Source organism: Anastrepha obliqua, chromosome 6 (genome assembly GCF_027943255.1).
Source record: "Anastrepha obliqua isolate idAnaObli1 chromosome 6, idAnaObli1_1.0, whole genome shotgun sequence".
Lineage (NCBI taxonomy): Eukaryota > Metazoa > Arthropoda > Insecta > Diptera > Tephritidae > Anastrepha > Anastrepha obliqua.
The window spans coordinates 11,478,341-11,622,519 of record NC_072897.1 but is presented as its reverse complement, the minus strand read 5'-3'; the positions used below and the strand labels follow the sequence as shown (position 1 = coordinate 11,622,519).

General features: G+C 38.7%; 1 pseudogene; it reads right to left on the bottom strand.

The window, feature by feature from the left end:
* Nucleotides 1–96,193: 96,193 nt before the first annotated feature.
* On the bottom strand, nt 96,194–96,736 carry LOC129249902 (probable fatty acid-binding protein; annotated as a pseudogene).
* Between the last annotated feature and the right edge of the window lie 47,443 nt (nt 96,737–144,179).

Here is a 144,179-nt window from a genome sequence, read left to right as displayed (position 1 = left end):
CCCCCAGGTTTTGCCTATAGCTTTCTTACAAGTATAGAGAGCTATGAAAGCTTTTTTACATCTGTTTTCGATGTTCAATTTCCAACTCAACTTCCTATCTAGAATAACTCCTAGATATTTAGCTGAATCAGATAGGAGCAGTGATTCCCCTTTTAAAGTTATTGTTTGCAGTGGAGGAGATTGTTGTTTCCTATTGAATAGAACAAGATCTGTCTTTGCTGGATTCGCATTTAGTCCGCATTCGGTGCACCATTTTGACAGAATATTGATTGAGCGTTGCATGAGCTCAGTGAGGCTATTCAGGTGTTTGCCTGACACGCAGAGAGCAATATCATCTGCATAGGCTACGACCTTGCAGCCTGCTTTTTCGAGATTTCGAAGCAAACTGTTTACAGCGAGATTCCAGAGAAGGGGTGAAAGTACACCGCCTTGAGGAGTGCCTTTGACGGCGTACATTCCCATGCGGCTTAACCCAAGCTCTAAAATGATTATTCTATTTTGGAGCATTTGTTCGATCATCTTTCGGATGGAGTAATTAATACCCAATTTGGCAATTTCAGACAAAATAGCGTTGGGTTCAATATTATTAAAAGCACCTTCTATGTCCATAAATGCGACAAGAGAGTACTCTTTATTGTGAAGGGAAGTTTCCACTGTTTGCACCAGTGAATGAAGTGCCGTTTGAGTCGATTTCCCTTTAGTGTAGGCATGTTGTGCCTCAGAGATCAACTTAGTATGAAGTTGGGTTTTGATTTGCTCATCTAAGACTTTTTCAAAAGCCTTTAAGCAAAAAGAGGTTAGGCTAATGGGCCTGAAGTCGTTTGGTTTACAGTGTGAAGGCTTCCCCGTTTTCGGAATGAATACTACCTTCGATTTCTTCCAAATTGTAGGAAGATAAGACAGATTTAAACACTTGTTAAAGATCCTTGTTAACCAAGGCAGTAGAATTTCTAGTCCTTCTTGAAGTTCTGCTGGAATGATGTTGTCAGGACCTGGTGATTTAAATTTTTTAAAGCTTAGTATTGCTGTAGAGATGCTATTAGAGCTGATTAGATCTGATCTATTCCCATAATTACTCTGAAAAGTGCTGGGAAGTGCAGGTAAGTTGGCAACACAGCCTGGAAAGTGAGATTCTAGAAGTACTCTAAGAGTGTGGTCAGTTGAAGTAGTCCAAGTTCCATCTTGAGTCATGATAAAACTGGGAGAGACTGGGTTTGAGGCAAGAATCTTGCGTAGTCTGCTTACTTCTAAAGTGTTCTCTAATTCTTGAGTGTATGATCGCCAGGATGTGCGTTTTGCACTTCTGACAGCTTTCTTAAAGTCTTTGAGACTTTGTCGATATTCTTCCCATTCGTCTGTTATTTTAGATTGGTTAAAGAGTTTCCGAGTTCGATTGCGAAGTTCTGAGATTTCTGGAGTCCACCAAAAAGGTTTATGCTTACCTCCTGTTTTTGTCAGGGGGCAGGATTGTCGTGCTGCGCTTTGACACGTCTTCGTTATCATGTTGACAGCGTTTTCGATATCGTTTTTATTTGCCATTTCAAACTGCCTGATATCAGGAAGTCCATTGGCAAGATGTTCTTTATATTTGATCCAATTCATACGTTTTGTGTTAAGGTACTTCATGGATTTTGCCGTTTCGGCTTTTAAAGTGAATGTTATATATTGGTGGTCGGAAAAAGAGTGCTGTTTATCCACGCTCCAGTCCTGCACCAGTTGTGTACATGATTCGCTAGCAAGAATAATATCGAGTACCTCTCTTCTAGACGAGTTAAGAAACGTAGGGACATCACCTCTATTACATATATCAAGCTTATTCGCTAGAATGTAGTCAAAGAGTTGCTCACCTCGTGAGTTGTTGTTTGTACTACCCCAAACAATATTATGTGCATTAGCGTCTGCTCCAATGATGATGCGTTTCTGCTTCAGATGCGCCGTATTGACGAGCCTTCTCACTGCTTCAGGAGGAGGCGCCTCCGCTGCGTCGTAAGGCATGTAAGCCTCCAGATCGGGCCGTGGACAGCTTCAACCTCTATGGCAGTGGTGTCAGCGTTGCTAAAGGGAAGAAGAAAAGCATTAATATGTTTTCGAATGAGAATACAAGAGCGCGATCTAACGTTAGCCTCACCTTGACACAAGGTGTAGTGCCTATCTTTCAGGCCGCAGATCTTGTTGTTTGATATCCAAGGTTCTTGGATGAGAATGATGTCTTCTCTGAGGTCAGAGAGACGAAGAATGAAGGCTGCCGAGGCAGCCTTAGAGTGGTGCAGATTAATCTGCAGCACTTTTAGACGAACATGCAATGACTGTGGCGTTCGCGTCATCACCGCTATCTAAAAGTCTATCCTCGTCCTCGAGTTGAATGTTAAATAAGTGTCCCACAAGTTCGCTGTTAGATTCCGAGTCGGACTCAATCCTCGAAGCTTGTGAGAGAGGCTTATCGACATCCATCTTGGGGGCCGCCGTACTCTCTTCGCTAGGTGCGAGGAGATTTTTCGGCTGATACGTCCAGATGGTAGTGGTGATGAACCCGAACGCCACAATCCCCTTGCGGTCGTCCAGTGCTTTAACGCTTTCCTGGTCCAGGAGCAGCGTGACATGCCTGGAGTTTCCTGAAGGCTCTTCCACCTTAACTACCCTCCAGTTTTCGGTGGGTAGGTTCGGGTTTCCGATCTTCAGTAGCTCCAGAATAGTTTCCGGATCGGATGGCTCTAGAGGTATTCTCGCTCTGCCGCGTTTTTGGTTTGGTATTTCGCTCTTATTGACGAGCTTGAGATTCGCCCCGGGGCCATACCTCGCCGAGTCGGTCGAGGGCCATGCCGTACAGGTTGACAGAACGTTGATCCGAGCACGCGATCAACTTGACCCTTGCCTGGAACCATCCCGCGTCAGAGCAGAAAGGAGGGGGTCCTGGGTTCTGCTTCAGAACATCCAGGTAGCCCAACTGACGTTTTCTCTCCACAATCTTCCAGTTTGATGGAGAGATGAAACCGTCAAGGTGGCTCTTGTCCACCACCGCCATGACCAGACTATCTCTGGCAACTTCGCAGAACTTGCGTAATTTGACCTCAGAGGAAGTTTTATGCTTCTTGGGGTCGTTGGAACTAGGAGGATCCTCCGAAGACCGCTGCCGCTTAGCTGCACTCGGTTTTTCTTTGGACGCCTCATACTTCCGAAGGAATTCCCGGGCCCAATCGAGAGTTTCCTTTTGTTGGTCGGACAGCTCCTCCTCAGGGGTTTTGCCGAGCTTTTCCATAAGGAAAGTGGCGCGTCTTTTATCTCTATATCGACGGAGATGAGGAGAGACAGGTTTTTTGGAGACTTCTGTCCGATTAGTTTTCCCAGTTTCTGGCAAAACAGTTTTGGTGATTGATTTCTTCTCCGCAGCCGAGTCGGTTTTGGAGGAAGTAGAAGCCACAAGATAATGCGGTGGTGTCTCTTTGACGGTTTTGCTCTTAGTGAGCACTTTCGACACCGAAGGGGTGGTTTTTGACCCCCCCATGAGTTTGGTGGAGCCGAGAGGTCTTCCGCGTCGGGAAGGAATTTGTTGTTTTTGTTGAGTTGTTTGTTTTGTGTTTATTTTGTTCATTTTATTTTTGCGGGGCGGTCACTCAGCTGACGAGTCAGCAGTCGTAACCAGAGATATTGGTAGGGAAATAATGGGGTTCGCCACGCCAGAGCCCTATGCCGTGGTAAGTCGAATTGAAACTGGGGTGCGACAGGTGTCTCAGAGTCCGCATACTAGCGACTTAGCTCACCCTAAGCCATGCATCCCTCGGCGTGTGCTGTTCCACCTTGGATTGGTAGCCTTTGATATAAGGAAGTGGCCTTCTCCCCGTGAGTCCATGTTTATTCCATTCGTATTAGCAGAGACATGACCTACTAATACGAGTGGCTTCTCGCCATCCACCGAAGTGGATATGGGTTCCTGCCAGCAATTATGGCAGTTACGGCACGCGCGCAGTAACACTGCACAGCATGTTGTTTCCCCTACCATAGTTGTTGGTTGACGAGAACTAGGCTGGTTCGCGAGTAGGCTTTTACCAAGGCTATGACCTACTTAACCACAGAAGATAACTGTGGCGTACCCTATCCACCATCTGGGACGCGCCGCAATAGGTGCCCAACCAAAGGGGAAGTATTTATTTAAAATTAATAAAATTATTTCTTTGTTTTTATATTAAATTTGTCTGGGTGGATAATTCCCTTCCAAAATGGCTTAGGTACATTTTTAAACTGCATATATGTGTTCTAAGAAGAAAGAAAAATATTACGTAACTTACAAACAGCTTATTGAGACTACTTACTACCAATATGAACTTAGTTTTCTTCTCTTTAAATATATTCTTCGTCAGAAGTAATCACATCAAGTTCAATATCTTCGTCATATTCTTCATCTTCGTCCTGATCTACATGATCTTCTTCCTGATAATCTTTGTCATTATTTGTTAAAATATTTAAAGATGGCGATTGAAGCAGCGCGAAAACTTCTTTTGGTATGCCTTTCTTTTTATTTTTGTTTTGTCGTTCTTTTAAAAAGATAGTGGACAAAAATGGGTCCGAAGTATCTAAGGCTCTGTTAAAAACATCGGTCATATTATCCAGCCGACTGCATTTTCTTGCATGCCCCCTTCTATCGCTCTTATAAAACTTATTCCGGGATTCGGATGCATGTTCTTGGGGACAGCCAACAGAAACCAATGAGTTTTTTATTATTTGATGACCAGTACTTTGTGAACAGTGGGAGACATAGGATACCAAGGATAATTATAATAGCACAGTTCAAAAACCTTTCCACAAAAGGTTTCAAACTTGCTTGAGCTAATTTCTTGCTCCCAGGAAATGCCCACTAAAATTATATAGAAGTTTTTCAGCAATTGTTCTTCAACATTTAAAATTGAGGCTAATAAGGCTGCGTCAGAAAATGCCCTTGCTGTGCTGCCATCATTGGAGTTTCCGCTGCCGTTTGGAATAGGCTTGTCTACATTGAGGCCCATTTCCTTTGAAAGTGTCCTTTGAATTAATTGTTCTCGAGCTATTAATTGAGGTTTATCGCAATCTTTAACGTGCCACTTTTTCATCTCGACTCTATATGAAAGTTTCAACACAAACTCGAAAAAGCGGATCCAAGCATGCAAAGGGCTGATTCCATATTGAAGGGCATGTGTTTTGGCCTTGAAAACTTCTGAATTAATATCTTTAATATTAAGTAATTGTGTTGGCTTTGCTCTGCAGATGGGGCAAGACTGGCATGAGTTGCATCCCGACAATATATTTAAAACTTTCAGATCAATTAGGGTCATTTGTCCTAAATATTCCACAAATATCTTTTTACCATTATACCCGTACATATTATATATGATTTCAGATTTCGAATCTCAATATCCAAGTACTCTTCTTCTGTTAGAATGAGAGCATGACTTTCCTTGATGAATTCAATCTTCAATGACCGACAAAACCGAACTGAATGGGGTGCTTTATTGACCCAAATAATTTGATCGGTCTTATTAATCAGTTTTAAAGGAATAATTGTTGTTACGAACAATGAATAATCAGACACATTACCATGGTCTTGAAAACGCTGCTTGTACATACTGTGCCCGTTCGAACCATCATATCCATAACTGAAAATTAACTTGCAATGTGTCACGTTTGGAAGTATACCTAGGACCTCATGTTGCATTTCAAGGATACGGGTGGTTGTATGGTCCAAAAGTTGTTGTAAAGGAACTTGTGCCTTATCTTCAAAATATTGAATGCCGTCTGGTCTTAGCTTTAATTTTGAACTAGGCAAATCCTTATAGGGCGGATATATATCATAACCATGTATTTTTGCATTTTGTTTTATATTATTATATTGCTCTTTTGTAAATCCGTTTTCTAACAAAAATGCTAAAGCACTGTCAGCTGACATTTGCTGGGGCTCAGACGAAAAAAGTTTCCTTTTCATTTTACAAATATCTTTGCTTTTTGCAGCAGCTGTTAAAACAGCAACCATATCTTTTTCTTCTGATTTTTTAGCTGAAACTGTACCAGCATGTAACAGCAAGGGCAACGAGTTTTCGTGTTCTTGCGAAAGTTCTTTTGCAAACTTCCGTTTTAGTCGGGAGCTAGCATTCTCGTAGTCCACTTTTGGACGACCAACTTTATTTTCGGATACACGATTAATTTCGGTGTTGATTACTAGGCTTTTATCAAGCCATTATGAATGTTTTTTTCTAAATCTTGACATAACTCGATGACAATAGGGCCAGTGTTGTTCAAAATATTTGACAAAACCTCGTGCTTTTTTATTAATTTGGGCTACCTTAGATTCACTCAGACTTTCACCATTTTTTTTTAATATATGCTGCTTAACTGCGACCTCTGCCCGATTATTTTTGATATAAATATTGTAGAGTACCTCCACTTCACTTTCAAATTTCTTTCGAATTCTTTAAATATATTTTTAATACTCAAACTCAAATTATGTAAACCATTTCAATTCACTCTACTCTTCAATTTCAATGACATAATTCTTTTCATTTCAATTTACTCTACTCTTTAATTTCAATGGCATAAATTCTTTTCCTTTTTTTTTGAAACCCGAAACATAAGTAAACACATGGCACACACCAAATACATTTTTTTGTCATATGATACCCCACTCCAAAGCAAAGCCATAGCTTACTGTAAAGTAAGTTAACCTAAACAAAATTTAAGTCAACCTAAGCAAAATTTCATTGTATGGTATTTTTAAGTGTTTGCAATTTTGTTATTGATTTTTACTTGTAACAATGTTTGATTGTAATTATATATATTTTATTGATGACAAGACAAAAAGAAAGTATAAAATAAAGCCATTCTATCAGAAGGCAACTCAGTCTCAACCTGATAGTTGGGAGGCAGTCATTTGCCCTAACTGAATAAAAATCTTTTATTTCAAACATAATCTTTAGTCGGCAGGTTTGCTCTAAAGCTCTTCCAGGATAATAAAGACTTCTAAAAGGAATCTTTAGTCGGCAAGTTTGCTCTAAAACTCTTCCCTGAAGTAAAACACTTTACATGGCGATGCTGCGGACGATCCTAAAGGCGTACTAAATCATTAGTACGGACGATCCTTAAATTTTGAAATACCTTTCAATTTTCAACCAAAAACGTTAAATTTTTTTTAACAACTTCATGGAAGGTCCAAAGAAGCTTTCTATACATCAGTACAGAAATATAATTGAAGACAACAAAGATACCCATCGTGTGGCTATCCCCAAGGAAAATCTGAATCTTAAAACCCGAGGAGGATATAAAAAACGCCTTAGAGTGGAAAAGCTAAACTTCTTGACATAAAAAGAAGATCAGTGAACCAAGAAGCAAGCAATAACTTCTCAAAAGCGTTAGCAGCTGACCATGCTCTAGAACAAGTAAACAAAGAACTTAAGGCAAAACTACACCAGAGGAAAAATAAAATTTGGGAAATCATAGAAAATACAAAAAGCTACGTTTATGGGGAACTGGTGGTCAACAGAAAAGAAGGAGGAAATCATCCTCAACCAAACAGCAGCCAACAACAGCAGCTTTTTAGAAAATAAAATAATAACACTCGATGTAAAAATTTTATTCACTATCTTTATAATAATTTTATACATTGTACACAGAATTAACAAATATTATAAAACATACTTACACAAACACTTGAATAGAAGAAGGCAGATAGTTTAAGACAAAAAAAAAATTAAACAAAAATGTTAAGCAAAAATAAAAAAAATGCATTAATAAAATAAAAAAAATATATATCGTACAATAAAATGAAATCTATAATTACATTTTAAATGGAAGATATTGAAGAAATTGTAAGGACTTTGTCAGGGATATTAGAAAACATAAAAAAACAGGGAGCAAAAAAATATAAAGTAGAAACTTTATTACAAAAATTAAAAGACATAAAGAACTTGAAAATTGAATTTGAAAAACTTGAAACTAGCCCTGACATAGATTACAAAGAACTCACGATCTTAAAAACAAATTTTCAGAAATTGTACACTGAGACAAAAGGACGATTAATAGAACAGAAAAACTATCAAGACAAATCAGAACAGAGCGGCTCAAATAATATTTCAACACAAAACATGTCAGAATTCGATATAAATACATCGTTAAAAGTAGTCCCAGAATTTACTGGAAACTCCAGGGACTTACCATCATTTTTAAAAATCACAGAATTGATCTACAAGACACTAAATGAACAGAGTAAAAAAAACATTTATAGAATTTATTAGGGAAATAAAATTGAACAACAAAGTAAGGACAGCAATTGGAATTCTAGACCCAATTGACAATTTTGATAAATTACAAATTGAACTAACAAAGCTGTACAAGAATCCATTAACCATTCCAGAAATGTACAATACTCCAAACTCAATTGCTACACGCAGAGAAATCAAAATGTGGCTACATTCAGTGACCATATTCTGCAACTTATTTCTGAATTGAATACATTACACATCGCAGAGATGGAAGGAACAGTAACGAACGAAAGAAAAGACGACGTCATTAGAAATAACCAAAAATATGGCTTAACCATTTTCAAAAATAATCTAAACGACAACCTAAGACAAGCGATATGCTTAACCCAAACGAAAACACTACAAGAAGCCATAAACTTGGCAAAAGACCTAGAAAGAACTACCAGTACGTCTGGACAAATTATGTTTTTTAATCAAAACAATGTCAGAGGACGAAACAATTACAGAGGACATAATAACACAAATAAACAACGACGTAATACCTTTAACCAAAACTATGTTGGACAAAATTCACACCGTGGAAATAATTACAGAGGTAATCATGGACACCGTGGACAAAATCATAATGCAAATAACTATTTTGGAGCTAATAATAACAATTATAATAGAAATAATTATAACAATAATTTTGGAAATCAGTACAATCGTGGACACAACAGGGGACAAAACAATAACCGTGGGAACACTAACAACCGCGGAAACTTTAATAATAATAATAACAGAATTAGAGTAATGCAACAGGGAAACGAGTTTGCCCCGGAGGAAGGACAAACGAACGAGAGTCAATCCCCGGGTACCCAAAATTAAATATTTTCAGAATTTCAAATAATGCTACGAATATAATTTCTTTAAGATGTACAGACTCAAATACAAATCTAACTTTCGTAATAGACACGGGAGCAGACGTATCTATCATAAAGCCAAAGAATCTAAATGGCGACTTATTTTTCAATGACCAAGATAAATGTAAATTAACAGGGATATCAAACGAAATTATTTACTCAAAAGGAGTAACAGACATAAAATTAGATTTTGGAGAGAAATCGCATATCCAAAAATTCAATATAGTAGACGACAAATTTCCTATACAAACTGACGGAATATTGGGACAGGATTTTCTGAAAGATTGCCTTTGCAAAATCGATTTAGAAACATATACTATAACACTCGTTGTTGATGATGAAGAGATCATTTTACCCATTCATTCAGATTTATCTGAAGTTTCGGATATAATTATTCCTGCAAGATCGGAAATAATTCACCGAGTAAAATTAGATCTAACTGAAGACAGCGTCGTGTTCAACAAAAAAATCCAAAAGGCGTATTTCTAGGAAACTCCATAGTACCCAAGGAAGGATTTGCTCACATAAGACTACTTAACGTTAACGACAGTGAAATTCGTATAAAAAATCTAAATCTTGAAACAGAACCCTTAAATAACTAACGTAATTAACCAGAAAAATAAAGATAATTTTGACAAAACGCGTTTTCAAAAATTAATAGAAATTTTAAATTTAGATTCAGACGACAAAACTGCAAGGGATTCATTATATAAAATTTTCGAGCAATTTCAAGACATTTCTCATATAGAAGGGGAAATTTTGAGCACTAATAATTTTTATACCCAACATTTGAATCTGAACGATAAAACACCTGTATACATAAAAAATTACAGATTACCTCAGACTCAGCTTAAAGAAATAGAAGAACAAGTAGAAAATTTATTGCAAACCGACATAGTGGAACCATCAGTGAGCGCCTATAATTCACCTCTTTTGATCGTACCAAAGAAAAGTAGCGGAGACAAAAAAAAAAAAAAAATGGAGGCTTGTAGTAGACTATAGACAACTAAACAAAAAGATTATTAATGATAAATTCCCGTTGACAAGAATAGAAGACGTACTAGACAAACTGGGTCGCGCAAAATATTTTTCAACGCTCGACATGACAAGCTCTTTTCACCAGATAACGCTAGACAAACACTCAAGACACTTGACTGCATTCTCCACAAGACAAGGTCATTGCCAATTTAAACGCTTACCATTTGGACTCAAAATATCTAGCAATAGCTTTCAAAGAATGCTCACAATAGCTTTGAGTAGTTTAGATAGCAATGCATTTTTATACGTAGACGATATTATAGTGTTTGGCTGTAGTCTACAACACCACAACAGTAATTTAATTGCAGTTTTTGAAAGACTACGAAAATATAACTTAAAACTAAATGCGAGAAAGTGCGTATTTTTAAAGTCCGAAGTCGTGTACCTAGGACATCTGATCACGCAAGATGGCATAAAAACAGACCCATCAAAATTTGAAGTGATAAAAAATACCCCGTACCCAAAAGTAGTGACGAGGTTAGGAGATTTGTAGCTTTTTGCAATTATTATAGACGTTTTGTGCAAAATTTTGCTCAAATAACCAAGTGCCTAAATAATCTCGTAAAGAAGGGACAAGTATTTGATTGGACTGACGAATGTCAGAAAGCATTCGAATCACTAAAAGGAAAACTAATCAATCCATGCAATATCCTATCTTGCAATATCCAAATTTCGAGCAATCATTTGTGCTCACAACAGACGCATCTAATTTCGCACTCGGTGCAGTACTTAGTCAAGAAGAAATAGGAAAAGATTTGCCTATATCATATGCAAGCAAAACTTTAGTAAAACATGATATAAATAAATCGGTCATAGAAAAAGAACTACTCGCGATTCACTGGGGAATAAATTTCTTCCGTCCATACCTAATGAGTAGAAAATTCACCGTGGTAACGGACCACAGACCTCTTATCTCCTTATTTTCACACAAAAATCCTTCGTCCAAGATGACAAGGATTAGACTTGATTTGTCAGACTATGATTTCGAAATAGTCTACAAGCAAGGCAAAATGAACACAAATGCCGATGCATTATCACGAATAAAGATAGACTCAGACATACTAAAAAAAAATGATACCAACGAATTGTGATGACAATAATAAAATGTTTGTAATAACAAGGGGAATGTCTGTCAAAAATAACACCAGGGTAGACAAGAAGAACTACAACTCTCATTCGAAGTCAGGCCAACTTCACATTTGGGATTGTACGTCCACAGCCGATATAAGAAATATAAAAAGATTAAAATTCGTATACGAAGAAAAAATGAAAGGATCCGAAATACAGATAAATAAAAAAATACCAGTCTAACGGTTAGACGTGATAGAAGTGAAACCTTCCGTAAAACAAACTGAGAGAGAATAAGACGAAAGCAGCATTAGGAGCGGGATAATTATAGGTTCATTATAATATTGCTATAAAGTTCATATTTTATTTTCTTCATTTTATTATTATTCATCCTCAATGTTTTCAATTTCAACAAATGATTCGAGTGGCTTATGATAGCTAAAATATGATACAAATGATTTGGTTTCGATGTTGTCAACATATCTTTGAAATACCGCGTCAATTGTTGTTTTTGATCGTGTTGTCGATTCAGTGCGATTGTTACACATTTTTTAAATTGAATGTTGTATTGAGAACGTCAATTAAAGGAACCGCTGTGTCCAATGCAAAATTTACGTTAAAATCGCCACTTAAAATCATTGGAATTTTATTGTAATCTTTTCTAAGTATCCGCGATACTTCTGGTGTATACTTTATTAAATTTTCGTGAATGAATTCCGTTATTCTATTTATTGATTTTTTTTCTGTCGATATTCACGACACTTTTCTGCATTATTTTTCGGCATAATTGCGGTAAATATTTAAAAATGAAAATATTTACGAATATAAAAATACACACGCGGTTGTTATTATGAGCGTCCCCAGCAAAACCTGCGTGACCGAAACTCTAACAGAATTACATTTTTTTGAATGTTACAAACACATATGCACGCAGGTTTTGCTGGGGCGTGACCGAAACTCTAACACAATTACACATATGCACTCGTATTTGTTTGAAAATCGACTTTTTTTTTGGTTCTCCGTCACCTTTGGAAAATGTGTAAACAGTAAGCAAACTTTATTCATATATTTTTCCTCATTTTTGCATCAGTAAAATTAAACAAACGCCGTAGCCGAATGGGTTGGTGCGTGACTACTATTCAGAATTCACAGAGAGAACGTCAGTTCGAATCTCGGTGAAAACACCAAAATTAAGGAAAACTATTTTTCTAATAGCGCTCACCCCTCAGCAGGCAATGGCAAAACACCGAGTGTATTTCTGCCATGAAAAAAAGCTCCTCATAAACATATCATAAAATAAAATAACTGTATAAAAAAGTGTTTTTTCTTGTGATTCGAACCAAGGATTTTGGATCGGAAGTTCACATTGCTAGCCGCTCGGCTATCGCGCCATGCTGTCGGCGCTGGCATAAAAGTTATTTAGTTCGTCGCTACGTTTATATGTAATATTCGTAGCCAAGAGTGTCGCTTTTTCGTTTCATCGAGTCTCAAATCACTCCCAACGATTCTAAAGAAGTTTTCACTTCAAAAAGGGGATATAATAGTCCGATATAGTGAGGAGTCTCTGAAATACGTTTCAATCATGGCGAAACTATCATCAATAGTGACTAAAAGAAATATAGAAAAGCTAGCGCTAGCAAAAGATAATTTATTAAGAGAAATGAATATTGAAAATTTTAAGAATGCATTCAACAAGTTACAAAGTGAAAGATTAGAACAAAATTTAAGACCCTTAAGAATAATTTTATATAAAGCCCCAAAACAAATTAATGACGAAGAAATTATAAAAAATTTAATCTTTGAGTATCACAATTCAGCACTAGGAGGACACCTGGGTATAAGAAAAACTATCTTAAAATTAAAACAAAAATACATACGGAAAAACATGAGAAAAATTATAAAACAATATATAAACAGTTGTAAAGAATGTACTCGAAACAAACAGACAAAGTACATAAAAGAAAAAATGACAATAACGGACACACCTAGTACAAGTTTTGAAAATTTAAGCATAGATACAGTAGGACCATTGATTATATCAAATGGTTTCCGATATATTTTAGCGGTACAATGCGAACTGACAAAATACGTAATCTTATTCCCAATAAAAACTAAAGAAGCAATTTCTATCGCAAAGACACTAGTAGAACAGGTAATACTAAAATACGGACTTTTTAATACATTAAAATCTGATCGAGGTACAGAGTTTGCAAATGAATTAATGAAAAATATATGCGAAATACTAAATATAAAGCAGACCTTTTCAGCACCCTATCACCATCAGACAATAACAGTTGAAAGGAGTCACAGAGTCCTAAATGAATTTCTGTTACACTTCGTAGAAAATCACGAATGGGACCAATGGCTACCTTATTTTGCATTTGCTTTTAATACCACACCGAACATAGAGACGGAATTTTCACCGTACGAGTTAATATACGGAAAACTTCACGCTTACCAACTGACATAATCGAAGACAATCAACCAGTATATAACTTAAACAATTATGCAAATGAGATGAAACTTAGACTAAAAGAGTCACTTCTTAGGGCACAAGAGCTGATAAAACTAACAAAACAAAAGAGAAAAGAACTATATGACAAGAACAGTAACACATCAGAATTAAAAGTAGGTGACTGGGTATTTGTAAAACTAGAAACTAGAAGAAAACAGCAAAGTCCATATCATGGCCCTTATCTCATAGTGGAGCTTAAAGGAGTGTATTACAAACTAACAATAAGCTTAAGGAATATCATAATAATACCCTTAAGAAATACAAAATAACCTAAAATATTATCATATTAAATAAATTAAAGAAAAATTTACTACAATATAAAACATACAATTAAAAATAAATTTAAATATACTAAGAAACTTTTAAAGTCATAAAATTATTTTTATTGAAAACTACTGAACTTACAAATTTTTTAGTAATTTTCAATCTTAACCATAGGGGTGTAGAGTACCTCCACTTCACTTTCAAATTTCTTTGGAATTCTTTAAATATATTTTTAATAGTCAAACTCAAATTATGTAAACCATTTCAATTCACTCTACTCTTCAATTTCAATGACATAATTCTTTTCATTTCAATACTACTCTATTTTAATGACATAATTCTTTTCATTTCTATTTACTCTACTGTAATGACATAATTCTTTTCATTTCAATTTGCTCTACTCTTTAATTTCAATGGCATAAATTCTTTTCCTTTTTTTTTGAAACCCGAAACATAAGTAAACACATGGCACACACCAAATACATTTTTTTGTCATATGATACCCCACTCCAAAGCAAAGCCATAGCTTACTGTAAAGTAAGTTAACCTAAACAAAATTTAAGTCAACCTAAGCAAAATTTCATTGTATAGTATTTTTAAGTGTTTACAATTTTGTTATTGATTTTTGCTTGAAACAATGTTTGATTGTAATTATATATATTTTATTAATGACAAGACAAAAAGAAAGTATAAAATAAAGCCATTCTATCAGAAGGCAGCTCAGTCTCAACCTGATAGTTGGGAAGGCAGTCATTTGCCCTAACTGAATAAAAATCTTTTATTTCAAACATAATCTTTAGTCGGCAGGTTTGCTCTAAAGCTCTTCCAGGATAATAAAGACTTCTAAAAGGAATCTTTAGTCGGCAAGTTTGCTCTAAAGCTCTTCCCTGAAGTAAAACACTTTACAATATCTAGCAGCTCTACATTTCCGAACGTATATCCCTCTGTAAAAGGCGATTTTATCAAAAAGGGGCAAATTTGTGCAAACAAAGTTAGTTACATATTATTGTAGACGTTTTAGTAAGTAACTCTACATTTAAAACTCTGTGCACTTCTGTGCGCCTTGGAAGTTCTATTATACGAAACGCACCTATACTTGTTAAGACTAATTTAAATAATACATATGAATAAAACACGATATACAAAATCTAAACCATACATAATTGAAAAAATTTTACTAAACTATAATCTTATATACCTGGACTATGACCTTCCATCATTTAAATTTGGATTCTTTGTTTTATTTGGATAACTCGAGCAATCAAACTTTTTTTCAATGTATTCCACCAAACTGTGCACAAAGCGAACACGATAATCAGCTGACTTTGAAGGCGTACCGTTCAATCAGTGTGACCGTAAAAAATTTTAACGACTAATTTCTCAACTAATTAGGGTATGGTAAAAACAAAAGTAAAGCGTATTTTAAAATACAGGATATGTTATTTTTTTAATATATGCCAAAAAAACGCCAAAAACCCCATGTTGCATTGCTAGACTTTGTTTTGCTGCATGTACACCAACTAAGTTGAGTGAGGGATTATCACAGTTTACAAACAATGTACGTCTATTTATTTCTCGCAGTTTTTCATTCATGCCATTTTTGTGCCCAGCCATTACATTAGCATTATCGTAGCACTGTGACCGACAATATTGAAAATTCAAGAATGCTGAGGGACTGGAGAATAGTATTTTAGAACAAGTAAAGTTTCATCTTTCTTCTTCGCGGTAATTTCAATAAAGGCTAGAAAGGTTTCCTTCCCCTTTACTTTTTTTTCAAAATCAATGTCCACGAACCTCATGACTTCTGACATTTGATCTAGGTGGTTCGGGAGTTGAATTGAACATGAGACCATAATACTTGGCCACATAAATGCTTTTAAGTAAACGCTGGCGAACAGTAGATGCCATAAGGTGAAGAAAGTCATTCTAATACTTTCAACGTTTCTCAAGGGTGGATCAAATACAAATACTAGTTTCAGCAAACCAAGAAAATTTCCGACATTAGATTTGTCAAGTGTATGATGTAGCTCTCTGTGTCCTCGCAGAGCCAAATTTTGATGCAATGAAGAATCCTTGTCAAAATTTCACGCCTTTTCTGCCTCGAACTGTGACAATATTCGTGCATCAGCAAAACCTTCACTTCGAGTAAAATTGAGCTCCATTTCTTTCCACTGTGCAAAATTTTCTCGATGATTCTTGGAGTTTTCATGAATGATGATCCTCTCAGGGTGAATCCACTTTCTTTCTCCAAAGATAACTGAAGTTCAGAATTTGAAAACAGAATGCAGGAAAGATAAAATGTCGATTTCTTGAACGGGGAATACACCAGCCAAGATCGAGCAACTTCTTCACAACGTTCTTCTTCTAACTTTTTCTTTAACCAATTTTAAGTTATCGAACTATTGTTTGTTGGTAGAAATGACCCATTAGAGTTTTGAAAATATTTCCAACCAAATAATAAAAACACGCTTAATATCTCAGAAGAAAGCTAATGTTGTTCTTCAAAATTTGTATCCCATACATAATTGTTGTTATTTTAAGTCAAACTCAAAAACGTGACCTGGTACCATTAGGATCATGTATATAGATAAATAAATATAATTGACGCGTACACCCCTTTTGGGTGTTTGGCCGAGCTCTTCCTCGTATTTGTGGCGTGCGTCTTGATGTTTTTCCACAAATGGAGGTACCTACAGTTTCAAGCCGACTAACAACGGTAGATATTTTCCATGATAAGCTTTTTCATGGCAGAAATACACTTGGAGGTTTGCCATTGCCTGCCGAGGGGCGACCGCTTTTGGAAAAAAGTTTTTCTTCATATTGGTGTTTCACCGAGATTCGAATCTACTTTCTCTCTGAATTCCGAATGGTAGTCATGCACCAAGCCAATCGGCTACGGCGGCCGCCTAGGAGTATACTTCGCATATTTTGTTATTAAGTGAAGAAAGATTCTTCACGTATGGGATTATCCAAATGTAAAAAATGTAGGAAGTAGTCATGAAGTTTGAAATTTACATTGAAACCAGATTGCTGCTTTTTTTCTTTTTGTAGCATATCTATGTTTACATATATTGTACATTTTCTTTATAACACCGAATTAGAGAGTTTTTAGCGAATCTCCCGCCTGATGCCTGTCGCATGGCGCATAACTTGTTTGGCTGCGTCGTACAGTACTTTCTGAGTGGACACAAATTAAAAATTGTGTTGTTGGTATTGTTGAAATACTTCAGAAAAACAATTTATTACCATTTCAGACTTAATCTCATCGAAAATATAAAAGCTATGAGAAACCAAAACAAAAAAAAACCCGAATATGAAGGATTCAGCTCACTAAGGAAGTTTTACCAAAATTTATCCATTTACTAATTTTTGCTCTCTATATTGAGCTGCAGCACTCTGCGTCATTTACTCCTTGTGTATAATGGTGCCCGCACACACCAACGTTATCGTACTCCCTGTCTGTGGCCCGTAAGATACACTGTGCCCGTAGAAAATAGCTGCTTTCGTTTGGTTACATATTTACACAATAAATCGGTTTGCGTGGGTTTGTGTTTGGTTGTATCGACGCAATGTTACCATTCATATTTTTGCTAACATTTTTTCATTGTATAATAAACCAAAGACAAAAATTAACAAATGCAAATAGTTCATTTATCTATAAATAACATTACTCAACATTGGTTTTAAGTTATTTTAATAAAAATTAATTGTTTTCCAAGTCAGCTGACACGGAATATACATTTACGTTGGTGAGTGTGAGCACCGTAAGGGTAAAGCCAACGAAGCAACGAAAACTTTGTTGCTCATATTGAGTCTACTTACGTTGTGAAGCAACTCACAGTACAGCTGCCTAGTATGGAATTTGTGCCACAGGTTGTGGAAAATCTACTAGGACTTGTTCTCACCGATACCAAATACTACGAACCGAAAAGAGTTGACCTCATTATAGGCTCAGATAAGATTGCCCAAATATTGGAAGCGGAAAACCGCATCGTCTTGAGACGATTTGACCAAAACCTCATTTTGGGTGGATCATGTCGGGTCAGATAACTTTTGACACAACTTTTTCAGCTGTTGTTCGCTTGATCGTAATTCGGCAAGCCATGACACCGAAGGACCAGCATTGCTCAACTAACGGATTTAACAAGCCAATCGTAACCACCTCTCTTCTCCCGTTGTGAAAGAATATGCATACACAGATAAGTTTTTTTAGTTGATATACAGAAAATGTATCGATGTATCGACTTGAACAGCGAAGAAGACGAAGCAAATCATCAACGTACATATATTGTGGCGCAAGAAAGATGAAAAAGAATATGAATACACAGATAAGTTTTTTTAGTTGATATACAGAAAATGTATCGATGTATCGACTTGAACAGCAAAGAAGACGAAGCAAATCATCAACGTACCTATAATGTGGCGCAAGAAAGATGTAAAAGTTTGCGAATACTGCCTCAATACGGTGAAATTTGGAGAACAATTTGCTTCATGAGATGTACTTCGGCGGTGGACTAAGCGGTAGTGACAAAATTTATAATGCAACAATGTTGTGTCATCAGTGAGTAACAACGCCATTACCTTTAGTTAACCCTCGAGAACACGCGCTATGAGCATTTTGCTCAAGCAATTTTTCATTTCGCGAAATTTTTATGTTCTATGTAATTCTGACACTAATTGTGGTGAGTACCTTTGCTAGTAGTTGTGCTTCGTACTTTGACGAGGCAGACGGTTGATTTTTAAGAGCGGCATTTTGCTCATTGCGCGAGAAACAATGTAAGTATTTCTTGATTTATCTTTTTTGTTGAAAACCTCGGGTTGTGAAAAGGGTTGCTGCCCCAATTTTGAATAGTGGCAGAAATATTACCATGGATAATTATTTTACTTCAATACCTTTAGCAGATGAACTATACAAACAATATAGAAACGACCATTGTGGGTACAATAAGGAAATTCCATCTCAATTTATTTCAGCAAAAGGAAGGCCGCAACCACATACAATGACTGCATTTGCGAAAACAAGGTTCTTGTTTCTTACGTTCCAGTGAAAAAAAAACGAAAAAAGTTGTATTATGCTATCATCACTTCATGCCGATGGCCAAGCTAATGATGAAACATCTGAGAACAAACCCGAAGTAATAACCTTTTACAACCAGACGAATGGGGGTGTAGACACTGTTGATCAAATGAAGGGCACATATTCAGTTTCCAGGATAACCTGCAGGTGGACAAAGCGCTTCTTTTTCACGCTTATTGACATTACTGGCATAAACGCACAAATAATTTACAAATCAAATACAGGCAATTTAACCCAGAGGAGGACGTTTCTAAAGGAAATTGCCCTGGAGCTAATAAAACCACATATTTCTAATCGGCAGGCCATAAAAACTTTACCTCGTTATTTAAGAAATACTATGGATCGCATTGTACCAGCAAAAGAACCTGAAAGCCAACACCTACAACAGGGCTTTTGCGAGCTTTGCCCCAGGAGTAAAAACAGACGTTCGAAAAAAGCGCGGCACTTTATGTGGAAAATTACTTCGCACGGAACGCGTTAAGAATATGTGCCCATCTTGCTTCGAAAGCAACGTAAATGTCAATCTTACCGAAGACTGATTCTTGTCTTTTATTTATTTATTTTGTTACAAGGAGTTTTTTTTGTTAATATACTAAAGTATGAATGTAAAATTTTTGGTTATGTCTTGATTGAATGAATCTATATAATTTTACAGTGTGAATTTCTTAAATAAACACATAATTGCAAAAAAATGACTTGGTATTATAACTATGTTAAAAATGAAATGTTTAAAAATCATAATCCATTAAAAAGTTACATTCTTACATGAAGTGAGCAAAATGCTCATGCGCGAGAATCCGTGCTATCTTACGAGGCGCGTGTTCTCGAGGGTTAAAGGTTTTGTATTGTCTTTAGAATGTTATTAGAGTGTTAATAAGGCTACGCGACCATTGTCAATGTTGAGGATAAACAGACGTGATCAAAATGCTATTTAAGACATAAGTTACATAATGAATGTCATCTAGTCCAATCGCATTAGATTTCACACTAAGAGCAAACTCGACAACTATGTACACAATCATCAATATTAGAGAAGGAAAAATCAGGCATTGTTTCATTCATACATTCACTATACATTTCACCACATATATTACTGCTTCTTCTTCTTAATTGGCGTGATAACCGCTATACGAGTTTGGCCGAGTTTAACAAAGCGCGCCAGCCGTTTCTTTTTCGTGCTAACCGGCGCCAATTGGACACACCAAGAGAGGCCAAGTCCTTCTCCACTTGATCTTTCCAAAGCAAAGGAGGCCTTCCTCTTACTCTGCTAATACCAGCTGGTACCGCATCGACTACATTCAGAGCCGAAGCGTTTGTATCCATTCGGACGACATGACCCAGCCGACGTAGCCACTGGATCTTTATTCGTTGCGCTATGTCTATGTCGTCATAAAGCGCATACAGCGCATCGTTCCATCGACTGCGATATTCGCCATTGCCAATGTGCAAAAGTCCAAAAATCTTACGCAGAATCTTTCTCTCAAACACTCCAAGCGTCACTTCACCAAAGTAGCACTTGCTGGCAAGAAAGATTCTACGTGGGATTTCAAGACTGACATTGTTATCGGTGTTAATGCTGGTTCCTAAATAAACGAAGTCTTTTACAACAATTGTACGCTCCTATAAAATATTGTGCCTGAGCGATATAGTTCTGCGGCCCATACAATGGTCTCCAACATCAGGTTAAAGAAGTCACACAACAGCGAGTCACTCTGTCTGAAAGCACGTTTGGTATCAAACGGCTCGGAGAGGTCCTTCCCAATTCTAATGGCGCTGCTGGTGTTGAGCAACGTCATCTTGCAAAGCTGTATTAGTTTTGCAGGGATACCAATATCTGACATCGCGGCATACAGATAACTCCTTTCCGTACTGTCGAATGCAGCTTTGAAATCGACGAAAAGATGGTGTGTGTCGATTCTCCTTTCATGGGTCTTTTCCCAGATTTAGCATATTGTAAATATTTGGTCGATGGTGGACTTTCCAGGACTAAAGATCCACTGATAAGGTCCAACCAGTTGGTTGATGGTGGGCTTCAGCCTTTCACACAATACGCTCGTTAGAACCTTATAGGCGATATTTAGAAGACTAATCCCGTAGTCATTGGCACAGATTACTGAATCGCCCTTCTTATGTATTGGGCAGAGCACACTTAAATTCCAATCGGCAGGCATGCTTTCATCCGACCATATTTTGCATAGAAGCTGATGCATGCACCTTACCAGCGCCTCGCCGTCATGTTTGAATAGATCAGCCGGCAGTCCGTCGGCGCCCACGGTCTTGTTGTTCTTTAGCCGCGTTATCGCTATTCTCACCTCGTCAATTCGACCTCTCGTTTCTTCTTTCTGAGAGTACGTCTCTCTTCCTTTCTTAGCTCTCTGTAGCAATCCCACATGCCTCGCAGCGTGGCACTATAGGCAGCATGACATTCCTCGTCGTACCAATTTTTTTTTCGTTCTCGCCGGAATCCGATTTCTTCTTCGGTGGCGGTACGTAGAGAACGAGAAATGTTGCTCCATTGCTCGGGCATGCCCGATTGTTGGGCAGTACTCTCTGAGAGCAGGAGTGAGAGTCGTGTCGCGATTCTTCTGGCTGTCTGTTGTGATTGCAGCTTTTCGATGTCAAACATTCTTTGCGTAGTTAGATATACGTGTTTTGCTGCACAGAGGCGTGTGCTCAGGTTGGCTGCAACAAGGTAATGATCCGAAGCGATGTTGGGTCCTCGTATCGTACGTACATCTAATACACTAGAAGCGTGTCTTCCATCTATCACAGCATGATCGGTCTAGTTTCGTGTTTTTCCACCAGGAGGCAGACAGGTGGCGTTGTGTGTTTTCTTATGCTGGAATTTGGTGCTGCAGACTGCCATGTTTCGGGCCCCGTCGAAATTGACCAGTCTCTTTCCGTTACCGGATGTTTCGTTGTGCAGGCTGAATTTTCCGATTGTGGGACCAAAAATCCCTCCTTGCCCACGCTGGCGTTGAAGTCGCCAAGTACGGTTTGTATGCCGTCGCCGGGGCAGCGTTCATAAGAACGTTCCAAGCGCTCATAGAAGGAATCTTTGTTCGCATTGTCCTTCTCGTCCGTCGGGCATGGGCGCAAATAAGTGAGATCATAAAAAATCGCGCTTTAATGCTTAATTGCGAGACGCTCGTCCACCGGAGTGAACGACAGTACTTGGCGACGAAGTCTCTCTCCCACAACAAATCCAGCAGTGAATTTGCGCTCCTTTAAATGGCATGGTACTATGGTTTGCTTGTCTTTCCCCGTCCATCGCATCTTTTAGCTGTGATGTCAGCCATTACACTCACGAGAACATCAACCAGGTAGTCCTTAGTTCGTTTGCAGGGGTCGTCGTCAGTATAGGAAGTTCACAGCCGAGGCTTTTTTGATATTTTCATTCCGGGTGCTTCGCCTTCTCACGTTAGCTCGCTGGCGATCAGTAACTTTTCCATTTGCGTTGACTTCTACATATGGAACCATCCTTACTGCTACTTCCGGATAATTGCACAAACTTCTCGTTCAGTTCTTTTTTGTTTGTGTTTTTTATTTTTGCGTTTTTTTATTTGTCGGGAAAACTAGCAAGTGCAGCACTCAGACATTAATTAAGTCCATTGTACTACACTTGGATTTCCTTTTCATTTTCTTTAAATCTACCCGATCTCCGAAGAAATCTGAGTAGATCTTGTGGTGCCAAGGAGCCAAGATGGTCGCTTCTTAACACATCAGTGCCAAGGACCTTAAACATGATTCGAGCGAAGGCGGGGCAGACACACAGGAAGTGGTCCGCCGTCTCATCATCCCCTTACAAGCTGGGCAGAGTACACTGTCTGAGATGCCCAACCTTTCCATGTGCTTTGCCCACAGAAAGTGGCCCGTCATCAGTCCAACCAGCCGTCTGCACTCCCCTCTGCTTAATGACAGAAGGGTTTGCGACAGTCGATCGGACATGACAGGTAACATCAGTTTAGTCCATCTGCAGCCTCTCTCAGCCTGCCAAGCTCGCTTGTGGGTAGTAGTTACCCATTTGCTAACTGTGGTTGTGATGGCCGCAGAAGGGAGTCGCAAAACGGGCTCTGGGTCAAAGAAGTTGGCCTCAGAGCCCATCTTAGCTAAGGAGTCAGATATCTCGTTACCCGCGATACCCACGTGTCCCGGGACCCATGTCAGCATCAGGCTATTATGTCTACCAACATAGTTCAGCCTGGATTTACAGGACTTCACTGCCCCTGATGTGGTTGGAGGGCTGCCTATGGCCATAAGCGCAGCTTGGCTGTCGCTGCAGACACATATAGATCTGCCTCTCCACCGCTTTTCCACAACAAGTTCATCGCTTCTTGAACTGCATACACCTCCGCTTGAAACACAGATGCATGCATTCCAAGAGCAAAGTGCAGTTTTGTCCCGCTGGATTCCACGTAGACCCCAGAACCGCAGCCATGCTCGGTCCTGGAGCCATCCGTAAAAATGCGAAAACAGTGTTTGCCGGGCTCATTTTCTGAGTCTCCCCACAACTGAGCCTCTGGTAGCACTACACTGTATCTCTTTCCAAGTACGACTCTTGATGGCATGGAGTCAAGGGGCATGGAGAGAGTAGTTGGATTGATGTCCATGCCTTCTCTGTGTTCCAATGCCGGACAAGGGCCGTACCAGTTCCCACTCTGTTTCAGCCTGCAGATGACCTTTAAGGCCTCTACTTCAAGGCCTCCTCAAGTGGTGGTAAACCAGAGCACCTTATGCCGGGCCTGAAGAAGTTGGAAATGCTTCGGTGCAACAGATGGCTACAGGGCGTTGTAGTCTCGATAAGGTCCTCCTGACACCCACTAGAGAGAGTCTTATCATAGCTGTGTAGATCCATAGGACCTTGCTAGGAGAGTGACCCCACGTTTTCCCAAAGACACCTTTGCACTGCCAGAAAGCTGTCAGTGCTTTGGATGCCTTTGTTTCAACGTGTGATTTCCATAGGAGCTTACTATCGAGGATTACTCCAAGATATTTAATTTCCTTGGATAGCTGGATTGTGACTCCTTTCAACTTCCATCAAGCTTCTTCCTTCTGGTGAAGATGACATTACCAGTCTTGGCGGGATTTTCCGATAGCCCATTCGAAGAGCACCAAGTCAATCCGATCCAGAGTTTTCTGCACTTTACTGCAGATGTTCATAAGCGAAGGGCCCGTTACTAAACAAGCAACATCGTCATGAATCGTTTAAGGTGGTGAGTAGATGATCGATTACCATGCACCAGAGCAATGGAGACAGCAAACCTCTTTGGGGGCAGCCTCTGTTAACCCCGGATGACACCAGCAGATCTTCCTCTGCTCGCACCGAAACGATTCTTTGGGCCAGCATCGAACGAATCCAATTCACTACCACCCGGCCTACGCCGTGCCTACCAGCAAAGCTGCACATATCAAAAGTGGGATTATCAAACGCCCCCTCTACGTCCAAAAAGATGTCAATATCGTAGTCCCTCCCGTCTAGCTCTACCCTAGCAACAAGGTTTTGCAGTGCCGACTCGCAGGATTTTCCACTCTGTTAGGCATGCTGAAATGGAGACACAGGGTGAGTCTTCAGCGACTTCTGACGTATGCGCAACTCCACCAGTCGTTCGAGACTTTTCAGCATGAAAGAGGTCATGCTAATGGGTTGAAAGCTTTTGGGGCTGGTGTAGTCGTCTCTTCCAACCTTTGGGATGAAAGCGACCCTCACCATCCTCCAAGAGCGTGATATGTAAGCCAGCCAGGCATGCCGAGAAGATTTTCTTCAGGGCTGCTGTCACGGTCTCTACGCCTTCCTTCAGCATGACTGGATATATGCCATCTGGTCCGGGCGACTTGTAGCTGCCAAAAGATTTGATGGCAAATCGAATGGCGGCCTCATTCACCACAGATCTGGCAACGAACCAGTCATGCCGAGAAGGTGTAACAGCTCTGACAACTGCCTCTATCAATAAGGGCTGTTGCCGGCTGACGCTTATCTGATTACCAGGAAAGTGAGATTCCATCAGCATGCTGAGTGTCTCACTTTTCCGCTCCGTGAAGGAGCCATCAGATTTCCTAAGTGACCCCAGCTTTGCAGTTGGGCCCCGTTTCAGGATCCTAACCAATTTCGCCGTGTCACTCAGAGATTCAATACCGCTGCAGAATTCCCTATATGAGGCTCTTTTCGATTCCCGAATAAGCCTCTTGTAGTTCTTCTGAACATCACGGTATCGCTCCCAGTCTTCAGCAAGGTTTGAGGGCCCGGTTTAGAAGTTTTCTCGACTCACGCCTCAACATCTGGAGCTCTCGATTCCACCAGGGAACGGGAGTCCGGCTAGGGAGAGTTCGAATTGGACAGGCTGACTCAAAACATTCAGTTACGGCAGCGTTGAGTTTCTCAAAAGCCGCCCCAATGGCCTGTTCTTTTTTCTTGGTGGCGTAAAAACCAACTTCTGCCAGTCTGTTTTTCTTGGGTTTCTAGAGGGCAATGGCATTTGTGCCTCCTCGCCACACTGAAACTCAATATACCTGTGGTCCGACCACGAATCTTCGGCAAGGACTCTCCAGTTCTTGATTGACCACCCAAGTTTTGAGTTTGATAGGGTGAGATCAATCACCTCCTGCCTTCTAGCTGTTACAAACGTTGGCTGTGAGCCCTTTGGCAAGAGGACGCGATAAATTCGAATAGTCGAGAGCCCTGTTCATTGTACTTGCTGCTGCCCCAACATAGGATGAGACCCAGATTGCGCCGCTCACAGAACCTCACGAGACCAGTGACCTTCCCGGGTGGTGGCCCTTCCAGAGCATCGTAAGGAAAATAAGCAGATGCAATCACAAACTTCGACCATCCGCGTCTACCTCTTTAACACACCTCAGCCGCTACCAAGTCTTGGCAACAGAAATGCTCAAGACCCGTCACTGTGAGATGGGATGATACTATAAGACCGGTCCTAGGTCTGCTCGAACGCCTGTCATATAATAACGTGGCCCCTTTCAACGCACTTAAGACACAGTGACGGCCCCTAAAGACCCAGGGCTCTTGCACTGTTGTTATGTGGGGTAATATGTGCAGCTGGGTAAGCCCTCTACATACTAGTGCAGCGGCTTTGGAATGCTGCAAGCTAATCTGCGCCACCATCAAGGGACGGCAGCTACAGGAACCGTCCGAACCAATCATTTGGGAAAGCCGTGAAAGCTGACCGTCCCAAAAAAGAGACTCAGACGGTTCCCGTACCGTGAGCCCATGACATCAACACTGGCTTCATCCACTCGCACAACAAGAGCAGCCCCTTCTTTCCATCCCGGTTTTTGCTCTTAGTGTACGAGAGGACTCGCCAAAGCCTTGTGTTGATGCCTGGATTCTGGGCACGTAGACAGGATAGGTCATCCGCTGCAGACAGGTCTGGATCCGAAATCCAGCAGATGGACTTCCTGAGGGGTACGCTCTTCTCGCCGTAGACGGCGAAGAGACTTGGCTCCATGGGGGCACGTTATTGACCACGGTCCTGATCCACTCGAAGTTGGCCAGAGACGCGCACGTCACCTTTATGGTGCCGTCCTTTGTCTCATAGCACTTCGCGTTGGCTTCGGGACCGGAGGCAATAGCCTGACGCATCAGCTGACTTTTGCAGTATTTGATTTCTGCATCCGTCAGCTGATGGTCAGGCCCCAGTTTCCCAATCACAGCCACAGGTCGTGGGCCAGCAGCCTTCTCGCTATAGGATGACTTGGCCGCACCCTTGGATGTGCTTGGGCGAGGGTCCAGCTCCCCATCCTCCACTGACGAAGATTTCGCCGGGCAGACAGCTGTGCTGGACATTTTGTCGAGGCGCCGATAGGGACGTGGCTCAGCAGAATCTTTTCCCGCCACATTGCCTCGCGCAGAGACCCCGCTCGTACCTTGGGGGGTCGTGGCTCGGCCATTGGCGGCAACCGCAGGGCAGGGAGGTGTACTGCTTTCAGTCACCGTCTTTCTCCGCTTACCTCGAGAGCGAGACAACGTGGGATCGCCCATGCCCAGCGAGGATTCGGTAGCTTCCGTGGGTGTCACTTCCGCTGACTGAGGTCTTTTGGAAGACACAGACGCATAAGGGTGGGCAGAGCTACATGAGGATTTCTCCCGCATGAGCCTTGCCTGCCGGTTTCTTCTCTCCCTACTTGCCACGTTCTTCGATTTCCCGGCTTCTTTGGGAGGTCGTGCAGCCACCGAAGAGACCTCACAACTCAGGCCCTCCGAAGCAGGGAAACGTTTCTCAGACTCTAAAGGAGAGGAGATTGCGATAACAACCCCTGTCTCCTCCAGGATGCGCTCTCGCTCGTAGAGCTGAGAGACTTGGGTAATGGTTGGGGCCTCCAGAATCCATGCCCCTGCCGCCGAAGTGGGTGGATTGCCACTTGTGTGGACCCCACCTGGAGTAATAATACCATTGTTTTCCATTACCTTTTGGGTTTTTTCGGGACTCCTCCCTAGCCAGATTGGTTCGCGGATGGCACCCTGATTCTATGCCAACTTTGAGTCATCACACGAGTGTTGAACCCACCCCATCAGGGAAGGCCACTCGTGTGATGTGGGCTTCCCTATCCACTACCTGGGACGCGCCCGATGGGAGATCAGGCAACTCCACACTTGGAGACTTACATTTATGCATAATTTCGGAAACATGACTGCTTTTGTTGCCAATCCCTTCTTCACGAATTTAATTCCATGGTTTTTTAAAACCTATTGGGGTGCTAAACTGATGTTTGTGGAATTCCAATTTTTGCAGTTTAATAGTTCTATTGGCTTCTCTTCTGTGACCATTCAAGTCATTATAAGTTGTCGCACATTTCAAGTGTTTCCACTTTCGAACTTTCGATATGCATTGGTTTGCTTTTGAATAAGACCCTTTATATAATTGTTGAACGAAGCCAGTTTACTTATATTTCTTAATTTTGTTACAAGTGGCACATATTATTGAAATAGGGAACTTATAATGGTTTGAAGAAAATTAATCTGTTCGTTTGTAGAGATCAAGGAGCAAACAAACTCCTAGTGTAAGGCATCAGTAGCTCCATCAAGTTGCTCATAATTAATATGCATAAAATCTCGATATAAACAAGAAACTGTGTTACGAGCTAACTTTAAATCCAATTTTAGCAAAATAAGGTCAAGCTTAGAAAAATTAGAGACGGAGAGTTGGTTGAAGATTAAAATTTTGGATGTATCACTTACAATCACAATACAGTAGATTGGTTTGATGAATGGGGTGTAGAAGTTAATAAAGACAAAACTATACAAGTTATATATACAAACAAAAAGACATCAAAATATAATCTTACCTTAAAAAACAACAAAATAAAAATCTGCCCAGCAGCAAAATATCTTGGAATAACTATTGACGAAAAACTAACATGTAAGCAGCATATCATTAACAAAAGAAATCAAATCAAGGATAGGTACCGGTAATTAAGTTGGCTAATCGGACGAGCATCAAACTATCACTTTATAATAAGGTGACTATATGCAAAACAATTATTACTCCTATCTGGAAATACGGAATAGAAATATGGGGAACGGCTAAAAATACAAATATTCAGCTCATACAGCGAACACAATCCAAAATATTACGAAATACAGGGTTGGCCATATTAAACTGACCCATTGAGTAACCCTATAACTTTTTACTGTAATTTCAGATCAGCTAATGACATACCGCGTTGGAAGCGTCAGTCGAAGGAGATTTATACCATGAAACAGTACACCCCAATAGAACGCGCTGAAATTGTTCAGCTGTACATTCAAAATTCCTTCTCGATTGTAAAAACGCAACGTGCGTGGAGAAAAAAAAATAAAGTGAAAAGTGCGCCGTCAAAGAACGCAATCAAGCAAATGCACAAAAGATTTTTGTCTTCCGGCACTGTGGCTAATACCCGACGTCCAAATAAAAAGCGGCCAAGACGATCTAACGAAAATATCGCGGCCGTACGAGCCAGTATCGAGTCATCGCCGCGAACGTCAGGTAGTCGTCGTTCTGCTCAGTTGGACATCCCTCGGACCACTCTACGACGTATCATTCGTTTGGATTTGGGGATATTCCCGTACAAAATACAACTAAATCAACAACTGTTGCCGGCCGATAAGCCTCGTCGCTTGGAATATGCCAATTTTGTCGTCCGAATGGCCCAAACTGATGAGGATTTTTGGCATCAAATCATTATGAGTGATGAGGCCCATTTCTCCTTGAACGGAACCGTAAATAAGCAAAATTGCCGTTTCTACGCCACTGAAAACCCTCAAATTATTGAAGAGGTACCTCTCCACGACCAAAAAGTTACAGTCTGGTGTGGCATTTGCGCTGATATGGTCATTGGGCCGTTCTTCTTTGAAAATGGTCAACACCAACCATTGACCGTCAATCAAGAGCGTTATCGGGCCATGATAACCGATTTTGTGATGCCGATTGTTCGTGAAAATAGTATGGAGCACTTCTGGTTTCAGCAAGATGGCGCACCACCACACACAGCACGAGCCACCGTCAACTTATTGAAGACTTTGTTCGCTGGCCGTTTGATATCAAAAAGCGGCGATTTTGACTGGCCGCCATGATCACCGGATTTGACGCCACCGGACTTTTTTCTTTGGGGCTATTTGAAATCTAAGGTTTACGTCAACAAGCCAAAGACACTAGGCGCACTTAAGGCCAATATCCGACGGGAAATAGCCACCATATCGGCCGAGACGCTGGCCAAAACTATGGAAAACGCCGAAAAACGGGCACATTACGCTATACGAGCTAAGGGCGACCACTTGCGCGATATCATATTCAAAAAGTGATGTAAACGAATCTCCTTCAACAGTTAAATGTTTTTCACAATGAAACACAAAAAAATGTTTCTTTTTCCATATTTTTTTAATAATCACATGGGTCAGTTTAATATGGCCAACCCTAATATAACATATGCTGGTTGGTTTATTTCCAATGAAGCCATACCTACATCGTGACTTAAACGTAGACACTATCCAAGAAACAACCACAAAATGTAGCACTAAGCATATACAGCGGCTGTCAGTCCACCAAAACGAAGAAATGCGTAAAATAGCACCGGCAGAAATTATCAAACGAAGATTAAAGCGACTCACACCGACTGATCTAACTATAAGATTTACAGTGTAATCACAAAAAACAATAATAATAATAACAGATTCTTCTTACATTGGTAAAAGAACATAATAGACCCTAATTGTACAAAAATTACATATTGTTAATATATAACACACTGTAATAAATAAGGGGAGATATAAAAAAATGTGTGGAATGTGTAGGAGTTTATTTATTTATTTTATTTATTTAAGTCTATGAATTACAATCCTTACAGACTATGATATAAAAGTTGCTTTGACTAAACTACAGATATACATGTATTTAAAAACAACTATAATATAGAATTCAGGAGATTTAAAATTGCTACTCTTGAAAGCGAAAAATCGAGAACAACATCATTATGAACGGAATTTAATTCCCGTAAAGCACGAGTAATGGGAGCATTACTAGCATACTTAGCTTTAAAGTTTCCCCCACAAAAAATGGTAGAAGTTCCTAAGAGATCGCTGGGGAGCATTAAATCGAGTCCTTTCCAACAAGTAGGGACAATCAGTTACTCCAGTAATAATATTATGAGTAAAAGACAGATACAGTATATACCTACGAATTTCTAAGGACTTGAGACTTAAAAGTATGAGACTAGCAGAATATGATGGCATGGGATCAATAAAATACAGAGACCGAAGGGCATATTTAAGAAATATTTTTTGCACACGTTCGATTCTAGCATATTCTAAATGAGATCTAACAAAAGATGTATAGAGTAACTTAATAGTGTAGGGATCAGAGAAGTTAGTGGCGTTCCGTCTGACGAAGCCCAACATCGAAAAAGGTTTGAAGTAATATAATTTATATGGTTATTAAAAGAGAATTTGTTGTCAAAGATAACGCCAAGGTCCTTACACTCGCTAACACACTGCAGGACACATGTCGAGACACTGTACTTAGTGCACAAAATGTTAGATGTTTTCGAATAAAATATTTGAAAGCACTTGGATAAGTTCAGCGAAAGTCGTGAATTCTGGCACCACAAGTAAAGCCTATTCATATCGGCTTGCAGTTTAATGGCATCCTCTTGAGTCTACATCGCTAAGAAAATCTTAAGGTCATCAGCATAAAGCAAAAATTTAGCATATGAGAAACAACTTTTGATGTCATTAATAAATAACACAAATAAAAGCTTTCCCAAGATGTTTCCTTGCGGAACACCAGAGGTGGCAGCAAAGGGGGTAGATGAAATACCATCAATTGTTACAACACTACGTCTATTGCTCAAATAAAAGTTTATCCATTGCAGAATGAAAGCCAAAACAAGCTAATTTTTTAACTAAGAGTCTATGCAAAACTTTGTCGAAGGCTTTCGAAAAGTCGCTGTAAATACAATCGACCTGGAAGCCAGCCGCGAAAGAATCAATGCAGTATTCACTAAAAACAGCCAGATTAGATACTGTAGATCTGTTAGCAATAAACCCATGCTGATTAGGGCAAATCAAAGATTTAACCGCAAAGCTCAGCTTTGCATAGACCGCGTGCTCAAAAATTTTGGAAATAGTTGACAGCTTTGAAATAGGCCTATAATTTCTAACGTCATTTTTATTGCCACTCATCTTATTGCCACACGTAATGAAAGAGAGCTTCCATGCCTCAATGAAACACCCCGACGATAAAGATTTGTTGAAAATGATTTTCAGGGGATAGACCAAGGCCGGACAACTTTTTACCAAAACTGCTGAAAGTCCAGCATTAGTTTGAGAGGATGAATTTAACTTAATTAATGCTTTAATAATATCCTCATGAGAGAGGAAAAGACCTCCAAAGTTCAGGGCATAAACTAAGTTAGAAGAAAAGTCGAATGGAGGATCAAGTTCTTCGTCAACAAAATTGGATTTAAAAAAACTCAGCAAATAAGTTTGCCGCTTCACTTGGGCTTCACGCTTGACTATTATCGAAAAACATACCAGTGGGAACACTGGCACTACTCCTTCTAGATTTTATGTATTTCCAGAAGATTTTGGGATTTGCTCTAATGTTTAACTCCATGTTGTTAATATAGCTATTATAGAGAGATTTATTTAAATCGTTGAAATCTTTTAACGTTCGCTTATATTTAACGAAATTCAAATGATTCTTCGTAGATTTAAACTTCTTTTTCAAAGTATTAGAATACCGGGGTAATGTATAAGGCTTTTTCTTTCTGAGCGGAATGTTATCTAAGCAGAGATTAGACAAGATGGACGTAAAGGCAGAAAAACTACTAGATACATCAAGTTCAGCAGATAAATTATCCCAATTAATGTCCAGTAATAAGTCATTGAAATTGGTAAAATCGCATAATGAATAATTGAATGATAACCTGGCACCAGACGGAATAGTAGCAAAACAGTAAATGTCGAGTTTGACAACTAAGGGTAAATGATGCTTATCTTTAGGAGTTATGGGATTCAGACATTCATTGATCTTGTAGTTTATGTTATCACTTACAAATATGAGGTCTATTCAGAGAATTAACGAAATTATTAATTTGAAATAAATTAAGACTGAGAATAGTATCAATAAAATATAATTCATGATTTGCAGTAACATTATTTGGTGTGAGAATAGAGTTAGAGACACTAGTACACCAATTTATCTTACTTAAGTTCAAATCACCTAATACACATAAATGATTGTCATTTAGATTATTTAAGACTAGATATACTATGTTATCAACATGCGCTTTATACAGCTCATATGAACTTTCAGGCGGCAAATACGAGGCAAATAAATATAAAGAGCCTTGTGAATTGGGACAACTTATGCATGGGACAACTTATGCAACAGAGAGTTTTCGTTCATGAGGGGGCACAAAATGCATTTAAGTAACACTTGATAGCAACAAGAACGCCACCCCCGCGCAAGCACCCTGTTTTTGCAGCATCCATGTCTTTGCGAAAAACGTTAAATAAGTTCGGGTCGAAGAATTCACTGTCGTAAAAACTTATATTTAGCCAAGTCTCAACAAGAACGAAGATGTCGTAATTTAACTGCGCACTAAAGGTATGTACATACGAGGGGTGCCTTTTATATTTCAGGATTAGAGAACAAAAACCAATTTTAATCATCGAAAATCACTTTATTGTTTTTCAAAATATTCTCCATGAAGATCTATACACTTTTACATGCGTTTGAACCAATTGTCGAAGCACTTTTGCCACTCTGAATGAGGTACCTCCAAAACATGCATTCTGAATGCCGCAACCTTCTTCAGGTATCGAAAAACATTGACCTCTCAGTTTGTTTTTTACGTACGGGAACAAAAAGAAGTCATTCGGTGCCAAGTCAGGACTATACGGCGGATGACCCATTAATTCGAATTTTTGGGTGCTCAAAAATGCAGTTGTTTGAGCCGATGTGTGAGAGCTCGCATTGTCCTGGTGAAGAGTGATCCGTCTTTGGCGATTGGTTTTCCTAATTTTTTGGACGACAATTGACAAACAAATGGTTGTGTACCACTCAGAATTTACTGTTCTGCGTTGGTCTAGTGGTACGGTTGCGACATGTCCAGTTTTTCCGAAAAAACAGGCGACCATTTGCTTGGAAGTGCTTCGTGCGCGAACAACTTTTGTTGGATTTGGCTCATCTTGAAACACCCATACAGTCGACTGCAGTTTACTTTCGGGCTCATACGCGTAAATCCATGATTCATCACCTGTCACGATGTCATAGACGTGTTTCAAAGCCCCGCGATCGTATTTTTTGAACATTTCCACGAGCCTTTTTTTGAGCGATTGACAAATTGTGTGGGATCCAACGCAAACAAATTTTTGATAACAGTCGAATGTTTATGCAATATTGAATGTATGCTGGTCCCACTAATGCCTAAGATGGTCTCAATCTCACGATAGGTCACATGACGATCTTGCAATATCAGTTCGCGCACAGCATCAATGGTTTTCGGAACAACAACTGATTTTGGACGACCTTTACGAAATTCGACTTGGGGTGAACTACTACCACGATTGAATTCACCATACCATCGATAAACATTGGTCCTTGATGGAGCTTCATCGCCAAAAAATGAATTAAGTTCATCCATGCAATGTTGCTGAGTTAATCCACGTCGAAAGTTGTAAAAAATAATCGCACGAAAATGTTCACGATTTAATTCCATTTTTGGACCGAGATGAATCTTTTAAGTTACTGTAAACAACACAAATAGCGCTGGTATTTCAAAACGTTCTGAGTACGTAAAAGCCAAAAAATGTCAAACTTTGCGATATAGCTGTCAGTTGCCAAATTGCAACACCAGGGTTGCCAAATCCTGCCAAATAAAAGGCACCCCTCGTGATCAGCCTTTGTACGCATGCCGGATAAGTTCTGAAAATAAACCTTAAGACCACCACTAGGAAGATTCGAAGATGTTGTTATGACCGAAACTGCTTCACTGTTACATTTGTTGGCCAGATTTCTAAGCTTAACCACTTTTCATACGAGGTCTCCGGAAGTCCCAACTTAAAGTTTACCCTTTTAATGCAGGTTAATGAAACATCCGTTTTAATCAGTTTAAAACAGGAAAGTAAATTTGTACCTGTATGCTTAGAGACGTAGTCTTTAATAATTAGCATCTTCAGATACGGAGGGAGAGAAAGAAGCCAGGTGTAACCATTTGTATTTGACCGCGACATCCAAATCATTACAAGTATTTGTTCGTTTTACTCGTACTTGGTTTTTGCTCCGTTTCTTATTGACAGTGGTCCACTGTGCATTATCAACCGGAGCAGCAGGCGAATGAACAGAGCGCGAAGTGTTAGGTGCAGCGAAGACTGGCGCAGAAATTTTTACATGTTTTTTGCTTCCTTTATTATTGACCGTCGTCCACTGTGCATTACAAACCGCAGCAGCAGGCGAAAGAACAGAGCATGAAGTGGACAAAAGAGCAGCATTATGGCCTCTGGTGACGGACAAGCATTGTTTGACAAGAACTTTATATGTGTGCGTGTCGGCTGATTGACGCTAATATCTAAAATTTTTGATTTTCATCATTCAAAAGCCGACAACAAGTATGTGTGACACGACGACACCCGACTGCACTAACACACACAAAGCTCAGTCAAGCATGCTGGATCGTCTCCCGAGGCCATTAGAGGCAGCATCGACTGGTGCCGAAACCTTAGCGTATGTATGTGTAGACAGATTAGAGCGAATAGCAGCAGTCACATTAACTCCAACATCAGCATTAGCAGCAGTAGTAGGTGAGTGAGAGAGTAGCAGAGGAAACAACAACTGTTGGTGCCGAAATCTCAATGTGCGAATGTGAAACAGCACTTGACCAAGCATTGAATGAGGACGGTAAATCACTAGTAGCGACGGGCGAAAAAAGAGCAGCATGAAAAATTAGTGATAACGGTGGGCGGGTACATTTAGCAGCAGTTACTTCATTAGCTGCAGCATTATCACTACAAAACTTCTCAAGTGCAACAGTAATGCATATGCGTAGGTTGTGAGTAAGAAAATCACATTATCTTTTTCCAACAGATTTCGCTGCATAGAAAGAAGATCTGAGTGCAAATTCTCAGTTTTCTTCAAAATTTAATCATTGTCCTCACTGATTACTTTATGCACACCAGCATTCTCAGATCGAAGAGAAACCAATATGCTGTATAGTGATTCTAATGTTACTTCTCGCTTATTGGTGGTTTCACTGTAACTATCACTTTGATTAAGCGAACCAATAGAATTTATATTTGATGAGTTCGATGAATTGGATTGAACATTTGAGTTAGTTCCGTTAGTTGGCGTTCATGGTTGGTGGAGGGGGGGAACGGATTGATTTACGCCGAGTAGCAGCAGAGACAATACAGAAGAAACTCCTATTCGAACTCATAAAAAACTCCAAATCAGCCGGTAGGATACCAACACATTGCGTATGAAAAAGTTCATTACACTTCGCGCACTGCACTTTCGGCTGAGCCCTTTCAACCTTTTGGCCACACGAACAAGACATTATTATTTTTGAATTTTTTATTTTTTTTGTTAATTTTGCGTAATGCAAGAGTCACTGTCTCAGGTAATGCTAATTTTTAACGTTGAGAAAAAAAAGCAAAAGAATAATATCGAATTAAGAAACCAAAGCACGACACTAGCATATTAAAACACGTCCGTTCAGCGCAAAACCTTACAATATAATATATTTTTGTGTGTTGTGTGGAGTTTACTGGGAAAATATCTAGATTTTGCATTGCCAGTAAAACTTGATTTTCAATAAGGAAATCACTGTTAAAATCTCCAGTTATTACAATCTCGTTAGGCAACATTTTCAATAAATACCATAAATACATCGTAAGTTTAGGAGTCCTATAAACACATCCTATTAGTATTTTTGTATGATTAGACTTGAGTTCAACACAAAGGTATTCAATTGAACTGTAAGGCTCTGATGTACATTTAATGCTATAGGTCAAACTAGATTCAACAAAGACGACCACACCACCACCAAGCCCAAGTCTATCTGAACGAAAAGGTTTATATCTGCCAACACAAAAGAAATTGTCACGCAGAGAACCAAGACTCGGAAACTCATACAGATGGTTCAAAAACGTATCTGAACTTATATATTTTGGCTGGTATGCTTTGGGTGTTAATATAGGGCCCGCTATCGTTACGGATTTGAACTAGGTATTATTTGAAGAATGGTAACACTTAGCTGTCATCTGATTTGACAGAAAATTAGTTTTATTCTTCCGCTGAACGAAAATGGTTGTGTATGCGCTCAAAGAACTCTGGGAAATACTGCGACATATCTTTAAAAATCATGGTAATGTTGCAGAATGTGTACAAACATTATGTACGGCAATGGGAAGAAGAAAGCACCGAATGAAGCGTATGTGCGTTACTTTGCGAAAAAAGTAAGAGGAACTGGGTTGCTTATTGACAAACCAACGCGTGACCGACCAAAAACCGTGCGTACACCCGAAAATATTGCTGCTGTGGCCGAGAGTGTTCGTGAATCACCAGGAACATCAGTTCACCGTCGTTCTCATATCCGGACTGATCAATATCAGAGAGTTTAAGAGATCTTCTGCGGGACTTGTACAAGGCAAAAATTTATTTAAAGAGCTATGTGCTGTCCTATGAAGAGAACAATTTAATGACGATTGGTGCCTGTCTGCTGTCATTAGGCGTTTTACCTTTGGCGGTTCGCAATCTGACCTCCTCCCACAGTGGCGGTGTTTTGTACAGCACTGCACTGAACAGCTTAGCGAAGATGTCAGGCGAATTCTCATCAACAGCTTCAGGGATACCGTTTGTTACGATGTCTGTGGCAACTGCGCTGCTTTGTAATGCAGTGAGCTAGGCGCGAATAGCAACCAGTTCTTCATGCAGATTATTAACCTTCGCGCAAGAGTTCTCAACTTCAGTCACTCTCGTCCCCCTAGCGGTTATGCAAAGTTTTAAATTTACCATTTCACCGATTTCTAGCACGAGTCTTTACTCAGAGCTCTTTAGTACGGTTATTAGCTCTTCGATGATGGAGATTCGCTGCTCTTCGAGTTTTATTACAGCCGATTTGGCGATTTGTTATGTTTTTGGAGGTGATGATGAAACTTTATATATAAATAATTGGCGCGTACACCCTTTTTGGGTGTTTGGCCGTGCTTCTCCTCCAATTTGTGGTGTGCGTCTTGATGTTGTTCCACAATTGGAGGGACCTGCAGTTTCAAGCCGACTCCGAACGGCAGATATTTTTATGAGGAGCATTCGGCTACGGCGGCCGTGATGATGATGAAACTTTACGCTGTGGATTTTTACGTGTTGCTGACAGTTAGATTAAAAGCATTTGGATCAGATTAAAAGCATAACTGAAAGTGAACATGGACAATTGATTGCAACTGATTTAATAGTCATTTCCTTCCTAAAATGTTACAAAATACAGATGTAATCGTTACACTATATACATAAAATATCAAAAAATTATGTTTCATTATATGTACATTTCTAGCATTTACATTTCTATACATTTCTACCAGTATGATGAGGTAAGAGCAATTGCATAAACAGATAGTTAAATGTAAATTGAAAGTAAAATTGCGAAACTAGAAGGTAGTTAGGTAGGTGAAATCGTTGAAATGCACCTGGCACTCCTCAATTAGCACTAAAGCGCCGTTTTGATACCATTATTAGACCTCCACCAGGCAGATATCTAAAACCAACCAGAGCTATTGATATAATGGAGAAGATTGATTGGATTTAGGTTGGCGCACTGCCCCAGGCTGTCGAAGAAAGGAGCTCCCAGTGACCTTAGTCTTCTTGCGGCCAAACCCGGACATTTACAGGGAAAATGCTCAACGGCCTCCTTCTCTGAAAGGTCCCCACTGCTTCTGCAATGGGGGTTAAATAGTAAGCCTAGCTTTTCCGCGTGTGTGTTGATCGTCCAGTGACCGGTAAACACAGCAACGAGTTTGGAAATTGAATGCCGAGGAGTCCAAAGAACTTTCTGAGTTCTTCGTATATCATATTGGGGCCAAAGGGTTTTCGAAATAGCAGATGAAGAAATGGAGCTCCATTTTTTCTGCGCTTTCCTGAGAAATAATTTGTGCAGTTCCCCTTTAACAACTGTCAAGGGGATGCCAATGACCGGGTAGGAGGTCTCTGAGGCCAGTCCAGCCCCCTTCCTGGCAAGCTCATCAGCAATGGCGTCGTCAGAGCCTTAATCGCGGCTTGCCTATCGAAATGAAAATGTTAATATCTCCCTCGCTCCCGCGTTCCTTAAGCATTTTGCATGGCTGCAAGATCGCAAAGAGTTCTGCTTGAAAAACACTAGCAGTGTTCGGCAATTTAAAGGAGATAGATAAATTTATATAGATTTTATAGATTTAGAGAAAACCCCTGCTCCGACTCCCAATTCCATCTTGGAACCGTCAGTGAAGACAGGGGTGCAAGCTTCGGTGCAGATATTCCCCTCGATCCAATCCTGCCTATTGGGAAAGATTGCTCTAGCAGGACCCTCAAACTCTAGTTTGCGGATAGAGAGATTTGTTCGAAGTTCGGAGAAATACGGTGTTAACTGCCCGAAAATGCTTCCATGTCCCTTGAGAGATTGTCTTCAGAGACTAATCTCCTTTAATCTGATTGCACTTTGAGCTGCGATGGAAATGCCGGAAAAATCGATGCGTAAGTGAAAAAGGACATTCAGGGCAGCACTGGGGCAAGTTTTACATGCTCCGGTGATGCCTATGCATGCAGTCCTTTGCACCCTCCCCAGTTTTGTGATATTATAGACCTTCGAAGAGCTTCCCACCAAACCAGGCATCCGTACGTTAAAAGTGGCAAAACCACTGCGTTGTACATCCACAGCACAACCTGTGGTTTGAGTCCCCATTTTTTACCGAACATAGATTTGCATTAGTAGAAGGCTATACTGGCCTTCTTGGAGGATGGTTCCATGTGTAGAAGTCCACTCAAGTGGGGAAAGTTACTGATCGCCATTCACTTGGGAGTGGCCAGGACGATTCTTCTACATATGGTTCAAGCAGCTCACAACGTCCGGGATTAGCCCACGTATCCTCTGGTTAGCTTCCGAACACCCGTTCGGGAGTGAGCTAACGTGAGAAGGCGAAACATTCCAGGATAGCTGGTTGTTCGCTGGGTTTGGGACCCGCCACTTAAAAATCCCCCCCAATGAAAAGATTAAAAAAGCCTCGGATGAGAACTGCCTTTACTGATGACGACCCCTGCAAACGAAATAAGGAATATGATTTGAGGGCATGCACCTGGAATGTCCGGTCCCTTAATGGGGAAGGTGCCTCTGCCCGGCTGGTTGATGTCCTCGTGAGAGTAAAGGCTGACATCACTGCCATCCAAGAGATGCGATGGACGGGGCAAGGAAAGAAAACCATAGGACCTTGCGACGTCTACTACAGCTGCCATGTAAAGGAGCGCAAATTCGGTGTCGGATTTGTTGTGGGAGAGAGACTTCGTCGCCAAGTACTGTCGTTCACTCCGGTGGACGAGCGTCTCGCAACAATCCGCATCAAAGCCAGATTTTTCAACATATCGCTAATTTGCGCCCACGCCCCGACGGAAGAGAAGGACGATGCGACCAAAGATTCCGTCTATGAGCGCCTGGAACGTTCATATGAGCGCTGCCCCCGCCACGACATAAAAATCGTGCTTGGCGACTTCAACGCCAGGGTGGGCAAGGAGGAAATTTTTGGTCCCACAGTCGGAAAATTCAGCCTGCACAACGAAACATCCGGTAACGGACAGAGGCTGATCGACTCCGCCGGGGCCCGAAACATGGTAGTCTGCAGCACCAGATTCCAGCATAAGAAAATACACCAAGCTACCTGGCTGTCTCCTGATCGAAAAACGCGAAACCAGATCGATCATGTTGTGATAGATGGAAGACACGCTTCTAGTGTATTAGATGTACGTACTATCCGAGGACCCAACATCGACTCGGATCATTACCTTGTTGCAGCCAAATTGCGCACCCGCCTCTGTGCAGCAAAAAACGTGCATCTACCTACGCAAAGAATGTTCGACATCGAAAAGCTGCAATCACAACAGACAGCCAGAAGATTCGCCACTCGACTCTCACTCCTGCTCTCCGAAAGCACTGCCCAACAAATCGGCATACGCGAGCAATGGAGCAACATTTCTCGTTCCCTACGTACCACCGCCGAAGAAGAAATCGGATTCCGGCGAGCCCGAAAAAACAATTGGTACGACGAGGAGTGTCATGCTGCCGCAGAAAGAAAAGATGCCGCCTATAGAGCCACGCTGCGATCGGGCGCAACGCGAGCCATGTGGGATCGCTACAGAGAGCTGAAAAAGGAAGAGAGACGTATTATCCGACAGAAGAAACGAGAGGCCGAAATACGTGAGTGCGAGGAGCTTGAGATGCTGGCCAACAGGAACAACGCCCGAAAATTTTACCAGAAAGTTCGGCGGCTTACAGAAGGTTTTAAGACCGGGGCGTTTTCCTGTAAGAACAAAGACGGCGATCTGGTGACTGACGTACAGAGCAATCTTAAATTATGGAGGGAACACTTCTCGAACCTGTTAAACAGTGACAGCTGCGCATGTCATAGAGAATGTGAAGATCCCGATACCCCAATCGATGACGACGGAATTGCAGTTCCGTTACCCGATCATGACGAGGTGAGAATAGCGATAACGCGCCTAAAGAACAACAAGGCCGCGGGCGCCGACGGACTCCCGTCTGAGCTATTCAAACATGGCGGCGAGGAGCTGGTAAGGTGCATGCATCAGCTCCTATGCAAAATATGGTCGGATGAAAGCATGCCTGCCGATTGGAATTTAAGTGTGCTCTGCCCAATCCATAAGAAGGGCGATCCTGCAATTTGTGCCAATTACCGCGGGATTAGTCTTCTAAATATCGCCTATAAGGTTCTAGCGAGCGTATTGTGTGAAAGGCTGAAGCCCACCGTCAACCAACTGATTGGACCTTATCAGTGTGGCTTCAGACCTGGAAAGTCTACCATCGACCAAATATTCACAATACGCCAAATCTTGGAAAAGACCCACGAAAGGAGAATCGACACACACCATCTTTTTGTCGACTTCAAAGCTGCATTCGACAGTACAGAAAGGAGTTATCTGTATGCCGCTATGTCTGAATTTGGTATCCCCGCAAAACTAATACGGCTATGTAAGATGACGTTGCTCAACACCAGCAGCGCCGTCAGAATTGGGAAGGACCTCTCCGACCCGTTTGATACCAAACGAGGTTTCAGACAGAGTGACTCACTGTTGTGTGACTTCTTTAACCTGATGTTGGAGAGCATCGTACGAGCCGCAGAACTTAATCGCTCAGGCACAATATTTTATAAGAGCGTACAATTGTTGGCGTATGCCAATGATATCGATATCATCGGCCTTAACAACCGCGCTGTTAGTTCTGCCTTCTCCAAACTGGATAAAGAGGCAAAGCGAATGGGTCTGGTGGTGAACGAGGACAAAACGAAGTACCTCCTGTCTTCAAACAAACAGTCGGCGCACTCGCGTATCGGCACCCACGTCACTGTAGACAGTTATAATTTTGAGGTTGTAAAAGACTTCATGTATTTGGGAACCAGCATTAACACCTATAACAATGTTAGCCTTGAAATCCAACGTAGAATCTCTCTTGCCAACAAGTGCTACTTTGGACTAAGTAGGCAACTGAGCAGTAAAGTCCTCTCTCGACGAACAAAACTAACACTCTACAAGACTCTCATCATGCCCGTCCTAACGTATGGCGCAGAAGCTTGGACGATGACAACATCCGATGAAGCGACGCTTGGAGTGTTCGAGAGAAAGATTCTGCGTAAGATTTTTGGACCTTTGCACGTTGGCAACGGCGAATATCGCAGACGATGGAACGATGAGCTGTATGAGCTTTACGACGACATAGACATAGCGCAGCGAATAAAGATCCAGCGGCTTCGTTGGCTGGGTCATGTCGTCCGAATGGATACAAACGCTCCGGCTTTGAAAGTATTCGATGCGGTACCAGCTGGTGGTAGCAGAGGAAGAGGAAGGCCTCCTCTGCGTTGGAAAGATCAGGTGGAGAAGGACTTGGCTTCACTTGGTGTGTCCAATTGGCGCCGGTTATCACGAGAAAGAAACGACTGGCGCGCTTTATTAAGCTCGGCCAAAATCGCGTAAGCGGTTATCGCGCCAATTAAGAAGAAGATACTGGCCTTCTTTACCCGATTTTCAATGGAGTTTGGAGTCAAGTATCACTCCAAGATACCTAACTTCCGATGAGAGCGGGAGAACGTGGTTGTTTAATTTGGGAAGTCGAAAGGGTGGAGGTTTATATTTTGTGGTAAATAGCACCAGCTCCAGTTTTCCAGTGTTGACTCGGAGGCCACAAGTAGCAGCCCAGCGACTGAGTACAGCCAGTGACCTTTCCAAAATCTCAGCCATGACTGAGGGGAACGGTCCCGATACCATCAGGACCAAGTCATCGGCGTATGCTACTACCTTAACCCCACCCTTATTTAGCATTAGCAGAGCAACTAGCCAAAGTAGGGGCGAAAGGATACCTCCTTACGGCGTCCCCCTGTGAACGAATCTAGTGACTTTAGCCCCTCTTGCGACAGCATTAATTTCCCTGCAACCAAGCAGGGACGAGATCCAGGGACAGATAGGTCTTTCCACCTCTAGTCTATCTAACGCAGTGTTAATTGACTCCGCCCGGATGTTATTAAAAGCACCTTCTATATCTATGAAGGCCGCCAAAGTGAATTGTTTGCCTTCAAGAGATTTTTCCACAGTCCCTACGACCTCGTGTAAGGCTAATTCCGTGGATTTCCCTTTGAGGTAAGCGTGTTGCGCTGGAGATAATTTAAATTCGATGTGCTCTCGGATATGATAATCAATCAATCTCTTTTAGAATAAATGAGGTAAGACTTGTAGGCCTAAAGTCTTTGGCCGAGTCGTGACCCCTCCTCCCTGCCTTGGGTATGAAAACAACCCTCGTTTTCTTCCAGTTGGCGGGAACGTGATTAAGTGCGATACACTGCAAGTAGATTTGCAGGACAGGAACCACCGAGGTACTTGATTTCTGAAGCATCGCAGGCAAGATATCGTAAGAACCAGGAGATTTAAAAGGAGAAAAACTATTTATTGCCCACGGGATTCTGTCAACTGGCAGAATAGATTCCAGGGAAACATCGAGTAGCCCTACCTGCCGACTCGTGGCGACAATGTCGCGTGGGGTACTAGAATTCCCCGGAAAGTGATTATTCACCAGTATAGCCAAAGATTCTTCTGCAGATTCAGCCCACTCCCCGTTCTCTCTTTTTACAAGAGTTCTGCAGGAGTGGTCTCTCGAAAGGATCTTACTTAGCCTGGCAGAATCCTTCACGGATTCAATGGACTCGCAGTACTCCTTCCAGGACTTGCGTTTCGCATATTAAATGGCTTTTTTGTATTAATTCAAAATTACACCGTAATTTTTAAAGTTTTTAGTTTGGTGGCATTCGTGAAAAACCCTCCCTAACCTTCTTTTTCAAGTCGGTCAGCGTCTTGCTCCACCAGGGAAGAAGGTCTTTCTTGCTAAAAGATACTGGAGAAGCCACTTTGAAGGCCATCTGCTAGGATCGCTGCAAGTGTTCCACCTGTTTGTCCAGTTAATCAGTGGATGAGTAGGGAAAAGTTCGCCTGTTCAATTTATTATTGAAACCCCTATTGAACAGAGACCAGTCAGTTCTTTTAAGGTTCCTGCGGGGAGATATGGTTTCCCGTGAGAAATTGATTTTGAAAAAGATCAACCTGTGATCCGAAAAGGAATTTCTCTGAGAAACCTTCCAATTATCAACCCTAATGGCGGAATTAGTCGAGAGAGTGATATCAAGAAACTCCTCCCACGTGTTTGATGTTTCCGGTGCTGGAAATAGAAACGTGGGGGTGTTGCCCTTGTTCCAAATAAAGAGATTTCGACTTATAATGAAATCAAAAGGAGACTCACCTCGCTGCTTCCCCAAATGGTATGCCTCGCATTGGCGTCGCAGCCTATGAGGATGCACTCTTTATTAAAAGAAGGTGAGTCCACCAAACGCCCCACTTTCTCAGGAGGTGCTGCATTTTCGTGGGCCATGTATGCAGAAACCAAATAGTAGCAGCGGCCACTAGATGCTTCTACACGGACTACTGTCACGTCTGGTGAGCTGAAATGAGAAGTCAGAAAGGCATTAATAGTATTCCTAACGAGGATACAAGCTCTAGGTTTACCTTGCGACTGTACATAAAATATATCATAGTGTCTGCTCTGGAGGCCCATGATCTTATACTGCTGAACCCAGGGTTCTTGGATCAGGCAGATATCTATGTCTTTCTCACTGAGGATGACACAGAGGTAATCGGTGGCTAAACTAGAGTGGCGAAGGTTAATTTGAGCTACCCATAACATTTCTCTGTTAAAGGACGCTCACCTGAGCCTGTTTTATGACCGATCTCCGAGGATTTCATGGAGCTCTTGGCTTCGGGTACCGCGTCCGTCGCAGAGGGCTGGAGCTCGCCGAGCTGATTTCCTACTTCCTCTATTCCGCCCAGTTCGCCATCCGGAGCACCAGACGCGGGGAAGATCTTAAGTTTGGCTGTCCTGAGGCCAAAACGCAGTTTGTGCTTCCTTTCCTCGAGTACCTTCAGGAACTCTTCAGAAATTAGCAGCAGTACCGTGGAGCTGTTTTTTTTAGGTTCCTCCAACTTGATCATAGACCAGTTGCCCATGGAAACCTCAGGGTTTTGAAGCTTGAGGCCTTGGAGGATCTTCGGACCCTCCAGATTGACCTTCGGTAGCCAAATGCGGGCTCTGGGTCTTTTTGGTATCTCCGAGGCCGGGATGAGCTTAAGTGAGAGCCCCTCCCAGGCATTGCTGACTACAGCAACGCACTTTTCCAGAAAACCCCTGGAGAACTCATCGGCACACTTTATCACCCTACAGCCACGGCAGATGTCTCCCGCGTCGAAAAGAGGTACTTGTTCTCGGTTTGCCATGAGGTATTCGACGATCATTTCTGACAGCCGTCCCTCAATGGCACCCCAATTGGCCAGCACCTCCCTACAACTATGGAATTTTGCGTCTACGAGGGCAACTTGGAGGTGATCCCTAGCCACCTCGCAGGCGCAACCACCGCTCTTGTTGTAGGGCCCTCAACTCCCTGAGTCGAGAAATTTTTAATTTTCTTGGCAGCTCGCCCGCTCACATCTTGTGATCGATTACGCTTAGCCGCTGGTTACTTCTGAATATTTTTATGTGATTGAAGGTCGGAAGTTTTCCTTGCGGCCATGGTTTCGTACTCCGAAACTACGGAGGTCAAGGTCATATCTGACCTTGTCCTCGGCGTCGCGATCATGTGGTCTACCGGCTAATTCATTCTTAGCTATCTTAGCCAGAATGAATTTGGCTCTCAGGTAGCGCGCTTTGAGCAGCGACCCAGAGGATTTTTTATTTTTCTTTTTGGCATCACTATAAGAGGTCGCCGGAGAAGAGGATTACGTTTGTTGGTTTATTGGCTGTAGACGGCTGGGTTTCAACAGTGGAGTGCTATGGTGAGCACTCGACTTGCTGGGTCCGACCATTGTGTCCTGGCTAGAAACCAGCAGCTCGTCTTCCGAGAGTGTGCTCAGCACACTCTCAGTTTTTATTGTTTCCGTAGTGGTTGTGGTTTTATGTTCCATAGTTCAAATTTAGGTCCCACAAGTATGCACGGAAGGAAATGGTCCGCCGCGGCAGAGCCGGCATACTGCAGTAAGGCACTTGATACAACTGACCTTGCCTGGGCATCGGAGGGGACCGTTAACGACTGGTTATTTAAGCACTACCAGTCATGCATCTCTCGGCACGGGTACCTCAACACCTTAGCTTAAATTGCTGGCAAGATTATACCACATTGACTCGGTAGATAGAACCTTATTTTGGTTAGGCTGCAAAAGAAAATGCATAAGAGCAGATTAAGTCTCTGCTATGTTACACTCACTTGCTCACTAAAGTACTTCCTGAGAAAAGGTCACAGCATTGACGAGGCAAGAGAGTTGGCTCAAAAACCAGCTGATCTGAAGCGACAACGCTCCAGCAGCCCCACGCCAAAGCAAAGCTCCCCTAAGTGTGCCAATTTACAGGGGAGCTCTAGCGTTGGAAAAAAGGCAGACGAGACTACCGAAACGGAAGGACCAAAGGCAGCAGTGCCTAATCCAGAAGTCAAGGTAGACTCAACAAAAATGTCTTACAAAGACGCGGCGTGTAGCACGAAGTTGGGAATAATACCTCCTGACTATCCAACTATAATATGGTCAACGGAAAAACTAACGGCCATACAACATGCTATCCTGGAGGCTATAAGGAAAACGCAGACTGGTGCTGCAAAGCCCAAATTTAATAGCTGCGCCTTTCGCCCAGGATATATAGTTATATCATGCGGCTGCGATGATACGGCTAATTGGCTAAAGGAAGCAGATCCTAAGCTGAAGCCGTGGAAAGATGCACAGCTGAAGATTGTGCAGGAGGCAGATATACCGCGTCCACAAATCTTCGTTGGTCACTTTCCAGAATTGGACAGCACCTCAACTGAGGATATTATTAGCCTCCTTGACGGCCAAAACGAGGGCCTCAACACAAATGACTGGCGGGTGCTCAACAGAGTGCGCAAGGGTACTGTGGTAGAAATTACTATTGCTATCGACCCAATCTCCGCAGAAGTCATAAAAACATCCAACAATTGGCTGAAATACGGGTTCGGTAAAACCCAACTTCGGTCAAAATCTAAAGGCCCGATTGATCCGCCTAAGGTTACCGAAAAGGACTCTGAACCCTCGGCGAAACAAAGCTCTGAGGAAGCGGGAACTTTGACTCCAACGGCTTCAATAGCCGAGGACGATAAGGCCAGCTGCTCCAGACTCGAGGCAGAAAAGCCAACAACATCCGGCACATGGCGCCATAACGTGACCGAGGGAATTCACATGCGACCCCCGCTGCAGGCTAATAAAAAAGCGCACAGCCACAACAAGGATCGAAGAGGGGATCAGATGTCCGCTGAGGAAGCAGTCCTGCTGAAAAGCAACCGAGGCAAGAAAAAGGCAGCCATTGCCAAACGAAGGATCACTAGATGACCTGGCCATAGCGAAAACCTCACAACATCAGAAGGCAACTTGGATGCCTTCAAATAAATCTCCATCACGCAAAAGCAGCCTCGGTTGTGCTTACGAGGAGATTTAACCAAGAACTCTTGGATGTAGCTCTCATTCAAGAACCATGGGTACGTAAAGGAGTCGTTCTGGAACTCCAGAGCGTAAACGGTAAGTTGATATATGCTGCTAACAAAGACCGTCCCAGAGCGGCGTTGATAATAAATAATCAACTAACCTTTATCCCAATATCACAGCTTATTACAGAAGACCTGGTGGCGATTTGGGTAAAAGTGCCAACGAGCAAAGGTGAGCATGAGGTAGTACTTGCCTCCGCTTACCTTCCAGGAGATGAGGTTACTGCTCCAACAAGGGAGGTTATAGCCCTGGTGGAATATTGCCAGCAAAAACGTCTCCGATGGATCCTCTGCTGTGATGCAAATGCGCACCACACAGCGTGGGTGTGCACAAACATAAATCCAAGAGGTGAGTACCTTCTTGAATTTCTACTTAGGTATAATATATCTATCTTAAATCGAGGCAACGAACCTACATTTATTAATGCAATCAGGAGAGAAGTCCTTAACATCACTCTCTCTAGCCATAATGTTTTGTCCGAAGTCTCAAATTGGCATGTGTCAGAGGAAACATCTATGTCGGATCACAGATATATTAGATTCGATATAGGTGCAACCAAACCACAAATGACAATTTACAGAAACCCCAGAAAAACTAATTGGAACTACTTTCACTTCTGTTTTGAACAAAGTGTTAACTGCTCTAGGCGTCACATTCAGCTCATATCAGAGGTTGAGTTCGAATCGAACGAACTACACTCAAACATAATATCTGCGTTTCACGAATGTTGTCCAGTAAAGGTGAAAAAGCCACACAGAAACGTTCCTTGGTGGAATAGTACACTTTCCAACCTGCGTAAAGAAACAAGAGCCTTATGGAATAGAGCTAAAGCAATGGGAGACTGGTCCTCCTACTCAACAGCCCTAACCAACTACAATAAAGAATTGAGGAAATCTAAAAGGGCTACTTGGAGGAATCACTGTGAAAAGATTTGTAGTCTTCCGGATGCTATTCGTATCCAAAAAGCCCTACTAAAAGATCACTCAAATGGCATTAATACCCTGAAAATGCCAGATGGAAGCTACACTAGGAATCCAGAGGAAACCAGTCAACTTCTGCTTGGACAGCCTGGACACTCACTTCCCTGGATCACTTGTGCTAGACGAGATCTCTGTACCGGCAGAAACTACTACATCTGCGGGTGCTGAGAACTTAAAACTAGCAAACAAGCTATTCCATGAAAAGCGGGTACAATGGGCGATATCAACATTCAGCCCATACAAATCTCCTGGTCCTGATGGGATATTCCCCTGTCTTTTAAAGCAGGGTGCACACCATATTATCCCTAATTTGACCAGACTATACAAAGCAAGCTTACTGCTAGGATATTTGCCTACAAAATGGGCTGAGGTTAAGGTCGTATTTATTCCAAAGGTAGGGGAAAAACCCGAACAATTGACTAAACCATACAGACCAATTAGTCTCAGCTCATTTTTCTTAAAAACAATGGAAAAGATAGTTGATCAGTATATTAGGGAAAACATTCTAGCTAACTTCCCACTGCATCGACTTCAATTTGCCTATCAACAGGGAAAATCCACTGAGACTGCAATACACAGCCTGGTAACAGTTATTGAAAAGGCTATTGAGTCCAAACAGATAGCCCTATGTGCATTTATTGACATATCAGGAGCTTTTGATAACACTTCCTATGAGGCAATCTATAATGCCCTATATCTAAAGGAGGTACCTGAACCCATCACTAGATGGATAATATTCATGCTGAAATCTAAGACGATCAGCACCGAACTAGGAGGAACAATCAAATCTATTAAAGCCACAAGAGGTTGCCCTCAAGGTGGCGTACTTTCCCCTCGTTTGTGGACTCTAGTCATAGATGAACTTCTCCACAAACTGAATAACCTAGGATTTCACACTCAGGGTTACGCTGATGACCTAGTAGTTTATGTATTAGGCTGGCATGAGGAAACCATTTCGGATCGCATGCAGCAAGCCCGTACAATAATAAGCAAATGGTGCACGGAAAAAGGGCTCTCCATCAACCCATCCAAAACAACACTTGTACCGTTTACTAAGAGAAGGAACATAAATCTCAAATGTCCGACGCTTAATGGATCTACACTTCAACCCTCGACAGAAGCGAACTACCTTGGCGTCAGTCTTCTTGGCGTCAGTACTTCAAAAGCCACAAGGGCATTCTTTACCTCTACAAGGCTTTTTGGTAAGACATGGGGACTAAACCATAGAATGACCTTCTGGACATTCACCACAGTTGTGAAACTCATAGTCACTTATGCATCTTTAGCATGGTGGCCCAAGGTCAAGCAAAGAAAGGCAGCAAACGAATTAAGCAAACTGCATCGCCTGATATGTGTTGGTATTACAGGGGCTATGAAAACATGTCCCACGGATGCATTGGGTGTGCTCCTGAACATACCACCGCTTCCAATTCTAATTGAAAGGGAAGCTCGCTCGAGTGCCTTAAGATTAAAAGGTATATCTGAACTTAAAAGTGGGGATATGAAAGGACATTTAAAGATCTTGGAAGACTTCCTACATAGTCCCATTCTTCATAGGGATGATATACTATCACCCAAACCAATACTCTTCAGGAACTTCCAAGTTATAATTAATGAACGAACAGACTGGAGAACTTACTCTATCACTTTCAAACCTGGCTCCCAGCTATGGTTTACTGATAGGTCAAAATTGGAAAATGGTAGAACAGGGGCAGGAATCAATGGGCCTAAATTCAAAAAATCGATTCCGATGGGACTCTACCCAACAATATTCCAGGCAGAAATACATGCCATTGAAATATGTGTGAGAGAATGCCTTAGCAGGAAAATGAGAGGTACTCACATCTACATACTTTCAGATAGCCAAGCGGCTCTAAAAGCCCTTCTATCAACAACTATCACCTCTAAATTGGTAAATGATTGCCTAATTCTTCTAAACACGTGAGGAAACCTCAACATAGTAACCCTATGCTGGATTCCGGGACATGAAGAACATGAGGGAAATGAAATGGCTGATGACCTTGCAAAACAAGGAACAAATATGCATCTTACTGGTCCTGAGCCTTTCTGTGGACTGACAAAAGGCCACATTAATGAATTCCTTAGGAAATGGGAAGAAAGAAAACTTGCCGCTCACTGGCTAAACTGTGCCGGTCAGCGTCAAGCCAAACTATTCCTAAGTCCCAACAAAGGAATATCTGACAAACTTCTCTCACTAAACAGAGTAGATCTGGGTCTTTTAACAGGATACCTTACAGGTCAATGCACCTGAGGTGCCATCTAAATAGTATTGGTCTATCTGAGACCATTGTACTTCGTGAATGTCCTGCGTTGGGCAGACAAAGACTTCACCACCTTGGTGGTATCGTAGTATCTCCATGCAATCTTTGGAACAACAAACCAAAAATTGTGCTAAAATTTTTAAAAAGCCTAGAACTCTAGGGTTACAAAATAAGCCTTTCACATTAGATCAACTCTGGTCGCCGTGCGTAATGGCCTTCTAATAACAATAAATATTTGGTCGATGGTGGACTTTCCAGGACTAAAGATTCACTGATAAGGTCCAACCAGTTGGTTGATGGTGGGCTTCAGGCTTTCACACAATACGCTCGCTAGAACCTTATAGGCGATATTTAGAAGACTAATCCCGTGATAATTGGCACAAATTGCTTGATCGCCCTTCTTATGGATTGGCCAGAGCACACTTAAATTCCAATCGGCAGGTATGCTTTCATCCGACCATATTTTGCATAGAAGCTGATACATACACTTTACCAGCGCCTCACTACCATGTTTAGCGGAACGACAATTCCGTCGTCGACGATTGGGGTAGCGGCACCGTAACATTCTCTGAGACATGCGCAGCTATCACTATTTAGCAGGTTCGAGAAGTGTTCACTTCATAATTTAAGTATGCTCTGGATGTCAGTCACCAGATCGCCGTCATTGTTTTGACAGGAAAACGCCGCGGTCTTGAAACCTTCTGTAAGCCGCCGAACGTTCTGGAGAATTTTCGGGCTTTGTTCCTATTGGCCAGCATCTCAAGCTCCTCGCACTCACGTGCTTCAACCTCTCGTTCTTTCTGAGAATACGTCTCTCTTCCTTTGTTAGCGGTCTGTAGCGATCCCACATGGCTCGCAGCGTGGCTCTATAGGCAGTATGACATTCCTCATCGTACCAATTTTTTTTTCGTTCTCGCCGGAATTCGATTTCTTCTTCGGTGGCGGTACGTAGAGAACGAGAAATGTTGCCCCATTGCTCGTGCATGCCCGATTGTTCGGCAGTGCTCTCCGAGAGCAGGAGTGAGAGTCGAGTGGCGAATCTTCTGGCTGTCTGTTGTGATTGCAGCTTTTCGATGTCAAACATTCTTTGCGTAGGTAGATGTACGTTTTTTGCTGCACAGAGGCGTGTGCGCAGTTTGGCTGCAACAAGGTAATGATCCGAGTCGATATTGGGTCCTCGGATCGTACGTACATCTAATACACTAGAAGCGTGTCTTCCATCTATCACAACACGATCGATCTGGTTTCACGTTTTTCGATCAGGGCACAGCCAGGTAGCTGGGTGCATCTTTTTATGCTGGAACCTGGTGCTGCAGACTACCATGTGTCGGGCCCCGGCGAAGTCGATCAGCCTTTGTCCGTTATTGGATGTTTCGTTGTGCAGGCTGAACTTTTCGACTGTGGGACCAAAAATTTCCTCCTTGCCCACCTTAGTGTTGAAGTCGCCTAGCACGATTTTGATGTTGTGGTGGGGCAGCGCTCATATGAACGTTCCAAGCGCTCATAGAAAGGAACTTTGGTCGCATCGTCCTTCTCTTCCGTCGGGGCGTGGGTGCAAATTAGCTTGATGTTAATAAAAACGGTCTTTCATGCGGATTATTGAGACACGCTCGTCCGACGGAGTGAACGACAGTACTTGGCGACGAAGTCTCTCTCCCACAATAAATCCGACACCGAATTTGCGCTCCTTTACATGGCAGCTGTAGTAGACGTCGGAAGGTCCTATGTTTTTCTTGCCTTGCCCCGTCCATCGCACTTCTTGAATGGCAGTGATGTCAGCCTTACTCTCACGAGGACATCATCCATCCGAGCAGAGACACCTTCCTCATCAAGGGACCGGACATTCCTGGAGCATGCCCGTTAATCATAGTCCTTAGTTCGTTTGCAGGGATCGTCATCACAATAAGCAGTTCTCCTCCGAGGCTTCATTGTCGTTTTTATTGGGGAAGGTTTTTTACGTGGCGTAGCGCGGAACCAGACATGTTGGGTTGTTTCGTCTTTGCACATTAGCTCGCTCGCAAACGGATGTTCTGAAGCTATCCAAAGGATACTTGGACGAAGCCCGGAAGTTGTGACCCTTTTGGGCCGTATGCAGAAGAATCGTTCTGGCCACTCCCAAGTGAATGGCAATCCTGGATTTTCCGCACGTGCGTAGACTTTTACACACGGAACCATCCTGTAAAATAAATTACATATTTTTTGGGGCTTAATCGGATACTACCGCAAATTCATTAGAAACTATTCCTTGGCGGCTATCCCTATAAAAAATTAAAAAACAAAAATAGTAAAGATGAACTCTGATGTTGAAGCTTTCAAAAAATTAAAGAAAATGTTAAAAAATCCGTAATTAAATATTATGATATCCAGTCTTTAATAAAAAACTTGTTTTATATTTACTGCTGATGGTATTTCCCTCCTGAAGATAGTTGATGAATATTACACCACGCACATCCCAAAATACCGAAGCCATAGCCTTTCCATCCCAGTGTTTAAATTTCGGGCATTTTGAACGAGGTTCCCCATACAGCACAAATATGATGATCGTTTTGATTTCGGAGTGAAGTGAAGGATCCATATTTCATCCATTGTCACATATCTACACGAAAATTTTGGTTTATTACGCTTAAATATGACCGAACACTGCTTAGAATCATCAACACGTTCTTGTTTTTGGTCAGCAGTGAGCGGTGACTCCGTGTGGAGTTGCCTGATCTCCCATCGGGCGTGTCCCAGGTGGTGGATAGGGAAGCCCTGGCATCATAAGAGTGACCTTCCCTGATGGGGTGGGTTCAACACTCGTGTGATGACTCAAAGTTGGCATAGAATCAGGGTGCCATCCGCGAACCAATCTGGCTAGGGAGGAGTCCCGAAAAAACCCAAAAGGTAATGGAAAACAATGGTATTATTACTCCAGGTGGGGTCCACACAAGTGGCAATCCACCCACTTCGGCGGCAGGGGCATGGATTCTGGAGGCCCCAACCATTACCCAAGTCTCTCAGCTCTACGAGCGAGAGCGCATCCTGGAGGAGACAGGGGTTGTTATCGCAATCTCCTCTCCTTCAGAGTCTGAGAAACGTTTCCCTGCTTCGGAGGGCCTGAGTTGTGAGGTCTCTTCGGTGGCTGCACGACCTCCCAAAGAAGCCGGGAAATCGAAGAACGTGGCAAGTAGGGAGAGAAGAAACCGGCAGGCAAGGCTCATGCGGGAGAAATCCTCATGTAGTTCTGCCCGCCCTTATGCGTCTGTGTCTTCCAAAAGACCTCAGTCAGCGGAAGTGACACCCACGGAAGCTACCGAATCCTCGCTGGGCATGGACACTCCCAAGTTGTCTCGCTCTCGAGGTAAGCGGAGAAAGACGGTGGCTGAAAGCAGCACAACTCCCTGCCCTGCGGTTGCCGCCAATGGCCGACCCACGACCCCCCAAGGATGCAGAAATCAAATACTGCAAAAGTCAACTGATGCGTCAGGTTATTGCCTCCGGTCCGGAAGCCAACGCGAAGGGCTATGAGACAAAGGACGGCACCATAAAGGTGACGTGCGCGTCTTTGGCCAACTTCGAGTGGATCAGGACCGTGGTCAATAACGTGCCCCCCATGGGGACCACTCGCTTCGCAGTCTACGGCGAGGAGAGTGTACCCTTTAGGAAGGGGGTGCGAGTGGACGAGGCCATTGTTCATGTCATGAGCTCACGGTACGGGAACCGTCTGAGTCTCTTCTTTGGGACGGTCAGCTTCCATGTCTTTCCCAAATGATTGGCTCGGACGCTCGGGGGTTCGGCAGGTTGCGGATAGCCGAAAGACGTGTAGTAGCAGGGTAGGTTTGAATAAGTCTTGACAAATAAGCAACCCCTGACAAGGAGTGGCAGAGGAGGAGGAAGCGGTGTAAATCCTAATATTTCCGTTGATACCTTTGCGACAAGACGGCTAAACACCGTCTTTAAATAGAGGGACTTCGTGAGGGCTCTATGATCAAAAATTTCGGAGCGTCGGACTCAAATTGTGCAGTTATCCTGGTCAGTCTCTGTTCTCCAAAGTAGGAGCGGCTGATTACAAAATGTTAGCGTTGGCTGCGGGCCATCTGTATTGATACCAGTAAGATCCTGATTATGGCATACTGGTTTGGAAGCAGAAAGGGATCGGGTTGGAGCAGTGAATCTCTGTAATCTGAGTAAGGGAATGAAATCCAGTTGAAATGACTTAGAGGAGGGTTTGCTTCTCGTCCGCCCTATTAAAACTTGGCAGGTCTCACAGTGCGCTCAAAGTATGTAGTCTTCAAGTGACTATGTAGGTTGGGTTGAGATGACTCCCCATTAGTTCCGGTTTGATGTCTGGCTCTGAACACTGGTACCCATAAGGACTTGTGTCAACCCTAGTATGGTCTCCCTGTTTCATAGATAACCATAGGGCTTTCGGAAACTACATGCACGCGTGGGGATAGCGGTTGTGAGTTTGGGGGCATATAGAACGGACAAAAATGAACAATGCAAAAAATCACGCAATAAAAAACAACGAAAACGTGAATACCGAAGCTGAAGAAGCATTTAAGCGGAGCACGGTTATAGGAAGGTCCTCTCCACAGGCAACAGTAACAACCGAACAAGAAACGGAGGGCAACGCGGCGACTCTTGCGGCTAGCCAACGCCGGCCACATTGATTGACAGCGCAAATAAGTAATGTGCGAAGCAACATTATTTGGACGCCAACATTACACCGCGATGTGGCCCAACAGCTACAGCAGAAAGCAAATACAACTTTACAACCCAGTGCAGAGGACTTATTCCGGATCTGAGCACAGATGATGATATTCTCAGCACCCTAGTAGAGCAGGGGTAAATGAAATGCGTTGATAAAAGCTCAATAAAAAGCAGGCGTAACACACAAGGAGGCACAGAGACTGTGTACATTTCGCTCCATGCAGATGTCGCCAAAAAGGTCCTGGACCTTGGACACATTAAAGTGGGATGGATTGATATCGCGTGTTGGAAGCAATCTCCCCTAAAAGGTGCTACAAATACTGGGCGTTTGACCACGTCTCGATTGCGTGTAAATGAAAAGGCCGTAGGAAGCTTTGCAGACTGTGTGAAATGGAAGGACACCTTGCAGTAACATGTAAAAACCCTAAAAAATGCGTGCTCTGCGACCTAGCTGGAAGCGGCAAAGCCCCCGATATCAAGAGACGGTGCGCAAACTTAAGGCATAAAGATATTGCAACTCAATACCAACTACTGTCGAGAAGCTATGGCAAACGCTCGCTGAAAATAATGTGGATGTTGCTCATCTTGCCGAGCCTTACGAAAACATCAACTCTCACAGTTGGATGTCGGACTCTGAAAAGCAAGTTGCGATATGGGTGGGGACCGACATATGGGTGGTAACCGACAAGCATTCTCAATGCAAGAAGCCGATACCAGACTCCGGTCATACGTGGGTGAAATCAGATAGTGTTTACTGCGTAAGCTGCTATGCGCCACCTAGGTAGTCGTTAGAAACCTTCGTACACATGTTGACGGCCCTCGAGCTAGAACTAAGATGGAAGCGTCCAATACTCGTTCCTCGAGAACCTGGGGCAGCATGCACACAAATCCAAGAGGACGTTTTGTGGAAGAAACTTTCGTGGCAATGGACCTTGTATTACTTAATACTCCCGGAACCTTCACTTTCGAGTGAAGTAGGGGACGGTCCATAATTGATCTGGCATTTGCGGACCGCGTAACGGCAAACCGAGTGAAGTGGAGGATCGCACCTTTCCGCCACGAGTGCGGATGATATGGCGGAACATATGGCCGCCCAGATAGAAGCCGCTTGTGATGTATCGATGCCCAGATATAAATATGGTGGAAAACGCAAACCTGCCTACTGGTGGACTGCTGAAATAGCTGATATGAGAAAAGCCTGCATCAAGGCGCGAAGAAGAGCAACAAGAGCGCGTCAACGACCAATCCTCAGAGGCCTTCAGACAGGGTATAGAGCACGAAAGCCGGTACTGAAAAAAGCAAGAACAGAAAGCAAAAATCGTTGCTTCAAACAAATGAGATATAGCCCTCCACAAGGGGGAAACAAGCGACGGGGAATATGACTTAGATGCAATTCGAAGCGTGCCACCGGTGGCACCGAAAGAAGTGTTAAACACCCTTAAACGTGTAAAAGACTGTAAGGCACCTGGCCCAGAACGGGTTCCTAACATTGCACTTAAAACTGCTATATGGGCAAAACTCCACACGTTCGCCAACCTATACAGTACTTGCCTGGCCGAAGGAACCATCTCGAAGCGATGGAAATTGCAACGATTAGCGCTGCTGCTTAAACCAGGCAAGCAACCTGTCCAACCTTCCGCCTACAGACCCCTTTGTATGTTGGATACATTAGGGAACACTTTTGAACGTATCATATGTGATCGCATGCAGGAGAACTCAGAAAGACCCAGCGGACTCTCTGATAAACAGTTTGGCTTCCGACGAGCAAGGTCAACCGTTATCCGAATAGTCACAGACATAGCTCGGGAAGCTATCAGCGTGGGAAACACCTCCATGAAATATTGCACACTCATCACATTGGATGTAAAAAATGCTTTCAATTCGGCAAAATGGTCTAACATACTGCTAGCTCTAAAACTTTTGAAAGGGCCATGTTATCTCTTGCGCATCATCAGAAGCTATTTCAGCAACCGTATTCTACAGTACGATACTGATAATGGGCCAAAAAAATATGAAGTTAATGGTAGGGTGGCGGATGGCGGATACGAAATATTCTCACAGGAAGCGATTAAGTATCTCGGAGTCATGTTCTACACGATGCTAAACTTCAAGAATCATTTGAAAGCAGTTAATTGTAAAGCAGCGGCTGTCAATGGAGCACTCAAAAGAATCCTGCCTAGCATAGGTGGCCCGCAAGGAGAGAGGAGACGACTCATATCGACTGTGATGGACTCAATTGTATTATATGCAGCGCCGATATGGGCTGAGACTAAACATAACCATATACGTACTGCATGCGCTTATAGAACGGTATAAGATGACGCAATATGCGTTGTTGGTAGAAGGATACCAGCTTATATTCATGTGATGGAGTTGTATCGCCTATATGGAGTAAAAGGAGTGAAACCGACGGTAGAAGAAAAGGCGGTAGAAAGAACGCGACCGATGGTCGAATGGCACAGGAGATAGGATGAGTCAAAGGCCGGTGGACTTACAAACTCATACTAAATCTTGAAGGGTGGATAAATAGGAAGCATAGTGATATTGAATACTACCTAACTCAGATACAAATATTAATATCTACACCGTTCCCAGCTGGCCGAGAGCCCGTTTTGCCCGAGTTGCTCTAATACAGACGAGAGCGCAGAAAATGTGGTCTTTTACTGAAAACGGGTCAGTGAAAAACGAGCAATGCTGGCGAAGGCTTTCGAACACCCCCATCCCAGACAAGATTGGTTCAGGATATGTGTTCGACCATTACTAAATGGGACGCCGCAGAAACTTCGCAGCTACAGTCGTGACGAGGCTCAACCGCATTGGTTGGGAGAGGAAAGCCCACAAACGACAGCAGCAGTTGCAACTGTAGCAACAACAGCTACAGCAGCAATAGAAGCAGAAAGATAGATTAAGTATTCAATACTATTAAAATATTTAATTAATTAGGTAGCAGATCCAGCAAGATCATTTCTTAAGTAATGTACTTAATCCAGCTAAGTCATAATTCGGCAGTTTTGAGGAAAAAAGGTAGAAAAAACAAAACAATCTTATAAATAATATAGTTTATTTATAGTATTTTCCCTTATTAGTAAGTTTTTGTACCTTTGCTAACAGGTGGATAGTGGAGATCAACTGTTTTAGACAAACCAACGACAAGTACAGACGCTTGAGTCATTCACAGCAGTACCAAACTGATGACAAGACAATAGTTTGGGAGTATCGGGCTATTGCACATTTTCCGATGTTTCACTTCCTCCTCAGTGGCCTGAAAAGGCAGTAGGAGGAGTGAATGCTATCGATGGCGTAAAGTCTCTATACAGGAGCGGAACCTGGACACAGGAGCCTGTTGTGTCAATTGGCATAAACGCGGTATTTTAAACTGCAGTTTATCTGCCGCGATTGCGCCGTACATTTCTGGTGGATCCTGCTCGTATATAAAAACCGCATACCTCTAAGCTAACGTTGCTCTTCTTTCATCTCGCTATCTGCGCATTTGTGCTTCGCTTGTGGATTTGGATATTTCCTATAAAGGGCGAGCCGCTTTAAATGACAGCTACTTTGCTACATAAAGCATTCAGGAATAACTTGGGGAGCATGGAAATGTTACCGCGAATTACACTGAAAGGCATCCGCCATCATTAGTTCGTTGGAATCCTTGGGCACAAGTTCTGAAATTGCGTAAGCCTTGTCGGCGATCGTCGTAGCCGAATGGATTGGTGCGTGACTACAATTCGGAATTCAGAGAGACCGTAGGTTCGAATCTCGGTGAAAGACCAAAACGAAGAAAAAGTTTTTTCTAATAGGGGTCCCACCTCGGCAGGCAACCTCCGAGTGTATTTCTGCCATGAAAAAACTCCTCATAAAAAATATCTGCTGTTCGGAGTCGGGTTGAAAATGTAGGTCCCTCCATTTGTGGAACAACATCAAGACGTACACCACAAATGGGAGAAGGAACCGGCCAAACACCCAAAAAGTGTGTAGACACCAATTATATATATATATATATATATATATGTTGATCTGCAATGTCATTGGAAAATGCGACTACGAGCCTCGCAATAAATGGAATGAGTCAATCGACTACAAATAGCTTCCAACTTGGCCCAAATATACTCAGGTCTTAGAACGTGATTGCCAGTTTTTATATTCTTAATCAACAATCATCATTTGCTGCAACGGTTTGGCAACCACCGAAGTGTACTACATAGTATAGTTCAGACGTATATGGAAGTGGACATTCGCATATGGAAACATCGGAAAGTGGGCAAGTGATACTCGTAACGGCAATATTTTTGGTCAAAGACGCAGCAGGTTCCTACAAACTCGGCAGGGCTTTGTTTGACTCATGTTCGCAAATGAATTTTATCACGGACGATTTCACCCAAAAGCTTCGTCTCGGTTGCAAAATGTATCACGTAGGAAAACGTAGCATTGGAAACTCGTTAACATTGGAACTCGGTATCAAGGCATGCGCAACTACAACCCTTAAGTAACGGGCTTCGAACTTCAAACTGTCTCTACAATTCGGCATTACAATGCACATGGCCTACTAACAAGATGTCGGAATCTGCACTTCGACAGGGAATTTTTCACGCAACACAACTTTGGTAGGCGAAGAGTTTTTCAAATCACGGCGAATTGATCTCCACCGGTTAGAAGCCTGTTTACTAACATTGGAAAAGGCATTGCATTCTCAAACAGAGTAGCGAATCTAGAAACTTCACATCGTGTTCGATGCCTCTGTAAGAATGACATAAAAAATGTATTTGGTGTGTGCCATGTGTTTACTTATGTTTTGGGTTTCAAAAAAAAATGGAAAAAGAATTTTGTCATTGAAATTAATGGGTTTATTTTACAATATTGGCATTGACATTGAAATGGTTTAAATAATTTAAGTTTGAGCTCATTTACCTATTAAAAATATATTTAAAGAATTCGAAAGAAGTTTGAAAGTGAAGTGAAGGTACTCTACACCCCTATGGTTAAGATTGAAAATTACTAAAAAATTTGGTTAAATTTTGTAAGTTCAGTAGTTTTCAATAAAAATTATTTTATGACTTTAAAAGTTTCTTAGTATATTTAAATTTATTTTTAATTGTATGTTTTATATTGTATTAAATTTTTCTTTAATTTATTTAATATGATAATATTTAAGGTGATTTTGTATTTCTTAAGGGTATCATTATGATATTCCTTAAGCTTATTGTTAATTTGTAATACAGAATTGACTCCTTTACGCTCCACTATGAGATAAGGGCCATGATATAGTCTAAGGCCCCTATTATGAGTTGCATTCGATCTTCGATATTCGTTGGTTGTCGAAGATCGAAAATCGAATGTCAATTTGGTATTATGAGCGGTGCAACGCTGTCAAAATTTTCGTTGTATACCGAATTTAGAGTAGAATGCAATTTTGCTTTCGATTGTGTAGCGTAGGGCTTCTTAAACTTTTTTATATAGCGACCCCCTTCAAGCTTAGGAAATTTTAAACGACCCCCTCCTCCATATAATGAAATATATATAATATTAACCGTAGATGTAGATGTAATATCGCACTATTTTACAATGTAAAAAAATAGGGATTAAAGAATACGTACCCATTCATTTCACATTTATATAATTGGAAACGTTGACGGGATATAGGTCATAATAAAACACAATAAATAGAATGACATAAAACTATATATATATTTATTCAATAGAAAAAATAAACTTTTGTAAAAATTTTTTTATAAGAAAACATATTATTAACATCAAACAATATTAATGTGACGGATGTGATTGTTTATTTTTACACAAATAATTAAATCTAGGCTCAATTTGAGTTAGTGCAGATTGTAATAAATTTTCAACGTTTATTAAAGTTGAACGGTATTTTGATTTTATGTAAGTTTATGTGGAAAAGGCTGATTCACATAAATATGTTTTACAAAATGGCAGTAATTTGTTCATTGCCATTTCCGATAGTAGGGGATATTCTGATTTCTATCCAAAATTCATGCACAGGCACTTGAGAAAATCTGCGTCGCAAGGTAGTATCACTTGTTAATTCGGCAAATTCTTCTTGTGCTTTTAAGTTTAAACAATTAATTTCTTCCCCCTTTCAGTAGTCTCGCGACCCCCCTGGGGGTCGCGACCTACAGTTTAAGAAGCCCTGGTGTAGCGTATTGTGGGAAAACTTGTTAAAATGAACGTTGTTTGCGATTATTTATTGTTTTATAGCAACTAAATAATAAATATATACTAATTTTGTTAATTTTATGCAGGTCGAAAGTCGTGAGTACCAAACAGCAATTAGAAAGGCTAGTTGCGTTCATGGAAGAGAATCCACAATTCGCAAAAGGGATTTGCACCAAAATTCAAGCAGCAAAAAAATGGGAGGAATTTACAACGGAGCTGAATTGCTTGGGACCACCAGTGAGAATGGCAGCAAAATGGATTAAGCTTAATAATGGTTTTTTTTGTGATGTTTATAGAAATATATTTTTATTTTCCCTTGGGAGGTATGGGCTGAAATACGTAGAGGAACTGAAATACATATTTTTTTCGAATGACGAATAATTGAATAAAGAAAATTTATAACAAAAATAAAACAGAAACTGTGGCGTAAAGGTTTCTATTTAATACTTTTTAGATTTTTCTACAATATTCTAAGAATTTCATTTCTTATGTTTTCTGCTTCTCCGTTATTTGACTCCACTTCAATATCTTCAGTAACATCGTTGAGGGTCTCATCGGATAACTCTTCATCCGGAAGTTGAACATTATAAAACAAGCAAATGTTGTGCAAAGCTGCACACACATTAATAATTTGTGTTGCTTTTTTTGGAGAATAGTAAAGAGCTCTTGCATGCAATAAACATCTAAATCGATTTTTCAGGACTCCAATTGTTCTCTCAATGATACTTCTCGCTTGGATTTTTCTCGGGTGCACTGCTGCAACTGGTTTTCTGTACTGGACAGTAGGTTCATAAACGCCTCTTTAGATAATCTAAAGTTCTTTAAAAATCTGTAAGAAAATTTCTGTAATATTAAGTACGTCAACACATTTTGAAAATTCTAAACTTACTCAGTGAAAGCCATTTCTAGGGGGTTGGATGCGCCCCTCAACTGTTTTCTACTTCTAGCTAGTTCCACTAATCTTTCATCGTCCGATGAATCGTCGCACCACAACTCCGTTGTACTCATTTTCGCAAAAAATACTTTTTTTAACTTTTAAAAATGTTGTTAGCAAAGAATTTCAACACAATCGGGTTTTCTTTTATTTTGATTTGCTGTATCAGCTGAGAAAAATTATCTATTGTAAATGCGTCGAGCGATCGAAATTCACAATAGTCCTATTCTTCAACGAATGAGCATCATAATACCAAATGAAAATTCGTTCGATCAGCACTTTCGACTACAGTCGAAGATCGAATGTTGCTCATAATAAGGGCCTAAGTTTCATCTCATTTGCGTAATTGTTTAAGTTATATACTGGTTGATTGTCTTCGATTATGTCAGTTGGTAAGCGTGGAAGTTTTCCGTATATTAACTCGTACGGTGAAAATTCCGTCTCTATGTTCGGTGTGGTATTAAAAGCAAATGCAAAATAAGGTAGCCATTGGTCCCATTCGTGATTTTCTACGAAGTGTAACAGAAATTCATTTAGGACTCTGTGACTCCTTTCAACTGTTATTGTCTGATGGTGATAGGGGGCTGAAAAGGTCTGCTTTATATTTAGTATTTCGCATATATTTTTCATTAATTCATTTGCAAACTCTGTACCTCGATCAGATTTTAATGTATTAAAAAGTCCGTATTTTAGTATTACCTGTTCTACTAGTGTCTTTGCGATAGAAATTGCTTCTTTAGTTTTTATTGGGAATAAGATTACGTATTTTGTCAGTTCGCATTGTACCGCTAAAATATATCGGAAACCATTTGATGTAATCAATGGTCCTACTGTATCTATGCTTAAATTTTCAAAACTTGTACTAGGTGTGTCCGTTATTGTCATTTTTTCTTTTATGTACTTTGTCTGTTTGTTTCGAGTACATTCTTTACAACTGTTTATATATTGTTTTATAATTTTTCTCATGTTTTTCCGTATGTATTTTTGTTTTAATTTTAAGATAGTTTTTCTTATACCCAGGTGTCCTCCTAGTGCTGAATTGTGATACTCAAAGATTAAATTTTTTATAATTTCTTCGTCATTAATTTGTTTTGGGGCTTTATATAAAATTATTCTTAAGGGTCTTAAATTTTGTTCTAATCTTTCACTTTGTAACTTGTTGAATGCATTCTTAAAATTTTCAATATTCATTTCTCTTAATAAATTATCTTTTGCTAGCGCTAGCTTTTCTATATTTCTTTTAGTCACTATTGATGATAGTTTCGCCATGATTGAAACGTATTTCAGAGGCTCCTCACTATATCGGACTATTATATCCCCTTTTTGAAGTGAAAACTTCTTTAGAATCGTTGGGAGTGATTTGAGACTCGATGAAACGAAAAAGCGACACTCTTGGCTGCGAATATTACATATAAACGTAGCGACGAACTAAATAACTTTTATGCCAGCGCCGACAGCATGGCGCGATAGCCGAGCGGCTAGCAATGTGAACTTCCAATCCAAAATCCTTGGTTCGAATCACAAGAAAAAACACTTTTTTATACAGTTATTTTATTTTATTTTATGATATGTTTATGAGGAGCTTTTTTCATGGCAGAAATACACTCGGTGTTTTGCCATTGCCTGCTGAGGGGTGAGCGCTATTAGAAAAATAGTTTTCCTTAATTTTGGTGTTTTCACCGAGATTCGAACTGACGTTCTCTCTGTGAATTCTGAATAGTAGTCACGCACCAACCCATTCGGCTACGGCGTTTGTTTAATTTTACTGATGCAAAAATGAGGAAAAATATATGAATAAAGTTTGCTTACTGTTTACACATTTTCCAAAGGTGACGGAGAATAAAAAAAAAGTCGATTTTCAAACAAATACGAGTGCATATGTGTAATTGTGTTAGAGTTTCGGTCACGCCCAAGCAAAACCTGCGTGCATATGTGTTTGTAACATTCAAAAAAATGTAATTGTGTTAGAGTTTCGGTCGCAGGTTTTGCTGGGGACGCTCATAATAGCAACCGCGTGTGTATTTTTATATTCGTAAATATTTTCATTTTTAAATATTTACCGCAATTATGCCGAAAAATAATGCAGAAAAGTGTCGTGAATATCGACAGAAAAAAAAATCAATAAATAGCATCACGGAGTTCATTCACGAAAATTTAATAAAGTATACACCAGAAGTATCGCGGATACTTAGAAAAGATTACAATAAAGTTCCAATGATTTTAAGTGGCGATTTTAACGTAAATTTTGCATTGGACACAGCGGTTCCTTCAATTGACTTTCTCAATACAACATTCAATTTAAAAATGTGTAACAATCGCACTGAATCGACAACACGATCAAAAACCACCATTGACGCAGTATTTCAAAGATATGTTGACAACATCGAAACCAAAGCATTTGTATCATATTTTATCTATCATAAGCCACTCGAATCATTTGTTGAAATTGAAAACATTGAGGATGAATAATAATAAAATGAAGAAAATAAAATATGAACTTTATAGCAATATTATAATGAACCTATAATTATCCCGCTCCTAATGCTGCTTTCGTCTTATTCTCTCTCAGTTTGTTTTACGGAAGGTTTCACTTCTATCGCGTCTAACCGTTAGACTGGTATTTTTTTATTTATCTGTATTTCGGATCCTTTCATTTTTTCTTCGTATACGAATTTTAATCTTTTTATATTTCTTATATCGGCTGTGGACGTACAATCCCAAATGTGAAGTTGGCCTGACTTCGAATGAGAGTTGTAGTTCTCCTTGTCTACCCTGGTGTTATTTTTGGCAGACATTCCCCTTGTTATTACAAACATTTTATTATTGTCATCACAATTCGTTGGTATCATTTTTTTTAGTATGTCTGAGTCTATCTTTATTCGTGATAATGCATCGGCATTTGTGTTCATTTTGCCTTGCTTGTAGACTATTTCGAAATCATAGTCTGACAAATCAAGTCTAATCCTTGTCATCTTGGACGAAGGATTTTTGTGTGAAAATAAGGAGATAAGAGGTCTGTGGTCCGTTACCACGGTGAATTTTCTACTCATTAGGTATGGACGGAAGAAATTTATTCCCCAGTGAATCGCGAGTAGTTCTTTTTCTATGACCGATTTATTTATATCATGTTTTACTAAAATTTTGCTTGCATATGATATAGGCAAATCTTTTCTTATTTCTCCTTAACTAAGTACTGCACCGAGTGCGAAATTAGATGCATCTGTTGTGAGCACAAATGGTTGCTCGAAATTTGGATATTGTAAGATAGGTGGATTGATTAGTTTTCCTTTTAGTGATTCGAATGCTTTCTGACATTCGTCAGTCCAATCAAATACTTGTCCCTTCTTTACAAGATTATTTAGGCACTTGGTTATTTGAGCAAAATTGTGTACAAAACGTCTATAATAATTGCAAAAAGCTACAAATCTCCTAACCTCGTCACTACTTTTGGGTACGGGGTATTTTTTTATCAGTTCTGTTTTTATGCCATCTTGCGTGATCAGATGCCCTAGGTATACGACTTCGGATTTTAAAAATACGCACTTTCTCGCATTTAGTTTTAAGTTATATTTTCGTAGTCTTTCAAAAACTGCAATTAAATTACTGTTGTGGTGTTTTAGACTACAGCCAAACACTATAATATCGTCTACGTATAAAAATGCATTGCTATCTAAACTACTCAAAGCTATTGTGAGCATTCTTTGAAAGCTATTGCTAGATATTTTGAGTCCAAATGGTAAGCGTTTAAATTGGCAATGACCTTGTCTTGTGGAGAATGCAGTCAAGTGTCTTGAGTGTTTGTCTAGCGTTATCTGGTGAAAAGAGCTTGTCATGTCGAGCGTTGAAAAATATTTTGCGCGACCCAGTTTGTCTAGTACGTCTTCTATTCTTGTCAACGGGAATTTATCATTAATAATCTTTTTGTTTAGTTGTCTATAGTCTACTACAAGCCTCCATTTTTTTTTTTTTTTTGTCTCCGCTACTTTTCTTTGGTACGATCAAAAGAGGTGAATTATAGGCGCTCACTGATGGTTCCACTATGTCGGTTTGCAATAAATTTTCTACTTGTTCTTCTATTTCTTTAAGCTGAGTCTGAGGTAATCTGTAATTTTTTATGTATACAGGTGTTTTATCGTTCAGATTCAAATGTTGGGTATAAAAATTATTAGTGCTCAAAATTTCCCCTTCTGTATGAAAAATGTCTTGAAATTGCTCGAAAATTTTATATAATGAATCCCTTGCAGTTTTGTCGTCTGAATCTAAATTTAAAATTTCTATTAATTTTTGAAAACGCGTTTTGTCAAAATTATCTTTATTTTTCTGGTTAATTACGTAATAGTTATTTAAGGGTTCTGTTTCAAGATTTAGATTTTTTATACGAAGTTCACTGTCGTTAACGTTAAGTAGTCTTATGTGAGCAAATCCTTCCTTGGGTACTATGGAGTTTCCTAGAAATACGCCTTTTGGATTTTTTTGTTGAACACGACGCTGTCTTCAGTTAGATCTAATTTTACTCGGTGAATTATTTCCGATCTTGCAGGAATAATTATATCCGAAACTTCAGATAAATCTGTATGAATGGGTAAAATGATCTCTTCATCATCAACAACGAGTGTTATAGTATATGTTTCTAAATCGATTTTGCAAAGGCAATCTTTCAGAAAATCCTGTCCCAATATTCCGTCAGTTTGTATAGGAAATTTGTCGTTTACTATATTGAATTTTTGGATATGCGATTTCTCTCCAAAATCTAATTTTATGTCTGTTACTCCTTTTGAGTAAATAATTTCGTTTGATATCCCTGTTAATTTACATTTATCTTGGTCATTGAAAAATAAGTCGCCATTTAGATTCTTTGGCTTTATGATAGATACGCCTGCTCCCGTGTCTATTATGAAAGTTAGATTTGTATTTGAGTCTGTACATCTTAAAGAAATTATATTCGTAGCATTATTTGAAATTCTGAAAATATTTAATTTTGGGTACCCGGGGATTGACTCTCGTTCGTTTGTCCTTCCGCGGTTGTAAGTGTTCCCACGGTTATTGTTTTGTCCCCTGTTGTGCCCACGATTGTACTGATTTCCAAAATTATTATTGTATCTAAAATTATTGTTATAATTATTTCTATTATAATTGTTATTATTAGCTCCAAAATATAATTATAGATTTCCTTTTATTGTGTAATATATATATTTTTTTTTATTTTATTAATGCATTTTTTTTTATTTTTGCTTAACATTTTTGTTTAATTTTTTTTTTGTCTTAAACTATCTGCCTTCTTCTATTCAAGTGTTTGTGTAAGTATGTTTTATAATATTTGTTAATTCTGTGTACAATGTATAAAATTATTATAAAGATAGTGAATAAAATTTTTACATCGAGTGTTATTATTTTATTTTCTAAAAAGCTGCTGTTGTTGGCTGCTGTTTGGTTGAGGATGATTTCCTCCTTATTTTCTGTTGACCACCAGTTCCCCATAAACGTAGCTTTTTGTATTTTCTATGATTTCCCAAATTTTATTTTTCCTCTGGTGTAGTTTTGCCTTAAGTTCTTTGTTTACTTGTTCTAGAGCATGGTCAGCTGCTAACGCTTTTGAGAAGTTATTGCTTGCTTCTTGGTTCACTGATCTTCTTTTTATGTCAAGAAGTTTAGCTTTTCCACTCTAAGGCGTTTTTTATATCCTCCTCGGGTTTTAAGATTCAGATTTTCCTTGGGGATAGCCACACGATGGGTATCTTTGTTGTCTTCAATTCTATTTCTGTACTGATGTATAGAAAGCTTCTTTGGACCTTCCATGAAGTTGTTAAAAAAAATTTAACGTTTTTGGTTGAAAATTGAAAGGTATTTCAAAATGTAAGGATCGTCCGTACTAATGATTTAGTACGCCTTTAGGATCGTCCGCAGCATCGCCATGTAAAGTGTTTTACTTCAGGGAAGAGTTTTAGAGCAAACTTGCCGACTAAAGATTCCTTTTAGAAGTCTTTATTATCCTGGAAGAGCTTTAGAGCAAACCTGCCGACTAAAGATTATGTTTGAAATAAAAGATTTTTATTCAGTTAGGGCAAATGACTGCCTTCCAACTATCAGGTTGAGACTGAGTTGCCTTCTGATAGAATGGCTTTATTTTATACTTTCTTTTTGTCTTGTCATCAATAAAATATATATAATTACAATCAAACATTGTTACAAGTAAAAATCAATAACAAAATTGCAAACACTTAAAAATACCATACAATGAAATTTTGCTTAGGTTGACTTAAATTTTGTTTAGGTTAACTTACTTTACAGTAAGCTATGGCTTTGCTTTGGAGTGGGGTATCATATGACAAAAAAATGTATTTGGTGTGTGCCATGTGTTTACTTATGTTTCGGGTCTCAAAAAAAAGGAAAAGAATTTATGCCATTGAAATTAAAGAGTAGAGTAAATTGAAATGAAAAGAATTATGTCATTAAAGTAGAGTAAATTGAAATGAAAAGAATTATGTCATTGAAATTGAAGAGTAGAGTGAATTGAAATGGTTTACATAATTTGAGTTTGAGTATTAAAAATATATTTAAAGAATTCGAAAGAAATTTGAAAGTGAAGTGGAGGTACTCTACACCCCTATGGTTAAGATTGAAAATTACTGTGCAAAAAAATTTGTTTAAATTTTGCAAGTTCAGTAGTTTTCAATAAAAATTACTTTAAAAGTTTCTTAGTATATCTAAATCTATTTTTAATTCTATGTTTTAGAGTAAATTTTTCTTAAATTTATTTAATATGATAATATTTTAGGTTATTTTGTATTTCTTAAGGGTATTATTATGATATTCCTTAAGCTTATTGTTAGTTTGTAATACAGAATTGACTCCTTTACGCTCCACTATGAGATAAGGGCCATGATATGGACTTTGCTGTTTTCTTCTAGTTTCTAGTTTTACAAATACCCAGTCACCTACTTTTAATTCTGATGTGTTACTGTTCTTGTCATATAGTTCTTTTCTCTTTTGTTTTGTTAGTTTTATCAGCTCTTGTGCCCTAAGAAGTGACTCTTTTAGTCTAAGTTTCATCTCATTTGCATAATTGTTTAAGTTATATACTGGTTGATTGTCTTCGATTATGTCAGTTGGTAAGCGTGGAAGTTTTCCGTATATTAACTCGTACGGTGAAAATTCCGTCTCTATGTTCGGTGTGGTATTAAAAGCAAATGCAAAATAAGGTAGCCATTGGTCCCATTCGTGATTTTCTACGAAGTGTAACAGAAATTCATTTAGGACTCTGTGACTCCTTTCAACTGTTATTGTCTGATGGTGATAGGGTGCTGAAAAGGTCTGCTTTATATTTAGTATTTCGCATATATTTTTCATTAATTCATTTGGAAACTCTGTACCTCGATCAGATTTTAATGTATTAAAAAGTCCGTATTTTAGTATTACCTGTTCTACTAGTGTCTTTGCGATAGAAATTGCTTCTTTAGTTTTTATTGGGAATAAGATTACGTATTTTGTCAGTTCGCATTGTACCGTTAAAATATATCGGAAACCATTTGATATAATCAATGGTCCTACTGTATCTATGCTTAAATTTTCAAAGCTTGTACTAGGTGTGTCCGTTATTGTCATTTTTTCTTTTATGTACTTTGTCTGTTTGTTTCGAGTACATTCTTTACAACTGTTTATATATTGTTTTATAATTTTTCTCATGTTTTTCCATATGTATTTTTGTTTTAATTTTAAGATAGTTTTTCTTATACCCAGGTGTCCTCCTAGTGCTGAATTGTGATACTCAAATTATTTAAATTTAATTTATAATTATATTTTTTATAATTTCTTGGTCATTATTTTGTTTTGGGGTTTTTTATAAAATTATTCTTAAGGGTCTTAAATTTTGTTCTAATCTTTCAGTTTGCAGCTTGTTGAATGCTTTCTTAAAATTTTCAATATTCATTTCTCTTAATAAAATATCTTTTTCTCTATATTTCTTTAGTCGCTATTGATGATAGTCTCGCCATGATTGAAACGTATTTCAGAGGCTCCTCACTATATCGGACTATTATATCCCCATTTTTATTTATCTGTATTTTGGATCCTTTCATTTTTTCTTCGTATACGAATTTTAATCTTTTTATATTTCTTATATCGCCTGTGGACGTACAATCCCATATGTGAAGTTGGCCTGACTTCGAATGAGAGTTGTAGTTCTCCTTGTCTACCCTACATTTGTGTTCATTTTGCCTATTTCGAAATCATAGTCTGACAAACCAAGTCTAATCCTTGTCATCTTGGACGAAGGATTTTTGTGTGAAAATAAGGAGATAAGAGGTCTGTGGTCCGTTACCACGGTGAATTTTCTACTCATTAGGTATGGACGGAAGAAATTTATTCCCCAGTGAATCGCGAGTAGTTCTTTTTCTATGACCGATTTATTTATATCATGTTTTACTAAAATTTTGCTTGCATATGATATAGGCAAATCTTTTCTTATTTCTCCTTAACTAAGTACTGCACCGAGTGCGAAATTAGATGCATCTGTTGTGAGCACAAATGGTTGCTCGAAATTTGGATATTGTAAGATAGGTGGATTGATTAGTTTTCCTTTTAGTGATTCGAATGCTTTCTGACATTCGTCAGTCCAATCAAATACTTGTCCCTTCTTTACAAGATTATTTAGGCACTTGGTTATTTGAGCAAAATTGTGTACAAAACGTCTATAATAATTGCAAAAAGCTACAAATCTCCTAACCTCGTCACTACTTTTGGGTACGGGGTATTTTTTTATCAGTTCTGTTTTTATGCCATCTTGCGTGATCAGATGCCCTAGGTATACGACTTCGGATTTTAAAAATACGCACTTTCTCGCATTTAGTTTTAAGTTATATTTTCGTAGTCTTTCAAAAACTGCAATTAAATTACTGTTGTGGTGTTTTAGACTACAGCCAAACACTATAATCAGAGAATGTTAATGCAATGAGAAGGAGCAAATGTTAAATGAGCTTTTTTCGAGTTCTAATTTATAGATTCATAGTAAGGTCAGAGAATGTTAATGCAATGAGAAGGAGCAAATGTTAAAAGAGCTTTTTTCGAGTTCTAATTTATAGATTCATAATAAGGTCATTTCAAATTCAACTTTCCTGAAGAGGTCGGAATTGCAGATATTTACCACGCGAGTGACGCGAGTGGAGGGTTTCTATATTTACTTACCACGCTAGGCCAAGAATTCAGATATTTTCTGCGTTTACCATACTACTGAGGACGTTCATAAGATTTTTCGGCACACTACTAAGGAAATCGAAGCGAATAAATTTGCGATTAAGAAGGCCGCGCGGTAGTTAGTTTGTGGTGCAGAAGCTAAAGTCGGCGGAGTTATTCGTTTTGTGTTTTTGCACGTATTTAATTCAGGTTCAAGTCCTGAAGTCATATTTTTTTTCTTGCACATTTTTTTTTTTACAATTCAAACCAGGAAAGTTTGGTAAAATTTTTGAGTTTATTTTAATTAAATTTTCTTTAAAATACTGTTTTTTGTATTTTATAAATGGAAATTTCTTTTCGGTATAAAATAGTTCATACTCGATATGACCTGATTTTTATATAAATCAATCAAAACAGAAAATATGTACATATGTCTATAATCTATTTCATCAAATCCAAATTATATTGATGAGAAAATATCATTCTAATATCCGTCCAGAAAGCCAAACGCGCATACACAGATGCATATGCATATAATTACGCATACAAACTTTCAACTAACGCAGAATATGTACATATAAAACTGCGAATCGAATAAATGAGTGATTTAGAAAAGATCATTAATAATTGTAGATTAGCGCAATCGTGAAAGACGTGTCGTACATGCAGTACGTAGTCTCATATTTGACTCAGGTTCAAATCCTGTGCACAGTTTTTTATTCGATATTTTTATTTCATTTTTTATATTTGGTTTAATTGAAATTGATTTAAAATAGTGTATTCAGGTTTTTCTAATACCAGTTACTTAGAAATTTATTTTCTATATAACATTATTCATTTGAATTGATTTATATGTAAAACAGCCATAAAGTCAATCATATGAATATGCATTCCTATATTTAATTTCTTCAGTCAAATCTGAACTACTTACATACACATATTGATGAGAAAATATTCTAATATCCATCCAGGAAGCCTAACGCGCATACTCACATATGTGTTTAAATATATGTACAAACTACCACCATTCTAACAAACCCAGAACACAAGCTTCTGCGCACACTTGACACATGGGATATGTATACCCTATGAGCAAAAAGAACCGGGAAGGTGATGTTGACTGTTTCCTTCGATTGCCAAGGCATAGTCCACCATGAGTACCTTCCATCGGGCCAGACAGTCAATAGAGAATATTATTTATCCGTTTTGAAACCTTAGAGAGATGCTGTGTGTTGCAAACCGTTCTCAGATTTTGCATGGTGATAACGCGCCATCGCACTGATCAAAGAGAATACAAATCGGCCTGCCGGGAGTGTTTGGAGGACTGGGTTAAGCGTTGGCACATGTGTGTTCCTTCAGACGGGTCATATTTTGAAGAAGATAATATAAATTTTCCTTAAATTTAACTCTGTTTTGTTTAATTTAAACATTCCCGGTACTTTCTGATCATAAGGTACATATATGCGGCTTTGCGGACAGCAATGTGTGATTCGCTGGAAGTCGCATTAACTCGCGACTGTCGCACAGTTAGAAGACATATTTACATACATATAAGGGTGCATACATACATACGGAGCCGCGGCCACTCGATATGACAAAAATTTAAGATTTATCAAATATTGGCAAATAATTCCACGCGAAATATTCCAATATTGACTATTTTCGAATGGTCGCGAAAATTGGCATATGGGCGGCTCGTTTTATGAATGAAATTGAAATATGAGCTCTAACTTATGAATGAACTTTTTGTTTTGTTCCAAATTGTTCAGCGCCGTCGCTGATAGAATCATGGCCGCTGCGACTGCGTCTACGAATGTATTTTGTTTTTGTAGCCGCTAGGCTTAGATTTTAGCTTTGGGCGACATGCGCATGTGAGGTATGTGTTTTTGTTGTGTTCTAGAACATTTTAGAATGTGTGGGGGCAAAGCGGCCATCGCGTTGTGCGTATGTATGCTTGAATGTATGAACGTGCATGGATGTAGTAACATATGAATACAATTATTTTGTAGGAAGTTTAGAAGGCAAGTAGGTATATATGTATGTATATATGCTAGGACATAATACATACATAGAGCAGAATTGTTTTTGCACTTGTTAGGAAGAAACTCGCTAGTGCGTAAGTGTATTTGTCTTGTAAGAATGTGATGTGTTGTGACTTGTGTACATACATAAGTCAAGGTTATTTGGGCATACATGCATATGTACATATGTATGAAAGGAAGATGATGTTCTTGCGCTTGTGCATTATTGTTTTTCATATACAAATGTACATACCTACATATGTATGTAAATGCTGTCGAATACATAAACTATAAATTGACATACAATATAAAATAAGTGTTGATTTATCTTAAACCGTTTTTTTTTCTTAATGCAAATACCTCCTATTGACATGTACATACATATTATGTATGTATATTGTCATGTACCATCATTTATGTACATATAGAGTATACGTTCATTTATGAATGTATGTAATGAAAAACTTCATGAATTACTTTCAGAACTTTATTAAAATTAATTCGCGTCGCGCGCATGCACAAAACCTTGGTTCACAACGCAGGCGCAGAAATAAACGCACTGCGTATTTATCCTCCCCATGTGACTCGGCATCAATTCTCGGCGCCAATTTTTTTTTTCGTTTTTAAATTTTTTTTTTTAATGTAATCGTAAACAAATTTTTAATAAATTTTATGTATCCGCTTATCATTTCAAAAGTAACAAAATGGTAAAAAAATAAGCAGTCGAAGAAATAAACGCACCGCCTATTTTTCCTCGCCACATGTTAGACTCGATTTCAATTCCCAGTGCAAACCTTTTTTTATTAATTTTTTTTTTTTTTAAATTCGTTTGTTTTTATGTAATTAAAAAAAATTATGTAATAAATTTTACGTATTCGCTTATTATTTCAAAAAAAATACGAAAATAGTAAAAATTTAATTAGTTTAATGTATTTATCCTCCCCACGTGACTCGCCATCAATTCTCGGTGTAAATTTTTTTTTTTTTTCGTTTTTAAATTTTTTTTTTTAATGTAATCGTAAAAAATTTTTAATAAATTTTATGTATCCGCTTATCATTTCAAAAGTAACAAAATGGTCAAAAAATAAGCAGTCGAAGAAATAAACGCACCGCCTATTTTTCCTCGCCACATGTTAGACTCGAGTTCAATTCCCGGTGCAAACTTTTTTTTATAAATTTTATTTTTTAAAATCGTTTGTTTTTTTTTTTAATGTAATCGAAAAAAAAAAAATTATGTAATAAATTTTACGTATTCGCTTATTATTTCAAAAATACGAAAATAGTACAAATTTAATTGGTTTAATGTCGAGGTGAGAAATGTGTTGTGTGTTGAGGAGAAAGATGTGTGGTGTTTCTAATTTTTGTGTGGGCAAAAGTCAGTGAGGTGTCTATAACCAGAGAATGTTAATGCAATGAGAAGGAACAAATGTTAAATGAGCTTTTTTCGAGTTCTAATTTATAGATTCATAATAAGGTCATTTCAAATTCAACTTTCCTGAAGAGGTCGGAATTGCAGATATTTACCACGCGAGTGACGCGAGTGGAGGGTTTCTATATTTACTTACCACGCTAGGCCAAGAATTCAGATATTTTCTGCGTTTACCATACTACTGAGGACGTTCATAAGATTTTTCGGCACACTACTAAGGAAATCGAAGCGAATAAATTTGCGATTAAGAAGGCCGCGCGGTAGTTAGTTTGTGGTGCAGAAGCTAAAGTCGGCGGAGTTATTCGTTTTGTGTTTTTGCACGTATTTAATTCAGGTTCAAGTCCTGAAGTCATATTTTTTTTCTTGCACATTTTTTTTTTTACAATTCAAACCAGGAAAGTTTGGTAAAATTTTTGAGTTTATTTTAATTAAATTTTCTTTAAAATACTGTTTTTTGTATTTTATAAATGGAAATTTCTTTTCGGTATAAAATAGTTCATACTGGATATGACCTGATTTTTATATAAATCAATCAAAACAGAAAATATGTACATATGTCTATAATCTATTTCATCAAATCCAAATTATATTGATGAGAAAATATCATTCTAATATCCGTCCAGAAAGCCAAACGCGCATACACAGATGCATATGCATATAATTACGCATACAAACTTTCAACTAACGCAGAATATGTACATATAAAACTGCGAATCGAATAAATGAGTGATTTAGAAAAGATCATTAATAATTGTAGATTAGCGCAATCGTGAAAGACGTGTCGTATATGCAGTACGTAGTCTCATATTTGACTCAGGTTCAAATCCTGTGCACAGTTTTTTATTCGATATTTTTATTTCATTTTTTATATTTGGTTTAATTGAAATTGATTTAAAATAGTGTATTCAGGTTTTTCTAATACCAGTTACTTAGAAATTTATTTTCTATATAACATTATTCATTTGAATTGATTTATATGTAAAACAGCCATAAAGTCAATCATATGAATATGCAAGTTAACACAAAATATGTTGAAAACTCGATATATCTTGGCACATATGAATTCAACTCATTTTCATATTTGTTTCCCAATATTTAGTTTACACGCGCGGTCATAAAAACTATGTTGTCAGCGAATATCGTTGACAAGTGTGTCGACGACATCCGCTGCCCATATTCCCAGACAAAAGTAAAACGAAATTGTAAACGCATTTCCGCTCATGAAACTGCAGCGTCTGACTTACAATGCGAAAGCATTAACTGCAATGCTTTCGCAAAATTCCATGGAAATCCAAATAGACAGATTATGGCTCAGGTAGTTGATAAGTTTAACTTATTGTCAAATTTTAACTCACTCTGTTTTTGAACTTTTAAGAATAAACTACGTTAAATAAAACGGAAGGCATTTTTATTTCAAGCATTGTCCGCGATCTTTCTAGAGGAAAGTTCGCGTTAATTGTTTTTTTTTAAGATCTTAATTTAAAAAGATCTAACTGGCGCCCGAGCAAATTATTTTGTCTAACTCGAAGTTAGCAAAACCGCGAAAACGAGAAAAGTATTTGTCTAACTCGAAGTTAGCAAAAACGCGAGTGCGAGGAAAGAGGCCCCTGAGTAGTTTTTTCTTTTAATAAAAAAAAAGAAAAAAACAAAAAGGACGCGTTTGAACGCAAGCCGCCTTGCCCGCGAATAAACTTTTAAATAAAACGCGTTATTTGGTGTGAAGAACTATTCAATATAAATGCAGTGCGTTCTAAAACTAAGTAAATTTAATGATAATAAAAAATAAAAAAATAAAATCATCATAAACTTTTAAATAAAACGCGTTATTTGGTGTGAAGAACTATTCAATATAAATGCAGTGCGTTCTAAAACTAAGTAAATTTAATGATAATAAAAAATAAAAAAATAAAATCATCATAAACTTTTAAATAAAACGCGTTATTTGGTGTGAAGAACTATTCAATATAAATGCAGTGCGTTCTAATCTAAATAAACCATTGAAAAATCAACTTCAATCAACAACAATAGCGTTACCAGAACCACCGAGCCATAGTAATCTCCTGACACACGTACAACAACAGCAACAAGTGTATCACCATCAACAACGTGCCCTAGCTTTGCAAAGACATCAACAACAAGAACCAGCAGCAGCACAAATGTCATCGGCAGTTTTAACTATTGTGTAAGTTAAGATATATTAATTTTTTGTTTTAAAGAAATATTGTGAAAAAATGTCAAACCCAAGCAATCTGGTACGACCAGCTAGGCTAAGCGCAAATAACGCAGCCAACCCAAATCCTCAGGACCCATCCGATTCCAACAATCCTCCAACCCAAAGGCAAATAAATTTTTCAGATCTAAGAGAACTAGTTTCACAGATAACCTTAGAAGTCCTTAGCAGTCAAGCACCAACAATTGTGCAGGCCGCACTCAATCCCAACGCAAATTTTGCTAACATGGTAGACCAAACAATAGAAACACAACATCTAGATAGTTTAGGCGACCTCGACAGAATTCCCGACGTTGTTAAATGCTTAAGGGAATTTTCAGGCAGACCAGGGGAGTTTAACTCTTGGAGGAAGAGCGTGGAAAGAATACTCAGAATTTATGAGCCCTTACGCGGAACAGCAAAGTATTATGGAATCCTAAACATAATTAGGAACAAAGTCGTAGGAAACGCTGATATCGCGTTAGAGTCCTACAACACGCCGTTGGACTGGACAGCCATCGCCAAATGCCTTACACTGCATTACGCAGATAAGAGAGATGTGTCAACATTGGAATATCAAATGACAGGACTCGTTCAAGGCAACTCTACAGTACAACAATTCTATCAGGCCGTGTACTCTCATTTATCCCTTATCCTCAACAAATTAGGTAGTCTGGACACAGGAAAAGAAGCCTTAAGCTTACTTACCGAGACTTATCGAGGAAAGGCCCTTGATACGTTTATCAGAGGTCTCAACGGAGATTTACCGAGATTGCTAGGTATGAGAGAGCCTGCGGACCTTCCGCAAGCTCTACATTTGTGTCTCAAATTAGAGAATCAGAAATTTCGAACTCATTATGCTCAAAATCAAAACGACTTACCACTAAGGAAGCAGTCTTACTATTCACCACCACCTTTGCCACAGAGAGGCCCCAATAATCAAAGACAAAGACAGACTTTTTACCCCCAATTAGCTCACATACCTGGATTCCAAAATAACCCAAGACTTTTTAATTACGAGCAAGTACCAACAAATAGCAACCAGCCAAGGCAACACCCACCTAGACCCTTAGCACCCAAACCACTACCACCGCCAGAGCCGATGGATATCGATCGAAGCATTCGCTCCCGACAAATAAATTACGCCAACAGACCTCAGGCAAATCAATTCCTCGGAAAAAGACCACCCCAACCATCCTCTCAAAGGAATATCCAGCCTAACAAAACCCGACGCGTATTTCACATTGACGCAGGCAGCGAAGACACTTACGAAGGAAATGACGATTACGACCAGACATTGACAGAATACGTCGATTCCATAGAATCAGAAAACAGGGACGAAGAATTGGTATTAAGCGACGTACATTTTTTAGGATAACCAGCTCTTCGCTACCATACTTCGAATGTAGAACGAAGAGCGGAGAAGTGTTAAAATTTTTGGTGGACACAGGCTCCAGTAAAAACTATGTCCAACCGAGGTTAGTAAAAAAAGAAATACCTAACGACACCCCATTCCTCGCAAAATCAGTTGCAGGAGACATAAAAATTCAATCGCATACTTATGTTAACTTATTCAATTTAGACGATAAGCTCAAATTTTACGTCATGCCTACCCTAAAATCTTTCGATGCGATACTGGGAAACGACAGCTTGAGAGACCTGAATGCAGTCATTTTTACTGACAAAAACCTCATGGTTATCCGCGACAGAATCAAAATTCAACTTAAGCAACTTAGTAGCCAAAGTATAAACTCTATCGGACTACAAGACGAGCACTTGACTGATTACCAAATGGAAACTGTAGACACTTTAGTAAAGAAATTTCCGAATCTCTTTTCGGAACCCGACGAAAAACTAACTTACACGACAAAAGTCACTGGAGAAATACGAACTACTACGGACACTCCGGTTTATAGTAAATTTTACCCATATCCAGCTTCGCTTAAAAGTGAGGTAGAAAAACAAATCAGTAAACTTCTAAGTGACGGAATAATACGACCATCACGATCGCCGTATAATTCCCCAATTTGGATTGTGAATAAGAAACCAGATTCACAGGGGAATAAGCAGTACAGAATGGTGATCGACTATAGAAAGCTAAATTCACTGACAATACCAGACAGATATCCTATCCCAGAGATAGCAGACGTCCTGTCTCAGCTAGGCAATAGCAAGGTATTCTCAGTGCTCGATCTCAAAAGTGGGTTCCATCAAATTCCACTTAAAGCCTCGGACGTAGAGAAAACCGCATTTTCCATAAACAATGGAAAATACGAGTTTACCCGTCTGCCATTTGGCTTAAAGAACGCACCCGCGGTATTCCAGCGTGCGTTAGACGACATCCTTCATGATTTTATTGGAAAGATATGTTACGTCTATATAGACGACATCATCATTTACAGTAAGTCAGAAGAAGAGCATGTACGTCACATCGAAAGTATTTTCAAAACATTGGAAAACGCCAATATGAAGGTACAACTCGACAAGTGCCATTTCTTCAAACAGGAAGTGGAATTTTTGGGGTTTGTAATATCACAAACCGGCATAAAAACTAATCCAAAGAAAGTCGAGGCGATAGTTAATTTTCCTGTACCAAAAACTTTGAAAAACTTAAGATCGTTTCTTGGCCTCTCCGGCTACTATCGTCGGTTCATAAGAGACTACGCTAAATTGGCCAAACCTTTAACAACAATGCTAAGAGGCGAAGAAGGCCATGTGTCAAAACGTCAATCCTCTAAAATTGCGATAAACCTCGATAGCGCAGCAAACGAGGCTTTTAACAAAATAAAAAACTCCCTAGTCTCAAAAGACATTTTATTATCATACCCTGACTACGACAAAGAATTCGAACTCACGACAGACGCATCGGACTTTGCGCTTGGAGCTGTCCTTTCCCAAAAGGATAAGCCCATAACTTTTATTTCTCGGACATTGAGTAAAGCAGAAGAGCATTACGCGGCAAATGAGAAGGAGATGCTCGCCATCATCTGGGCCCTAAACTCTCTTCGAAATTACTTGTATGGTTCCGCCAAAGTAAAGATCTTTACAGACCATCAACCGCTTACTTATGCGCTCAGCCATAAGAACAATAACAGCAAAATGAAGCGCTGGAAAGCTATACTCGAGGAGTATAACTACGAGCTTCACTACAAGCCAGGAAAAAGTAATGTTGTGGCCGACGCCCTGTCAAGAATTCCATTAGAATCGGGAGTCCATACTATGTCAGAAATGACTAAAAGTGACAGCAGTTCAGGACAAAACCTTATCTGCAGCGTCGAAATACCTGTAAATGCATTCAAGAATCAAATTATTTTTGATCAGGATTTAACCACTGCGTATAAATTTGAAATAGTTTTCCCTACTATTCACAGACATACAATAGTTTTGACAGATTATACTCCCGAACAGCTAATTTCTATTCTGAAAAAATACCTCAACCCATCCGTTATAAATGCTGTTAAAGCTCCAGAATCGTTAATGGGAAAAATTCAACAAATTTACCCTCTCCATTTTGCTAAAATTCGAATAAGATTCACAAACCTTCAAGTGGAGGATGTGAAGGATGAACGCCAACAGGATGAGATAATTATAGGTACACATAAAAGAGCACATAGAAATGCCAAAGAAAATAAAATACAAATTCTCGAAAAATTTTACTTCCCTAGTATGAATAACAAGATTAATAGAATTGTCAAACAATGTGTAGTATGTAAGGAGAATAAATATGATAGGCATCCATCGAAACCTGTTCTCAAAGAAACACCGATACCGACGTACTCTGGGGAAATTCTTCATGTGGACGTTTACACAACCGAGAACCAACTCGTTCTTACAGCCTTAGACAAATTTTCAAAATATACGCAGGTCAAGGTCATTAAGTCAAGAGCCGTCGAGGACGTGAAAGAACCCCTTCGAGAACTTATTTTCCTATTCGGCGTTCCGAAATGTATCGTTTTTGATAACGAAAAATCACTTAACTCAGCTTCAATAACCTTTATGTTACAGGACCAACTAGGAATACAAATCTACAAAGCTCCTCCTTATACGAGCACGGTCAATGGACAAGTTGAACGCTTTCACTCCACCTTAACGGAGATTATGCGTTGTCTTAAAACCGAACGCACTTACACTACTTTTATAGAATTGTTAGATAGAGCAGTTTATGAATACAACTATTCAATACACAGCACAACGGGCCAAAGACCACTTGAAGTCTTTTTCGGACGGAGAATAAGTACTGACCCTGAAACGTACGAAAAAGCAAGGCAGGACAACATTCAAAGACTAAAAGACAAACAAGCAACTGATCTAAGGATTCATAACAAAAACCGAGAGCCCATCAAACAGTTTGATCCGGGAGAAATCGTTTATGTAAGAATTAATAAACGCATAGGGACCAAACTATCACCTAAATTTAGAAAAGAAATAGTCAAAGAAAATAGATCTACCACAATAACTACAGAGTCTGGAAAAATAGTCCACAAAAGTAACATAAAAAAATGAAACGATATTTTATCTTATTACAGCACCTTTTTGACAATTTGCTTCTCTGCTGCAACCGAGATGCAAATTTTGAACTATACGATGTCACACCTTGTGACTATTTTTAATGGACCAGCGAGAATACAGGACGGTACATTTAAACTAATCCACATCATAGAAATAGACAAGTACAGATCCATTGTTGACGATGCACAGGACCAAATCAGACAAATCATCCCAAAATCCAATCCCTTTTTCCCACTCCTAATGCATGAAATATCCCAAATTCACAATATCCTAGAAACCATCGAACCTGTGGAATCATCCAGGAAAAAAAGAGCCATTAATATAATAGGTACTGCCTGGAAATACATCGCCGGATCTCCGGATCACGATGACTTTGAAATGGTGAAATGCGCATTAGATCAAACTATCCAAAACAATAACCAACAAGTCATTATAAACGACATTTTTACAGAAAGGCTAGAAAACCTTACTCAAATAACAAATCAAATATCCAAAGTTATGAAAAACAATAATGATTATGTAAACGAGGCTGCACTCACTATGCAAATCAAGCTCAGGTTTACAAAAGAAGAAATAACTAACATTAAATATGCTATACAATGGGCAAAACAAAATATTATAAATTCATTTTTGTTAGATAAAAAAGAAATAAAAGTGGCATTAGAAAAAATAACAAATGACAATATTGTATTTACATCAATAGAAGAAGCTCTTGAATTTGTAAGCATTAAAGTTCTGTACAATCAGAAAAAACTTTTATATGTTATTATTATCCCGCTCACTAGTAGAGAAGAATTTTATAATATTATAATTAAGCCTATAAAGAAAAATAATAGAATCATAAGTACTAAGTTTAATGAAATATTAAAGAAAAATAATAAAATATTTGGCATAAAAAATGAGTGTACTACAACGAAAAATTTTAAGATTTGTAAAAATGACGAATTGGTAAACATATCCAACGATACTTGCATCCCACCGCTATTAAACGGAATGAATTCGTCTTGTCCAATTTCTTACGGTTACCATATACCTAAAATAGAAAATATTTCTCCAGGTGTAATCCTCCTCAATGATTTTAACGGGACAATAAATAATAAAACAGTTAATGGGACATTTTTAATCAAATTCCACAATGTTACGTTGCAAATAAATGACAAATTTTATAGAAACTGGGAAGCTCCACTTTTGGAAGCTTCACCACCCACAATTCAGCAAACGCCGGTTGAAGATGAATTCATAAACCTATTATCCTTGGAAATGTTAAACCACTTGCATATTAATAATACCAAGCGTATCCATGAGCTTAGGTCAGACTCTGCAATCACCAAATATACAACTTACGCATTATTCATCCTTTTAACTATTTGTCTTATCCTGATAAAGCTTTTTACAAGAAATAAAGAAAAGGTAATTCTCCATACCATAGATCCTAACATGAAATTTATACAATCTTCAGTTGCTAGAACGAAATCATATGAGCCAAAGCCGCAAAAAATTGATGACCTACCCTACTTCTAACGATTGAGGACAATCGTTTTTAAAGGGGGAAGAGTTAACACAAAATATGTTGAAAACTCGATATATCTTGGCACATATGAATTCAACTCATTTTCATATTTGTTTCCCAATATTTAGTTTACACGCGCGGTCATAAAAACTATGTTGTCAGCGAATATCGTTGACAAGTGTGTCGACGACATCCGCTGCCCATATTCCCAGACAAAAGTAAAACGAAATTGTAAACGCATTTCCGCTCATGAAACTGCAGCGTCTGACTTACAATGCGAAAGCATTAACTGCAATGCTTTCGCAAAATTCCATGGAAATCCAAATAGACAGATTATGGCTCAGGTAGTTGATAAGTTTAACTTATTGTCAAATTTTAACTCACTCTGTTTTTGAACTTTTAAGAATAAACTACGTTAAATAAAACGGAAGGCATTTTTATTTCAAGCATTGTCCGCGATCTTTCTAGAGGAAAGTTCGCGTTAATTGTTTTTTTTTAAGATCTTAATTTAAAAAGATCTAACTTGCATTCCTATATTTAATTTCTTCAGTCAAATCTGAACTACTTACATACACATATTGATGAGAAAATATTCTAATATCCATCCAGGAAGCCTAACGCGCATACTCACATATGTGTTTAAATATATGTACAAACTACCACCATTCTAACAAACCCAGAACACAAGCTTCTGCGCACACTTGACACATGGGATATGTATACCCTATGAGCAAAAAGAACCGGGAAGGTGATGTTGACTGTTTCCTTCGATTGCCAAGGCATAGTCCACCATGAGTACCTTCCATCGGGCCAGACAGTCAATAGAGAATATTATTTATCCGTTTTGAAACCTTAGAGAGATGCTGTGTGTTGCAAACCGCCGGAAATGTGAGCAAACAATTCTCAGATTTTGCATGATGATAACGCGCCATCGCACTGATCAAAGAGAATACAAATCGGCCTGCCGGGGGTGTTTGGAGGACTGGGTTAAACGTTGGCACATGTGTGTTGCTTCAGACGGGTCATATTTTGAAGAAGATAATATAAATTTGCCTTAAATTTAACTCTATTTTGTTTAATTTAAACATTCCCGGTACTTTCTGATCATAAGGTACATACTTGCGGCTTTGCGGACAGCAATGTGTGATTCGCTGGAAGTCGCATTAACTCTCGACTGTCGCACAGTTAGAAGACATATTTACATACATATAAGGGTGCATACATACATACGGAGCCGCAGCCACTCGACATGACAAAAATTTAAGATTTATCAAATATTGGCAAATAATTCCACGCGAAATATTCCAATATTGACTATTTTCGAACGGTCGCGAAAATTGGCATATGGGCGGCTCGTTTTATGAATGAAATTGAAATATGAGCTCTAACTTATGAACTTTTTGTTTTTCTTCTAAATTGTTCAGCGCAGTCGCTGATAGAATCATGGCCGCTGCGACTGCGTCTACGAATGTATTTTATTTTTGTAGTCGCTAGGCTTAGATTTTAGCTTTGGGCGACATGCGCATGTGAGATATGTGTTTTTGTTGTGTTCTAGAACATTTTAGAATGTGTGGTGGCAAAGCGGTTATCGCGTTGCGCTTGCTGTTGCTTTTGCGTCTATCAAAGTATTGTGTTTTTGTAAGTACAATATTAGGAATATCGACTGGTGAAAGACAAAAGTACACGGAAGCAAGAAGGGAGCGCTGTGCTCGCGCATATTTGTATGCATGAATGTATGGACGTGCATGGATGTAGTAACATATGAATACAATTATTTTGTAGGAAGTTTAGAAGGCAAGTAGGTATATATGTATGTATATATGCTAGGACATAATACATACATAGAGCAGAATTGTTTTTGCACTTGTTAGGAAGAAACTCGCTAGTGCGTATGTGTATTTGTCTTGTAAGAATGTGATGTGCTGTGCCTTGTGTACATACATAAGTCAAGGTTATTTGGGCATACATGCATATGTACATATGTATGAAAGGAAGATGATGTTCTTGCGCTTGTGCATTATTGTTTTTCATATACAAATGTACATACTAGGGGTGGGATTATTTTCGAATAATATTCGAATAAACATTATTCGAATAAAACGAATAATACTATTCGTTTCAAATAATTCGAATAGTTCATTATTCGAATACCTTACTATTCGAATACCTCACTATTCGAATAGTTTACTATTCGAATACCTCACTATTCGAATACCTTACTATTCGAATACCTTACTATTCGAATACCTCACTATTCGAATACCTTACTATTCGAATACCTCACTATTCGAATACCTTACTATTCGAATACCTCACTATTCGAATACCTCACTATTCGAATACTTTACTATTCGAATACCTCACTATTCGAATACCTTACTATTCGAATACCTCACTATATATTCATTTATATCAGGGAGAAAATGCTTTTAAAAATATAAAAATTACATTGGCCCTTCTCATGGTGCTAATCAGTTTTTCTCGAATTTTGAACATTGTGATTTTTTGATTTGACTGCTTCATGTTTCAATTAGCTAATATGATAATATTTCTTTGGTATTGTTCTTGATAAAACATCGACAGGTATACATACTTATATGTATGTGCATGACTAAATGTGCATAAAAACATCAGAGCGTTTCTAAAAAAATATTTGGTTTTCCCTCGTAACAATTCTTGTGTTTAGACGCCTTAATATTAATATTAGGGTGGCCCGCAACGCACTTTTCAATTTCCCATATAAATTCTATGGAGAAATATGATTTCACATTTTCTATGTCCGCATCGGTTTTAACATTCTCGGTAACGGATCGAAATAATGGTTTTCTCTCAAACGATAAATATAGAGCCTTAAAATCTTCTTTTGCTTAATCTACAGATTTAGAAGTTATTCAAGGCCAATAATAGGATAGAATTATATACATACATATGTACTTATTTATGTACACATGCAGATTGCTTTGAAATTGGATTGATGCGCAAATGCATGTGTGTATGTATCTATGTATGTATGTAATTTCAAAAAATTACGCAATAGAAGAAATTAAATAAAAATATCACTTACTTTTTGTTGCTAATGTGTGTACAACAGATACATGACAACAACAACAGATACATACATGACATATGTATGTACATATATGTACATGTACCTACCCTGCTGAGTGGTCAATAGTAGGTAGATATTTCTTTGTATATTTAGTTATAAGACACTATTTGTGATAAATAATTATCATAGTAAATGGTTTTTGAAGTATTTAAGTACGTATGCTTTTGCTAACGCTCTTCCTTTTAAAGTAAACAATTTTTTTTTAATTCGATAATAAAATATATATTTTTTATTTCTCTTAAAAAGAAGTCTGAAATAGATTACGTATTTCAGTGTCACATGCAGTTTATTGCCTGAAATGTCCATATACATACATATATAATTCTCATCGCCAGTTACCTAAGCGTATGCATGGTCGTAGGACTGTCTGCACTCGTTTATCGGGCTTAGGTCAGTCAGTAGCAGGTAGAGTATATGGGTATATGTATGTATGTGCATATAATAGTACTGCGAAAAGCAAAAAACCTAAAAGAAAATAATTTCATGCCTCAAGCAAGAGTAGTCCGCTAATCTAAGTAAATATTTACCAAAATATGAAACAAAAACAAAGCGCCGACACAATAAAAAGTAGGTAGTATTTTCATTTAACACGTTCCCTGTTTGCTTAGCTACATATGGTTCAGTAAACGTGCGCCTGATAAGCACTGATACGTTCCTGAGCCATATGTGTGTCAGCATAGAAAAAGTTCCCTGAACCTCATGTGTTTCATGAACATGCAGAAGCAAAAATGGACCATATGTGTTTCAGGTAGAAATACCCTGCATCCGTTTTTTTTGTTTAGTTATTATTATTACTAAAGCTATCCTATGACTACAAAAAAACAAATTTTTCAAAAAACCCTGTTGGACTTGACGGTCAATTTTGCATTTTTGTATTGGGACAGGGAACGTGTTAATATAAGCCTTTGCGTGGTTTTTGAATTTGCATACATATGTAGGTACATGCACTTGTACAGAAACCGATTAGTAGTCCGCTTATCTAAGTAAATATTTACCAAAAATATTCGAATAGTGAAGTATTCAAATAGTAAGGTATTCGAATAGTGAGGTATTCGAATAGTAAGGTATTCGAATAGTGAGGTATTCGAATAGTAAGGTATTCGAATAGTGAGGTATTCGAATAGTAAGGTATTCGAATAGTAAGGTATTCGAATAGTGAGGTATTCGAATAGTAAACTATTCGAATAGTGAGGTATTCGAATAGTAAGGTATTCGAATAATGAACTATTCGAATAGCATTATTCGAATAAACGAATAAAAAATTCGAATAAATATTATTCGAATTACGAATACCTCTCGAATAAAAGATTTTATTATTCGAATAATTTTTATTCGAATAGTCCCACCCCTAGTACATACCCACATATGTATGTAAATGCTGTCGAATACATAAACTATAAATTTACATACAATATAAAATAAGTGTTGATTTATATTAAACCGTTTTTTTTCTGAATGCAAATACCTCTTATTGACATGTACATACATATTATGTACTTATGTATATTTCATATACCATCATTTATTTACATATAAAGTATACGTTCATTTATGTGCATATGTGTGTAATGAAAAACTTCATGAATTACTTTCAGAACTTTATTAAAATTAATTCGCGTCGCGCGCATGCACAAAACCTTGGTTCACAACGCAGGCGCAGAAATAAACGCACTGCGTATTTATCCTCCCCATGTGACTCGGCATCAATTCTCGGCGCCAATTTTTTTTTTTTTTTTTTAAATGTGTTTTTTTTAATGTAATCGTAAAAAATTTTTAATAAATTTTATGTATCCGCTTATCATTTCAAAAGTAACAAAATGGTAAAAAAATAAGCAGTCGAAGAAATAAACGCACCGCCTATTTTTCCTCGCCACTGTTAGACTCGATTTCAATTCCCAGTGCAAACCTTTTTTTATTAATTTTTTTTTTTAAATTCGTTTTTTTTTTATGTAATTAAAAAAAATTATGTAATAAATTTTACGTATTCGCTTATTATTTCAAAAAATACGAAAATAGTAAAAATTTAATTAGTTTAATGTATTTATCCTCCCCACGTGACTCGGCATCAATTCTCGGCGCCAATTTTTTTTTTTTTTTTTTAAATGTGTTTTTTTTTAATGTAATCGTAAAAAATGTTTAATAAATTTTATGTATCCGCTTATCATTTCAAAAGTAACAAAATGGTCAAAAAATAAGCAGTCGAAGATATAAACGCACCGCCTATTTTTCCTCGCCACATGTTAGACTCGAGTTCAATTCCCGGTGCAAACTTTTTTTTATAAATTTTATTTTTTAAAATCGTTTTTTTTTTTTTAATGTAATTGAAAAAAAAAAAATTATGTAATAAATTTTACGTATTCGCTTATTATTTCAAAAATACGAAAATAGCACAAATTTAATTGGTTTAATGTCGAGGTGAGAAATGTGTTGTGTGTTGAGGTGAAAGATGTGTGGTGTTTCTAATTTTTGTGTGGGCAAAAGTCAGTGAGGTGTCTATAAACTCGGTGTGCTAAATGACCTTATTACAAATCTTTCAGATCTCAATTGTACTAAAAAAAGCTTACAGTAACATTTGCACCTTCTCATTGCATTAACATTCTCTGCTATAACCTAGGTGTGCTAAATAACCTTATTACAAATCTTTCAGATCTCAATTGTACTAAAAAAAGCTTACAGTAACATTTGCACCTTCTCATTGCATTAACATTCTCTGGTAAGGTCATTTCAAATTCAACTACATATCTTCACGAGTGGGGAATTGCAGATATTTACCACGCGAGTGACGCGAGTGGAGGGTTTCTATATTTACTTACCACGCTAGGACAAGAATTCAGATATTTTCTGCGTTTACCATACTACTGAGGAAGTTCATAAGATTTTTCGGCACACTACTAAGGAAATCGAAGCGAATAAAATTGCGATTAAGAAGGCCGCGCGGTAGTTAGTTTGTGGTGCAGAAGCTAAAGTCGGCGGAATTATTCGTTTTCTTTTTTGGCACGTATATAATTCAGGTTCGAGTCCTGAAGACATTTTTTTTTTCTTACACATTTTTTTTTTACAATTCAAACCAGGAAAGTTTGGTAAAATTTTTGAGTTTATTTTAATTAAAATTTCTTTAAAATACTGTTTTTTTTTGTATTTTATAAATGGAAATTTCTTTTCGGTATAAAATAGTTCATACTGGATATGACCTGACTTTTATATAAATCAATCAAAACAGAAAATATGTACATATATCTATAATCTATTTCATCAAATCCAAATTATATTGATGAGAAAATATCATTCTAATATCCGTCCAGAAAGCCAAACGCGCATACACACATGCATATTCATATAATTACGCATACAAACTTTCAACTAACGCAGAATATGTGCATATGAAACTGCGAATCGAATAAATGCGTGATTTAGAAAAGATCATTAATAATTGTAGATTAGTGCAATCGTGAAGACGTGTCGTGTACGCAGTACATCGTCTCATATTTGACTCAGGTTCAAATCCTGTGCACAGTTTTTTGTTCGATATTTTTATTTCATTTTTTATATTTGGTTTAATTGAAATTGATTCAAAATAGTGTATTCAGGTTTTTCTAATACCAGTTATTTAGAAATTTATTTAGAAATTTATTTTCTATATAACATTATTCATTTGAATTGATTTATATGTAAAACAGCCATAAAGTCAATCATATGAATATGCATTCCTATATTTAATCTCTTCAGTCAAATCTGAACTACTTACATACACATATTGATGAGAAAATATTCTAATATCCATGGATGCATCCAGAAAGCCAAACGCGCATACACGCATATGTATATAAATATATGCAAACCTTCAACGAACGCAAAATGTATGCTTACAAAAAACAACAACTGCGACCGTCTTCTTGTCCGTCAGTGAAAAGATGGGATATGTATACCCTATGAGCAAAAAGAACCGGGAAGGTGATGTTAACTGTTTTCTTCGATTGCCAAGGCATAGTCCATGAGTACCTTCCATCGGGCCAGACAGTCAACAGAGAATATTATTTATCCGTTTTGAAACCTTAGAGAGATGCTGTGTGTTGCAAACTGCCGGAAATGTGAGCAAACAATTCTCATATATTATTTGGCATGATGATAACGCGCCATCGCACTTATCAAAGAGAATACAAATCGGCCTGCCGGGGGTGTTTGGAGGACTGGGTTAAACGTTGGCACATGTGTGTTGCTTCAGACGGGTCATATTTTTAAGGAGATAATATAAATTTTCCTTAAATTTAACTCTGTTTTGTTTAATTTAAACATTCCCGGTACTTTCTGATCATAAGGTACATATATGCGGCTTTGCGGACAGCAATGTGTGATTCGCTGGAAGTCGCATTAACTCGCGACTGTCGCACAGTTAGAAGACATATTTACATACATATAAGGGTGCATACATACATACGGAGCCGCGGCCACTCGACATGACAAAAATTTAAGATTTATCAAATATTGGCAAATAATTCCACGCGAAATATTCCAATATTGACTATTTTCGAATGGTCGCGAAAATTGGCATATGGGCGGCTCGTTTTATGAATGAAATTGAAATATGAGCTCTAACTTATGAATGAACTTTTTGTTTTGTTCTAAATTGTTCAGCGCCGTCGCTGATAGAATCATGGCCGCTGCGACTGCGTCTACGAATGTATTTTGTTTTTGTAGTCGCTAGGCTTAGATTTTAGCTTTGGGCGACATGCGCATGTGAGGTATGTGTTTTTGTTGTGTTCTAGAACATTTTAGAATGTGCGGTGGCAAAGCGGCCATGGCGTTGCGCTTGCTGTTGCTTTTGCGTCTATCAAAGTACATATCGTGTTTTTGTAAGTACAATATTAGGAATATCGACTGGTGAAAGACAAAAGTACACGGAAGCAAGAAGGGAGCGCTGTGCTCGCACATATACATATGCATGAATGTATGAACGTGCATGGATGTAGTAACATATGAATACAATTATTTTGTAGGAAGTTTAGAAGGCAAGGACATAAAGTCGGTATATATACATACATAGAGCGGAATTGTTTTTGCACTTGTTAGGAAGAAACTCCCCAGCAAAACCTGCGTGACCGAAGCTCTAACACAATTACACTTTTTTATATGTTACAAACACATATGCACTCGTATTTCTTTGGAAATCGACTTTTTTTTTATGCTCCGTCCCCTTTGGAAAAGGTGTAAGCAGTAAGCAAACTTCATTCATATATTTTTTCTCATTTTTGCATCAATAGAAAAAAAACCAAAAAAAACGGCAAGTGGCTGTCAAAGCCATAAGTCAAAAAGATATCTTTTCTCTCTTTTTGATATCAAAGTAGGCCGAGAATCAAATTGTCAACCTTTGGCAAATATGTAAGCAGTAAGCAAATTTCATTCATATATTTTTCCTCATTTTTAAATCAGTCAAAGTAAACAAACACCGTAGCCGAGTGGGTTGGTGCGTGACTGCTATTCAGAATTCACAGAGAAAACGTCAGTTCGTATCTCGGTGAAAGCAAAATTAATAAAAACATTTTTTAATAGCGGTCGCCCATCAGCAGGCAATGGCAAAACACCGAGTGTATTTCTACCATGAAAAAAATCTGCTCATAAACATATCATAAAACAAAATGAAATAAATGTATAAAAAAAAAAAATTTTTTTTGTGATTCGAACCAAGGATTTCGGATCGGAAGCCCACATTGCTAGCCGCTGGGCTATCGCGCTGTGCTATCGCCGCTGGCCTAAAAGTTATTTTGTTCGTCGCTACGTTTATATGAAACTGGCACTGGCAAACGAATCCATATGTATGAAAGGGATAAAAAATCACACGTACACAAAAAATTTGGCACAATTTTCCCAACGCTTTTAACAAAGTGATTGTAAAGGGGCGGGGCTAGTGACAGTTTAACGACCACGCGTGGCGGTCATGTGCAGGGTAACCTGACCACCACTCTTCTTGCTGGGTCGCTAGTGCGTATGTGTATTTGTCTTGTAAGAATGTGATGTGCTGTGACTTGTGTACATACATAAGTCAAGGTTATTTGGGCATACATGCATATGTACATATGTATGAAAGGAAGATGATGTTCTTGCGCTTGTGCATTATTGTTTTTCATATACAAATGTACATACCTACATATGTATGTAAATGCTGTCGAATACATAAACTATAAATTGACATACACCCAGCAAGAAGAGTGGTGGTCAGGTTACCCTGCACATGACCGCCACGCGTGGTCTTTAAACTGTCACTAGCCCCGCCCCTTTACAATCACTTTGTTAAAAGCGTTGGGAAAATTGTGCCAAATTTTTTGTGTACGTGTGATTTTTTATCCCTTTCATACATATGGATTCGTTTGCCAGTGCCAGTTTCATATAAACGTAGCGACGAACAAAATAACTTTTAGGCCAGCGGCGATAGCACAGCGCGATAGCCCAGCGGCTAGCAATGTGGGCTTCCGATCCGAAATCCTTGGTTCGAATCACAAAAAAAATTTTTTTTTTTTATACATTTATTTCATTTTGTTTTATGATATGTTTATGAGCAGATTTTTTTCATGGTAGAAATACACTCGGTGTTTTGCCATTGCCTGCTGATGGGCGACCGCTATTAAAAAATGTTTTTATTAATTTTGCTTTCACCGAGATTCGAACTGACGTTTTCTCTGTGAATTCTGAATAGCAGTCACGCACCAACCCACTCGGCTACGGTGTTTGTTTACTTTGACTGATTTAAAAATGAGGAAAAATATATGAATGAAATTTGCTTACTGCTTACATATTTGCCAAAGGTTGACAATTTGATTCTCGGCCTACTTTGATATCAAAAAGAGAGAAAAGATATCTTTTGACTTATTGCTTTGACAGCCACTTGCCGTTTTTTTTGTTTTTTTTTTCTATTGATGCAAAAATGAGAAAAAATATTGGAATGAAGTTTGCTTACTGCTTACACCTTTTCCAAAGGGGACGGAGCATAAAAAAAAAAGTCGATTTCCAAAGAAATACGAGTGCATATGTGTTAGTAACATACAAAAAAGTGTAATTGTGTTAGTGTTTCGGTCACGCAGGTTTTGCTGGGCAATATAAAATAAGTGTTGATTTATCTTAAACCGTTTTTTTTCTTAATGCAAATACCTCCTATTGACATATACATACATATTATGTATGTATATTGTCATATACCATCATTTATGTACATATAGAGTATACGTTCATTTATGAATGTATGTAATGAAAAACTTCATGAATTACTTTCAGAACTTTATTAAAATTAATTCGCGTCGTGCGCATGCACAAAACCTTGGTTCACAACGCAGGCGCAGAAATAAACGCACTGCGTATTTATCCTCCCCATGTGACTCGGCATCAATTCTCGGCGCCAATTTTTTTTTTTTTTTTTTAATGTGTTTTTTTTTAATGTAATCGTAAAAAATTTTTAATAAATTTTATGTATCCGCTTATCATTTCAAAAGTAACAAAATGGTAAAAAATAAGCAGTCGAAGAAATAAATGCACCGCCTATTTTTCCTCGCCACATGTTAGACTCGATTTCAATTCCCAGTGCAAACCTTTTTTTATTAATTTTTTTTTTTTTTAAATTCGTTTTTTTTATGTAATTAAAAAAAATTATGTAATAAATTTTACGTATTCGCTTATTATTTCAAAAAATACGAAAATAGTAAAAATTTAATTAGTTTAATGTATTTATCCTCCCCACGTGACTCGGCATCAATTCTCGGTGCAAATTTTTTTTTTTTTCGTTTTTAAATTTTTTTTTTTAATGTAATCGTAAAAAAATTTTTAATAAATTTTATGTATCCGCTTATCATTTCAAAAGTAACAAAATGGTCAAAAAATAAGCAGTCGAAGAAATAAACGCACCGCCTATTTTTCCTCGCCACATGTTAGACTCGAGTTCAATTCCCGGTGCAAACTTTTTTTTATAAATTTTATTTTTTAAAATCGTTTTTTTTTTTTTTATGTAATTGAAAAAAAAAAATTATGTTATAAATTTTACGTATTCGCTTATTATTTCAAAAATACGAAAATAGTACAAATTTAATTGGTTTAATGTCGAGGTGAGAAATGTGTTGTGTGTTGAGGTGAAAGATGTGTGGTGTTTCTAATTTTTGTGTGGGCAAAAGTCAGTGAGGTGTCTATAAACTCGGTGTGCTAAATGACCTTATTACAAATCTTTCAGATCTCAATTGTACTAAAAAAAGCTTACAGTAACATTTGCACCTTCTCATTGCATTAACATTCTCTGCTATAATATCGTCTACGTATAAAAATGCATTGCTATCTAAACTACTCAAAGCTATTGTGAGCATTCTTTGAAAGCTATTGCTAGATATTTTGAGTCCAAATGGTAAGCGTTTAAATTGGCAATGACCTTGTCTTGTGGAGAATGCAGTCAAGTGTCTTGAGTGTTTGTCTAGCGTTATCTGGTGAAAAGAGCTTGTCATGTCGAGCGTTGGAAAATATTTTGCGCGACCCAGTTTGTCTAGTACGTCTTCTATTCTCGTCAACGGACATTTATCATTAATTATCTTTTTGTTTAGTTGTCTATAGTCTACTTCAAGCCTCCATTTTTTTTGTCTCCGCTACTTTTCTTTGGTACAATCAAAAGTGGTGAATTATAGGCGCTCACTGATGGTTCCACTATGTCGGCTTGCGATAAATTTTCTATTTCTTCAATATTTTCCATATAAAATGTAATTATAGAATTTCATTTTATTGTATGATATATATTTTTTGTTTTATTAATACATTAAAAAGTTGAAAAAAAAAATTTTTAAATAAAATTTAAATACATTTTTTTTTTTTTTTCAACACCATTGTGCATTTTATTAAAGTTAATATAAATTCTACACTTTTTTTTATTTTCATTAAGTTGCACGATTATTCAATTTTATGTTTATTTAACTGAATGCAAAAAGTCACATTTGTTCTTATGTCGGTTTTGTGCTTAAATATTTGTCAATGATAAAAATTTTAAATTAAATGTTAATATAATATATTTAAATGCATTAGCGAAAAATCTCTATTCAACAATATTTATCATAGCATGTGTGAACAATTTGGTGGGCGTCGTTAATAATATTCAGAATTATTTCACTTTAATTAATTATTTCACATAAAAATAGTTAATTGTTACCTAATAACAACTTCATACTTTTAATTACATTATTTCATGCATTAATCAGCAAATAATCAGTCATAAACAAAATTGGGATATTCACAATCCAAAATATATATATATAATATGTATATGTAGTTATATAAAGTACAATGTATGTTGTATGATAGTTAGTTTTTCAATCATTAGTTTATCGCAAGAAGTGGCATTTTTTATTTTAAATTACTTTAGCTTTTTGTTACTGTTGTTTTGAACTTCGCATGTAGCGCACTGCGCATTTATACAGCCTTGTAGACTCTGACGGACTTCACGTCGTTGAGGATGAGAGTAGTCACTAGCTCGGAGTCAGTGAATTCACGAATAGTGGTCGATGGTTTGTCACCCTTCTGTTCTTGCACCAATTTGTTGCCATCCAGAGTGAAGACGCTCTTCACTTTGCGACCATCAAGCGTCTCTTCATCGAATTCCTCGCCCAGCTTGAAGTTGACCGTAGTTGTCTTGAAGGTTGAGGTAGTGGTGAAAGAGTAATTATCACCATCCTTCTTCAGTTCAACGGTGGGGCTGACACTGTTACCCATTTTGCGTAGAACCATACCGACACCCAATTCCTTCATGTATTCGTCGAAGTTTTCACTCTTTTCTAATTTGTATTTCTTTCATTCCCAGACAGCCATTTTTACTAATGATTTATTTAGCGTTTAGGATCGTCCGCAGGATCGCCATGAAAAGTACTTTATTATCGGGGAAGAGCTTTAGAGCAAACCTGCCGACTAGTGGTTCGCCACGAGAAGTCTTTATTATCCGGGAAGAGCTTTAGAGCAAACCTGCCGACTAAAGGTTCCTTTTAAATAAAAGATTTTTTTTTTTATTTAGTTAGGGCAAATGACTGCCTTCGAACTACCAGGCTAAGACTGAATTGCCCGCCTTCTGATAGAATGGCTTTATTTTATACTTTCTTTTTGTCTTCTCATCAATACATTATATAATTACAACTATACATTGTTACAAGTAAAAATCAATAACAAAATTAAAAATTCAAAAAAATACTATACAATAAAATTTTGTTTGGCTGACTTAAATTTTGCTTAGGCAGACTTACTTGACAGTAAGCTATTGTTTTGCTTTGGAGTGAGGTATCATATGACAGAAAAAATGTATTTGGTGTGTGCCATGTGTTTACTTATGTTTTGGGTTTAAAAAAAAAGGAAAAATAATTTTGTCATTGAAATTAAAGGGTTTATTTGACAACAATGGCATTGACATTGAAATGGTTTAAATAATTTAAGTTTGAGTTCATTTACCTATTAAAAATATATTTAAAGAATTCGAAAGAAGTTTGAAAGTGAAGTGAAGGTACTCTACAATATGCTTTATGAAGCTGACAATATCGATGCCTTGCAAACGATAAAAAGCTAGCTCACTTTCATAGAAGATTCTGTAATCAGCACACGGGATCAGAATAGTGATGATATTCGCCTTTTTACCAAAACAAGTCCACGCTACGATTACAAAACGGACAATCCTTTCGACTACCTCATCATTCTCCGACCCACTAGAATTGGTGGCACCAGTACTGATCACATCTAAAATTATACTCCAAGAACTGCGGCTGTTAAGGCTCGATTGGGATGAATCTGTGCCATAAAATCTGCAACACGCTTGGGACTATCGTCACTGTTACAGAACAGTGTCTGAAGCAGCGGTGTTAGTTATCAGCGAAACCATCCCTATAGATATTCTAGCACAAAAGCGCAAACGGAGATGAGAGGAATCCCAGTACCTCGCTTATCCGATATTAGAATTCAAACGCTCACACTTTGGCAGGCGAGATGGAACTCTGAACGATACGGTAGATGGACAGCGATACTAATAGAGATACTGAGTATAATGATGCGGATCGCACCTCGTTAAATTCGAGAGGTGGAACATAGAGAGAACAGCTCTGCAACGAGCTATTGGCGTATTTACACCTGAAGAAGTGATCGAGAAAATTATGATAAGCGAAGAAAAATGGAGTTCCGTCGCAAATTTTGAAGAGGATATTATCCGAAAAAAGAAGCGTGAAATGGAAACTGCATCGAAACTGAAAACTGAACTGAACTGTTGAAGAGCATCGAGCATAGGTTTCTCAAAACAGGCTACCCTGGGCGCAGGGTGCGTAAGTAAGTGTCCTTAAGACGCCGTCTTGGCCCTCTACCTCGAAGCAATTCGGAAGCAGTCCCGGGGTGGGGGGAAAAATCCAAGATAAGAGGGGGGATAGTTTTAGTGGAATTCCACACACGTAGTAGCGACGGTTACTATATGATGCGAAGGCTTATTTAAGCCCGACCTCAACACCAAAAAAAAAAACAAAATACAACCCAACCTATTAAGTAGTAGATTATTATTAGATAAGTGAATTTTAGTGTTCAAGAGGAAAAGTATGTAATAAATTTTAGAAATAGAAAATGAATATTAACTGAAAAGTATTAACAGCGCTGCACAGCTCACAGACGCTTGAATCTATACTAATATTATAAAGAGGAAAACTTTGTTTGTTTGTTTGTTTGTTTGTTTGTAACGAATAGGCTCAAAAACTACTGGACCGATTTTAAAAATTCTTTCACCATTCGAAAACTACATTATCCAAGAGTAACATGGATTACATTTTATTTTGGAAAAAATAGGGTTCCGTAAGATATTTGGATTTTTCGGACACAAACTGAAAAAAATCTTATATACAAAATAAAGTCAACTTTTTGTGTGTCTTCGCTAACCGGCCGTGTCTGCACCGAATTAAACCAAACTTACACACATTGTTAAGAAGGTATTGAAGATGGTTTTCGTATAGTTTGGATTCCTATTGGTGGATAGGGCTCGAGATATAGGTCAAAACGTGGACCCGGGTAACCTTCGGATGTGTATGTACAATATGGGTATCAAATGGAAGCTGTTGGTGAATGCTTTAGTTCAGAGTATTTTTCATGCCGCTCCGTGACTAGGGTCTCGAGATAGAGACCAAATCGTGGACCCTAGAATGTGTATGTACAATATGGGTATCAAATGGAAGCTGTTGGTGCATGCTTTAGTACAGAGTATTTTTAATGCCGCTCCGTGACTGGGGTCTCGAGATATAGGTCAAAACGTGGACCCAGGTAACCTTTGGATGTGTATGTATATCAAATGGAAGCTGTTGGTGAATGCTTTAGTTCAGAGTATTTCCATCCGCTCCGTGACTAGGGTCTCGAGATAGAGACCAAAACGTGGACCCTAGAATGTGTTTGTACAATATGGATATCAAATGAAAGCTGTTGATAAGTGCTTTAATACGGGGTAATTTTCATACCTATGGATGACTAGGGTCTCGAGATATAGGTCAAAACGTGGACCCGGGTAACCTTCGGACGTGTATGTACAATATGGGTATCGAATGGAAGCTGTTGATAAGTGCTTCAATACGGGGTAATTTTCATACCTATTGATGACTAGGGTCTCGAAATATATGCCAAAACGTGGACCCGCCGTGTCTTTGCACCGAATTAAACCAAACTTACACACATTGTTAAGGAGGTATTGAAGATGGTTTCCGCATAGTTTGGATACCTATTGGTAGATAGGGTCTCGAGATATAGGTCAAAACGTGGAACCGGGTAACCTTCGGATGTGTATGTACAATATGGGTATCAAATGGAAGCTGTTGGTGAATGCTTTAGTTCAGAGTATTTCCATCCGCTCCGTGACTAGGGTCTCGAGATAGAGACCAAAACGTGGACCCTAGAATGTGTTTGTACAATATGGATATCAAATGAAAGCTGTTGATAAGTGACTAGGGTCTCGAGATAGAGACCAAAACGTGGACCCTAGAATGTGTTTGTACAATATGGATATCAAATGAAAGCTGTTGATAAGTGCTTTAATACGGGGTAATTTTCATACCTATTGATGACTGAGGTCTGGAAATATATGCCAAAACGTGGACCCGCCGTGTCTTTGCACCGAATTAAACCAAACTTACACACATTGTTAAGGAGGTATTGAAGATGGTTTCCGTATAGTTTGGATACCTATTGGTAGATAGGGTCTCGAGATATAGGTCAAAACGTGGACCCGGGTAACCTTCGGATGTGTATGTACAGTATGGGTATCAAATGGAAGCTGTTGGTGAATGCTTTAGTTCAGAGTATTTCCATCCGCTCCGTGACTAGGGTCTCGAGATAGAGACCAAATCGTGGACCCTAGAATGTGTTTGTACAATATGGGTATCAAATGAAAGCTGTTGATAAGTGCTTTAATACGGGATAATTTTCATACCTATTTATGACTAGGGTCTCGAAATATATGCCAAAACGTGGACCCGCTTACACACATTGTTAAGTAGGTATTGAAGATGGTTTCCGTATAGTATGGATACCTATTGGTAGATAGGGTCTCGAGATATAGGTCAAAACGTGGACCCGGGTAACCTTTGGTTGTGTATGTACAATATGGGTATCAAATGAAAGCTGTTGATAAGTGCTTTAATACGGGGTAATTTTCATACCTATTGATGACTAGGGTCTCGAAATATATGCCAAAACGTGGACCCGCCGTGTCTTTGCACCGAATTAAACCAAACTTATGCACATTGTTAAGTAAGTATTGAAAATGGGTTTCGTAAAGTTTGGTTGTAATTCGGAGCAGTGGCAACGGGTACAGCGTTCTTTTGAGCCAGCCATAATGTCGCTTACTTTTTTAACGCTTGGGGCGAAACTGAACTGTCAAATTGACAGTGTGAGTTACAATGTGTCGATATTTCTTTCTGATTTGGATGCCATAAGGAAAAAACGTAAGTGCAACATGTAAAAATTGTTTGTGAATTTTTTTGGAGTGGATTTTGGAACAGTGAATAATTTCTCACGAAATTTGAGAATTTAATGTGAAATCCGAATGAAATTATGTGTTCGTGGAAAAAACAATTTTTTTTCGTTTTTTTTTTTTGATAAATATAAATGGATAATGGTTAAAAAAGCTCCAATGCTTAATAAAACATATAAATTGAAACGAAAAATTCATGGATGATCAGGAAAAAAGACGATTGTTTATTCATATGCGTTGATTTGAAATTTAAAAACAATCTTCTTTTTTCCTGATTTTCAATTTATATTTTATATTTACTCAAAAACAAATAGAAAAACAAAAAATATTGTTTATGCCAAAGCGCTTGAATAAAGAATAAAGAAATAAATAATATGAAAACCATATATTTTCTGTTCTAAACCATATCTATTCTATTTTAGTGTGCCCAGCGAAGGGGGCCGGGTTTGCTAGTATTAAATATTTGGCACCTTGAGCTCCATTCGAAGGCTGAATGTATGTACAGTAACCTCCAAATGAGCACCACTCTGATTTCAGTGTAAGTTTCTAACTTTACAGGTATACATACATATGTAATTGTGCACTTTTTATGAATTGGTAAACTATAGGGTTTTTCAGTAAGAGCGCTTCAACTTTTGAACTTTTTTGAATAAAACACAAACGGTTTGACTTTTTTAACTAATTTTTGTTTTATTATCGAGTTTGAACATATACATTTAAGTATGAAATTCGATTTCTTTTGCATGACCATGCGTGCACGTTTTACGAAGTCCAATCGTTGAACCCACTTTTCGACCACTCTTTTGCATAAATCGGCCGAAATTCCAGCAATTTCGCGTTCAATATTGGCTCTGAGCTCACAAATCGTCGCCGGCTTGTTACTGTAGACCAATGACTTCACATAACCCCAAAACGGGACGGCTCGTTAAATGGACCGTAAAATGGCCGTAATGCTCTTAAAGTAGCAGCAACAGAACGATTATTTTCATAAAAAATTTTCACGATTTGCAATCGTTGCTCAAGTGTGTAGCGTTGCATGATGAAATGTATACTAATGAAGTTTACAAATGACAAGCGAAAAATAAAAAATATTGCGTCGTTCGCCCTCCCTATCGGAAAAAAGTTGAAGCGCACCTATTGAATAACCCTATATATACGTAAGGTAACATGCTAATTAATTATTTACCTACTATAAGAGAACAAAAGATAATTTTTTCGAAATTTTCTCCTAATATCGAAATGTCCGGGACAGAACTTTTTTATAAGCTAGTTGCTGCTGTTTTCTGCATCTTAATGTACCCTCATACGCGAACTTGACGAACAGCAGCTGCGGCTGTCGAGCATTTAGAAGACTTATTTACATATGTACATACTATAATATATGGATGCAAACATATATTCGACATGACAAAAATTCGCGATTCACCAAATATTGGCAAATATTTTGGAAGGAAATATTCCAGTATTGACTATTCTTATTTGATTTCTTCAATCGTAGATGTAAATTTTTGTCCTCGTTGAGGAAAATAGGCATATGGTCGGCTCGTTTTATGAATAAAAGTATTTTGCTCCTAGAACTATGAGATCGAAAATATTAGTGAATTTGTTTTGTAGTGCTGTACAATATTTGAAACTGTTAAGCGCCGCCACGACTGAAAATAACATGGCCGTTGAGTGTAACTGTCAACGAGTGCAGACGTTCGCTTGCAGTCAGTCGTTATTCTACCACTAGTTATTAACAAAAACAATTAGTTACAATAAATTTAATAATTAGTCATTAATAATTCAATCAAAATTTGTTAATTAAAAAAAGATTAAGATATGAGTGATAAAGACAATAAAAAAGACCACAGCGGCGCAATTGGTGCCGGTGGTGGCTTGGAGCACGTGCTTAACACTTAATTTGCCGGAGAAGTTATAGGTCAAATGTCTTAAAGTTCATGTAGTGTGGAAGAAAGTGTACTAGTGTAAAAAAGAAGTCAAATTCTAAGAGGATACGTAAAAAGTCTGGAAATTCTGATTCAGACGGCTCATGCACTTCCACCCACGAAAATGGGCGAAAAAGAGAATCATTAAAAACATTGTTCTCCCAGATGGGGAAGCTAAAACAAACTATGGCCCAATTGAAAATAGACAAGGAGTAACAGGCTCTAATATATGAACAACAACTTAAAATTGTTCGTGAAGAAAGTGCTATATAAAAAAGACAAATTGAGAACTCCACGTACTCGGTCATTCAAGAATCAGTCAATGTTGGAACACATAACACGAGCAACGCTAGATCATCTAGAGCTGCCATTAGACAAGAAATTCCTGCACAATACGCCAAAAAATCTTAAGAAAAAAGTCGACCACCAATATTCGTTTGCTATAATCTAACACAAAAAGAGACAACATATAAACTTTTTCACCTACTAAGCCATAAGAACTTTGTATACAACGTTATTAATAGTAGGTTTAGGTTAGGTTAGGTTTGGCAGCCGCATCGCACATAGAGACAACGATGCCACTTAGACCACGAAATGGGTCCGTTGTGAACAGCGGGGGCTGAGCTACATTTCCCTCTCCATATTAAACCATCCTGAGCTTTTGACAAAGCGTAAAAGGTTGTTGATACCTAAAATGTATAGATTATCTATATTCGTTAAGAAGTAGGATTTTAAAAATCGGTTCCTGCTTCTGGCTAGAGCTGGGCATGTGCAAAGAAGGTGTTGAATTGTTTCCAACTCCTCCTCATTTCTGCAGCTACGACAGAAATCTTGCGTGTAAACGTCTAACCTCTTTGCATGATTTCCTATGAGGCAATGTCCTGTGAGGGCCCCTACTAAGGTCCTGATTTGAAGTCTATTCAGTTTTATAATAATCTTGGACAGACGTAAATTAAGCCTTGGCCATGTTTGCCTAGCAATTTCACAGGTGTTAACGCTAATCCATCTCTGATTTGTAGACCTGATTAATGCGTCCTTAATCAGAAGCTTACAAGTTGCGAGAGGTATCTCCATAAAATTACTTATGTCTGGCAAACAGGTACCTTCTCTTGCAAGTTGGTCTGCCCTACAGTTCCCTGGTATATCTCTGTGGCCTGGAACCCAGCATAATATTATACGATATTGTTTGGCCATCTCATTTAGAGATTGGCGACAACGTAAGACACTCCTTGATGTTGTTTGGAATGCATCCAGGGCTCGTAGGGCGGCTTGGCTGTCTGATAGAATGCAGATATCCGTTGATGATATTCTGTTTATCTTTAGCCATTTTAAGGCTTCATGAATAGCGTTTATTTCCGCTTGAAAAACACTACAGTGATCCGGTATTTTAAAGGATTCACTAATAGAAAGCTCTTCGCAAAATAACCCTGATCCTACACCGGTATCCATTTTAGACCCGTCCGTGTAGATCTTAACGGGTGTGTTGGGTGTTTGATCTTCTTCAAACCATTCCAGTCTAGAAGGGATTTTCATTAGGAAATTCCTTTCGAAGCAGAGAATGGGAGGGTGATAATCACAGTCACTGGGTATATCCGTGTAGGAGTCTGAGATGGTTGAATGTCCCTGTGTGACAGTCTTCCATTGTGAGCTCGCTTTGAGCCTTACAGCGGAGCAGGCCGCTAAGTATTTGCAGAAGAGATCTAGGGGTGGCAGATGTAGTATGATATCCAAAGCCATGGATGGCGTGGTTTTCATGACTCCACATATTGCTAATTCCGCTAATCTCTGCACCTTATTCAATAAATTAGAATAGGTTTTTTTCTGCATAGCACACCACCAGACAACATTTCCATATAGAAGAATGGGTCTGACGACAGCAGTGTAAAGCCAATGAACAACCTTAGGTTTAATTCTTCAGGTCTTACCTAAAGCTCTCTTACAGGCATAAAAAGCTAGGTTCGCTTTCCTGACTCTTTCTAAGATGTTTGACTTCCAAGTCAGTTTCCTATCTATGATTAGTCCCAAGTACTTGGTTTCTTCCGAAATCACAAGAGCTTCCCCCTTGAGCATAATTGGACTTAGTTGAGGATTTTATGTTTCCTAGTGAACAATATAAGTTGTGTTTTGTCTGGGTTGACTCCTAGACCACACTTTCCTGCCCAGCTAGAAAGTATGTCTAGAGCATTTTGTATTAGCTCTCTTAATGTAGATACAAATTTACCAGAGACAGCAATAACAACATCATCGGCGTAAGCTATCACGTTACAGCCCACCGATTCCAGTATTAACAGGAGTTTATTTACAACTGCGTTCCATAGAAACGGTGAGAGGACTCCACCTTGCGGTGTACCTCTACTTACCAATCTCCTGAGCACCGATTCTCCTAGTTCCGCTTCAATGTTTCTGCTATTTAGCATTTTGCCAATGAAGCCTACCAAGCCCGGTTCTACCCCAAGGTCAGTGAGTGCTGCAGTAATTGCCCCCCCCTTCAACATTGTTAAAGGCCCCTTCAATATCAAGGAAAGCCGCTAAAGTAAATTCCTGTTTGTGCAGTGAACTCTCTGCCGTGTAAATAAGGTTATGTAGAGCTGTGTCTACCGATTTCCCTTTCGTGTAGGCATGTTGTGACGTAGAGATAAGATTTCTATCTATAGTTAGACTTAAATGAAATTCTATCAACCTCTCCAAAGTTTTCAATAGGAAGGCAGAAAGATGGGTATGTGAGTTTCTACCCGCTTTTGGAATGAAAACAATTTTGACTTGTCTCCACTTAAGAGGTATATGACCGTAAAGAAAGCAACCTTTGAAGATTGCTAGCAGCCAGTGTGCTAGATATCCGGCGGTCTTTTGCAGTTCCACTGGGTAAATACCATCTGGACCCGGTGATTTAAAGGGTTTGAAACTTTCAATCGCCCAGAAGAGCCGATCCTCAGATATAGCATCTATTCTGACTTCACGACAGTGTACTGTATCTTCCATGTCATGCCCAGTAATGTCTGAGCAGCCTGGAAAATGAGTGTCGAGTAAAAGTTCTAAGGACTCTTTACTGGTTGTAGTGAACGTGCCATCACTTTTCTGTAGCAGTTCCCAATTTTGACGACTTCCCGCTAAGATCTTACGAAGTCTGGAGGTCTCAGTTGCCCCCTCAACCTCTTCATAAAAGGATTTCCAAGATTGCCTTTGGGCCTTACTGACTTCCTTCTTGTAGATTTTCAGAGCATTTTTATAATCTTTCCAATCTTCTGCGTGACGTGTTTTCTTTGCCTTATTAAAAGCACTTCTGCTTGTTTTTTGAAGCTTGCTTAGTTCAACCGTCCACCACTTAGGCTTTAGGGTTTACCCCTCAGTCTTCTTATGGGACAGGCTTCCGCTAAGGCAGCATTCATGTTGTAGGTAATTTTGTGCACCACATTTACTAGTCCTTCTATGCTTTGCGGTACCACTGATGGACATGTTCCTAGGGTAACCCCGACACAATCTACATACTTTTCCCAGTCTGTTTTCCTGATATTTCTACCAGGCTTAGGTTTCGCTAGATTTTTACTAACCTCGAAAGAGATGTATCTATGGTCAGAGAAGGAATGTTCTTCCAAAACTTTCCAGTTCCTAATTCTGTTAATAACGGAGTCAAAAGCAAAAGTGGCGTCTAGCACTTCCTGTCTATTACTAACGACAAAAGTAGGTTTATTACTTTTATTGCAAATCTGTAGTTTAGTACCTATCAGATAATCAAAGAGACACTCACCTCTAGCGTTAGTATCAGTACTGCCCCAGATCTCGTGATGCGCATTTACATCCGCACCAATAATTAGCTTTGCGCCAAGCTTCTGCGTCTGCGCTACCAGATCTTTGTATATTAATCTCGGTAGCTCCTCATGGTCATGTGCGAGGTAGCAGGAAGATAGCCACATCCGTTCATTTCCCGACTCCAGGCTAATGGTCAGTTGATCGGTGTCGCTGTAATTAGAAAGCATGAAAGCATTTATCCCTTTTCTTATTAGTACGCACGCTCTAGGGAGTCCTTAGTCCGCACACAAGTCCATGTGATACCCATGGTTCTTGAATTAGGACAATATGATGTCCACCTTTGGCCAGGTGGATTATGAGGTTGGCGGACGCAACCTTTGAGTGGTGAAGGTTAAATTGAAGAACCCGTAACATCATAGTTACTGGGCTTCCTCTCCACCACCGTTTTGTTGGGATCATGTGAGTCTGACGCCAGTAACTCCTCCTCATCAGTGAGAGTAGTATCAAGTACTCTATCTAACAAGGAGGAGATACTGCTGTCAGCAGATGCCTTTCTTAGCGCTGTAGCAGTATTAGGACCGGAGCCAGATTCCGCCGTGGGGGCTATCTCAGCTCCAACCGGGTCCTTTAAATTAGACGTCCTGTCCTTGTTATAGACCCTCAGTGTTATGGATGAAAACCCATAGCTTACTACACCGTCAGATCGCGCCAGTGCGTCCACGGAGTCCTTGCAAACTACGAAAGTAGAGCTTCGGTACTCACCTTTGGGATCGTCCAGCTTTGTGACCTTCCACGACGATGTAGAAAGCTCCGAATTACACACCCAAAGCATTTCAAGGATCTTATGAGGGTCCGATGGCTCCGCTGGTAACCAGGCCCTAGCTCTTGGTAAACTGGGGATGTCATCCCTTGAAATTACCTCTAATTTAGACCCAGGCCATACTTCGCCGATCCTTGAAATCGCTATTTTATATAGATCAGTTGATCTCTGATCGGCACAGGCGATAAGTTTCACGTGGCTCTGATGCCATCCACTATCGCGACAGAAAGGAGCTGGACCAGGATTCTCCTTAAGAATTTGGAAGAAATCGCTTGAGAGCCTGGCTTCCACTTTCTTCCAGTTGTCTGGCGAAATAGTGCCGTCAGGGTTGCTTTTGTCAACCACCGCCCATAGTTGTTGGCCTCTGACAGCTTCGCTGTATGTAGCTGGAGAAGTCTTGGTGTTTCGAGGCTTCTTCAACGTGCTGGGGTTGCTGGGTGGGTCGTCCGACAACTGACGTTTTGGGTTCGGTTCAGAACCCCGAGGGGACTCCTCCGTTACCCTTGTCGCCCAGCTAAAAGAGTGCTTCTGCTTGTCAGACCACTCCCCCTCTGGAATCGTTTTTAGGCGCTCCAGTAGCCTGAAGGCAGCACGTCTCTCCTTGTAGCCATGCCGTGCAGGCTCTGCTACTGCGGAGGTATCAGTCGTTTCAGACTCAGTTTTACCACCTTTACCAGGGCTAGTCCCGGTATTTGTGGTACAGGAAGTTGACTTCTTGGCCAGAGGTTTGTTGTAAGTACCGCCACTTCTGCTGTTGCCAGGTTTGTCCTCAGCGCCAGCTTCCGCCGTACGAAATGGGCTAGCCGTGAAGGGCTTGGATGTACTGACACTTCCACTAGGCTTGAGTATCCCAGCTTCCGCCGTACTAGAAAACATCTGGTTTCATCCAGATTTGGGGGTGGAAGCTATAGCTTCCTTTGCATTTAAGGACTGCTTGTCCATAGAGATTTTTGGTTTGAAGGACTCCATCTGTTTCGTACGATCACCGTCCACCGAGGCAAACATGGTGATATTATTAAAAGGAAGGGGAAACACAATGGTCGACCGTGGCAGCGCCCCATACCATGGCAAGGTCATGGTTATACCCCGAGGTGACCCGGTATCGAGGTAGCTCCGTAGAAATACAGTCGGACATAAAACCCCCTGACTGCAAACCACCCTATAGGCACGGGTCGCATGACACCTTGGGTTAGGGGGGTCGCGGAGAGGAAATGATGGAATGATGGGAGTTTAGGATTGACAGGGGATCTTCGTCGGTACGGTGATCTTCATATGGTGATTAGATGGCCACCGATTTTGGATGGCTAGCCAATCCTCATATGAAGCTTCCCTCTTAGTTCGTGTTGGGTTGGTCCCCATGATATGGGGGTCAAACCACCACTTAAGCCTCATCCCCGCGGCAAGGATACCAACATGATGAGGTTATTAATGGTAAAGCTAGCATATTATTACATTTATGTTTGAAGATTACAAAAAAAAAAAAATTATCGACTTATCGCTCGTTACGTTGTTTTACAAAATGTATGCAAAAAATCAGTAATTTTTGAATACAATATACCCAACGAAAAGACGACGAAGAAAAAGCCCCTGCTTTATTTCAGCTATTTATTTGTTTGAGGACTAACATAAGTTATAGTGGTATATATCGAACGATCTAGAAAAATTAGTGAAAGCTCTCAGTGCAAGAACAAATGAGATAGTCTTAGGTGGTGATTTGAATGCACGTCATCCAAGCTGGGGATATGTGCAAATAAATGCTAATGGAGGAGTTTTGAATAGATGGCTATTAGGGTGTCGCCTGCCTAGAATTTTGCCTACCCAAAACCCTGCCAGAAGTTCTGGACAATATAATTCTGTTATAGACTTAGTTTTTGGTATCAGCTTTCATCTCAATTTGTTTCGACGACGTGGATGAGCTCTATGGTAAGCAGCGCACGCATTTGTTTGAGTCTGACCACAATGGAGTAGAACTCTGCCTAGCCAGGTCAAGTAAGGATATTGTAAAACAACCACCTCGTGGAATATACGACTACGCCAAAATGAACGTTAAATCTTTTAATTTAGAGCTTTTTACAAAAATAAAAGACTTTTATCTACCCATTAACAGTGCTGTGTCAATTACTGAAATAGATGATTGTAATTCTCGTTTGAACATTGACTGGGATGTTGCTATTCATTCCAGTTCAATTCCAAAGTTGGAAATCCGTAATAAGAGCCTTATTATCTTACCTGCCATAATATTAATAAAACTTACAGGAAAATCAAAACTTTATGTGGGCTAAACAAAATGTGCACTTACCTGAACTTGTGGTAGATAATGCAAGTATTATGGATTTGGAAGGAGGCGCTCCTCAACAAGACTGTTCTGTCATTATGCAAAGCCAAATTGATAAGGTTAATGCTCCAGCATGTCACGTTGAGCAAGCTCATATGCAGAATTTAAATCTTGGAAATGATAATATAGCTTCTTTGAACATGTAGTTCAACCTTTTTCTGACCTCGCTAACTCACAGCTGACGCGGAAACAGACAAGGGTTTTATTGCTGAAGAAGGTATAACCAAATACAAACAACTTACAAATGCTGATGAAATTCAAATTCCGCTCTCATTACTGAATAATAAAAAAAAACCGTGGGGGATGATAATATCTCTAATTTTCTTCTTCGCAAAACTTGTGCGTGTTTCTGGCGCTATGTAGCTATTTTATTTAATAGTGCCTATAACATTAGCAATTTTCCTCAAATCTGGAGATGTGCTAAAATTGTACCAATTCCAAAACAAGATTCTAATCCAAAATCGGCCCGTTGCTACAGACCTATCTCTTTATTATCTATGTAATATTGGCAAGCTATTTGAAAATTTTCTTTTTACAAAAATCAAAAGTTATACTGCGGACAATAACATCATTAAAGATACTCATAGTCCGGTCAATTTAGACATTCGAAGCTACTACTCAAAACATATAATATGCACACATTTCCACACCACCTCGGAGGTAGTGTACTTAGCGCGTTTTTTTTTAACGTGGTTTTCCCAGTAGGCCTGTTCCACGGGTCTGTTGTGATTAAATAAAAAAAACCGGAAGACAAAAATGGATTTTCCGGATTTAAAACGGAATTAAAATTCAAAATCGTAGATAAAAAAAATTTTTAATCCGGGTAACAGTCATATATATTACAGTCTTCTCTTTCTTCCTCTTCTTCTCGATCTTCTTTTTCTTCTTCATCCTGTCTGCAAGTAAATTGCGTCAACAACGAAGTACCGCATGCCAGTTTGTCGGAACCGAACGTATCTTCTGCTGTTGCTGATTCAACATTAGAACACGATCGGCCTCGATATTGCACAATTGCAATTACCTGTTCCACGGGTCTGTTGTGATTAAATAAAAAAACGGAAGACAAAAATGGATTTTCCGGATTTAAAACGGAAATAAAATTGAAAATCGTTGATAAAAAAATTTTTAATCCGGGTTACAGTCATATATATTACAGTCTTCTCTTTCTTCCTCTTCTTCAAGATCTTCTTTTTCTTCTTCATCCTGTCTGCAAGTAAATTGCGTCAACAACGAAGTACCGCATGCCAGTTTGTCGGAACCGAACGTATCTTCTGCTGTTGCTGATTCAACATTAGAACACGATCGGCCTCGACATTGCACAATTGCAATTACCTGTTCCACGGGTCTGTTGTGATTAAACAAAAAAACGGAAGGCAAAAATGGATTTTCCGGATTTAAAACGGAATTAAAATTGAAAATCGTTGATAAAAAAATTTTTAATCCGGGTTACAGTCATATATATTACAGTCTTCTCTTTCTTCCTCTTCTTCAAGATCTTCTTTTTCTTCTTCATCCTGTCTGCAAGTAAATTGCGTCAACAACGAAGTACCGCATGCCAGTTTGTCGGAGCCGAACGTATCTTCTGCTGTTGCTGATTCAACATTAGAACACGATCGGCCTTGACATTGCACAATTGCAATGCACACGCCAGAGAACAATACAGACCCACTTTTTTGCAACCACATTTGGCACCGCATCCTTTTTTACAGTTGTAAAGAATCGTGTTAAGTATTTTCTCTGGTGCAGATGGCAGTAAAATCTGAATCGGTTCTTATGTATCATCGACCAACCTCCAACCCCAATCTGTTGAGTCTAGCTGATTACCAAGCCATTCTTGAACTTGGTAATACACCCTGAAAAGATGTTGATGGAGAGCGATTGACGGTGGAGGAAGACAAGTTAATTGCATTTGTTTTTTATTTGGAGTATTCTTAAAAAAACATGCATATCGATATTTATCAAAGCAAGTAGTTTTTTTAGCCGTTCCGAACATACTGAGAAGAAAACGAATTCCACTGGTGATAACTTCTTGTGGAGTTAAATCTACTTTTTTCTTTTGTTTTTTAAGATATTCCGAATATTCATCTGCTCGTTCGATACTTGCATTGAATAATGTCGTCATACCTCGTTCGACAGTAACAGTTGCATTTTTAGTTAAAAGTTTAGCACAAATAAAATAACATTCTGACATTTTTATAATAAAAATTAAAGCAACATAAAATAGGTTAGAGTAAACACGTGTTTTCACTACGGAGTGACGCTCAAGACTAACGGTAGTTCTTTATGGGGAATTCTCACACAAATCAGGTAAACGGCCGTAGCCATACACACAATTGTACAGATAGGCAGCTAGTTAAAGACTTGGAAGATAGTTAAGGACTTGCCTATCTTTGGAAAAATATAAACATTTATTTTTTTGAATTAAATTTTTTTGTATTGTAGTTCCTCACACTATGTTAATACTGGACTGACTGCAGTCGTATTTAGTGTAAATATTGTGGCAAAGGGCAACTTTATCGGTGACAATTCGTACAGTTTAGTTCTAAGTGGTGTGAATTTAAATAGTTTATAATGATTACACTAGTTTACACCGTTTGCTTTTTTAAACTCATTTGTGGTCGCTGAAACCAAAAATAAATTTTTTTTTTCAAGGAACGGTTTCCGAGATATTCCCAAAAAACCTGTTTTTTGGGAAATAGTGCAGTTATTACCTGCAATCTCGAAAACAGTGCACGCCATTTCTTTGAAGTGCATAAATTTCGAAACGCACACATATAACCTACATGGCAATATATAATTCGTTTCAATGGAAGTCGTAGTTTGCGGAAAAAGCTGTTGAAAGTAAAAAAAGGCATTTTTGATGTTTTTTACTAAATTATCTAAGTTTATTAACTTTTTTCTGGAACAAAAAATTTTTTCATATCGACATAAGATAGGTTTTCTGAAAGACAATTTTGTCACCTACATTTTAAGCTTTTAGTTTGTTTGAATCGACGAGAAATTGTAGAAGTTATGACCCATAAAGTCAACACGTGTGATTTTGCAGCTTTTGACTTGGCTATGTTTGAGGTCGAAAATACGCTTTTACTCTCAAACTTCTTCTTTTATGTTGCACGGAATCTTCACGAAGTTGCATCCAGCAGTAGTCGCTCATCATTCCTTGATCCCAAAAGCCCTCATAACGCTTTTCAATCGTAGCAATATCTTGATGAAATCGCTCGCCTTGTTCATCACTTTCAGCCCCCAAATTCGGAGGAAAAAAATCCAAATGACTGTGAAGTAGGTGCATTTTTAACGACATGCGAGCACCTGTTAATAAAAACAAAGTTAATTGTAAATTTTCCAATAATTTTCCAATCAATTTATATGAAAAATATATCTTGGAGTATGTACGTTTTACAATACTAACCAATAGTTTTAAAGTATTTCATCATTGTATGAATCAATTGACGGTCGTTGTTCCTCCTGTTGTTTCAGAAGATCCATGAACAACTTTTTGGAAAGCTTTCCAAGCTTTAACTTCGGAACTGTCAAGGCATTGTTAAAATTCTGTGTCCGTTAACAATTTCTTTATCTGTGGACCGACGAATATACCCGCTCTGATTTTCTCTGTTGACAATTTTGGGAACTTGGTTTTCAAGTATTTAAGGGCTGTGTTTTCTGGTTTTTTTGCCAAAGCTTTCACAAAATTCTTCATTAGCCCTCTGCTGTCGTGCACAAATTTATACTTGCAGAAATATGGCGCCACCGACAGTGGGCAGATAAGCCTGTTCTGCGACATATACATATATATATATATATATATATATATATTTAATTGTATGAACAGTTATTTTGCGTGACTCAATATACAGGCTGGCATGATTTACTTTTGTTCGAAACCGTGTTGTATACATCAAAAGGATATACGACAGACCATGAAATTGTCTTCATTCACATAATACGTTATAACTTCTACAATTTTTCGTCGATTCAGACTAACTTAGGCTTAAAATGTAGGTGACAAAATTGTCTTAATCGATATTCGATTAATTGTCGATATAAAAAATTTTTTTGTTCCAGAAAAAAGTTAATAAACTCTGATAATTTAGTAAAAAACGTCAGAAATGTCTTTTTTTACTTTCAACAGCTTTTTCCGCAAACTACGACATCCATTGACACGAATTATATATTGCCATGGAGGTTATATGTGTGCCTTTCGAAATTTATGCACTTCAAGGAAATGGCGCGCACTGCTTTCGAGATTGCAGGTAATAACTGCACTATTGCCCAAAAAACAGGTTTTTTGGGAATATCTCGGAAACCGTTCTTTGAAAAAAATTCATTTTTGGTTTCAGCGACCTCAAATTAATCTGAAAAACGCTTTTTGGTCGATGACCGTTTTTGAAAGTGAAAATTCGTAAACTAGTGTTATTTATGATAGGATATTTGTAAATAGCAATGAAAGGATTTTTAGTTCTTATTAAATATTTGTTGGTATGATGTGGTAATTTTTTGTCAATTAATTACGTAGAATAAAAATTTGAATTCGTCAAATAAATATGTATCGTCGATTCTAGTTAGAATATATTTCCTGTTAGTTACGGTTGTTATTTTGGTGTCTTCTTCCACTTGAATTGCGATTATGATGACCACGGCTAGTAATATCAAGTAATTCATTGTCGTCTCCTGTAACTGTGCAGTTTTTACGTTGTATTTGTGAACAACTTGAAAGGATTTTTAGTTCTTATTAAATATTTGTTGGTATGATGTGGTAATTTTTTGTCAATTAATTACGTAGAATAAAAATTTGAATTCGTCAAATAAATATGTATCGTCGATTCTAGTTAGAATATATTTCCTGTTAGTTACGGTTGTTATTTTGGTGTCTTCTTCCGCTTGAATTGCGATTATGATGACCACGGCTAGTAATATCAAGTAATTCATTGTCGTCTCCTGTAACTGTGCAGTTTTTACGTTGTATTTGTGAACAACTTTTCTCTCCTTAGTCAAAATTGTATCCTCATGATCTTCCTGCACTACTTATTTTTTGTAACGACTATCGCTTTTACTTCTGCTGTTAGTCCTTAACACCAATATCTGGTCTCCTTGTTTGGAAGTTCGGTGTCTAGTTCCCTGGTTTAGACGTTGTAATGTTTTCTCCGATGCGTCTTTTAATTTTTTTACTATGTCTTCCTTGCCGTATGTTATTAGGTTGAAATATCCTTTAATATCCTTTGGTTTTTTTTCTGTGACGGTATGGGTTGTGTTGTTCAATTCCTTTATAGCTGCAAATAGCTCCCCGATTGCTGATGTTGAATTCTTCATTTTTGATTTTCTTGACAATTCTGATATGGAATTGTGAGTTCGTTCTATCTGACCATTTGCCTTTGATCTATATATTGGTGTCTGTATTTTGTTGATATAGTATTTTATACACGTTTGTTTTAACATTGGTGTATTCAGGCAACTTTCGTTATTTGTCATGAGTCGTTTATATATACATATATATGTATAATTGGCACGTACATCCTTTTTGGGTGTTTGGCCGAGTTCCTCCTCCTATTTGTGGTGTGCGCCTTGATGTTGTGACACAAATGGAGGGACCTACAGTTTCAAGCCGACTCCGAACGCAGATATTTTTATGAGGAGCTTTTTCAAGGCAGAAATACACTCAGAGGTTTGCCATTGCCTACCGTTATTAGAAAGATGTTTTTCTCTAATTTGATATTTCACCGAGATTCGAACCAACGTTCTCTCTGTGAATTCCGAATTCTAGTCACGCACCAAACCATTCGGCTACGGCGGCCGTCCCAGTTCGGACGTTTCGTTTACAGTTCGGAAAATTGTTGATTAGAATTTCTTCTACTCTTTTGTCCATTTCTGTTTTTGAGTCTAATTTTCTGATAGTTATGTATTTTGAGAATTTATCTACTGCTACTAAATATGTTTTGTGTTCAGTAAAATAAATATCTATAATAAATGTATGTATTCCCCTGGTTGTGTTGGTACGTCTGATCCTTTTAATAGTTTTCTTGTGGGATTCCGTTCGTATTTGCCCTAAAGACAAGCTGTGACCTTTTTGTTGTATTGCTTACATTGTTGTTTTATGTTCGGCCAATAGTATTGTTCTAATAGTTCTTTTTCATTATTTTTGTATCCCCTGTGTGCTCGCCTTGATTATGTCGTTGTATGAACTATCAGATGAGTGTACAGTACCTATAGAAGATGTGTTAATTATAATTATTTGTCGTGACAAGGCGTCAGCTAAAACATTCTGTGCGCCTGGTTTATACACAACTTTTGCTCTATAATTTTCGATAATATTTTTCCATATCTTTAGTTTATGATTCGGATTCTTATCCGATATGGCGTAAGTAAGCGATTGATGGTCGGTATACTATATATCGCACCCTAAATACAAAAGGGTCACAACTCAAAATGTAGCTTCTGCTCAAATATGAACGAGACGTTATCAATAAAACGGTCCGCGGATGACATATGGCAAAAATAAATTTTTTGTTTTTTGGTAGGACTGTTATAAGCTTGCATGGCAAATTTCAGCGTGATATGTAACATAGTTTGTTGTCTGTGCTACTGTAAACAAGTCAAGCTCGAGTGTGGAAAATTTTGAGTTGTGACCCTTTTGTATTTAGGGTGCGATATGGTTAAGTCGGCTATGCCGTTTATGTAATTTCATAATTTTTGTAGCGACCATATTATAGCGAGTAATTCGTTTTCGTTGGTACTAAAAATTTGTTCTGGATATGTTGGCTACATTGGAAGTGTCTGTAGTGAGCTCCAAAGCTTTCTCATAATTTGGCTTGTATAATTCCATTTGCTCCTGTAAGCAGTTTTCCAGTTTATTTTTGGCTTCTACGGCCGTTTGGTCTGAACTAATTTTTGTGCTCTTACTTTAATTTTTTCCGATATGAGAATTCACTCCTTTCAGATGTAAAGTTAAGGGTTTAGCTAGAGTTACATAGTTTTTTACGAATTTTCTATAGTATCCAGTAAGTCCTAAGAATCCTCTAAGGTCTTTGAAGGTTTCTGATATTGGGTAAGTTTCTATCGTTTTTATTTTATTGGGATCAGTTGAAATTCTTTGTGCTTTACAATATGACCTAAGTATTCTACCGCTTCCATGAAAAATTTTGACTTTTCATGGGACACTTGTAAAGAGGCCTTAGTTAATGCGTTAAAAATAGTTCGGATGTGTTACATATGCTCTTAATAGGATGAGGAGTAAATGATTACATCGTCAATGTAAACATATGCGAATTTACCTATGAAATCGCGGAAGATGTCATCCACACATCTCTGGAAAAGGGATGCCGCGTTCTTCACTCCGAAAGGCATTCGAATGAACTCATATTTACCTCCATTCACACCAAACGCTGCTTTCTCTCTGTCACTTTCTTTTATCTTAATTTGATGATAAGTGTAGTAACCTGATTCAATGTTGTCATTCGTTGAAGGAGTTTCTATGACAGCTCCAAGGACTGATTGAGGGAATTGGTCGCCATCAAACCAATTAAAAGAAAGAAATTCTCCATTTCTCACCCAGCCATTCGATTCTGGGAGATAACAAGTTGGAAATTTCAAATAAGCGTTTCGCCATGTATTTCCAATACATTGAGCTCGAAGAAGTTGCTGATGTAACTCGGTTTTACATGGCGGTAAAGACGATGCGTCCAAATTTTTCAGCTGTTTCTGGAATGCTGCGTTTACATTTGACGCTTTATATGTCTCCCAGAATTTAGAAAAGCGACCGCTGTTCACGTCATTTATGATTCTTAAATTGTACATTTCGCATACAAATTTTTCCAGCATTTTAAATGTATGATTTTTTGTGGCGATGGAGTTTATATTCTCCAGTTCATTTTGATATTCCGGTGATTTTAATATCTGGAAAGGTCTTTTCTTACCTTTTCTGTAAAAGGCCGGCATGGAATCCTGGTAAACTCTGGCTTAGGGATAGGCCGAGTTGTTCACTGAGATCATTGATATCAATGCAACGTTTGTTATTGCCAGTTCCTAATTCCATAAATATGTGCAATTCGTCATGCGAAATATGGTCCATGTTACCCAGCATGATGATCAGTATGTCAGTATCGGAACATTTTATTAAAACATTCTCGCAGACCGTTTTACACACATGATACACAATTTTTGTATCTGCTTCCTCCTGAAGTTCGCATGACATTTCCTCATCAACGATTTTCGATACAGAGGCGCCGTCACTTGTAAATGTATAGCACACATCGTAATTCAATTTTATGGTTGAATTGCCAATAAATGGCGCCGGTTCCACTGTTCCCCAATGTTCTATGAGAAATCTGACCAGTGCGTCCTTGAATTTTCTATTTCTTAATTCTTTATTGAAATCTTTAGGTCGAGTTTGTTCGGATCCTGTGATGTTATAATCGATACTGCTGACATTTCTTCTTTGTATTCGTTCATAATCTTTAATAGATGGAGTAAAATATTGGTCGAATATGATGTCGAATCTTTTGGCCGGTGTCTTCTGCATGAATGAGATAATTTTTTTTGATAAATTTCCAAAAGTGTTTGGAATTTCTTTCATTAAGTGAAGCAGGAAAAATCCATCGATTATGACTATGTCGAATATTTGCGGTATGTTAGCAGCTGCATTTATTTGTAAAACCTGAGTGATTACAGATTTTTCAGTCTTACAAATTGTTCCATCAGAATGACATAGAGATAACGGAATTGGTGTTATTGGATAAGACAATATTTTTTCGACGTCGATATTGAAATCCAGGGATAATGCCACAATTCTTGCAAATAAATCCCGTTGTAAGCGTATTTCGTAGACCTGGTTGGCAACTTTTGCTTTATTATTTACTGCATTGGTTGAAAAATTACAAATTTTAACCCTTGTGATGGCTTTCTCATGGGCTGGCAGTACTTTGGGACCATGAGAATGGGCTGGCAACCATCGTTTCATTTTATACAGACCGTAAATGATTCTAGTAAAAAAAAAATATGTTGGGTTTTTTGGTCATGAGCTCTCCGTCTATTTAAGAAATCGCCACTCTTCAAAGACAGCTAGAAGAATCACAGGCAAGATTAAGTGAACAAAACCGCCACTGCCAAAGGCTAGAGACTGCTTTGCGTAGCTCAGGTCATTTAGATAGTGCTACATCCACCGCCACGACAATAATAATACCCGTCGTTGCGTCATCGTTAGCACCAGCTATAGGTGCTCCGTTATATGAATTCCCAAATTTTTCATGTACTGTACGTATGCAAAAATTGTCGGTTAACGCAACAACAAATAACATCACGCCATCGACCATAAACAGTTATGCACATTTCACGACGTCGACTATCGCGAGCAGCGCTGCCATGCTGCCAGGCCAGCAAGCCGCTGAAAACGGTGGTATTTTTTTTTGGCTGCCGTCGTTAACTACGAGCGCCATCTTTGCGCCAAGGTATTCAATAAAGGGCCAAACACACGCTACACTAGGTAATTCTGGCGTGCCGTTTACATCGTCGTCGATAATTTCGCCCCCTGTTTTTAATAATTATAACAGTATTGTTCATGGTCCTATGCCAACAAATGACTTAAACAATTTTTCATTTTTAAACAATTCTGCAACAGTACCACGGAAGTTGCAAGATTTACCCGAATTTAGCGGCGAGCCAGAAGACTGGCCAATTTTTTATACAGCCTACATCCAATCGACTTCAATGTACAACTACACTAATCTGGAAAACAATCAGCCGTTGCAGAAAGCTGTTAAAGGAGAAGCGCGGGAAGTGATTAAATCGCTTTGAATTCATCCAGACAATGCCAGCGCCGCCATAGAGCAACTCCGTTTTCGCTTTGGCCGACCCGAACAATTAATTCAGAGTCAGCTACGTCAAGCGAGGGATTTGCGTAATATAATATTTTGGAGATTGCATTGTCCAAACTGGTACTCTTTGCCACTAAAGTGAGAAACCTAGCAACATTCTTACAATCAGCGAATGGACAACAACACATCGCCAATCCTACGCTATTAGAGGAACTATTAGCTAAGCTTCCTATGAGTAAGAAACTGGAGTGGGCCTGCGTCGCCGCCTCAGTACAGCTGATCTGATATGTACAGTGCAAGACATCGACAATAAAGATCAAAAGCGTCGTGCGGTATTACATACATCCGAAAAACAGTGTCCAGGTTATGCAGGTGTAACTCCCGTTAAGTGGTCATTATGCCAGGAGCAACATAAACTGCAAGATTGCCGTCGTTTTTTAATTGCTGCAGTGTCTAATAGATGGAAGTTCGCGAAGTAACATCGCGCTTGTTTTTCATGCTTGAACGTGGGCCATAACACGCGTAACTATCGCCGTAAAAAGCTTTGTTTAGAAGAAGGATGCCAGTGTGGACACCACAGTTTATTGCACGAGGCCAATGCTATTATGCCGACCTTAAGTTTATTAAAGGAAGAACAAGGTGACGTACGAGGAAACGTGTTGCCCTGCGCAAACGTTAGCAACACTAAACCCAAGCTGCTCTTTCGTGTGCTGCCGGTAACCTTGTATGGCGATAATAAGCGCATCGATACGTACGCCCTATTGGATGAAGGTTCTTCAATTACGATGTTAGACAGTGATTTGGCCAAGGAGTTAGGAATACGCGGTCGTCGACATTCGTTAGATATACAATGGTTTGGAGGAAGAGCAGCCCAAGAGTCGACTGAGGTTTTCAATATTGAAATTAGCGGTGTTGGTAAAAATAAGCGCTACCTACTGCGCGACGTGTATGCCGTAGCTAATCTAGGTTTGCCCATGCAGAGTTTACGTCATGAGCAGTGACAAATCAATTTCGTCTCTGCCTCTCCAGCCATATTTTGATGCTGTGCCTCAACTTTTAATTGGAATCGATCATGCACACTTAGGCTTGCCGACTGACATAAAAGGGGTAAGTGAGCAAGGTCCGTACCCTTGCAACACTAAACTAGGGTGGGTAGTTTTTGGTTCAACCAGCCGTGCGTCGTTAGCAACTTGTCTTTTTTTACGTACCCAAGAAAAGGAAGAGGAAGAAGACATGCGTCAACTTGTGTTCGACCATTTCAATATTGAAAGTCTTGGCGTTAGATCTTCGCCACCTGTCGAAAGCAATGATGACGTCAGAGCTAAGATGTTACTTGAAGGCACAACTAAACAATTGGGAGGTCGATTTCAAACAGGGCTATTATGGAAGGACGACAGCATACAACTGCCCGATAATTATACGGCTGCTCTACATAGGCTTAAAGGGATTGAGAGAAAGATGAAACGCGACGAAACGTTCGCAACCGCGTACAAAGAGATCATCGATGGGTTCCTAAGTAAAGGCTATGCTCGAAAGCTTACGCCCAAGAAATCGAGTATGACTTCACCCAGGAAATGGTACCTCCCATACTTCGGTGTCGTCAACCCAAATAAACCTCAAAAATTACGCTTTGTTTTTGACGCAGCGTCTCGATTTGAAGGGGTATCTCTGAACTCCAAGTTATTGAAGGGACCACAGCTCTACATATCACTACCTTAGTTTTTATTTAATTTTAGAACACGTGCAGTTGCAGTTTGCGGAGATATTAAAGAGATGTTCCACCAGGTAGCTATACAGCCAGTAGACAGGTGTGCACAGCGTTTTCTTTGGCGTGATGGCCAAAATACTAAGCCACCTGAGGAGTACGAGATGCGAGTGATGATTTTCGGCGCCGCGTGCTCGCCTTGCCCGGCGCAATATGTCATGAGGCTGAACGCCAAGGAGCACCACGAAAGTCATCCTCGTGCAATTAAACCTATTTTCGATCATCATTATATTGATGATTTTGTAGACAGTTTTGATGCAATTGAAGAGGCCGTAGATATCTCAAAGCAGTTTCGTGACATTCACAGCGATGGTGGATTCGAGTTACGTGGATTCGTTTCGAACTCAGAGAAGGTAGTTAAAGAATTAAGTGGTAGTACGGCAACGAAACAGATCGCAGTCGGTGAGAGCACAGAGAAGGTTCTTGGGTTATATTGGGAGTCAGCAACTGATAATTTTAAATTCAATCTGAAGTTCCATCGCATTGAACAAACAGTAATCACAGGCGAAAGGAGTCCCACAAAAAGGGAACTTCTCAGTATTATTCTGTCAATGTTCGACCCGTTGGGATTTTTAAGTCACTTTACTGTTGCAGCCAAATCTCTTATGCGTGAAGTATGGCGTCGTGATGTCCGTTGGGATGAGCCCATCCCAAATGATGTGAATATAATATGGGAAAGGTGGCGCCAGCAGATGCACAAAGTAGCGGGATTTCTTGTGCCGCGATTCTACTTCCCACATGGTGCGCTTTCGAATTTGGAGCTGCATGTGTTCGTTGACGCTAGCGAAGAGGCTTTCGCTGCTGTCGCCTACTGAAGGTCAAGAAAGTCGACTGGTGAAGTTGGTGTTACGTTAGTTTGTGCGAAAACGAAGTGCGCTCCACTGAAGGCCGTAACCATTCCACGCCTGGAATTGCAAGCAACCGTCCTGGGTGTACGTTTACGGAAATTGATATTCGAAAATCACTCATACGCCCTGAACGATGCTTCTTATGGAGCGACTCCAGAACTATCTTGAAGTGGATTGGAAGCGAACATCGACGCTACAAACCGTATGTGGCGCACCGCGTTGCAGTGATTTTAGATGGGAGTGAAGTTCGCGAATGGCGATGGGTGCCAACGAAAGACAATGCAGCCGATGATGCGACAAGAAGCCATGGGAGTGTTGATTTCTCACTAAAATCTCGCTGGCTACAGGGACCGAATTTTCTGAGACGCGATGAAGAGACGTGGCCTGCTGAAGAAAACATCAGCAAGATCTTTGTGGAAGCAGATGAAGAGCTCCGTTCTAAATTTTCTTTAATTGCCAACAACTATATTTTTATAGATTACAATCGTTCCTCAAATTTACTTAGATTAAAAAGAGCAGTAGCGTGGGTGCTTCGATTCATAAACCGCTGCCGTAAACGGGAGCTAAAATATCTGGAATATGGACTTACTGCTGTTGAACTGGAAGCCGCGAAGCACCTATTATGCCTACGCGTTCAATCGGAATCATTTACTTTAGAACGCAGCAGTATCGAAATTGGTAAAGCCATTCCAAATGACAGCGCATTAAAGCAACCTTCGCCATATCTGGACGACAGGGGGCTACTTCGTGTACAAGGGCGCATAAGCTAGCTTCTTACCGTATAACATCAGAAGACCGATCATACTGCCGTATGGACATATATTTACGCATCTGGTCGTTAATTATCACCATTGCACAATGAAGCACCAGAATCACGAGCCGACTATAAGCAATATACGTCAGAAATACTGGATGCCCCGAATAAGGCAGATGCTACGCCGTGTTATAGCCGGATGTAAATATTGTCGAGTCAGGAAGACAGAACCTCACGCGCCTATGATGGGTCCTCTACCTGAGGATCGTTTGAAGCAATATGTACGACCATTTACTTATACGGGACTGGACTATTTTGGGCCTATTTCGGTTACTATCGGGCGGCGAACTGAGAAGCGTTGGGTCGTGTTGCTTACGTGCCTCACCGTGCGCGCAATCCACCTAGAAATCGCCCATGACTTATCAACGGATTCCTGTATAATAGTTATGCGCAACTTCATGAATCGCAGAGGGGTTCCAACACGTCTACGATCTGACAATGGGAAAAACAACCAAAGGAGTTGAATGGTTCTTCAACTGCCCCGCCAATCCATCTGAAGGAGGAATTTGGGAAAGAATGGTCCAGAGCGTTAAAAGGGTTCTTCGACATTCATTAAAAGAAAGAGCGCCACGTGAGCATGCCCTACAAAGCTTTCTGAAGCGGAAACCATAGTAAACTTACGTCCATTGACGCATCTGGCCATCTCTCCCGACGAAGACGAACCATTAACGCCTAACCATTTCCTGATTGGCGTGGGTAATATCCCTAAAACTCCAACGGCTAACTATCCTGGTGAAAAGATACCTTTATTACGCAAGGAATGGATCATTGCACGAAGCCTAAGAGATGCATTTTGGAAGCGATGGGTACTGAGTATCTACCAACGCTAACCCAAAGAGTTAAGTGGTGTGAATGAACCGCGCCTCTTAAAGAAGGTGATGTAGTATTTATTTGCGATCCGAATGTGCCAAAGATTCAGTGGCGACGTGGTATTGTTGAGCGTGTGTACACTGGCGCAGATGGTGTGGCTCGGCGTGCGGACGTGCGTACGGTTGGCGGACTTCTGCAACGAGCGGTATCTAAATTGGCAGTCCTGGATCTGGAAAGTGGTGAAGCTGATCGCTCCACGGGGGTGGGGGCGTTGACAAATGATATTTAAAGTTTGTAATTGTTGGAATTAATACTATTTAGCACAGCACTGCTTGTGAACCAAAGTTGCGCACTCATTCTTCTTCGTACTCCTTTTATTTCTATTTTTCATTTGCATTTGTAAGAATAACGTTCAGTCAAGGAAGAAAGGGTGCAAAATTGCGGTAAGTTTCTATATTAATAAAATATAGAATAAACCATTCATTGCCATATGCGTTAAAAGTAAACCCTTTCAACTCAGCGCCGAGTCGTAGCCGCGACATGCTCCTTTATATGAGAATTAGATCACTGTTTTTTTTTTTTTTAATTTTTCATTTCTTTGTTCACTGTATTTTCACGTTTTTTCCTTACAGCCTTTTTTTCATAAGATTTTGTCCTTTATAATGAAGGATTGTGTATGTATAGTATGTATGTTCTTGCTGCGACAAGGATGACAATTTTTTTGGTCCGCTCACTGGAGCAGCAATGTATATGATACTCCTGGCAGCATCGTCAGTTAAAGACTTGGAAGATAGTTAAGCACTTGCTTGACTTTGGGAAAATAAAAAAATTTAGTTTCTGAATTTAATTTTAGGGTAGCTCTTAACACTATGTTAATACTGGACTGACTGCCAACATATTTGACAGTCGTATTAATACTTATACCTCATCTTACTGTTTTAGGTACACGACTTGTTTCTTTGTTTGCTGTTTAGGAAAAACATATTAATCTCTTGTTTTTCTTAAAATATGTTTTAAGATGTTATTCTTAAAATACATATGATTATCTTTCGTTATTCTTAAAATACATATGCTTAGGTTTTCTTTTTCTTAAAATATGTTTATCCTTTGTTATTCTTAAACTACATATGTTTATTTTTTTATTGGTATCAACCTGCTCGGAGAGGTCCTTCCCAATTCTGACGGCGCTGCTCGTATTGAGCCACGTCCCCATGCATATCCGTATTAGTTTTGTGGGGATATCAAATTCAGGTATCACGGCATACTGATAACACCTCTTCGTACTGTCGAATGCAGCTTCTCCTTTCGTGGGTCTTTTCCAAGATTTGGCGTATTGTGAATATTTGGTCGATGGTGCACTTTCCAGGTCTAAAGAAACACTGATAAGGTCCAATCAGTTGGTTGACGGTGGTCTTCAGCCTTTCACACAACACGCTCGCTAGAACCTTATAGGCGATATTTAGAAGACTAATCACGCGGTAATTGGCACAGATTGCTGGATCGCCCTTCTTATCGATTGGGCAGAGCACACTTAAATTCCGATAGGTAGGCATGCTTTCATCCGACCATATTTTGAATAGAAGCTGATGCATGCCCCTTACCATCTCCTCGCCGCCATGTTTGAATAGTTCAGCCGCCAGTCCATCGGCGCCCGCGACTTTGTTGTTCTTTAGCCGCGTTATCGCTATTCTCATTTCGTCATGGTCGGGTAGCGGAACGTCAATTCCGTCGTCAACTATTGGAATATCGGAAACTTCACATTCTCTGTGACATACGCAGCTGTCACTGTTTAGCAGGTTCGAAAAGTGTTCCCTCCTTAATTTAAGAATGCCCTGTATGCGAGTCACCAGTTCGCCGTGTTTGTTCTTACAGGAAAACGCCCCGATATTAAAACCTTCTGTAAACCGCCGAACGTTCCGGTAGAATTTTCGGGCGTTGTTCCTATTGGCCAGCATCTCAAGCTCCTCGCACTCCCGTATTTCGACCTCTCGTTTCTTCTGTCGGATAATACGTCTCTCTTCCTTTTTTAGCTCTCTGTACCGATCCCACATGGCTCGCGTTGCGCCCAGTCGCAGCGTGGCTCTATAGGCGGCATCCTTCCTTTTTGCGGCAGCATGACATTCCTCGTCGTACCAACTGTTTTTTCGTGCTTGCCGGAATCCGATTTCTTCTTCAGTGCATGGCGGTTTGTTGGGCAGTACTCTCTGAGAGCAGAAGTGAGAGTCGAGTGGCGAATCTTCTGGCTATCTGTTGTGATTGCAGCTTTTTGATGTTTAACATTCTTTGCGTAGGTAGATGTACGTTTTTTGCTGCACAGAAGCGTGTGCGCAGTTTGGTTGCAACATGGTAGTGATCAGAGTCGATGTTGGGTCCTCGGATCGTACGTACGTCTAATACAGTGGAAGAGTGTCTTCCATCTATCACAACATGATCGATCTGGTTTCGTGTTTTTCGATCAGAAGACAGCCAGGTTGCTTAGTGAATCTTCTTATGCTGGAATCTGGTGCTGCAGTCTACCATGTTTCGGGCTCCGGCGAGGTCAATCAGTCTCTGTCCGTTACCGGATGTTTCGTTGTGCAAGCTGAATTTTCCGACTGTGGCAGCAAAAATTCCCTCCATGCCCACCTTGGCGGTGAAGTCGCCAAGCACGATTTTTATGTCGTGGCGGGGACAGCGCTCATAGGAACGTCTCTCTCCCACAAAAAATTCAACACCGAATGGTCCTATGGTTAGCTTGCCTTTCCCAGTGCGTTTGCAGGGGTCGTCATTAGTATAGGAATTTCTCATCCTAGGCGTTTTTTATCTTTTCATTGGAGGGATTTTTAAGTAGAGGATCCCAAACCCGGCGCACAGCCAGCTATCCAGGAATGCTTAAAAACGCTAATTCTTTATTTTGACGAGAACTCCAAGGCTTCAAAGAAAAAGGCATTTCAAGTACTTACATCCACTATGTCACCTTCTTCCAGTACAAAATATATTTGGTCGAATATAAAAGCTCTTACTTCCTGCGGTCACTGCAAGCATATCTCCTTTAGTACTAGTCTTACCACTCGTAAGACACAAATTTCCACCCAACTTTTAACACCCTTAATAAAAAGAGCACTGAGAAGTCTTACAACTCTCCCCCTTGTGACGAAGCTCTAAGTGCAGAAGAAACAATGTCAGTCGCAGAGTTTAATTTAATATTGTCTTCGATGAATCGGAAAACCGCTGAAGCAGACAGAATTCCTTCCACATCCAATTAAGATTAGATTAGTAAACCGCTATAACTCCATCTTATTTAGTGGTATTTATCCACAAGAGTGGAAAACTGCGGCTATTATCCCTATAAGGAAGCCCAATAAAGATAATACCGCTATCTTCATCTATAGACCCATCGTTTTTCTCCCATGCATTTTCAAAGTAAAGGGTTTTCCAATAACATGTGTTATTTGTGAATGGATTGCGTTATCAAGAGATGATTAACGTTTTGTTATGGCCGCTGTTCCCTTGCGTGCCACACAAGCAACGAAACCATTGATCTTTTAAGGGAACAATTTCCGGACCGTGTTATCTCTCGAAGAGGTGATCACAATTGGCCACCGAGATCTTGTGACTTTTTTCTTTGGGGCCACGTAAAAGAAAAGGTCTACGCCAACGATTCAAGACCTCAAAGATGGAATTCGTGAGGCTATCGAGGACATAGGGCAGATACTTTGCAATTTGGTTATGGAAAATTTCATGAAAAGGATATTGCCTTGTAAGCGTGATCGTGGTGGTCATTATACATATATTAGGTCGGGTCGATTTGTAGGGAGGCAAAGAAATCGCCCATTGCTCTGTGAAAATCGTATTCTAGGGATCAAAATAAGAAACTTTGCCGATGGAACCGTACCTCTAAAACGAATTCTGATGTCCCCCTATTTGGATCGAACGAAAAATCCCACTTTGACCCATTTAGAGTGCTCCAATCGACCGACCCCCACTAACTTTGGACGGCCGATCCACCCATGCCAGTGGCACACCCCTCGGAACTCCCCTTGGAACTCCCCTGGGGGATTCCCCATACAATCATACGAATTTTTGCCATTGGCTGCCGAGGGGCGACCGCTATTAAAAAAATGTTTTTCTTAATTTTGGTGTTTTCACCGAGATTCGAACAGATGTTCTCTCTGTAATGGACCCGCTTCTGATTTTTGAAAACTTTGCTTCTTCCGATCTTGCATTAAAAAATCACGTTTTCGTCCTGAGCTTATCCCCACATTAATCATATTGTCTATGCAGATGATGTGCTAATTTATCCCAAGTTAAAAATACTTATTTAAATATTTTAAAATATTTATATAATTGGTAAATTTCATCAGGAGCCAAACTGTCGGCTAGCAAATGTTGTTCGTTCTACATTTGCCGAAAACACAAATGCACCCCTCCAACCCTCTCCTTTTCAAATACCAATATCCCCCTAACTGACACTTTAAAAATTCTAGGACTAATTTTCGATAAAAAACTTGCATTTCCACAACATTGTTCTTATTTTACAATCAGCTTATTTACAAGATTAAATATTTTTAAGTACTCATCATCTTAATATTCATTAGTTTATACAATTGAAAAACTGACTTTGGTCTTGCCATTTACGGACATTGCGCAAAAACTCATCTCAAACTTCTACAATCACCTTACCATACTGCCCCCAGAAGAAGCACTCGTGCATTTCCCACCTCGCCTATTAAAGTTGTTCTTAAGCAGGGCTCGAATCATAACATTCGTGCACCGATCAACAACCATACGAAAGAAAATTACGCGACACGTCAATCGTATAAGCTGAATCGCATTGAAACAAACGAATGCAGACGGGTCGTAGTTAATTTTCAATTCACAATAGTTTTCGAGTTCCACATTGCTTTGGATCGTATTTTTAGGTCATAATAGATGTGGAACTGTCAAAACTTCTGAAAAACTATAAAATTGCAAATAAAATACAAATATAACAAATAAAATATAACCATGGATCCGACTTTTTTTATATGTGAGTTCCAGTGAAAGTGATGGAGAAGAAAAAATAGTGCGGAGGCAGCTAAGAGAAAAGAGCAATCCTTTGGCACTCCCAAAGACAGCGTAACTATGTAAATAGTTAATTATTCTAGCTCAATTACGAACTTTTCGTTGCAGGTTCCTTAAACGATTCCGTCTGACCAAAGAGGCCTTCGAATTTGTTCTACAGGAAATAAATTTAACGAAATCAGACACCAGAGCGGTGCCTCCCGTGCTACAATTGGCAGCTACACTTTCACTTTTGGCTAGCGGTGGGTACCAGCACAGTGTTGGCAGCGACTATTTCATCGGTATGGGCCAGAGCACTGTTTCGAAGCTAACATCCCACGTTCTGAAAGAAATGGAAAGGAAGTTATGCCCGCAGTTAATACGATTTGCGCCAGAAGATTCACTTAGCTGCAAGGAGTGGTTTGTGGAGCAGTACAAAATACCTGGAGGTAAATACAGACAACTTAAATTATATTTTTACTAATTATAGTAAATTTTTAGTTATAGGGTGCGTTGATGGCACTCACATCAGCTTGCAAAAACCTACAGCAAACGAGCACATGTACTTCAATAGGAAAGGCTATCATAGCATCAACGCAATGGTAGTAAGTAGCTTTTACAATATATTGCTTGAATTCATGTGATATTTGTTACAATCTTTTTACTAGATATGTGACCACACCTACAAAATTTTGGCAATCAATTGCCAATACGGTGGTACAGCTCACGACTCCTTCATTTGGAAACATTCAGACCAGAGAAGAGTTTTGGAAGAACGATTTCAGGACAATAGGCAGGATAACTCATGGCTTTTAGGTATGTTCCCAATCCTTCAAATCTTCGCAACGTGTATTCCATTGTAACACTTGAAATCGACGCCGGTGAAGCAAATCATCTCACTACAATACGCCAAACAAATAAGATATTCCTTACTAAATTTTTCTCGAAACTAAAAATATATGTACACATACATATGCCTTTGTACAAAAAAAAAATAAAAAAAAAATGCAAATTAATTTTTTATTTATTTTTATCACATACTTTATTTATCACATAAAAATGTTCGTCAGTCGTAAATACTTAAATACTAAAGAATACAAAAGTAAATCACATAAAATCCCAAACCTTATAAAATAAAAAAAAAAATCTCCTATGAATACTTAAAACTAAAATATAAAATAACCGGTACTTATTTCCCTAAGCTGTCGCGTAGGGCTTGTAGTTGCAATCTTTTAATTTCAAGGTTAATCTCGCGCGTTGCTTACTTGATGCGATGTTTCTCCTCTTTTATTGCCAGCATTCTCTCTTGCGCTAGCACCAGTCTGTCCAATTTTGAGTCCAAGCTCCTTTGGAATTCATGCATAGATTTAAAATTTTCTTGGAGCAACTCCAGCTTCTCGTCACTTCCACTCTTTTTCCCCGGTGTTCTGCTTCGCGGAGTTTTGGTGCAGACAGGAGTGTATATTGATGGGCCTGGGAAGGAGCTATGACAAGAGTTTGCCTCCTCCTCATTGCATTCACTATCACTGATGTTGTGTGGTGTTCGCGCAGTTGGGGAACTTCCAAATGCTGGAACATTTTGGATTCCCTCTACACAAGCCTCAAGTCCAACTGCTTCGATTAGTATCTCCTCACTGGCAGTAATCACCTTTTCGGTAAAAGGTCCTCCACCAGTCCGCTGCTTAGAAGCCTTGTTGAAAGAAAGCTTTTTTTTTTACCTGATACTTCTGATCAGCAAAAACCTACATATAAAAACCAAGAATAATAATAAGTTTTCAAAATATTGTATATCATTTATATACACACCTTCCTCCACATCTTGGCATCTTTAACTGGAGGCCCAATAGCATTGAATTTCGTTGCCAGTTCCTCCCACAGTCTACCTGTCGTATATCTGCCTTACGCGGTATTCGGCAGTTGGTTTTTTGCCAAGCCGGGGTTGTTGGCCATATACTCCGCCATCAGATCTTTTTGGGTGGGGTTGAGTTTATTAAAATTCGTCCTATAATAAATTTATTATAAAAACCCTATTTAATTATATATTTTTACAATTTACTTACATTTTTGCTTTAATTTGGTCGTTTATGAGCGGCTGTCGGTATTCGAATGACAGTACGATCAATCGAGTACGTTCAGCACTCGTTCACAATTGTCATGATACGAAACTACAATAAGAAGGTACGTTCACGTACGCCGTACTCCGAAATATGCATTTCTCAGTGACGAGTGTTACGTTCGCGAATGTGATGATTCGAGCCCAGGCTAGTTTGCCAGAGAGTCAATATAGAGAAATATACGAGACAATGATGCTTATGCCAAAAGTATTGCACTCTAAAGCTGAGACACTTTTTTCGGCTGTAAAATGCTGCCAACAACATAAAACCAAAACCTATGCGAAATCAACCATCGCGCATCTTGAACTACATCACGAATTCAAACATCATATCTAAACCTATTTTGCCGAAAACTCTAACCTTACCGCAATGGTTTTTATTTTATTGCGCACTCGTAAGTGATTTACGTAAACATCCGAAACAGTCTACCATCTCAAACAAATATGGACAATACTACAATATAACAAGGCAATCGAGCTGCTGAGGAATGACTTCGAATTTATTTTTACTGACGGTTTTGCTATAATAAAAGATACCGGTGCAACTATTACCGTCGGAGCTCTGCCTAACTACTGTTCAGTTTTTATGGCCGAATCAAGTGCACTGCTCGAAGCAATATTAATTGCCTCCAAAGAGCAAAGAAACTTCGTTGTATGTACTGATCGTAAATCAACGATCGAAGCACAGCAACAGCCCCAACATGCCATATATAATTTCAAAAACTCGTTACAGTCTCTAACAACACAGAAAATCAATAAAAGTTATGTGGCTACCTGGACATGTTGGAATCTCAGCGGCTCATGCGGCCAAGGCTGATCAAGATGTCAAGAAACTAGCAAAATGGCATATGCTTTCAATTATTCGAAACGATTGCGGTAACTATCAACATCATTACAAGAACTCTAACTCTTGGGCAACAAACCGTTATATTCGCCGCTTTCAGCGTGTCACAAAATCAAAACTTTTGTTCGCCTTAGAATTGGCCATACGTTACCTACAAATTCCTATCTTCTAAGCGGTAAGGATAAGACAGTCTGCTCAATTTGTGGGTCTATCGACTTTACAACATCACACCTTTTTGAATTCATACACCGGATTAAGTCATATAAGAACCATCATATTTCAAAACCGCAGACCTTCCGATTTTCTTCGCAAAGCGGGTGACAGTTATTTAGAAATGATTTAGAAATTTATGCTAGGAAGTAAAATAATAACAGCGCACGCTCGATAACGTGAACGCTCTAAAGCGTGAACACCCCAAAACGTGAACAGACATTTTTGTGCATTGACTACTCTAAAACGTGAACAAACCCAAAAAGCTCTATAACATGAACAATAAACGTTACAATTATTTGAATATAGTTTACATTGATATCAAGTAATTCTGAAATTGGGGAATCCCCTAATTATAAAATAGGCATTTTATTCGTAATTGCATGTAAGGAGTAAAATATTTCAGTCACGGTTTTGGTTTTGCAAAGAGGGTTTCGTCTTATGTTTTCTGGTGAAAATGAGTTCTAAAAAACCCGTGTGCTTGACATTAAAACGAAAGGCTAAAATTCTCGGCTTTTTAAAAAAGGCTCATCTGTGATGCTTTTAGCAAAGAAATATAACATTAAAGCGAAAAAGCAAGTGATTTTAAAATGCGTAAACACCACGTATTGTGGACCTGGAAATAGAAAAACACTGTGTTCTTCAGAGTTGCCCAAAATGTAGAGATCTCTTTATCGTTGGCTTATCCGAATGCGAGATAAAAACTCTAATGTGAAAAGAAAAGGCAAAAACATTGCATCCAAAATTTAAAGAAAATGAAGCAAACTTCTTCGCTAGTGACGGATGGCTCCAAGGATTCAAGAAGAGGTACGGTATTCGTCTTCTTAAAATATCAGGCGAAAAACTGTCTTCGCAACCTCAGCTAGTGGATCCATGTAAAAAAAAACTTAAAGCTAAAATGGGCGAATTGGAGTTGTGCAACGATCAGTTACGTAATGCTGATGAGTCGGGGGTATTATGCAGACTTTTGCCAGAGAAAACGTGCGCGTCAAGTTTGGAAAAGAGAGCCCCAAGGGTAAAGTCCGAGAAGCAGCGAGTCACGTTTTTATGCTGTTCAAACGCCACTAGATCCCACAAGCTTAAGCTTTTAGTAATTGGAAAGGCGAAGAATCCACGGCTTGGTTTCGTGTCGGTGAACAACAGTAGCTAAGTGCTGGAACAGTATTTTAAATTTTGGGGTAAACAATGATGATCCCGAAGATAATGTTCCGTTGGCGGTTTTAAAAGAAAAATGGGGAGCTGAACTTCGCACCTTGATGAGCAACACCGTCGATCTCCTTAGTAGTAAGTCCTGAGGCTCGTTCGTGTTCGCAGATATGCTCAAAGATATGTATGTATGTGGGTTATTGAAAAAACTTTTTTGTAATATATAAAAAATTTCAGGTTGAATTCACGTTACCAGCTATTCATGAATGGAACGAAGATATCGAGGAGAGCAATGCAGATGACGATCATCAACAAGAGGACGAATCCGATGATGACAGCGTATCAAAGCAACTGGAGAAAATTAACCCGACTGTAGCAGCTGAAATTTTCAGCATGGCATTAATATGGGATAGTCATGAAGACGTCGATCAAAATGATATGAGTGTGCTAAAACGGTTAAAGGAGAAAGCTGTGCTTCAAGTTTTAGAAATACAGAAGATACAAAAAATGATGACTGATTTTTTTTAAATAAAACCATCGTATGACTTAATTTTCAATAAATATGTAACGAAAACAAGAACAAAATGTGAATTTAAATGTGAAAAAATATATAACGTGAACACTTTGTTAACGTGAACTGCCTTGGCTTGAATTAGTTCACGTTATCGAGCGTGCGCTGTATATGTACATATATATAACCATAATTGATGTTCCTTAGTTTGGCTAAAAGTAAAAAACGACTTGACCAATTTTAATTTTTTTTTATTTGTTTGATCACAAGAACAAGTAAAAATCCGAAATTGGCAATTTTGTACTTATATAGAAATCACCACTGGTTGATTACTGCTAATATGTAAATGGCGTTTTTTGCAGACTTAGAAGATTTGTACTACTCAACTATATTGTTCAATGCAGTACTATTTAAATATTCAATACCATTTTTTTTTTAATATGGTATTATACATGGCAATGGTATATGGTATATATGTATGTACACTGTCCGTTCATTATTTTGGAGGAAAATATGTAAGATGTTTGTTTCGCTCTAATGAACGTGTTTACTGATTTGTTAGGCGCAGTGTACGGTATGATTTCTTCTACTCCTTTTATTAACCAGTACAAGAGATAGGAGTAGTATAAAACAAAACAAATGTACATGTATTTTGTTTTTGCAATTTCAACCAACAACAAAGAAACAAATTAATTTAACGTTAAGACTGCCTTCTTAGTGATAGCGATCTGGTGGTAGCTATCGTTGGGCTCCGCCTATCTTGATTTGGAAGAATATATAATTTTTTTAAAAAATTATTGTCATTTCTCTTTATTATGATAATACTGGTATGGCTCAACTACGTATGGAACCAAATATCTGCCAAAAAGCCGCCGCGGCCTCGGCACCTCCATTCGATGACGCTGAGGCATAATTGAGGTTCTATGCTGTTAATGTGCCGAATTATCTCATCTTTAGCTCTTGAATTGTTGCTGGCTTATCGACGTACACCTTTTCTTTCAAATAACTCTAAAGAAAGAAGTCCAACGGTGTCAAATCACATGATCTTGGCGGCCAATTGACATCGCCGCGACGTGAGATTATTCAGCCATCAAATTTTTCGCGCAAAAGAGACATTGTTTCGTTAGCTGTGTGACAAGTGGCACCGTCCTGTTGAAACCACATATCGTCCACATCCATATCTTCCAATTCGGGCCATAAAAAGTTCGTTATCATCTCACGATAGCGAACACTATTCACATTAACTGCCCCACCGGCCTCATTTTGGAAAAAAATACGACCCAATGATGCCGCCGGCCCATAAACCGCACCAAACAGTCACTCTTTGTGGGTGCATTGGTTTTTCGGCAATCACTCTTGGATTATCATTTGCCCGAATGCGGCAATTCTGCTTATTGACGAATCCACTGAGGTGAAAATGTGCCTTATCACTGAAGATGATTTTCTTCGAAAATTGGTCATTCACTGTTGCCATTTCCTGCCACCATTCTGACCGTTGATTGATTGTCTGTCTTTCCATGGTTCAAATTGAGATAGTCTGAAATTGAAAAATGTCAAATAAAATGCAGAAAAAACTTGACGTTTAGGTGTGGTTTATATTCAACATCGGCTCTTGAAATTTAACCACACTTTATTTAGTTTAATATTTTGGACTCCCTACCAGTTCCGATATTTCGAAGAAGGAAGATCAAATGGGGTTTTATACAGAACCACCGTTATGAAATCACTTGATGAGCCACCTATGCAAAGTGTAGACACAAGCACCATTCTCAAACAAATAGTAGAAAAACTTACCAGTAGCTATAATAAAACGCTTGGTGCGACCTGTCAAATAATCAAGAACAGAGGGAAACAAAAACCATCTTGGTGGTCGCAAGAATTAAATACGCTTAGGACAGACTGTAACAGCATACTCATACGCTCATACTGCTGCTGCTCTGCCACTGCCACTGGTGTTGGTGTAATGACGCCGACTTCAGCACCCACTGTTTCTTTGACCCGATTTACACGAGGAGACATCTGGAAGGGAGACACTGGAAATTCTCTTTTGAAGTTTCATTCGCGCTCACACGGGCAAAAATGTTTCCGCGACATTTTGACATTTAACACTTTAGCATCGTCTGGTTCGGATGTATTCTAGCACGCGCTTACATGTAAAGCAGAGAGCGTTCGACAACAGTTTCTTAAATATATGAATGAAAAATGCAAACTGGTTAAATAATAAATAATTTGTTGTTTTTTTATTGAAATATATTTATAAATTCTTATACTTGAATAAATAAAATTAAATTAAAAATACTTCATATGTAAATAATTAACTTAAAATTAATTTGAGTAACTAGAAATGCGAGGAAAATTAGAATTCAACATAAACATGCCCCATAATATAATTTAAATTATACCTACTTTACTAGCAAAAATAATCGTGCATTTCCCAAGCAGTGTTCGGATGTTTGTCATCTTTGTTATCTTCCGTTTGGTTGAAAACCAACACATAACTCAGAACCTTCTCCCAAAAAAGAAGAAAACGAATGAAGCAACTGTCAAAAATTGGAAAGATTGGAAATACGAATAAGAAGAGCAAAGCGTGTCGCCGAGTACGGGAGACAAAATCCCTTCTCTCTTCCCCGACCGTCCTTCGCCACCGAACAAAATGTTTCTCTTCCAGATGTCTCCTCGTGTAAATCGGGTCTTTCAGTTATGCTGCTGCTACCGCTGCCAATATTAATGCAGGAAACAGTCAACGATGTAAACGCAGTCCCCTGTCAGCTGTTACGATCAAACTAGTGAGAGCCCCATGTACGTGAAAAATTAAGTGGAATAAGTCCATTCCAAAAAAAAAACTTTCTTATTGAAATTATTGTTGCTAGTTTCTTCTTCAATGCTATTTCTACCTGTTTAGTTCATACACTAAAAGATTGCGGCTTGAGTACGTTTAAATAAAGCTGATTATGTTTAATAAAACTGTCATTAAAGCAGTAAGTTGAAGGTTTAAATAAATAATATTATTTGCTACAATGAGTTTATTTGCCAGTAAAGAAAAAGATAATTTGTCAATTTGGACTGATAGTGATGTTGGTAAGTATAATAAAAGTAATAATTTTTTTTCCGGGAATGTTAAATCTTATTTGTTATATAAGTAAGACCCATGAATTTTAGAAGAGGAAGACAAATTTATGATTCGGATGAGGAAAGCAATTTGCGCAATATTAAATCAAGATTTCTACAATCTAAGAAGAGAATTAGAATTTTGGAACTAAGTGATTTATCGACTGACGAAGACGTTGCTACTGATTCTCGATCATCTTTTGAAAATAATGATCAGAAGATTAGGAAAAGTAAAAGGAATAGAGGCGAAAAATATTATAGGTACAAAAACTGGAAATATTATTCCTGCTAAGAAATTCAAAAATAAGGATTGCAACTGTAAGAAATTGTGCGAGAAGCGTATTACAGAGAATTCGCGAATATCTATCTTTCTTCCTTTTGGGAAATGGGAGATTTTAACAAACAGAATATATTTTTGAGTGCAACTACTAAAGTGCCAATAAAAAGAAAGCGAGTCAGAAATTTGAAGGGATCAGCCAGAAATTGTAGTTAGAAATACTTTTTAAATTGTAATCAAATAATTTATAAAAAGTCTTTTTACATTTCTTTATTTTTACTTCAAGCTGGGCATCTAGCTTGTAAAGCAATTGTTTTATTTCTGATTTCTTACATACTACGTACAAGCGTTTTTATAGGAATTTTAGTCAATGCAAATCAATAATAATGTTTCGGTGTTTACTTATGTAATATGATTCTAGCATTCACGCGCCGAACATAAAAGAATTACGTTAGCTATGTTTGCATTTAATTTCAAGTGTAATGAACCTTTTTTAAGAAATATGATATTATTTAAACGGCACAGGAAAGTGAATGCATAAGTGGACAATAAACTGTTTTAAAACCAAAACAAAACAATAAATGTTTATGAATATTAATGTTAAGGAATATCCGACTTATAATCATACTACACCTCCCTTCTTCAGAAGAATGCTCATACAACTTTTTTTTTGTATGAACATTCTTTTACATTGAATTGTTAAAATAAAAATATGTACATAAGAGTAATCTTAATTTTATATATATGTATATATTGTATTAATTTTCTAAGTTTAGACGCGTCTTTAAAACTACTTATTGTTGATAAATCTTAAGCCTATTTTTGTGAACTATTTGTTCTTTTAAAGATAACTTATCGACTATAGTAACATTATTTTTATTATCTATTGCTTTAATGGTATAAGGCCCACAATATTGGGGTTCCAGTTTATGGGCCACTTCATTCCTAAGTAAAACTAAATTGTCTATGCTAAAATTGTAATCTAAACTATTTTTATCATAAAATGTTTTTTGCTTAATTTTAGCTATATCTATCATATTGCGAGCTCTTTTATGTGCTACTTCTAGCCTAAATCTTACTTCTCTAGCGTAGTTATCTATGTTATATAATGGAGTAATTTGGTCTACATTTGTGAACTGCTGAAACATGTTTGGTGTTTTTCCAAAAACTAATTCATACGGACGATAGTCATGTACTGTAGAAGGAGTGGTGTTAAAACAGTATGTGAAGTATTGTAGCCACTCATCCCAGTCGTTTTTGTCAATCGATATGTAAGATCATACGTATTGATTGAAAGTTTTATGTGATCTTTCTATTACTCCTAGTGTTTGGTGGTGGTAAGCAGTTGAATTAAGTTTCTCTATTTTTAGCAATTCACACTCTGTTAGTATTGAATTTTTGTATTCTGTACCCATGTCCGAAATGAACGTCTTCAACGTAGGTAAGAATAAACTTTTCAAATATTGCTTTCGCAACTGTCTTGGCATTTTGGTCTTGGATGGGTATCGTGACTAAATATTTTGTATATCGCATATTATTGTGACTGCATAAGTATTGCCATTAATTGTTGTAGGTAGTGGGCCTATTGTCTCTACAAAAACTGTATCAAATGTACCTGTAGGTGTTGGTGTTATAGTCATTGGGCTTTTTAAATGCTTTGTTATTTTGGTTTTTTTGGCATTTTTCGCAAGTTTTTACGTACCTAACAACATCTTTTGACATTTTATTCCAGAAGTAATGTCTTTTAATTTTCATAAGTGTTCTGAAAATTCCGCAATGACCGCCTTCTATAGGGTCATCGTGGTATCTTTTTAGAATGTCCATTACAGTTTTAGCATCATTAATGTGGGTCACCTCATTCAGTAGCGCTACTTTTACTTTATTTAATATCATATTGCCCTTATTTTTAAAATCATTAATCGAGGCAAATTCGAAAATTTTCTCGCTAGGTGCCACTTGTAAATTATTAATGCCATATTTGTCGGCCACTTCGTCGAGCCTAGAGAAGAATTGTCCTAAGTCAATTTTCCCATTAACATATAAGTCATCAATTTTTATATATGCCATTATGGATTTTCCTCGTTTGATGTAACATCGTGTGGGTGTAATCTTTAATTTATGGTATTTCCTGTCGTCAGTGTTATTAATTGGGACATATATTTTGGGCTTATCATATGTTTTACTGTGCTGCTGTTATTTTTCGACATTGATCTAGTCACTATTTTGTATATATTTTGATTTTTTTCATTTATTCCTTTTAAGTCATTGATTGTAATGCGAGACAAAGCGTCCGCAACGTGATTATCTTTTCCTCTAAGATATTCTACTACGAAATCATACTCTTCTAAATCAAGTCTCATTCGTGTTGGTTTTGAACTTGGATTCTTCATTGAGAACAGGTAAGACAGGGGTCTGTGATCGGTTCTAACTAAAAACTTTGTACCATAGATATAAGGTCTGAAATGAGTTATTGCCCAGTGTATGGCAGCTAACTCTTGTTCAATTGTCGACTTGTTGCTTTCTCCTTTTGTGAAACTTTTGGAGGCATATGCTACTGGTAAATGTTTTCCTTCATATTCCTGAGTAAGTACTGCACCACACGCGTATTTGCTTGCGTCTGTTGTTAAGCAAAATGGTTTTTTAAAGTCGGGATATTGTAACAATGTAGGACTCATTAATGTCCTTTTGAGGTACACAAATGCATCATTGCATTCTTTTGTCCATTCGAAAGCAACTCCCTTTTTTGATATCCTTGTTAGGTGTCTTGAATATTCAGCGAAGTTTTTAATAAACCTACGGTAGTAGTTGCAAAAGGCGACGAACCTTTTTGCACTATCTCCGTCTGTGGGTGTAGGATAATTTTTTATTACCGAGTACTTATTGTCGTCTGGAAGTATCCCCTTGTTTGTACATTTATGCCCGAGGTAGGTTACTTCATGCATAAAAAATGAACATTTTTCAGGGTGTAATTTTAGATTATGTGTTCTACATAAATCGAAAACATTTTTCAAGTTTGAAAGCATATGTTTTTCAGAGCAACCAAGGACTACTAAGTCATTCATATATAAGAAAGCTTGCTCTGGTTTTAAACCACTGAAAGCAATTGTCATCATTCTTTGGAATGAATTAGGTGCTACCTTTAAGCCATATGGTAGTCTAGTAAATCTGTATGAACCGTTGTTGGTTGAAAAAGATGTTAAATTTCTTGAATTTTTATCAAGTTCTATTTGATGAAATCCAGTCATTAGATCGAGACATGAAAAATACTTTGCCCTTCCGAGTTGGTCTAAAATGTCATCTATTCTCGGTAACTGGAATTTATCTGCAATTAATTTTTTGTTGATTTGTCTGTAGTCGATTACTAATCTCCATCTTTTTTCAACTGAGTTCGGTAGAGACTTTTTTGGTTCCAATAGTATTGGACTATTGTATTCTGAAAATGATGGTTCGACTATTTTGTCTTCTATAAGTTTGTTTACTTGTCTCTCAATTTCATCCTTATGTGTGTGGGGTATACGGTAGTTCTTTATGTATACCGGCTGTTTGTCTTTAACCATTAACTTTTGCTTATAAAAATTATTTGTTGTTATTGTTTCTGTTTCTAACCCAAATATGTCACTGTATTCGGAACATAGGTTTGTCAATTGTTTTTCATATGTTTTAGGAAAATTTTTTCTTAATTTTTTAAGAATATCCGTTTTTCTTTGTGCATTACCTGTGTCATTGTTTATTATGTCGTAATCAGAAACATTTTCAGTTAAAAAGTTGCTTTGCTTTAAAGATACTGTATTATAATTTGTATTTAAAATGCGGATATAGGCGTTGTCAGATTTTACCAAGGTATTGGCTATAAATATTCCAGGATGTGGTTCTTGATTTGGAATCAGTGCTTCATCCAAGGTATTAGGTAAGTTTATTTTTCGTATAACTTCTGACCTTGCGGGAATGATTATTTCGTCGTTACATGTTGTTGTTATTGGTATTTCTATAATTTGTGTTAAATTGTCTGGTCTCAGAATTAGAGCATCGTAATTTTGAGTAAAGTCTAATACACAATTGAATTTTTTCATGAAATCCATGCCTATTATACCATCACATGGAATTGGAAAGTTATCCGGGATAACGTGAAATTTATGTGGAATTAAAAATTTCGTAAATTTTAAATCAAAAAATATTGTACCAATAGAACTGATTTTGCCCTGCCCTATTCCGCTTAATGCTGTAATGTGTTTTGTGTTTATTTTTTGAAAAGTGGATTTATTGAATTTTAAGAGTGATATATCTGCGCCAGTATCTACAAGTAGTGTAATGTTTGTATTTAAATCTGCTATTTTAAGTTGTACAAAAATGCTAAAGTTAAGGTTAAGCGTATGTATCTTAGAGGAATAGATTAGTTTTCCGAGTTGTTTTCGTCCGATTGGGCAACTCGTACATTGTGTGTCATGTTCCGGTTGAAATTTGGTCTGCCTTGTCGGTAACGATATCTATTTTGATTATTATTTCCTAAATTATCAAAATTTGAACGATTTTGATTTCTAGGGAAGTTGTTTCTTCTTTGAAACCTTCCATTTCTGGCAAATCGTCCATTAAATGGTCGTTGACCAAAATGTAGTATTGTGTTTTGTTGTCCTGTAGCTTCAGTACAGCTACCAATGAATTTGCTTATCGCATCGTTCATATTGTTAAAATGGCCGGCTTCCATTATTAATTTGACTTTTTCAATGCTGCAGTTTTTGGTCAATGCTTTTACTGCAGTTTGTGTCGAGTATTTACTTGCGAGTTCTGCCGACAACCCATCTGTGATATAGGCATTTTCTAAGTTTTTTGTAAGAGCTTCTATCTCATTACAATAACTATTAGCTGGTTTGTTGTTCTGTCTGATACTCATTATTTTTGCAGCTAATACTTCTACCGATTCTCCTTTAACCGACCTGTTAAGTTTTGTAATTATTTTAGAAATTGTTTTTTCTGTGAGATTTCTGGCATTCCCTTTTAATTTTGTTTTTATGAGTGAAACAGCAACAGTTTCGTGCTCACCCTTGATCACTTCAACTAATTTTAAGGAATCTAAAAATGACCGTAAATTTTCCGGTTTACAATCGAATTCAGTCACTAGCTTTGCAGCCGTGCTGAGAAACTCCACAACTGTTTGTGTCATTTCGCCTTCTTCTTCTGATTCTATTTCTGAATTAATAATTGGACAATCTGTTTCCTCAGATAGCTTTGTTACTAGATTAGCTGGTAGCTTTTCAATAATATTTATTGAAATTTTCTCATTAATTGAATGAAATACTTCTTGTTGAATGTTGTTTTTGGCTAATACTTTTACTAATTGATCTCGTAGTTGCCAAAATATGTCAAGAGCTTCTTTTTATGATCCTTTGTAAGTCGCTCGAAATTTATATGAGTTAAATTTCTAATTGATTCTAATGCTAACACTAAATTTTCTAAATGTTTTTTAACTGTTTCCTGCTTTATTTGTATATTTTTATTAATGCATTTAAACGATTTTTTAAAATTTTCTTTTTCTAATTATAAATAAAGTTTTATGAATTTCGGACCATTTGTTCATTATATTTTGTCTAACTCATTAGATCTACTCATATACCTTTTCTTCAATTTTTTATTATGCATAGCATATAATTTTAATGCTAATATCAATAAGCTTATTACCGTGATTATAATTAAACAAATTTCGATATTCATTAAATTTAAGCCAGTATCAATGACTACTTCGTTTACTACATTGGCATTGGGTTTATCGATAAAGTTTTTCCCATTACTGAAAAATTAGCTATTGGGAACCTTATACCGTAAATCAAATAATTTATAAATTTTGTGTTTGTATTTTTTTTTTTTTTTTTTTAAACGACGATGTGTGCATAAACATTTTGAAAAATTTTTTTTTGTATTGAATGAAAATTTAAAAAATTTTTTTTTTTTTTTTCTGCGAGCGGTTAACGCTTGTCAGCCTATACTGTCTGCGCACAGTTTTTTGTTTTGTAATTTATTTAATCTGCTTACGCTGTTGCAGCAGGAATTCCAACTTTGAAATGCGTTCCCAAATGGAGCAAGCCTGGTTCCAAGGTGGTGGTGGCTGAGTGTTGACTTCTCGTAATAGATATCCAATCTCTCGTTTAATGCGCTGGGTATAGCCGCCTCTGCGCTTTGGCTTCTTTACGATAGGGATGACTATTTCGGCTGGTTTCTTTATTAGGTTATTTTTTCCCCTATACTCCTCAATGGAGATAGCTTTCGGCCCTTCTGTGGTCATCTATCTTCTGGTCTATTGGCCAGGAATTTCTACGCAGCTGGCAGATCTTATCGGCTGATCAATACCAGGACTTTGGAATGTTTTTTTTTTTATTTGAGTGCTGAACAATACATCACCAGTGCAACAGGATTGCACTTTCCGCCACTTGTGCAAAAAAATCTTAGCACCAAGCTGGCAGTATCGCCATGTAATCAAATAATTTATAAAAAAGTCTTTTTACATTTCTTTATTTTTACTTCAAGCTGGGCATCTAGCTTGTAAAGCAATTGTTTTATTTCTGATTTCTTACATACTACGTACAAGCGTTTTTATAGGAATTTTAGTCAATGCAAATCAATAATAATGTTTCGGTGTTTACTTATGTAATATGATTCTAGCATTCACGCGCCGAACATAAAAGAATTACGTTAGCTATGTTTGCATTTAATTTCAAGTGTAATGAACCTTTTTTAAGAAATATGATATTATTTAAACGGCACAGCAAAGTGAATGCATAAGTGGACAATAAACTATTTTAAAACCAAAACAAAACAATAAATGTTTATGAATATTAATGTTAAGGAATATCCGACTTATAATCATACTACAAAATATTGAAATGGAAAGCATTGAGTTATGTAAAAAGAAAGAGTGACGAGAAACTTGTGAAAATCGCAATCGATCATATAAAAAGATGTTCACGCTATGAAAGTTATTCCACGCGTTCTAACAATCCAAACAAAAAATACCTGAGCTCTGATTTAAACTTAAGGCAAATGTAAAACTTGTATGTTGAAAAGTGGGAAGAAAACCATGCAACAGTTTTCAGCGAGCGAATATACAGGAATTTTTTTAAGGATAATTGTAATTTAAGTTTTCATCACCCACATAAAGATACTTGTCAAAAATGCGATAACTTAAACATGAAAA